Here is a 144,179-nt window from a genome sequence, read left to right on the forward strand (position 1 = left end):
TAAACGGAAAATTAGCGAGGAATGTCAAGTCATCCCTGTAAATTGGGAGTAAAACGCTTTTTGTCCAATTAATCCTGTATCCTGTGAAGGTCCCAAATAGATTGATTTTATCTAAAATAGCTGGTATAGTAATTTGTGGGCGTGTTAGGTAAAGAAGAATATCATCTGCATACAGAGATATTTTATTAATTGTGTCTTTAGTAGTGTATCCTTTTATTTGTGGGTCTAGCCTAATACTTTGAGCCAATGGCTCTATAGCAAGAGCAAAGATTAAAGGGGAGAGGGGGCATCCCTGTCTCGTCCCCCTGCACAGCCCGAATGAGGAAGACAGTGTGCGATTGGTTAGAATTTGGGCTGTGGGTTTTTTGTAGAGAAGCTTAATTAGTGACAAAAAACCATTTCCAAAGTTGAATCTACTGAGGACTTCAAATAGGTATCGCCCTTCGACCTGATCAAATGCCTTCTCAGCGTCAAGCGCAAGTATGTCAAGATCCGAGTGTGGATCCCTTCGTGAGTACATTATATTAAAGAGGCGTCTAATATTAAAGGTGGAATTTCTATTAGGTACAAAGCCCGTCTGATCTGAATGAACCAACTTCTCCAATAAAGGGCTCAGTCTGTTAGCAAGTGTTTTAGCAAATAGCTTCCCATCAACATTCAGGAGCGAAATTGGGCGACAAGCACCCAATTCCTATGGATCTTTCCCTTTTTTATGAATTACTGTGATCACAGCTTCAGTTAAGGTCGGCGGCAGAGCCCCAACTTCTTGAGCATGTATGAACACCCTCAGTAGATAGGGGGACAACTTCTCACTGTATTTTTTATATAGTTCTCCAGGGAGTCCATCAGGACCTGGCGCTTTGTTACATTTTAACGTACTAATGACAGCTTGAACCTCCTGGGTTGTGAGCTCTGCATTCAATAAATTACAATCTTCATCATCAAGTTTGGGTAGATTACATTTATCTAAGGATTTAGTCATAGTTTCAGGGTCTAAAATGGATTTAGAAGTATACAGTTCTTTATAAAACTCAGCGAATCTATTATTAATATCTTCGGATTTTGTGAGCAACGTATTATCACTGGCTTTAATTTTATATATTGTCTTATCATTTTCCATTTTTCGGAGCTGATGTGCCAACAATTTATGTGGCTTATCCCCAAATTCGAAGTACCGCTGTCGAGTATACAGGAATGCTCTGCTTATCTTTACCGATAAAATTTGGTTATATTCATATTTCAGCAACGTTATTTTCCTGTGTAGTGTACCGGATGGGGATTGAGCATTTTCTTGATCTAGTACTTTGATCTGATAGTCTAGATCCTTCAACTTAGACAAGTTTTCTTTCCTTTTAGATGCTTCAAATGAAATTACACTGCCTCTAATGTAGGCTTTAAATGCCTCCCAGAGAGTAGGGGAGATGTTTGAGGAGTGTCATTCATCTCAAAGTACAGTGAGATTTGATCTTTTAAGTAATCACAAAATTTTTTATCCGTGAGCAGATGTGGATTTAACCACCAAGAGGTGTGCGGTTTGTCTAATTGATCTAAACATAAAAATGAAAAGGAAAGTGGGCTATGATCTGAGATTTCAATGCTTTGAAATTGAGCATCCACTACAAAGGGTGCCAATTTAGTATCAACTAGGAAGTAGTCAGTCTTACTATAGGAATTATGTACGGGCGCAAAAAAAGGAATAGTCCCGTCCTGAGGGGTTCATCACCCTCCATATATCCAGGATATTTGTGTTTTTAATATTTGCATTTATTAATTCACTTGAGGCATTTCTCTGAGGTTTCTTTATGGAGGATCTATATAGATAAGCATCCAAAACGGTATTAAAGTCTCCCCCAATTATCAAATTTGTCTGTGACAGATCCGGTATTAGTGCAAACACCTTCTGAACAAATACCGGGTTATCCGTATTAGGTGCATAGATATTTACCAGTGTGAGCGGCACATTCTGGATCTCTCCAGTCACTATAACGTACCGGCCCTCTTTATCAGTTATTATATTTTTCTGCAGAAAAGGTGTTCCTTTTCTAATTAAGACTGCTACGCCTCTGGCTTTAGGAGAAAAGGTTGAATGGTAAATCTCTCCTATCCACCTTGCCCTGAGTCTGTTATGCGATTTATTATTCAGGTGGGTCTCCTGTAAAAATATGATGTCCGAGGCCAGGGTTTTTAGATGTGACAGACACTTTCCTCTTTTAACTGGATTATTTACTCCTCGCACATTCCAGCTGGAAAAGGTGAGGTTTTTCTGCTGCTTGGTACTGTCGCTCATGTGTTCTCACTTATTGATAATCAATTTTATAGGGCCTTCTCCTCCCAACCAACGTCTCCCACCCCTTGTCAACCTGAACCACCCATTAACAAGAAACAAAATTATCCAGTCTGGCCAGTTCAAAGTGAATGACGCGAGCCTTCTTAGGGAAGCTAAAAAAAATAACAAAAACAAACCCCAAAAAAACTAAAACATATATCTACAGTTTCTTCCACTCCAACGGGTGAGCTGTTAGCTTCTAAATCAGTCCGTTAGCTCTGAGCTATCATCCCAGATTTTAACATAAGAAACATGTACATGGGGAGTGGAACCAAGTAGGGGGTGACATACACACGTGTATGGAATTGGACATCTCCATTCTATTAGCAGTTATATATGCCTAAGGGAGGTGATCCAAATTGCTAATACTTATGAAGTCTCAGTGTCAACCACGTATCCCAGAAGGACTTTATCTTTATTTTCCTTTGTTTATCCCGTTAACAAAATAGTCCTTAACTATAGTTTTAGAAACAGGGAGTAAGAACGTGTCCCATTGGCAGTCCACTTAAACGCTTTGAACATAATCATAGAGCTAAATACCATGGATTAATAACTCCCGGTTAAATAAGAAGTATGGCTGGACCGAAACGTTACGGCCTCCAAATCGTAGAGAACATGACCATTAATCTGCACATAGCTTTTTACCGACCTGCAATGGAGTGTTATTTGAATTGGCGCTTGCTAATTTTCAGGTTGCAGTGAATGTTATTGTTAGCCACCAAGGCTAGTTAGCTTTCTCCCGGTGAAGATAGTCGCTCCGGGAGTTCTTGTCCATCAGTCCAACGTCCCCGCAGATGACCCTGGATTAGAATGTCATGTTCCTGGGCAGAGGTGAGTCACACCATCTCCTCTCACCAGACTCTAAGCTAATTCTCCACAGGTGAGGAGCAGGGGGAGCGGCAGCTGCAGGAGATTTTCCAATCAGGGACGCGGGTTCAAAAGGAGGATGGAGACACATCACTTTGCCGGATGATTGCACCAGTTTAGGTAGCACCAGCCATTGACCTTGATCTAGTTTGTTTGTGTTTTGACTTGTGTTTAACCATTGGATTTATGACCTCGGATTGTGTTTTTGGATTACGATTTGGATTATCCCTCACGCCTGGTTTTTGTTCCACTCAGGATCCTCTCCTCATCTACTCACCTTCGCTGTCTTCGTTCCCTGGATAACACACATCACGTCCCATCCTCCTCCGCTGCTCCTATTTGGCTTCCCTCTGCTACCTCGCCTCTCCTGGACCTCTCACCCTCTGCCCAGCGTCCTTCCTGGCTTCCTCTCATCTCCGCATCAACCTGAGCACTTCAGAGACTCGAGCCGTATTGCTCATCCCACAGGACTTCCCTGTGCGGTTTCAGTTCCCGTTTTTATAATAAAGAGATTTTACTTTACTGCTTTGGAGTACGTGTGATGATTCTGCATGTCTTGGGTTAGGCACTTACCTCGAGTCATGACAGAATCATCCGGCCACACATCTAACCCAGCGGAATCAGCACTCGCGGATCTGGCTACCCGGATGTCCCAACAAGAGCAGATACTTCCCGTCCTCATGGAGCAGCTGAATATCACTAACCAACATTATCAGCGTTTGGAGACCGTCCTGCAGCAGCTTCAGGAGCAGCTCTCCTCTACAGCCTCGGGTTCCGTCCCCGCTCCAGCGACAGCCGCCGCTCCGGCGTTCGGAACAGAACCACACGCACACGCCTCGGGAGGTGTGGTTTCACCTGGACCGGAGGCGCTCGGCTCTCCGGAAATCACCCACTTCCGTTCGGCTCCTCCTCGGCAATGTCCGACCTTCTCCGGTGAATTCGAGGATCACTTTGGGTTTCTGCTACAGTGCCGCCTAGCGTTTGAAGACTCCCCGAGGTCTTTTCCTACTGACTCAATGAAGATCTCGTTTATTGTTGGACTTCTTAGAGGCAAGGCACTTCGGTGGGCGGAGGCTAAGAGTAGAAATCCCAATTTCCTGTCTGGTTCTTACCCAGACTTTGTGGAGGATTTTAAACTGACTTTTTGCAGTTCCAAGACCACCACTGACATCAGAAAAAGACTGTTGCACCTCTCGCAGGGAAGAAGGTCAGTGGCTGACATGTCTCTGGAGTTTAGGACCATGGCTGCAATGACATCATGGGGAGACGATGCCCTTAAAGCGGCAGTCATCGAAGCTCTGAACAATCGGGTAAAGAACCAGCTGGCTCTGTGCCCCGAGCCATCAACCCTGGACGGACTGATCTCATTATGCATCTCTATCGACAAGAGACATAGGGAGCTTCAGAAGACACCATTCAGGGATCTGTCACCACCTGCAGCACATCGTCCATCCCATAGGTGTCCTCCTCTGGACTCACCCGAGGAGCCCATGCAGGTGGGACGTACCCACCTTACTCCGGAGGAGCGCCAACATCGTTACTGTAAAGGTTTGTGCCTTTACTGTGGAAAACCAGGACACATGGTGCACACCTGCCCGGCGGCGTCAAAAGGGCGTGCCCACCAGTAGTTCCGGGAGTTCTGGTGGGCAGTCATTCAGGTAAACAAACCTCCCATTTTCTTATTGACTGTGCTTTGACTGTTAACAGACATCGCCACCAGACGACTGCTCTAGTAGACTCAGGATCTGAACAGTCATTGGTGGACCCGCAACTGGTGCGGGATTGGGGACTGTCTACTGTTCCACTGCCGGAACCTTTAACGGTGTCCTCCCTGGATGGGAAGCCCCTGGCCACAATCACCCACCGGACCCAACCACTCCAGCTCCAGGTCTCAGGTAACCACATGAAGATGATCTCATTATTTGCGTTTCCCTCCCCGCAGAACCAAGTAGTTCTAGGCCATTCCTGGCTTAGGGTACACAACCCGTGTTTGGACTGGAGATCAAGCCGTGTGGAGACCTGGAGTCCGGAGTGTCATCTTACCTGCCTGATCTCTGCTTCCTCTGGATCTAAGGACTCTGAAAAGACTCTTGTGGAGCCGCCCGATCTCACCCAGGTACCAAGTGAGTACCATGACTTACAGCAAGTGTTCAGTAGAGATCAAGCAGCCACGTTGCCACCTCACCGTCCATTTGACATTGGAATCGACCTGTTGCCAGGAGCTCCGCTCCCAACCAGCCGCCTCTACAGTCTGTCCAAACCTGAACAGGACAGTATGAGGAAATACATTACCGAAGCCTTGGCCAATGGCATAATCAGGCCATCCACCTCGCCTCTGGGAGCTGGTTTTTTCTTCGTGGCCAAAAAGGACGGGTCGCTTCGCCCTTGTATTGATTACAGGGGTTTAAATCAAATAACGGTGAAGGACGAGTACCCGCTCCCTCTACTTTCGTCTACCTTTGAACCTGTGCAAGATGCCACCGTTTTTACGCGGTTGGATCTCCACAATGCATATCACCTGGTCAGAGTCCGCCAAGGTGACGAATGGAAGACAGCTTTTAAGACACCCCTGGGGCACTTTGAATATTTGGTGATGCCCTTTGGCCTCACTAATGCTCCAGCGGTGTTTCAGAGACTCGTGAACTCAGTGTTGGGGGACTACATTAATGACTTTGTATCTGTATATCTTGATGATATTTTGATTTTTTCTAGGTCCATTGATCAACTCCAGAAACATGTTCGGATGGTACTCCAATGGCTGTTGGAGAACAGACTATTTGTAAAAGCCGAGAAATGTGAATTTCATGTTTCAGTAGTTACGTTTCTTGGTTTTGTTTTAGAAAGTGGACGGCTGAGGGCGGACCCAGACAAGGTCCAAGCAGTGACTGAGTGGCCTACCCCTGCCACCAGGAAACAACTGCAGCGGTTTCTTGGCTTTGCAAACTTTTACAGATGGTTTATCCGCAATTATAGCAGACCGCAGCCCCTCTGACAGCTCTAACCTCTGTTGTTAAGCCCGTTTCCTGGTCTCCAGAAGCCGAAGCCGCATTTAGGACTCTGAAGAGGAGGTTCACCGAGGCCCCAGTCCTCTCCAGACCAGACCCCAAGCAGCAGTTCACTGTGGAGGTGGACGCCTCTGACACCGGGGTTGGTGCAGTCCTCTCTCAGGTATCCCCAGAAGACCACAAACTTCATCCGTGTGCCTTCTTCTCACGGCGCTTGACACCCACCGAGAGCAGGTATGACATGGGGGACAGGGAGTTACTTGCAGTAAAACTGGCTTTGGAGGAGTGGAGGCATTGGCTGGAGGGGGCTGAACTACCATTTATCATTTGGACTGATCATAAAAACCTGATCTATCTCAATGAGGCAAAGAGACCGAACCCTCGACAGTATAGGTGGTCTTTGTTCTTCTCCCGCTTTAACTTTGTTTTGTCCTATAGACCGGGATCAAAGAACACAAAGCCTGATGCTCTGTCTCGCCAGCACTCCTCTGAAGATGAGACGGCTCCTAGCACCATCTTGCCTGCCTCCTGCATCGTTGCTGGAGTAACCTGGCCCATAAGAGACCAGATCCTGGAGGCCCTTAAGGTGGATCCTGGCCCAGGTAACGGACCCTCCAACAGACTGTTTGTTCCCCAGGCACTACGAGGAAAGGTTATTCATTGGGCTTACACCGGGAGGTTCTCAATCCACCCAGGGGTAGGACGTACTGTGGCTCTGATCAGGCGATCTTTCTGGTGGCCCTCCCTCTACAGAGACGTGAAGGAGTATGTGTTGGCCTTCCACGTCTGTGCCCAACAAAAAGGTACCAATTAGTCTCCAGCAGGCCTACTCTGTTCCCTACCAGTGCCGTCCCGTCCTTGGTCCCATATTGCCTTGGACTTTCTTTGTGGGTTGCCACCTTCGCATGGTTTTAGTGTCATTTTAACTGTTGTGGACAGGTTCTCCAAGGCCTGTCATCTGGTGCCATTAAAGGCCCTCCCTACATCTGCCGTCACGGCCCAGCTTTTAATTAAACATGTCTTTCGTCTGCATGGGATCCCAACAGAGATCCTCTCTGACCGAGGCCCCCAGTTCGTGTCTGGAGGGAGTTTGCCACCGCCTTGGGAGCCCAGGTGGCTCTGACCTTGGGGTTTCATCCGCAGACCAACGGACAATGCGAGCGGATGAACCAAGAGTTGGGGGCACTGTCAGGTTTCTGGGCAGAGGTGAGTCACACAATCTCCTCTCACCAGACTCTAAGCAAATTCTCCACAGGTGAGGAGCAGGGGGAGCGGCAGCTGCAGGAGATTTTCCAATCAGGGACGCGGGTTCAAAAGGAGGATGGAGACACATCACTTTGCCGGATGATTGCACCAGTTTAGGTAGCACCAGCCTTTGACCTTGATCTAGTTTGTTTGTGTTTTGACTCGTGTTTAACCATTGGATTCATGACCTCGGATTGTATTTTTGGATTACGATTTGGATTATCCCTCACGCCTGGTTTTTGTTCCACTCAGGATCCTCTCCTCATCTACTCACCTTCGCTGTCTTCGTTCCCTGGATAACACACATCACGTTCCATCCTCCTCCGCTGCTCCTATTTGGCTTCCCTCTGCTACCTCGCCTCTCCTGGACCTCTCACCCTCTGCCCAGCGTCCTTCCTGGCTTCCTCTCATCTCCTCATCAACCTGAGCACTTCAGAGACTCGAGCCGCATTGCTCATCCCACAGGACCTCCCTGTGCAGTTTCAGTTCCCGTTTTTATAATAAAGACATTTTACTTTACTGCTTTGGACTACGTGTGATGATTCTGCATGTCTTGGGTTAGGCACTTACCTCGAGTCATGACACAGAAAGGCATTCCGCGTATTCTTCGGCTGTTTTAGGATCAGTGAAGGATGTCTGCATGCCATTGTGAGTGATTAATAGTCTTGCAGGGTAGAGCAGGCCATACCTGAGTCCGGGTTTATCGTGCAGCAGGTCCCTGGCGTGGTTAAACAGAGCTCTTCGCTTAGCCACGGATGGAGGGTAGTCAGAAAATACTTGAATCTTCTTGCCTTTGAATGAAAGTTGTTTCGACGCGCTGCCTTTCCGTAGGATGTCCTCACGCGTATGGTAGTAGTGAAGCCTCAGGATGATGGGTCTCGGAGGTTCTCGGGGGGGAGGACTTCTCCGCAGAGTCCGGTGCACTCTGTCAATAAGTGGCTTCTCATCTAGAGAAAGCACGTCTTTTTGCAGGTCGGCTACATAGTCTCGGGGACAAGATCCTTCTGCCCCTTCGGGGACTCCAGTAATTCTGATGTTCTGTCTCCTTGATCTACCTTCGAAGTCCTCACACTTCTCAGTTAATTTCCCCACTTCGGAGTTCAATCTTGTTACCTGGCATTGGAGAGCGAGTACATCATCAGAGTGAAGAGAGGCTGACTTCTCCAGCTCTTTAATAGTCTTCCCGTGCGAGGTTGCGGCTTCTTCAAGGGTTGAAATAGAGGTCTGAATTTCCCTCTTAGCTCCAGCTAGCTCCCCTCTCAGCTCTGCATAGACCTTTTCTATACGTGCATCTATGGTGGTGCATATATCATTCTTTATCTGGGCTACGTCCCTACGAAGGTTAGCAATGGCAGCTAGTATTTCCCATTTGGGAGGATCCGTTTCGACTCCCATCTCCCCGGGTAGAGGTGCGTCACTCAGGTCCGAGGGTTGGCCGGGGCCTTCATCTTGCTGGTCGTTCTTCTTGATTTTCACCTTTTTTGACATGACTTTTACCTCCTTGACCTTGATAATATACTTCTGTATCTTCCTAAGTCGTTCCCCGTATCTTGAGAGCGGATTAGAAGAAATTTAGTGTTTTTTTAGGATAAAGCTATCAGAGCTTGGCCGAACACGTCTTACTCCTCCATCACTCAACAGCGCCCCCTCTCCCAGATGCTATTTTTGACTACAGCTAAAAAACTAATGCATCACGTGGTACAGTAGGCATTTTCATCTTTTTTCTGATTGGTTATTTTTGAGCTGGTCCCGCCCCTCAAGCGTCTCCACCTGTGAGTTACCAGACTCTTTCTCTGTGCAGGATTAAACAGAGGACCAGTCTGGCAGGCCAGGCTATGTGTGGCCAGTGCAGGGACCAGGGATATTGTTAAAGTCGAGGGTTAGGGTTCAGCAGATTCTGGAGACCAATATCCAGGAATGAGTGTCAAAGCTGAAGCTGCACCGGGGCTGGATCTTTCAACAAGACAATGACCCTAAACACTGCTCAACATCTACTAAGGCACTAATGCAGACAGGGGCGTCGGACTGGGGGGGGGGGGGGGGGGGGGGGGTACCGTTTACCCAGGGCCCACTGCAGGGACGGGCCCTGAGACCCTGAGACAGCTTTGAATAAAAATGTTTTACTGTTGTTGTTTTTTCCCCCCAACTTACTTAATGTCTTACTAAACTTCCCTTTACCTGGATAAAGAGGTTAAGAAACAGAATTCCGCCTTAAAAATAATAACTGAATAATCTCTGAGGCATCTATCACCCCTTAAAAATGTGCAAAGTGGTTTAGTCCACACCAGCGGCCAGGGGCTGCACGGCCGCATGTACAGCTATGAGACATCGCAGATGCCGACAGCCAGAGCTGGAGGCAGGAGAGTCAGTCATGTCTTTTCCCAAGAAAGGGAAATCTGGCTTCCAGAAAAGAAAAGAAAAGAAAAGAAAAGAAGGAGAAGGAGAAAAAGTTAATTAAACAGAAGCAAGTAGAAGGACAGTGAGCAGCAGCAGCAGAACACAGTTTTAGCTGATATTAGCTAGCTCTCAGAAGCTGCATTCATGTTAGGTGTTCAGTGTTAAACGCCTTTAGTTTCACCATCAAGATCAAATATAAATTAATTAGTGTTATCAGTGAAAACACTAATTAATATATATATATTAATCAGAATTATTATCGCAGGCGGCCGCCGCCAATTAATTCGCGGACCTCGCAGTAAAAACAGGTTCTCTCTGTGTGGATATTTCAGCTCCTTCCCAGTCATGGCCCAGGACAAACTTGGTATTGATGGATTCGTGGTAATCTCAGGAATGAGAAGCTGCCACTGTTTTTCGTATAGCATGATGAGACTGGTGTTAGAGGATTGTTATTGTTATTGTTACTTGGTTAGATATTTTAAGCCTATTTTAAATTTCTTTATATTTGATCTTGAAAACAGACAATCTTATAATTTGGCTGATAATGCAGGGATTCTAAAATTTAGAGTACATTACATTCACAGAGAGAACCTGGTTTATTTCATGTCATATGTATTTAATATATCAATATATATCAGTATTAGCAAAGCTTAACATCATGAACCATGACAGACATGACTGAAGAGCAGATGAAGATATCATGCCAGGCACTGATGAGAAAATATTACAAGGATCTCACAGCTGAATTAGAGAATGAGATGCTACACCTGAGAACAATATATGGTGCCACATTTCCACACATTCAGTCTCCTCTTGAGCTGCTTAGTGCCATACAGGATGCAATTACAGAGCATTTTTGGAGAAGTTTGTATTGGACTGAGAATATTTTGCACACTACCTGTGACTGTTGCTGGGGGTGAACGGGCTTTTAGCAAACTGAAACTGGTGAAAAATTATTTGAGATCAACAATGTCCCAGGATAGACTGAACAGCCTAGCTCTTCTTTCTATTGAAAGGCAATTAGCCAAAGGATTGGACTTTAAAGAGCTCATAAGTGATTTTGCTAACATGAAGACCTGTCAGTGGGCATTTACTGGAAAATAAATTCCAGGATTTTTGTTTGAACACATTGTTGGCAAATAAAAATAATTATATGTGAAGTCTGGGCATTTCACTTTTATTATGCTGGCATTTGTATTTGCTCAATATAGAGGTTAAACTAAGATCATATTTATTATCTTGTCTTATAGCATGACAAAAAATGTGTAAGAGAGATATTAAGTAATTGAGCATGGGGGCCCACCTAGAAGACTTGTACCTAGGGCCCAGAATTTGGTGCGACGCCCCTGCATGCAGAGGAACAAGTAGAACATTCTGGAATGGCCATCTTCAGGAATGGCCAGGAATATTCAGGCCAGACCTGAATATTCCTGAACATCTGTGGTGTGAGTTAAAGAGAGCTGTCCATGCTCAGAAGCCATCAGACCTGAATGAACTAGAGATGTTTTGTAAAGAAGAATGGTCCAGAATACCTTCAACCAGAATCCAGACTCTCACTGGAAGCTACAGGAAGTGTTTAAAGGCTGTTATTTCTGCAAAAGGAGGATCTATAAATATTATACGATATATTACACCCTTTATAGCTCAAGGCAAAAAACATAATAACACCAACAACAGCAGCAACGTATAAATACCATATAAGAAATATATAAAGCTTTCTTCAGAGCAGCATTACAAATTATTAACATAACAACTCTATTCTCCAAATTTAAACAAAAATAATAATAATCAAACAGAACAATCAAATCAAAACATTAAACACACAACAGCACAACTACCTTAAAGTGCAGTATTGTCCTTTATCAAAATGTAACTAAATAACACGGCGAACTTTCCTCGAGGCAAAATCATCAATCAAGTTATAAGACAACCCCTTTGCCACTTCAGCACTGATGCTAATGACAGCAAGGCCACTTAGTGCTACTACTAGTTTATCCGTTTAATTAGAGATCCACTAGGATAAATACAACAAAGTTTATCTCACCAAATAGAATATTTACTAAGACATCACAATAGAACTATAGACACATTAGTGTGTGTGTGTGTGTGTGTGTGTGTGTGTGTGTGTGTGTGTGTGTGTGTGTGTGTGTGTGTGTGTGTGTGTGTGTGTGTGTGTGTGTGTGTGTGTGTGTATGTGTGTGTGTGTGTGTGTGTGTGTGTGTGTGTGTGTGTGTGTGTGTGTGTGTGTGTGTGTGTGTGTGTGTGTGTGTGTGTGTGTGTGTGTGTGTGTGTGTGTGTGTGTGTGTCTGCCTGCTCTGTCTTCTCGATCCCCAGTGAGTCGTGGAGGATGGCTGCTTATACTGAGCCAGGATTGTCTGGAGGTTTCTTCCTGTTAAAATGGAGTTTTCCTCTCCACTGTCGCTTTATGCTTGCTTAGTACGAGGATTGCTGTATAGTCACTGACACTAGTCAGTGACTTGATGCAATTTGCTGGGTTCCTTATATAGGAAACATTATTTCTGACTGGCTTAATGAACTGTGAATTGGAATGTTTATTATGTGAAGTGCCTTGAGACGACTCTTGTCGTGATTTGGCGCTTTATAAATAAACTCGAATTGAATTGAAATTAGGCATTCTCGTCCCATTGTTGATCTTAGATATGTTTCAATAAGTTTTAGTTTGGAGACACTTCGCTCTGCAGAAGCAACTGTAACTGGAAGAGTTTAGGAAATTCTTAGAGCAATCCAGAGATTTGGATACACTTATTGCATGCAGGTAATTGTCATGAAGAAAAGTCAGCATCACCATGGAAGTCATCTGAGACGGCAGTTGAGGGAGGTTGATTATCTCCTGCATCATCTCCCATCCATCAATATCAGCTTCGCCTTTATCTGTGAGAGTTTCCTCCAGAGTGATGCAGTGTTTGCGCAAGACGTCTTGTGTAGTTTCTGAAAATCAAGTAACAGTCCAAATTTTTCTCACCTTGTTCAGGCTCTCAAACCGCTCCTGCATGAGCTCAGAGCAGAGTCCACAACTTGGTTGAAAAATTCAACTTCAAGCCTTTTTGTGCATCAGCGAAGGGCTCATCAGGAGCTTCATAGCCAAACTGGCTTTTGGTGCTTCTCATCCTCTTCTGTTTTAGCTCAGCTTCAATGTTTAGTGCCTCACAAACCTCCTTGGCAGTTGTGATGGCTTCAGAAAACCCAGACTGCCTGGACTTTGTGAGGGAGGCTTGTGCAGTCTCAATGAGTGTGGCTGCCATGTCAAGTTGCATTGATAATTTTGAAATGTAAAAAAAATGTGATTAGCAAAAGTTAAATAAAAGCAACAACACATTAGGATTTTTTAATGATTTTATTTTTTTTATTATTATTATGTTTTTTTTACAGTGGGATAAAAAAGTGACTACAAATATGAATCATCATCAGTCTGCAGTTTATCTGTAAAGCCCTTCATTTCATGACGCTATAAAAGGATATTCAACTATTAACTTACTAACCTGCCATTACTAGAGCTAGTCTCTGCTTAGTAGCACCGGTGTCGGTACAGGATCTGCTCGAGTGCAAGATCCAATGATACCTTGCTGCAGCCGCAGCAGACTACAAACCACGCCAAATCTGTCTTTACCTGAACTGTCATTTCCATCTGGTGTTACAACACGCGTGTGAGTTCTATTTCGTCTAGTCTTAGCCCTTAAGCTAGCTGCTATTGGAAGGATGATCTCAGCATCAGCCAATCATGAAGAGCTTAAATGTACATCCACTAATGCTGGGCACCCCTGTGGGTATATAAGTGGAGCGACTCCACTGTTCGCCTCCATTATCTCTTCAAGCCAAGCTTAAGAGCTTCCTTTAAAGAGCAATTATCCAAGAAGCATTCTACTCACCTACCATGTCCAGCGACGCCAGGACCTGCCCGGCCTGCCAGACGGGCTCCATCTCCAGCGGCGACCTGCACGCCAACTGTGAGGTCTGTCTCGGGGCTCATCACGCTGGCCTGGCCTTGACCCCCCAGGCCTCCGGCCCGTTTTGTGCCGCTCTGCCCGTGGCTGAAAAGGTCCGCCGGGTCGAGTACTTCACCCCCACCGCCGACGAGAAATTTCCGGTGGCTGACATGTACTCGCTGGACAAGGCCTTACGGTTCTTAGACGTCGGCCAGGAGCCGGCTGGCTCCAACCGACTGGACGATGTCATCGACAGTGAGGAGTACGATGAGGCTGGCTGCCATAGCCCTTCTTCCCTCCTGGACAACATGGAGGTAAACGAGCCTCGCTCAGCGGGTCCTTCTGCTCCAGTGGCTTCTCGCTCCTTCCTGCCAGCAGTTAGAGCACTGCTCCAGGAGCTGCTTGCCATCATCTCCGCGGCTGCCATCCGCAAGAGGCTAGCCGTGCCAGAGCCGGCTCCGCCTGAGGCAGATGATTTGGCGGGAATTTTCGGGGCAACACAGATGAGCTGTCCAGACCCCCCAGGCCGTCTGGGAGATGCGGGAAGGCCCCATCACCTCTGACGTTCTGTTTGGTCCCCATCTTAGGAGCATCATCGAGAGGGCTCAGAAGCCAGCTGAACTGTCAGCCACGGTGCAAGACCTGGTCCACCCTTGGTCCGCCTCTCACTCCGGCCATTCCTCCAGAGGATGGGACGAACGGCGCGGAAACTTCAGGCGCCCAGCTGCACCGCCCGCCCCATGGAGCCGGCCTCCCGCTTCGGCTCCACCTCAGCGGGACCAGAGAGTTAGTGGCCAACGGTTTCGAAAGAGCCAGCAGACACAGTCTTGGCAGTCACAGTTGCAGGAACCTCGCCGAAAGCAACCACTAAAATGACTCGTTGGGGAGAATGTGTGTGCTTCTGACTGTAATGTTAACTCTGTGAATGATTTTGGTTTTGAAATAAAACCCTAAAACGTCACATAGAGAGTACAATCCTACAGTCCTCTGCAGAGTCCTCTGCCGAATCCTCACACATGTTCCCCACACCAAGAACTGCGACACATCTGCATGTTCCCGCAGTCAGTCATATTACACGGCCAGCTGTACGGGTGTGCTCCATTTTTGCACCGGCCCTAGCTTCCAGCCAGGCCCAACACATTCCGCTTCCCCCACAACGTTGGGTGGGACGGGATGTCATGGCGCTGTCGCGACCACGTGCGGCGACACAGTGCGCGGCTCCATCCGCTGGCACTTTGTCATCCCCATGCACGGGCCTGGCTCCCGCTCGTCCCTTATCTTTGGACTCCACGCTCCGCGGTGCGGATCAGCCTTTTCCAGCTGTTTCACACTCGCAGCCCTCCATGGGTCGCTCCCAGTTCTCTGGTGCGAGCGACGGCGGTAAGGGAGCAAACCCAATCCTCAGACGTCGTTCACGTGACCTCGAACACGCGTTTGCTGTCGGAACGTGCGCAAGAATGACGCCGCCTTTATCTCATGAGCAAATGGATATCGGAAAACATTCATTGCGGTCACACACTCCATTTTCAGTCAACTCCTCCTCCCTTCAATGGGATCGTGGAGACGATGTTCACGTCACAGGAACAATCTCAGGCCCTGGAGCTGGAGCTGCGGGAACTTCTGTCCAAGGACGCCATTTCCCAAGTCCCTCGCGGACAAGAGCTCTCAGGCTTCTACTCCCGCTACTTCATAGAACCGAAGAAGTCAGGAGGAATGACACCAATTCTCGACCTTTCCCTGTTCAACTGCTCCATAGCAGTGATGCATTTCTGCATGTTAACAATGAGGCAAGTCCTAGAATACGTGCGCTCCGAGGACTGGTTCACGTCAATAGACCTGAAAGACGCATACTTCCACATCCCAGTAATTCCCAAACATCGGAAGTTCCTGCGCTTTTCATTCAAGGGAGTTCAATACCAGTTCAATCGTCTCCCTTTTGGCTACTCGCTAGCCCCACGCACCTTCTCCAAATGTCTGGAGACTGCTCTGCAGCCATTGCGCACGGGGGAAAGAGGGTTTTATTTTACCTGGACGATCTGCTCCTATGCGCCCGGTCCAAGGACGAAGCATCAGAGCAAACCAGGAAGTTAATAGAGCATCTGTCAACCCTGGGGTTTTCCATAAACTGGGGAAAGAGCTCCATCCTTCCATCCCAGTCGATGGTGCTTCTCGGGGTGGAGCTGAACGCCTCCCTAATGAGAGCATGTTTGTCTCCGGCGAGAGCGGCAGATCTCACCACTGTGATCTCCCGCGTGAAACCCCGCAAGATCGTGAGAGCCCTGTTAGTTATGAAACTTCTGAGCATGATGGCTGCAGCCCACGCTGTGGTGCTGTTAGGTTTACTGTGCACGAGACGCCTACAGCGTTGGTTCATCTGCCTCCGGTTACACCCGATAACGTCAGAAGAGACGTATGTTGAGGGTTCCCCCTTCAGTGGGCGGGGACCTCGCTCACTGGGGCAATCCCTGCATCCTCTCACACGGGGTTCCCATTGGACGTCTTATGTCTCACGTATCTGTGTTTAAGGATGCGTCACTGTTGGGATGGGTGGGCACGTGCTTGTCCCATACGGTGGCAGATCGCTGGCCCTCCCACACGCATGAGCACATAAATGTGTTGGAGCTTATGACAGTGAGGAATGTGATCAGACTCTTCGCTGCCCTCCTCGAGGGCCGTCATGTCGAAGTTCACACAGACAAACAGGTGGCGGCAGCCTACATAAATCGCCAAGGGGGAGTTTGATCCCTCCCACTATTGCTCGTAGCCACAGATTTACTGTGTTGGGCACATGTCCACCTGCTGTCCATCAAAGTCACCTACATTCCGGGGGTCCTGAACGTGGCAGCAGACATCCTGTCGAGAGGGGGACCCCGCGACTCCGACTGGTGTCTGCATCCCGCACTGATCTCACAGATATGGATGAAGTTCGGGGAACCCTCTGTGGATCTGTTCGCGGCTCGCGAAAACGCTCAGTGTCGCCTGTGGTTTTCCCTGAGTCCCCGGGACCACCCCCCACTTGGAGCAGACACCTTCTCATACCAGCCCTGGCCTCCGACGCTCCTGTATGCGTTTCCGCCAGTCCCACTGATTCCCCGTCTCCTGGACCGAGTTCGATCGGAACAGCTCTCGGTAATTCTGGTAGCTCCCAGAAGCTTGTCCGCGTCATGGTTTCCGGACCTGCTAGTGCTAGTGTCTGGCTCCCCGTGGAGGCTTCCGTGGAGGGCGGACGCCCTTCTCCAGGCGGATGGGATAATTAAACATCCTCCAGAAATAGGCCAACGGCTGTGGGTCTGGCCACTGAGCAGTCACGCTTAGAGGCTTCTTGGCTGCCGCATGATGTGGTCGCCACGATTCAGAGTGCGCGGGTGCCTTCTACCGTCACATCTTATGCTGCTAAATGGGCAGCTTTCCAGAAATGGTGCACAGAGCGGAATGTTCAAGCGCTCTCCTGCCAGCTGGCGGATGTCCTATCGTTTCTGCAGATGCTGATGGACAGAGGTCTCGCATTCAGCACTATTAAAACATATGCTGCAGCTATCTCATCCTGTCACCAGGGTTTTGGAGATAGATCTGTTTTCAATCATCCCCTCACAAAACATTTTCTAAAAGGTGTCAGAAGGAACAGACCTGTGTCCCGCCCGCTATTTCCCCAGTGGGACCTAACAGTGGTTCTGCGCGGCTTATCTGAAGCCCCATTCGAACCCTTGGACCAGGTCTCACTGAAGTTCTTGTCACTCAAAACTGCCTTGCTGCTGGCGCTGGCGTCAGTCAAGAGAGTGAGCGACCTAACCGCCCTCTCAGTGGCTCCCTCATGCCTCAGGATCCGGGAAGATGGCGGGTCTGCTGTTTTATGCCCCAACTCAGCCTTTGTGCCCAAGAACATTAATACTTCCTTCAAATCCAGGGCAATTTCATTGGCTGGACTTTTTCCTCCTCTCCATAATTCTGATGAGGAGGCGGCTTCCCACCTTCTCTGCCCGATGCGTGCGCTCGCGTGATATGTGTCACGCACTTCAGGGATTCGCCGCTCACAAAGCCTGCTTGTGCACTACAGAGATTCTTCCCTTGGACAAGCGCTGTCGACCCAGCGTCTTTCACACTGGCTGTGTGACGTCATTTCACTCGCTTACACATCGTCAGGGCATGATCCTCCTGAGACACTCAGGGCTCACTCAGCCAGAGTGGTTTCCTCTTCTATGGTGCTCCACAGTGGTGTGTCGATGGAAGACATTTGTCAGGCTGCTTCATGGGCTTCACCCTGTTCCTTTACTCGTTATTATTTACGAGATGTGTCTTCAGGTTCCGTCACTCGTTCAGTGCTTGGACCTCAGCAGGCTGAATGAACGCTTTATGGCTCCTCATCAGCCTGAATGACTTTCATCCTCTTGTGGATGACATTTTTAGTGGGGGCCCCACTCTTCTCTCTGGCTGCCTCAGCCTTTTAAGCCCTGGACTAAGGCTGAGCGAGCCTCGCTAAAAGGAGACATGTTGGGTGTGTCCATTGGTTGAGCTAACCAGTGTGGCGTAAACCCATCCAGCTGCACATTATTCCAGTAGCAGCTAGCTGAAGGGCTAAGACTAGACGAAATAGAACGTTGGTTACGTATTGTAACCCCAGATTCTATGAGTCTAGTCGCAGCCCTTAAGCCACTGGCCCCACTGGTTCAGTTAGGACTAAGAGCTAACGGAGGCGAACAGTGGAGTCGCTCCACTTATATACCCACGGGGTGCCCACCATTGGTGGGCGTACATTTAAGCTCTTCATGATTGGCTGATGCTGAGATCACCCTTCCAATAGCAGCTAGCTTAAGGGCTGCGACTAGACTCATAGAATCTGGGGTTACAATACGTAACCAACGTTCTCTTATCTTCGATGCTTCGAACACGCAGGCGTCTTTTGTAGGGGCGTGTTTTGTAAAGGCCATAGGGATGTGTTTTGTAGGGGGCGTGGTTTGTAGTGGCTGGGGCTGCAGCTAGACCTTACGCGCAAGATCGGCTCGGGGTCCTTCGACTGCCGATGACGTCAAAGTACGGCAAACCCACTTGGACAAAATACACTACACATCTATACTGTTGGAAAGAATTTAGCAGTTTCGTTATTAAAATAATGTTTCTTACGCCGTAAGTTTGTGTTTATTACGGTATTTGTAAAATAAAACACTATATTGTATTCATAATGTTGATAGGTATTAGCAACACCTGTGAAATTGTATTTGCAGGAAAGAAGTGTGTCCCGTTTATTGAAGTTACGCTCATAGCTAGCCAAAACTCTGGAGTTAAAAGTTTTCTGGCTGTACTAAAATACCTGTCTGTACTTAATTGATTGATGGTAGTTTTACTTTCTATTAGACTCCAAATGTAATAATTTGGCACGTTCCTAATTCATAATTTGTAAGAATGTAATCGGTGATATTAGCATCAGCATTCCTATGGGGTTTTCCATGTATATTAGCATTGCGCTAACCACTCGCTGCCAAATTGCAGCCTTTGTGAGTAGAAAATCTCCTTTTGTCACATCGCAATTTAATTGCGCATGCAGTTAATTGTTCAGCCCTAATATACATGCAGCTCTATGCTAAAAGTGTATTTTCAAAGAGGTAATTATGGATTTCTTTGTAAAAGTTGTCCATCTTTCCAACAAAAGTATTTGCCTGGACCAATGTAACGTGATAACAACGTAATGTGATTACATAACTTCCGTAAGGTTCATGTTCAGCCAATCAACTACTCTGACGTCATCGGCAGTCGAAGGACCCCGAGCCGATCTTGCACCCGAGCAGAGCCTGTACCGACACCGGAATTGTTGAGATGTTCAAATTTGTGTACTCATGTTCAAAGATGTGTAAACTGAAGTGTTACAGAGAAGGTTGTACTATTAGTTTTTCACCACCAGAGGGGCACGCACACTACATCATGGTGTTACGGTCGTTGAGGAGAACGTGGTCTCTGGTGTGGATGTTAAAAATGTGTGTGCCACAGTTCTAAAATGAAGACACCAGAAGAAAGCATTTTTGGTCCCATCCTTTTCTATCTTCGAGTTTAACTGTCATGTTGTGTGGTAGATACCTAACCCACGACATACAGAATCAGTCCACAGAGTCAGAGAAGATTGCAAACAATAATTTATTAGTAAAAGGAGAACAGAAGGAGCTGCTAGGAAGTCTAGCAGTATTCGGCAGAGAAGCGAGGTTCGGGTGTGGAGAGTCTGGAGGAACAGGGAGAGTTAGGTCTGGCACTCGGAAATCTGAATGTTGGATCTGATTGAACTTACGGGTTGGAGGTGAGACCTCGTGAGAGAGGGAGGAGTGACCGGTCTGGGGAGGGCAGGAGGCTTACTGGAGGCAGATGAGCTTAGAGTCCAAATGAGGAGGGAGCTGAGCATGAAGGGTAATGATGATCCAGGAGGGAGGGTGGGCAGCCTGGAGTGGGAAGACCAGAGGAGGACGCTGAGAGACGAGTGGACAGTGAAAAAACCAGGTTGGTAGCAGCAACGAGGTGAACTGATAGGAGATATCCAAGTCGAGTTAATCATCCAGCGAAGTGAAGGCGTCTCTCAGGAGCTTAAATATCCCTGGCCAGCTAATCAGCAGATTACCTGCAGCCTCCCCATTTCCAGGCACGCCCACCTGCAGAGGAGAGATGAGACTCAACACCAATTAGTGTGTGAAAAAACCCCAGACCGTGACATTAACGTTGTTGATGCTGCAATGCTCAAAAGGTTATGGGCCCAGGAGCAACTTGAGGAGTCGTCGTTTTTTTTCCTTGTCTGAAGGATCCAGAAAGCCTCGTTGAGACGGAGGGCTAACGGCGAAAGCAGCGACATGGATCAGCGAGGAGCAAGCAGGCTGCCTCGACTTATGTTCGACAGAGACAAGACCAAATATGAGCTTTGGGAAACTAAAGTATTAGGACATCTGCACTTACTAGGATTAAAAAACACAGTTCTGAGGGAACCGAACGGAGAGGCTGAAATAGCAGCAGACGGTAAAAAAAATGCAGAAGCCTACGCTGAAATGGTCCAACTTTTAGACGATAAAAGCCTTTCATTGATTATGAGAGATGCACCGGATAAGAGGCGCATTAAAGATCCTGAGGGACTACTACGCGGGGAGAGGAAAGCCCCAAATTATCGCCCTGTACACCACGCTGACATCGCTCCAGAAAAGGAGGGAAGAGACGGTCACAGATTACATCATCATGGCGGAGGCAGCCATTACAGTTCTACGCAATGCGGGTGAGACTTTGAGCGATGGCCTATTGATTGCTATGGTTTTAAAGGGACTGCCGGAAGATTTTAAACCATTTGCAATACACGTGACACACGATAAAGATGATATCACGTTTACGGAGTTTAAAACAAAACTAAGAAATTTTGAAGACACTGAAAGGTTGGCTGCAGCTGAATCCAGCGACGATGTCATGAAAACTGATGCTGGGGCTGGGCAGAGGCACCCCAGGTCAAGTACACGAGCCAGAGACAAGAGTGATGTGGACATTGTTTGTTTTAAATGTGGAATAAAGGGCCACCGAGCAAAAACTTGAAGGCGAAAGACGTGGTGCGGTCACTGCCGGAGCAGCACTCACTATGAGGCCATGTGCAGACACAGAGCTAAACAAGATGGCAGGAAGAAGGTCGCAGAAGAAAGCGGAAGAGGATATGCAGCGAAGGCAGAGGATTATGTTTTCAGGGTAAAGGACGCGGACATCAGAGGTCAACAGCCAGCACACAGCCTTAAGGAGAGAGGTCTGTTGGTTGACACCGGTGCTACTTCACACATCATCAATGACATGACAAAGAGTTTTGATGACACATTCAGTCCGGAAACACACTGTGTAGAGTTGGCAGACGGCATCATGTGCAGAGGCATTGCCCAACGGAGAGAAAATGCAGAGGTGAGCTTGGTGGATGACACAGGCCAGCAACATAAAGCTACGCTGAGAGGCGCATTGTTTATCCCATCCTACCCCCAAGATATTTTCTCTGTTAAGTCAGCCACCGCATTGGGAGCAACAGTCACCTTTAAACAAGGGCAGGACATGTTGACCCACAAAGATGGTACTAACTTTAACTTTCATGTGCATGACAAGCTATACTATTTGGAGACAGATGTTGATGCTAATGATAAATGTAGCACATGCCATGACATGCAGGCATGAGATATTAGGCCACTGCAACTACCAGGACATACTGAGACTACAAGATGTGGTTGATGGTATGCAAATTAAGGGGGGAACAGATAAAACAAAGCAGGAATGTGAAGTGTGCAGTGGCGGCTGGCCAGTAGAGGGCGATAGGGCGCCACCCTCCCAGTTTTTCCGTGTTTTTAATTTTTATTTAAAAAAAAAAATAAATAAAATTAACAATAATCACATAATCTAAGTTAATTGTGTGTTTTGTAACAAAAATAATATATATATATATATATATCTATATTGGTCTCTGCCGGTCTCTGCCGAGCTCTGCCAAGCGGTGGAGGCTGTGTGCTGTTTTTCAATCGCCCAAACAGGACGAGACCAGCTGTCCAATTGCTGACAAGAATATCAAAGGGTAGGAATGGGAATGTATCCAATCAGCGTCGAAGTTGTTTCAGAACGTTTCAGAAGCATGATGGGCGATGGAGCTACCGCCAAAGGATTCGTTGGTGTTCGGTAGAACTTGGCAGAGTCGTTTTTGGTCGTGACGCAGATGTAACATGGACGCCGCCGGTGACTACAACCAGCATGGATACCGGATCTCAGCAACCACTGAATTCAGTTCGGTCTCGAAAAACTTAATGTCAAAGAGCTTGGACCAGATCAGCCCGACGTAAAGATAAGCCAGCAGGAGAAGGAGAGAGGTAAACTGTACACACTAGGCTTCTCCCGAAATTGGTACACCAGGAAGGCTTGGCTAGCTGGATGCAATCACGCTAATGCGTTATTTTGCTTTCCGTGTTTGTTATTCAAAATGGCTGGGACAGATAAGGCATGGATGAGTCAGGAGTTACAGACATGAAACATTTTTCTGAGAAGGGGAAGAAACACGAGTCATCCCGGGCACACATGGACAACAACACGGTGAAGCTAGCCATGCTAGGCAGCAGAGCTAACGTTGCCATGCAGTGAACAACAGCAGCTGGGTGCAGAGGTAAGCTGTACATTACATTTCCGTAAACAAGACAATCAGAATCAGAAATCCTTGGTTGTCCCACAAACCGGGACATTTGTTTAATAACATGTTTAATGTGCAATAACTGTAAAAACTAATTTCAACACACATACTTATTATACATATTTAATCACGTAAATGTGTATTTCATGTAAATTTGTACATACATCAATCTGATTCCATTTTACTTGTTACACTTCTGCTGCAGCAAACAAATTTCCCAGCTTATGGGACAATTAAACATTTCTGATTCTCAATTAGATGTTTTTACCTCAAATGTAAAAACATCTGATAGAGAATCAGAAATGTTTTATTGTCCCAAAAACTGGGAAATATGACATTTGTAAGAGCATACTGATGACATTATTTCCTATAAAAGTGTTTCCTATGTACTTATCTGTTGTTTTTTATTTATCATATGACAGGTTTTTCACACCATCCTGAGCCATGCAAAAGAAGATTCTTGTCACCACACCCATGACCACAGCCGAATCAGAAAGGTGCTTTTCTACTTTAATAATAATAATAATAATAATACATTTTATTTCAAAGCGCCTTTCAGGACACCCAAGGTCACTTTACACAACACACGTAATAAAATACAATAAAACAATAATAAAACCCAAAGAAGAAAAAACAGAGAGAAACATTTCAATAAAATCAGAGGTTGTAGGCAGATTTAAACATGTGTGTTTTGAGTTTTGATTGGAAAAGGGTAAAGAGGATTAAGACTTTCCTTGAGGAACACCATGACACAGGATGGGCTGAATGCTCTTGCCATGCTCTCCATGGAAAAAAAAGCTTGTCACAAACATTCCTGACTTCAATAAAAAGCTATTCGAGAGCTTTGCCACTCAGAAGGACAGAAGGGCAAAATTTCTGTACAAATGAGGTATCACACACACACAAATGCATCCACTTGATCTTTGTATAAAGTTGACCTTGGCACAACACTCCAGAAATATTTAACAGTGTAAATTTCTGGCATTTTGTCTAAGTAGTGTTTACTACCATTACTGTAACAGTGACCTGCTCATAATTTTTGGTGTTCACTCAAATGTTGAAATTAAACAAAATGTTTTTGTTACTTGCCTCTTGCATTGCCTATTTACCATTTATGGTCGTGTTATTTTATGTGCAATTTAATGCAGTATTTTTCAACCTTGGTCTGCAAGGCAGCGTGCCAATAGTCAGACACACCTGGATTAATCAGTTTGTCCAATGATGTAAGACAGGAAATAAAAGAGCTGTGCTTAATTCAGGAAATAGTGAAGTTGTGCACAAAGCTCAGAAAGCACAAGTTTGTTTAAAAATAAAAAAATTGCACAGCCCCACCAAAAATATTTTTCACCAGCCGCCACTGGAAGTGTGTATTCAGGGAAAGTTTGCACAGACACGAAACAGGGATCCAGATAAGAGCAAGAGCTCTGTTACAGATGGTACATACAGATTTGGCAGGTCCTATAGCCACAGAATGTATTAATGGGTACAAATTTGTACAATCGTTCACTGATGACTATTCAAACCTGATATTTGCATACTTCCTGAAAACTAAGATGCAGTGCAGGCAACGGAAAAGTTTCTCGCAGATGTTGCCCCTTGTGATAATGTGAAGTGCCTTAGATCAGATAACGGCACCGAATTCACCTGTGGAGAGTTCCAGGCACTACTAATGAAAAATGGTATCAGGCATGAGACATCTGCTCCATATTCACCACATCAAAACGGGACAGCTGAGAGAGGGTGGCGTACCCTTTTTGAGATGGGTAGATGCATGCTGATTGAGAGTCAGTTACCAAAGTGTCTATGGAACTATGCTGTCCAAACAGCAGCTATAACACGAAACCGATGTTTTAACAGGCGAACAGGGAAAACCCCTTATCAAATGCTATCAGACAAAAAGCCAGATGTATCAAAAATGCAGCAGTTTGGATGTTTTGCATACAAACAACACAAAGGTCAGCTTGATCCAAAATGTAGCCAGGGATTTTTTGTAGGCTATGATAAAAATAGTCCAGCCTATCTCATTTACCACCCAGATACAGAAACAGTTCAAAAACACAGACTGGTTAAGTTTATAAGAAAAGAAAATGTGGAGAGAGAAACACAGACAGATGAGACAGAAATAAATGAGGATTACACCAGTGTAGAACAACCAACGACAGACACAAACTCAGATAAAGTCGAACACAATGAGGGAGTTCATGAAACAACAAGTGATTAAATGTACAAAATGACATACCAGATGAGCATGAAACAAAGGTGTCAGATGCAGAAAAATAAGTACCTGTTTTTAGAAGGAATCTTAAGCAAAACCATTGTGTGTTCACCAAGGAAACAGAACAAGGAAAAATAATTATGATTATTTGAGTTGATGACCTAATAATTGCGGCAAGCAAAGACAAAAAATGGAAGAAGTGGAAAAAAATACTCTCAACCAGATTTAAGATGAAGGATTTGGGCAGACTTGAGCATTTTCTGGGTATTGATTTCACTCAGTCTTATGGATGTATGACAATGTCACAAGAAACATATGTTAACAAAATACTGACAAGGTTTAACATGGAGAACTGTAAGGCCAGTGAAACTCCATGTGACCAAACGTTGAGTTACACAGGAGATGCTACTAGGATGGAAGATGTGAAGATGTATAGGGAGGCTGTTGGAAGTGTTATGTATCTTGTAACTTGTACCCGTCCAGATTTGAGTTTTGTGGTCAGCAAATTGTCTCAACATCTCCAGGAACCAACGAAAGAACAGTGGATAACTGTAAAACATGTATTGAGATACCTAAAGGAAACAAAAGACAAAAAGTTGTGCTTTAGGAGAAACAACAGGGAAAATCTAGGTTTAATAGCCTACAGTGATGCTGACTGGGCAGGAGACAAAAATGATAGACGCAGTACTTCGGGTTATTGTGTCAGTTTATGTAACAACAGCTCTCTGGTTTCATGGAAAACCAAGAAGCAACCTACTGTGGTGCTTTCTACCTGTGAAGCAGAATATACAGCTCTAGCTTCCACAATGTAAAAGTGTATATATTTAGAACAGCTTTTGAAAGGTATAGACAACTACAAATACACACAGACGGTGTATGAGGACAACCAGGGGACGATCGCTTTGGCTAATAACCCTGTGAGTCGACAAAGGTGCAAACATGTGGACCTTAAATATCATTTTGTAAGGTCCATTGTAAATGAGAGAAAAATGTGTCTGTTATATTGCACTACTGAAGAGATGGTTGCAGACATTATGACCAAGCCTGTTTCTAGGTTAAAACTTGGGGGAAAGTTTGCAGGTATTATGTTTGATGTTTAAAAGAGATAAAGAGGGGGAAAACAAGATATTAAAATCAATATGGTTGTCTTATTTTATTTTGAAGACTTGAGCAACATGAGTACTAGAGGGGGTGTTGAGATGTTCAAATTTGTGTATTTATGTTCTAAGCCAGACTCCTCCTCTGTTTAATTCTGCACAGAGAAAGGGTCCGGGAACTCTCCTATTCAAATAACCCCACCTCCTGAGAATTCTAACCGAGCCAATCAGCGCTGAGTAGCGTACATCGCACACCACAACGCCGAGTTTATCATAAACATGGTGACTGAAGTGAAGTTTGCTGCGGCTCTTTCCTTTGTTCTAAATGATTTGAACATGCCTTTAAAACTGCAACAAGTAGAAATACTAAAAGCCTTTCTTCTAGGGCTGGGGGTAAACGATTATTTTTAAAACGATTATTCTGACGATTATTTTATCGAATAGTTGACTATTCTAATGACTATTTAGAAAATTAATCTAATGATTATTTTTCTATTGCACAATTAACAAAAACCAGAAAATCTCAAATAAATTCCTCAAAAAAAATGGATAAATTCTTACTGTAAGAGAATAAACACTACAGGCCTTCCATTTTGTATAACACTGCTTTTATTGTGTTGCGGTTAGTTATGTTCTGGTGACGTGTAGAACTTGGGAGTGCAGGCTGCTGCCTGAGAGGTGGTAGAAGATGGAGTGTCTCCATGCTGCTTTGTTTTGGTCACTTATGTGCGTGAGGCGAGTGGTCTTACGGGTTAAACCAAACTCAGGTGATATTTTACACTAAACCAAAAACCCACAACACTCTAAATGTAATAAAAGGGAGATCTGCACCACAAAAAAGATGAACTCTAAACCAAAACGTAACAGCTTATCCCAACGCAAGAAGCTGTTAGCGAAGATGCTAACAGTAGCTTTACCAACATTAAGTTAAAGTTACCAAGTTTAAATAAACCAAAAACACCCAGCAGCAAACAGACCAGCACGGAGGAGAGACTGCTACCACCAAAACAGCTCTCCTCATGTCTGAAAGAAGCTCCTTAATGAAGGGAGAAGCGCTCCCGGTGATTTTCTACATCTGCGATAGACACGAAGCAGCGCATCTGACCCCGGAAGTTGTTGCCCGTTGCCGGGAGACGAAGGGGCAAAACAGGAAAATATTCTAGTAGTGGACGGACGTTGTTCCGGGTCTTCGGTATTTGGCGGAGATGTTAGTGAAGGCGGAGAAGAGGGCGAACTAGAGGAAAAACAGGCAGATTCCTCCTCTATTTACAAACTCCTGGGGATGCAACAAGTGGGCGCGGTGCGTCGACTTCCGGATCTGACGTCGACAAATTTTTAGAATCGAGTCATCGACTTCGTCGAGGCTTCGCTACAGCCCTACTTTCTTCTAAACAAAGATGTTTGCGCTGTCGCCAAACTCCATTTTTACCACAGTTTAAAAAAACTACAGCGACATGGACGTCACACACAGCGACGCTGAATTTCTCATAAACAACGAAGACAGTGGCGGAGTTCGCTGCGGCTTTCCTCTGTTCTAAAGGACTCAGATGTCTTTAAAGCCACAAGTAGAAGCGCTAAAAGCATTTCTTCTTCTAAAAAAAAAAGATGTCTGCGCCGTTGCCAGACGCTATTTTTTTTTTTACTACAACTAGAAATCTACGTAGAGTCGGGATTTCCGTCTTTTTTCTGATTGGTCATTTTTGAGCTTCCTAGTCCTGCCCCTCAAGTGCCTCTCTGCCTGTGAGTTACCAGACTCATCCTCTGTGCAGGATTAAACAGAGAATGAGTCTGGCAGGCCAGGCTACTAAGATGTGTAAACTGAAGTGTTATTGAGAATGTTGTACTATTAGTTTTTCCGCACCAGAGGGGCACGCACCCTACGTCATGGCGTAACGGTCGTTGAGGAGAACGTGTTCTATTTTGTCTAGTCTTAGCCCTTAAGCTAGCTGCTATTGGAAGGATGATCTTAGCATCAGCCAATCATGAAGAGCTTAAATGTACACCCACCAATGGTGGGCACCCCTGTGGGTATATAAGGGGAGCGACTCCACTGTTCCCCTCCGTTATCTCTTCAAGCCAAGCTTTAGAGCTTTGATTAAAGAGAAATTATCCAAGGGCATTAATCGACTCACCAACCATGTCCAGCGATGTCACAACCTGCCCGGCCTGCCAGACGGGCTGCATCTCCAGCGGCGACCTGCACGCCAAATGTGAGGTCTGTCTTGGGGCTCATTACGCTGGCCTGGCCTTGACCCCCCCAGGCCTTGTACCCGTTTTGTGCCGCTCTGCCCATGGCTGAAAAGATCTGCCGGGTTGAGTACTTCACCCCCGCCGCCACCGAGGAATTTCCTGTGGCTGACACGTACTCGCTGGACAAGTCCTTACAGTTCTTCAACGTCGGCCAGGAGCCGGCTGGCTCCTGCCGACTGGATGATGTCATCGACAGTGAGGAGTACGACGAGGCTGGCTGCCATAGCCCTTCTTCCCTCCTGGACAACACGGAGGTTGACGAGCCTCCCTCAGCAGGTTCCTCTGCTCCAGTGCCTTCTCGCTCCTCCCTGCCAGCAGTTAGAGCACTGCTCCAGGAGCTTCCTGCCATCATCTCCACGGCTGTGGTCCGCAAGGGGCTAGCCGTGCCAGAACTGGCTCCATCTGAGGCAGATGATTTGTCGGGAATTTTCAGGGCAACACAATCACTTTGTCCATACCCCGTCTGGCCGCGCTTCCCCGCTGCCATGAGCTGCTGATCCGCCGCCTTCTCTGCACCTGCTATGCTCAAAGTGCCAATTTCCACATATGCGCCCATTATCAAAGTCGAGGGCTTCTCCTACCAGGGCTGGCCAACCATTCCTCCACTGGAGTCGGACTTGGCCTCGCTGTTTGGTGCCAGGAACCTCCTTGCTGGCCAGCGAGCAGTTCCCACTTCTAAGCATGACCATCTGCTGGCGCGGCTCACCGATTGCGCACACCAGTGTGCCTTCCAGACTGGCGCTGCAGGAAATAACATCGCCCTTCTTGCCTTTGGCATCCCCAAAATTGTGGAAGAGCTCCTGACGAGTCGAAAACCATCATTACTAAAACTGCTGATGCCATTCTCTGTCACGTTCTGCCCCTGCCCTCCTGACTGTGTTTCTTTCCTGCCCTGATTAGTCGGTATTGTTCTCACCTGTCCCTCGTTAACCTGCCAATGTTTCCCTAATTAGCCTTCTGTATTTATACCACCTGTTTTGCTCCTGTCCTTGGTCAGATCATTGTTGCTTGTAGTCCTTGTGTTATGTTCCTGTCGTTCCCAGTCCTCCATTAAAACCATTTTACTTTTACTGAAGCCTGCATTTTTTACCTCCTGGTCAGCTCTGCCACACATGGTCCGCCGTCATCCACACCTACATCATGACATTCTCAATCTGTGCGCTGCTGTACTCACCGGCTCTGCTCGCATTGCTGCCTGGCAGACCCTTATCCAGCGGGCCTTGTGGCTCAAGGCCCTGCCCTCCATTCCCAAACACCTGCACAGAAAGATGATGGAAGGCCACATTAACTCTGACGTTCTGTTTGGTCCCCATCTTAGGAGCGCCATCGAGAGGGCTCAGAAAATAGCTAAACTGTCAGCCACGGTGCGAGACCTGGTCCACCCCCGGTCCTCCTCTCACTTCGGCCGGTCCTCAAGAGGATGGGACAAATGGTGCGGAAACTTCAGACGCCCAGCTGCACCACCCGCCCCACGGAGCCGGCCTCCCGCTTCGGTTCCACCTCAGCGGGACCAGACTAGTTTGTGACCTCGAACACGCGTCCGCTGTCGGAACGCGCACAAGAATGGCGCCGCCTTTGTCTCATGAGCAAATGGATATCGGACACCATTCATTGCGGTCACACACTCCATTTTCAGTCCACTCCTCCTCCCTTCAACAGGATCGTGGAGACGACGTTCACGTCACAGGAACAATCTCAGGCCCTGGAGCTGGAGCTGCGGGAACTTTTGTCCAAGAATGCCATTTCCCAAGTCCCTCGCGGACAAGAGCTCTCGGGCTTCTACTCCCACTACTTCGTAGTACCGAAGAAGTTGGGAGGAATGAGACCAATTCTCGACCTTTCCCTGTTCAACTGCTCCATAGTAGTGATGCATTTCTGCATGTTAACAATGAGGCAAGTCCTAGAATACGTGCGCTCCGGGGACTGGTTCACGTCGACAGACCTGAAAGACGCATACTTCCACATCCCACTAATTCCCAAACACCGGAAGTTCCTCCACTTCTCATTCAAGGGAGTTCAATACCAGTTCAATCATCTCCCTTTTGGCCACTCACTAGCCCCACGCACCTTCTCCAAATGTCTGGAGACTGCTCTGCAGCCATTGCGCACGGCGGGAATGAGGGTTTTATTTTACCTGGACAATCTGCTCCTATGTGCCCGGTCCAAGGACGAAGCATCAGAGCAAACCAGGAAGTTAATAGAGAATCTGTCAACCCTGGGGTTTTCCATAAACTGGGGAAAGAGCTCCATCCTTCCATCCCAGTCGATTGTGTTTCTCGGGGTGGAGCTGAACGCCTCCCTAATGAGAGCACGTCTGTCTCCGACGAGAGCGGCAGATCTCACCACTGTGATCTCCCGCGTGCAACCCCGCAAGATGGTGAGAGCCCTGTTAGTTATGAAACTTCTGAGCATGATGGCTGCAGCCCACGCTATGATGCCGTTAGGTTTACTGCACACGAGACGCCTACAGCGTTGGTTCATCCGCCTCCAGGTACACCCGATACGTCAGAAGAGACTTATGTTGAGGGTTCCCCCTTCGGTGGGCGGGGACCTCGCTCACTGGGGCAATCCCTGCATCCTCTCACACGGGGTTCCCATTGGACGTCCTATGTCACACGTATCTTTTTTTACGGATGCGTCACTGTTGGGATGGGGGGGAATGCTTATCCCATACTGTGGCAGATCGCTGGCCCTCCCACACGCACGAGCACATAAATGTGTTGGAGCTTATGACAGTGAGGAATGTGATCAGACACTTCGCTGCCCTCCTCGAGGGCCGTCATGTCGAAGTTCACACAGACAAACAGGTGGTGGCCGCCTACATAAATCGCCAAGGGGGAGTTCCCTCCCACTATTGCGCATAGCCACAGATTTAATGTGTTGGGCACATGTGCACCTGCTGTCCATCAAAGCCACCTACATTCCGGGGGTCTTGAATGTGGCAGCAGACATCCTCTCAATAGGGGGACCCCGCGACTCCGACTGACGTCTGCATCCCGCACTGATATCACAGATCTGGATCAAGCTCAGGGAACCATCTGTGGATCTGTTTGCGGCTCTCGAAAACGCTCAGTGTCGCCTGTGGTTTTCCCTGAGTCCCCGGGACCAACCCCCACTCGGAGCGGACGCCTTCTCACACCAACCATGGCCTCAGACGCTCCTGCATGCGTTTTCGCCTGTCCCACTGATTCCTCAACTCCTGGACCAAGTTCAGTCTTAACAGCTCTCTGTAAATCTGGTAGCTCCCAGATGCTTGTCCGCGTCATGGTTTCCGGACCTGCAAGCGCTAGTGTCCGGCTCCCCGTGGAGGCTCCCGTGGAGGGCGGACGCCCTTCTCCAGGCAGATGGGATAGTCAAACATCCTTCAGAAATAGGCCAACGGCTGTGGGTCTGGCCGCTGAGCGGTCACGCTTAGAGGGTTCTGGGCTGCCGTATGATGTGGTCGCCACGATTCAGAGTGCATGGGCGGCCGCCTTCTACCGTCACATCTTATGCTGCGGGCAGTGGCGGTTCTACATCTAATTACTCCCCGGGCGAGGCTCCCATTGAGCGCCCCCCCCCCCCCCCCCAACCGCCCCCACCACCACCACCACACCACCCCACCTGCACGAACACACGCATGTTTTCTACAAACAGGCATGTTTTATTAGAACGACTATTGAACATTCATTTTTCTAAGTTGCACATATTTACATTAATTACTATGAAGTTGTCAGAATGTAAAGCACTATACATTATATACTGTATCAAAATATATAGAATCAAATATACAAAAACAAACAATAACTAAATATTAAGAATATATTAACATAATATATAATAAATATTCTAAATAGCAAAAATATTTCACACATAACAAACTAAAGATAATCACTACAGCATTGCACTTAGAATAGAAAACACAAACTAAAATTAAAACCTAACCTTGATGCAACGTCATCAATAATGTCATCACATGAAATCTGCTCCCCCACTGAGTGATTGATACTAATCAGAGCCAGGTTAGTGAGCCGCCCCTGAAACATAGGTGACCTCAGGTATGACGATCAAGTTTTGAAAAGCTCCTCTCAGCTTGAGCCACAGTGACTGGCAGAGCAGTCCAAAAGTTGGGGTAGATCTCCAATAGATCTTTATCATGATCCATAATATTTTAGAATTGCCTCTGAAATTGTAATTTAAACTGACATAAAAAAAACTGTAGACTACCAAAAATGCCAACTTTTACAGAACAAATCATGTAAAAATAATCAGTGCAGCCATCTGCAATAAATAAACAGGATAGTTAGTGGTGACTGGGGAGTTTTCTTCTGCTTGTAGAGTTGTTTTATTTATTATTATGTGAACATGATCAACATGTGTTTGTTGTTGTTCAGGCAGGCCACAGGCTGCAGTGAGCATTTAACAAATCCTAGTTTGAATCAGTAAAAAACGATTCAAGGACTTTTTTCGAACCATTTGAATATTCGTTTCAATATTTCAGCCCTATTAGCTCTGTTAGCAATTAGTTGACCGCATTTAACCGTTAAAATCCCAGTTAACTTGTTCAAAAAATTGAAAACATGCATCATGAGAGCTACATACCTTTATCTTTCTCCTCTTTTTTTCTTTTTTTCCCCCTGAATGGGGCACCTGGTGGTTTTAGCCTTTTTATGTTCATCTCTTCTGTTTGGCTCCTGGCTCAGTAAGTTTCCTTTAGTCAGGACTAAACTATTTGACCTTGATGGGGGGGTGACCACAAAATCGTTTTGTTTTTCCTTTTTTTATTCGGCCATTTCACACAATTCAGAGAAACCTGAAAGAATGATAGGCCTGTGTTTATGATATTATGAATGAAATATGGAAGAACGTTAAGATGTGATTGACTTTAGCCATGTTAATACAGTTGATTCAGCCCCTGCACGCTCATTTCATTTGGGAAAGACGCAGAGGTGAATTCCCCCGCCGCACCCCTCCCCTTCCTGTTCTTCATAGACACACGGTGCACGTGAACGTTCTCAGTCAGCAGGAGCGCCTGCAGCAGCAGGGGGCGCCAACTTGCTGTTTCCAATCCAGACACTGTCATATGACAGATAATAGAAAACCTCGGTGCGGCGCAGATTTCCTTTTTTTTTTTTTTTTACTCCGCGCTTGTGCGCCCCTTTTGTGTCATGAAAAAATGCCGCCCCGGGCAACTGCCCTGTCTGCCCGTGCCTAAAACCGCTACTGGCTGCGGGGGTAATGTTTGTAAATTATAAGAATAGCTATTTAGCCCGAATTGTGACTGACGGGCTACAAAATTAAGATAACTCTCAACAGCTCAAACGGTGGGAAACTAATTTGTATGTTTTCTGCAATATGCTGCTGTAACAATAACTGAAATCTGTAATAATTTTTTGCCCCCCACCCCCCGCCCACCAGGTACCGAGGCCCTACGCACTCTGCGTACCTTGCGTATGGACAGTGGCGGCGCTGCTCTCAGGCTCAAAATAAGTTTTGTTAAAAGGACGAACAACTAAGTCCTTCAGGAGTACATCTGAGTTAAAACATGCTCATGAAATACGTGGAGTAACCAGGTAGGCGGGTTTTAACCTTGCAAATCTGCAGCGCCTGCTTCCAGAGAGTTAAACCAATTTTGGGTTCTAATAATTAATTCTAAAAGTTTCGGAATCAATGAAATGACAAAAGTGCCCACAGTTATGCACCTGCCTATTTTCGTTTAAATAATTATTACACTTTCTGTAAATCCTATAAACTTTGTTTCACTTCTCAGATATCACTGTGTGTGTCTCCTTTATGATAAAGTAAACTGGACATTTTTATCATAACAACCAACGATTCATACAAAATAAATCATGAAGATTAACAAGGCTTACCAGACTTTCGCATCCCACTGTAGAAGAATCAGAAATCTTCATCGGCCCTAAAACCATAAATCGTTGCATCTGAAGATATGTATTTATGTTCCTATAGATGGATTTATTTCTGCTGTTATTCAGTTGAATCTGATCATTAACTTACAGTCATCCCTTTAAACCAAAAGCAGCCTGAAAACGTGACACTCATCTGAGCCCTTTAGGGATTTCCAGAGGACATCTGTTGTAGATCCTGACTCCAGACTGCCACAGCTACAAAAACAAATTTATTTTGTTTGTGATTAAACTTGGTTTCTGCACTAGTTCTGCTATAAAGCACCATTCTAATCAGCAGAGTCAAAATATCGTCACAGTTGAATCATTCCTGCAGTTTTATGCTGATGAGGAATTTTTATTAATAATCATATTCAAATATGGCATTTAAACTTATTTGCAGTATTGATTAAAGAGCCGCATGATGATGTGATGTTTATTTGACATGGACACAGCAAGTATATTGGACAAACCAGATGCATTGTACAAAGAAATCAACAATGAATCAAACAGAAAACAGATTAAAATTTCAAACAATTTTCAATAAAAAAGAAAAATAAGGCAATTTGAGCATCAATGTAAGTTTTAAACTATTCATGTAGACATTGTTGTTTAGACTTTAACCATTTTTTGAGTTCTTTTTTAAAAACTTTACTGATGATGATGATGATGATGATTTATTTGTAATTTTCCGCATTCAGCGGGTAGAGTTTTTGGGTGTGTGGCCTGCAGAGGGCGCTGTGCTGAGCTTTCATTCTGCGGCTCTAGGTCTCTTCAGACGGATGTTATCTAATTTGCTTTTGGAGAAAGGCGGTTCTTCTGTTTCTGAAGCACCAGTCTCGCGGATCTCTCTCATCTTCCTCTCCACTCGGCCTCTGAGCCAGAACCTGGGCTACCCGTGTGGACCTGGCCTGGTTGGACGGATCTTCTGGACTCTGAATGATGCTGCGGGGCTCTCAGTCAGGAGGGAGAAGTTGAGCAGCTCAGAGAATAAAATCAGGACGAACAGAAGTTCAAGGTAAGGAAAACAGCCCAAATCCTAAAAATAAAAGCCTCTGAGTCCAGATGAGTAAGGTTCGGGTCGGTTGACTCCTCTTCCTCTTTCTGTCTGTTTCTCACTTCTCTGTTCTTTTCTCAGATCTGAAACATCACACGTGCTTACAGACACTTCTAGAACAGAACTTTAGCTGTCCTTGTTTCTTTCTCTCTGGTGGTAAAAAGTCGTGCTCCTATTTTGAGGCAGATAAACAAACACATCAAGTTACCGTTTTATTTCTTATTCCGTGTGTCAGAGGCTCCTGTTTGAATTTGAACTGAATGTTTCTCTTCTTGCTTTGGGAAACGTTTTCTGTGAGGAAAAAAAACAACCAATGAGCTCATGTCTAGATTTAGTTATTCATTAAGTTTTTATCTGCATCAGGTGGAAGTTTGCCATCAGAAATAGTTTGTATGGGAGGTCAATGTCCCCCCCCCCCACACACACACACACACTGTGTGTGGTGGAGGAAGTGAGCTGACATGAAATCTAGTTTAGATATAAAATACAATAAAATTCCAACCAGGTAAATAAAAATGAGAAGTTGTGATGTTTGTCGGAAATCCAACCACGTCTGGTCTCCTACCTAGCCTAGTGAACCAGACCAAATTATTGTTTTGCAAGCAACCCTCACTTGTCTTCAGCTACCCGCAAAAGATGTGTGTTGATTCCATGAAATAGGTGAATTGGGACTTTTCCGAGTAAAACATGACCTTTTCAGTCCTGAGGGGGCAGGGGTTTGATGATGTCATACTTTGACCACAATCATCTCCATTCATCTCACCTGTTCCTGTCATCAGCTTCATTCACTTCACCTGCTCCTGACTCCTCAGCTCATCACTCACACCTGCTTCCCCTGCTACAAAAGAACCAGCCATCCAGTCATTCAGTGCCAGGTTATTGAAAGCCTTTCCCAGTAAATTCTCCAGCCATCCACCCTGCCTGATCTCTGCCTCCGGACCTCGTTTTTCTCCTGACCCCTGCCTTGAACTCTGCCTGCCATCACGACCCTCGCCTGTCTTCTGCCACGTCTCCAGCCTGTTCCCTGTACCTGCTTGTGCCGATCTGGTTTACTCACGCCTGCCCTCCGACTCTGTCTCCTGCCTCGCCCTCCTCGCGTAACTCCTCATCCAAATAAAGACTTTAAAGGAATTTTACTGTGTTGGGCGTCATTACGGGTCTTCTGAGTTCTGTTCATGACACATTTATATTTTTTGGCAAGTAGTCAAAGTTTGAGGCCCTCCACATTTACAAAAAGCAAATTTTTCTGGTAATCTAAGGATTACTGCCATCGTATGCAGACCCTACAAACAGCCATTTCGGGCTCAAAAGCGCAACTTCAATCCAAAATGGCCGACTTCCTGTTTGGTCTTGACCATGGCTACAGGATACTTTTCTGTGCGTCTTGGGGAGTACTACAAGTGTATTAAAATTCACACATCTACTATGAAAAAAAAGTACATTGGGATGCAGATTTTTCCCGCTTCCAGGGGTCGCTGTTGAGCAATTTCCTTTGCAATTTTTGCGGCGCCTTTAAAATATATTTTCACGCAAAATCTATGTTTGGTATACATTTGGTGAGTTTTTGAACATGGTAAAGGTTCGTCTTTTTGTATATAGAATAATAATACTGTTATGTACCCACTCAGTCAAAATTTCTAAAAGTGCAGCGTTCTGTCCCCAGACTGACGTCTGCGATGCTTTTCTTTGACTGACTGTTGTTTAGGTTTACAACACTTTTTTTCCCAGAAATGCATGATCTCAGCTACTTTGATACTCAAAATGATATTTTATTTTCACTGGTTTATAAACACACTATTACCAACCATCAGTGAAAACAATCTGGCATTTTTCCACGTCCACATAGTCAGCGTTGCTAAGTGCTAGCCATGGTGCTAGCAACAACACTATGTAGGTGTTTTTACTTTCAGATTTCATTCATCAGAGATTTTAAAGTAACATTGGTTGGTTTAATAAACCAGAGTTGGGTATCGGCTGTCAGAAGCTGAATGGGTGCATCTCCCAGATTTTTTACGTTGACTCGTTGGACTTGTTTGAATTCTCACCAAGACTTTGATCTGTTGAATGTTTGAAAACGTTTCTGGAACCGCTACAGTCCTTTTGATGGAGCATCTAAAACAACTAATTTAATTCATGCAAAAACTTCTACTGGGTCCGCCCTTAACACTTCCACGGTTGAATAAACCGATATGAGACAGACAGATCAGATTTTTTTACATTTATCTAAGATGTCAGAAGATAAAAGAGCCAGTTTGAAAACAGTCACTAAGCTTAATTCATCCGAGCATTGGGAATCGTGTTTCACGATTCTTTATTTTCTACTCATACCGTCTGCCTCCCGCTTCCCTGAAGCTGAGCGCGTTGCTGCCTGCAGTCTCTGATTATTAAAAGCTTTTATTACTTTTACTTTTCCACGTTTCAGATGAAAGGCGTTTCACTTCCATGTGAGTTCAGGCTGACTGTTTATGACCTGGTTTGATTTACTGCCTGTTTGTTAAACCACTGAAGCAGACACCGAGGCTTCTCTTCTGTTTTTGAGGAGATCAAACCTTTTCACCTGGACTGGCTTACTGTTAGCCTTCCCACGTGGATCATGATTCTGACCTGATGCCTTTTATAACCTTTTTACTTGAGGATGTTTTTAAACTTTTTAAATGTTTTTATTTACTGATTTTATGATTATTTTGTTTTTGCATTACTAATGTATTAATGTAGCGCCATATAAACAGAATCTGATTTTATTTAAATGTTGATTACCATGATGCATAACAATCAGAACTATTTTGCTTTCATAACAAACACATCCTGGTTAGTTTAAGTGTTCTGATAGAAGGTGTATTTTAAAACTCAGTAATATTTATTAATCAATACCTGAAGAATCATAAAATCAGTTTTGTTAAAGTTACCACGTTCTCCATCTTTTGTCCTCCAACAGCCTGTAAGTCGCTTTGTTTTCTAGCCAAACTGTCTAGAAATGATCTCTCAGTTCCAGTTAAAACTTCTGACCTTCACAAGCATTTAATCCTGAATCTAAACCTTAAGAATCATCACTCAGTCATCCTAACTGTAATATTTTGGTCCTTTTACTAAATCCAACAACACTGGTTCATATTTTCCGGCTGCTGAAAGCATCGAGAGTCAGACATATAATTCTGCTCAGGTTTCTGCAGGTGACGACGCGTCAGGACATAAAATAAAGTGTGACTTGATGCAGCGCTGCAAGCAGCTCGTCTCCAAAACCAGAGCTTCCTGACAGCATGCTGGTGACCGCTGCAGATTAGAATACTAGTAAAATTGTGTTCAGAGATCATTAAACAGCCTCTCTGTGTGTCTCAGCTTATCACTCTGCTCCAACATGAGCTGTTTATTTTCCTGGTCTAACTGAACTTCAGATGAGCGGGTTTCAGCATTTTGAAGGTCGACGTTTAAAAACAAAGTAACTTTCACTATTAATTAGGTTTTTGTTTCAACTTCAAGCAGCAAATCAAAGATATGAAATAAAAGTCCCCCCCCCCCCCCCCCCTCATAAAAAAGTAAATAAGTATTAACTTGGTGAGGAGCAGGGGTGTCAAACTCAAACTCACACGGGGCCGAAATGAAACTCTGGGACGGAGTCGAGGGCCAAACTTAACATTTTTTGCAACTGTGACGGCAAATTTGCACATTTTCTTTATCAACATATATGCATTTTTGAACCTTTAAATTTGGAAACAAACTTATTTTTGCATTAACACTAAATGTGGAATAACTGAATTACACACGAGCAAGTCAGTTTTAAATAAAACGCATCGGTGGTATTCATTACTTGTGGTTTATTCAGCATTTTTAAACTCTAGTCAGGATTTATGTTTTGTTGTTGTTTATTCATTTGTCTTATGTTTTATTGTCCTTTTTTCTCCTGTAATACGTGTCATCGCTGCTGTGACGTCTAGCTTTCCCCACTGAGGAACAATAAAGGGATTTTCTATTCTACTCATCTACTACAGCCACAGAGTTGTGCTGATTTGAGCGTGTCGCTGCTCGCTGGAGTTATATCGGCTCTGTCTGGAAGTTAGTTGGAAAACTTTCTCTTTCAGTCGTGAACACATTACTGAGTGGTTAAAATCTCCGTTTCTGGGTTTCAATGTCGGCAAATAGCTGAGTAAACTCGGAGCTGAGCGAGAGGAATGTTTAGTTTGTCCGAGACTACCGAGCTGCAGACACCGGTGTTAAACCAAATTCTGCGACCCATCACAATTTGTGATCCCAGGGGGCAGTGTTGCGTTTTGTTGCGTCTGTACATCCTGAATTGGCATAAAAGAAGAAGATGCTACGTTAAAACCGTAAACTACGTAACCGTTGAGGGAGTTGTGTGGCGCGGACCGTGGATATTAAAAAGAGCGTGTGTTAATGTTTATTGCAAACAAACGGGACAATAAATGCAGCGATAAGCAGGGCTTTGACAAGAAATGTTTGCTAACGTTAAATATTGATTTCACAACATGTGAGGTCCGCAGGTAAAATGTTCAGAACTTCCATTTATTGAAATAAATTGTTGTGATCTACATCCTCAGTTTATTAGAAACCACTGCAGGTTATCTGGTTGCTACGTTTTATTTTCTGTCACTCCAATGCCGCTCATATGTACTGGTGGAGATAAAAGGGAAATAAAATGACACAAACATCCCAAAACGCCTTTTGTTATTATCTTTTGTGAAAATTAAAGACATCTGCATTATTACTGAGATGCAGATGGCCACATTATGTGATAGCCACTATCATATTTTGTGACCACGGTCCGCACCGCACAACTTCCTCAAAGCTTACGTAGTTTACGGTTTTAATGTAGCATCTTCTTCTTTCATGCCAATTCAGGATGTACAGACGCAACAAAACGCAACACTGCCCCCAGGGGTCACAAATTGTGACGGGTCGCAGAATTTGGTGTAACACCGGCAGCAGACGCTGGAAAAAACACAAAGGAGGGGGCGCTTCGGCTCCGCACTAATGCCGCAAAGCATCATGGGAGTTGTTGTCTTTGCGGTAAAATTGGCCAGCGGGTCAATTTTTATATATTTTTGATATTTATCTTGCGGGCCACATAAAAATGCTCTGTGGGCCTTGTGTCTGACATGTGGTAGAGAATAAGGTTTTATTTCTGGGTACTTGCTAGTTTCAGTCATTCTGCTTTAATGCTAACCAGCTCACTGGCACAACCTCTGTGGTTTGAACATTTTTAAAGTTCAAATTTTTTCTGGTCTGTGAACTCACCATCACTAAACTCTAATTCATGCTAACAATAACAGATCTAACATTTGAAAGGTTTTCTTTCCACGGTTGGAATTTAGAATAAGACTTTATTCTATTAGAGGATTCTGGCAAATCTAGGACTTCTAGAGAATGACGGTGTTTTTGGTCCTTTTTACCTCATTCATGTTGTCCTGTATCTGTGACAGCCTCTTCAGTTAGAAGGGGCTTTAGAGGAGAGCTGAAGCACAGCAGAGAGGGAGGGGGAGGAGCCATGTTTATTTGTTTGTTTTTTTATTTGTTTTTCTAATTATTGAGTTCCACTTTAACCTGTTTAACCCTAATGCCCCCCAGTTGGGGGCCTCTACAGTTTCATGTCCCAAACATCTACAACTGTTCTCCAAACACAACTAAACCCACAGTCAAACAGCCCAGATGGGAAACAAGGCCAATTTAAATAGTAATAACTTTAGATACAATGATATTTCAACTTTATTTTAGAAGAGCATCTGACCTTCACTGGTGTCTGCTGGAAAAATAAAACCCTGAACAAATGTAGTTGAGGACCCCTGGAAGAAATATAACAATAGACTAAATTTCCTTAATGGAATTTGAGCTCACAACCTCCATCCTGTCAGCACGTTCACACAGGGCAGCTCTTCTAAAATAAAGTTCAAGTATTATTTTATCTTAATGTGTCAAAAACCAAAAATAGCTTTGTTTACAATCTAAATTAGTGTGATTGTAGCTGTAGCCGTGCTCGGGGAATGCAAACAACCACTGACACTTGGGACGTGAAACTCCAAAGGCCCCCAGTTGGGAGGCACCAGGGCCCAAAGAAAACAGGCCTAGGGCCTAAAGGAGAGAAAACTTTGATCAAACAGAATTGTTCTTGATTTATGATAGGGATGACCGATATTACAGGTCTACCATTAATATCGGCCCATGTCTGCATTAAAATTCAACGTCGGAAAACATTGGAATCGGTTTTCAGTCTTTTAATGACACAACTGTTATATACCATACACATATTACACATCAAAGGTTTTTGAGATATTTTAGTTTATTTGGTACAACCTGTTAAGTAGAATGTGTCGTGTGTGGTGAACGTATGCTGTCCTCACGGCACGTAGCTAGGTGTAGCTAGACAGCTAGCAAACAACTAAAACAAAACAAGACTCTTCACCCAAGGCTTGATTTTCCTATCTGAAGATCTTAATAAATGTTTCATCATCATAGCTGCAATGTACAAACAATAAAAAATACATTACAGACAAATAAACACATCTTAGCATCACGCCTAGGGAGAATGAGATTCAGCTGCTGTTGGAGACTGAATACATATGGCACTTTTTCTGTTACTAACTTAAACTGAAGTAGTTATCATTTTGCATAGAAAATGTTTAAAATGTAAGAATGCATGATGGGAGCTATCTGATGCTAGTTACCTAAAATGTTTAAGTTTTCTTTTCTTATGAGAGGGGGACTCCGCATATATCTGAAATTCAGAGTCAGACACTATCGGTGTATCGGATATCAGTAAAGAAAGCTAATATCGAGCATCCCTAATCTATGATCATTTGTTTCCTCCTAAACATGCTTCTTTAGGAGGACTTTGGCTCATGATTTTAGTGGAGTCCGTTTGATTTTAGTGTTGGAGAGAAATCAGTTACATCAGGAAGTGATCGCTGTAAGATAAGTTATAAACACCAATCAAAACACAGCTATGGACACTGAAACAAGAACCAGCTCACTTTTCAGGATGCTTTTAATAAATGTTCTGGTTCTTTTAACTGAGCCGGTTCCCCTGCAGCTTCAAGAAAACTTATTTATCCCTTTATTTTTAGCAATTAGATGAAGTTAAAGTGACAGTGTTTATTTTTCCTGACGATGGGGGCAGTAGATACCTAAATTGTTGCAAGCAAGCTGTATTTTTGTGTTGGAGTAAGACCTTACCAACGGATGCCCATTAGGGTCAAAAACCCTGAGTAGTGCAAACTTTAGCAAAAATAACAAGCCAATCAGACTCCCTTTCACCACTGTCATCAATTAAAGAGGTAAATGTATAAAATAACAACATCTAAGAATGACAAAAGTTTTGTAACCACTTGTTAACATATCAGTAAATGCATTTTGTCCTCATGGGCTCCTGTAGAAGGAAACATAGCATCTAATATGGTGTTGCCAAGAGACTTAGAGCTGCTCCCATGTATTTTAGACCTGATTTTTATGGTTATATGTTACAAAGCCGCCAACATTTTTCAACAACTGGGCATCATTTCATTCATTTTCAACAACATATTGATGAATGTTTCCAGAAATTAATGCTAAAAACTACACATTTTCTCTTTAAGTTCTAGTCTCTGCAGCGAAATCTGAGGTAAGTAATCACCTTTATGTTAGAAGGGCCACAAGACAAAGGAGTCCAAAGTCTACTTTCTATAAACCACAGAAGAAGAGGTCCCAGCCAGATGAATCTAAAAGTCAGCTGTGAGTGGCTGACGTCGCTCAGCCAGAGAGGCACAATCTTGCTTGTTGTAATTTAGTCAAGATGTTTTTCACTTTGTTCTTCTTATACTCCTATTTTAGTCAGAGTTCTGTCTCAGTTCCTCCCACTATTGTCTCATATTACATTAGCAACTCCACCACACAGCAGAACTCCTTCAGGCTTGTGTTATTTGTGGAGATAAAATATCAGTGTTGCAGAGCAGAGTCAGTGGTAGAGTCACGTTGCTGTTAGCCAATCAGAGAAAATATTTTTATTTTATTTATTTATTCTTTATTTAACCAGGAAGGTCCCATTGAAATAAAAAAAAAACATTTTTCCCAGGAGTCCTGTCCAAATATTAGGAAATAAGAGTCAAAATCTTGCCATCTTCTATCACTTTCTCCTGCAGCTGACTTCTACATCCTCACACAGGTGCACTGGATTATTTTCCCCAAGAACGCCTTGCAAAGCATTCATTCCTAGAGACCCCTGAAAATGTGTTAAATATGAGTCAAGTTGACCTTTAAGTTGTTTAAAACTTAATTCATGAAGTTACCGGTAAAGATAATCCAAAAAGATTGGCTGTTGATCAACTTAATATGAAACTCAAAAGTCTGATTTTAAATTTGGTCTGTGAACTCACCATTTCTAATTATGTAGTACTAACAGATCTTCCATGTGGATATTTTTACCTCCAGATTCAGATGCTTCACATTACTCAATAATTTAAAAACATGGATGTTTTTTTTTCCTTCTGTTGCTATAAATTGGTGTTGCTCAGGGGCATCTTCTAAGAAACACCTGGGTATATATATATATATATATATATATATATATATATATATATATATATATATATAGATATAGATATATATATAGATATATATGTATATATATGTAGATAGATAGATAGATAGATAGATAGATAGATAGATAGATAGATAGATAGAGTCTTACCCATGATTGTGGTCAGGAATCTTTTGCAGGTGTTTAGAGTTAATTAGTTGATTCAGATGATTAGGTTAATAGCTCGTTTAGAGAACCTTTTTCTGATATGCTAATTTTTTGAGATAGGAATTTTGGGTTTGCATGAGCTGTACGCCAAAATCATTAGAAACAATAAAAGGCTTGAACTACTTCTGTTGTGTGTAATGAATCTAATATATATGAAAGTCTAATGTTTATCAGTACATTACAGAAAATCACTTGTAAGTCGCTTTGGACAAAAGCATCTGCTAAATACATAAACATAAACAATAATGAACTTCATCACAATATGCAATTTTTTTGAGAAGGACCTGTATTTTAGCTGCAGACTCTGGTGATTGTGTTGTTCTTCTTGTGCTTTTAGACATAACTGCATTTGATTCTGCGGACAGGACCTTTTTCTTTCTCTTATGGACAGTCTGAGCGTCGATTTAGCTCAACTGGTTCAGGTTTTATTTTTACAACAGCATGTGTCCATTGCTCCTCTCTCGTGGTGTTCCACAGGGTTCAGTATTAGCCCCCGTACTACTATTGCTGTATTTCCTCCCACCTGGTTTCATCATCATGGCATTGTTCCCTTTTAAAGCTGCTATAGAAATTTGTAAAATAAATTAGTTTAAAACATTGTTCCATGCCTCTTAACAACATTCTAACATAGTATAGCTATAAATACGTTGTGGAGATTTAAACAAATGTTAAAAAATGTCTTACCTCTTTTCTAAAAACCTCCGCCAATAACACAATTTGGACCGAAAGCAACCATTGGACCATCTGGTTGTTGGTTTCGGCAAGCCACTGTATTTTCAAACGTCCCTGGGTCTTCCACTCATTACACACTCTTCTATTTAGCAACAGAACACCACAGGTGTGAGAGGTTCTCCGCTCAAAAAATATCAGAGAAGGAAAAACAGCCAGCTGCTAGCACTTCAGCTTTATGACAAACTACCAGATTCCTAGCCTAGTGAACTAAACCAAATTCTTGCTTTGCAAAGTTTAAATAATACATTTATTTAGTCTGGCTTGCCAGGCTACCAGATTCTCAGAAAGAAAAACATTTGAAGTCACGGACAACAAAAGACGTTTGAACCTAGAAAATGACCTTTCAGTGTTCAGTGCTTTCTTGTTTCCTCCGGCGTCGCGGGTTTCCAGTTCCGATAGAAGGGAAGATACCCGAGGGGAGGGGTGAGTGTTCCATGACTGTGTTTGCGTTCCAAACCTAGCTTGTTCTGTAGATTCACTATAACAGCGTTAAGAAGAAAACACATGTTCTGTTGTTCCATGACTTCAATTCCTTCATGACAGTAACGTCTAGATGGCCCAACTTAAATGTGGCAGAGCAGACAGACGTGACTGTTTGTAGCAGCTCCGCGGAGGCCCTGAGTGTGGATGTGAGCTGCTTAAATCACTAAAGTAAATCTTTAAAAACCCAGGATCAAAGTGGGTTCTGGGCTTGAATTTGACATTCTGACAAGGTAGAAGCTGCCTTCTTCTAAAGCAACTAAAGGACAATCCATGCTGTCACCAGGCAGCATTTTAATCTGTAATCCATGCTTTTGTCTCTGCTCGGCTGGATCAACTTAGCTGTTGACACAGGTCACATCCTTTATTATCGCCGACGTCAGAGGGTCCACAAGTCTGCAGGACATCTTTTCACCAGCACACATAAATATCAACATGTTGCTTGTTTATTTTAGAATTTATTTTGAGGTTTATTTGCTTTAAAACCTCTCGACTCATAGCTGTCTGAGCTGCTACTGTCTGATGTGTCGTCCTATTCTGTCCAGTCTGCCGATCTGGTGTCTAACGAGCTCAGAGGAGAGAAAGCATGGACGGATCTGAGTCTGGACGCCAGACAGGCCGAATTTCACATCTTTATTTTCAAACTCATCTTTCTACCTCAGCTTTTAACGCCCTGTGGCAGGATGATTTTTTGGGTTCTGTGATTTATTTTTCTTTGTTATTTTATTTCTTTTAAAGCTTTTTAATGTTTAATGTCTTTCTCTGCTTTCTCCTCAGTTCGGTCCTGTGCTGCTTGCTTTCCAAATAAATTTAGATTGGAAGTTTCTCCCAATTATTCTTTGTTAATTTAATCAACTTAAACCAAATGAAATCATTTTCGGGTTTTATCTAGCTGTGTCAGACAATTTCCTGATTTAAATTCCAGACTTTAATCTCTGTTTTGTCTGTTTTTGTTTGTTTTTTGATCAGAGAAGTGGTTCTGTTTACAGTAAGTCTCTTCTCAGGTCTGAACAGAGTTTATTCGCCTACAGTCGACCAAACCTGAACCCAACCAGACTGATTGAGGTTCTCAAACCACCCTGACTGAATACATATTTTTATTGTGGGATACTTTAGAACTATCAGAAGAGACTTTAGCTTGCAGGGTGCTCTGCAGCTGCACACATGCAGCAAAAGCAGAACCATTTTTAGACCACATCCTTCACTCTTTCAACACAACATGAGTGCAGTTTGTGTTCACATCTGTGGGAAGTGTAACACCCAAGCACCAGATTCTACCCCCATGTCCTGCATTAGTCGCCGATAAAAAATATACAGGGAAATGCTCTCATTAGGAAAACCAGCCAATTCTACGTTACACTGAAAAGTGACATTCATGGACTCACCCATCTTGGCTCGTGACTTGGGCTGGACATTACATAAACAAAGTTTATCGATAAAAAAATCATATTCATCGATAGGAATAATTATTTAAAACTATATGGAAAATGTAGATAATATATTTTGGCGTGCAGCTGTGGCCGTTTTATGTAATGACTTTATGATAAAACTAGTTGGTTGTGTTATCAGACGTAGTTTTTATTGATTCTCTGCTAACGTTTCAAACCACCGTCGTTTGTTCTTGTCAGACTTGTGAGAATGAAAATATTGCCACACTGGTGAAGTACTGAAACCTTTTTTCAGGACAGTCTCTTCCACCTCTCCTTGCTACGACCTCTTGTTTCAGTCACATTTATGACTGTTCAGGTGTGTGAGGGGAGGGCTTGGTGATGAAGCCTGCCTGGGTCGGTGTAAGGAATGACTCTAGTATTAAGGTACCAAAGAGGCTATAATGGAAAAAGGAAACTTTTATTGATCCATGTTATTCCTATTGAACCACATGTCTATCGATCGATAAATATCGTTATTGAATCATTGTCCAGCCCTACTTGTGATGGGGAAGGCTGTTGTTGTTTTAGCATCCAGGAAACAGTAGAGCACATCTAGGCTAGAAGCTAAATGTTAGCATTAGCAACACCACAACAACACAGCTGAACTCCTCCAGGCTTGAATGATTTGTGAAGATAAAGCATCAATGTTGCAGATAGGGATGTCCTGATACAACTTTTTCACCGCAGATACAATACCGATATTGCAGCCTTCAGTATTGGCCGATGCCAATATCAATCTGATACGATTTCAGCACAAATCATAAATACTTTTACTTACTTTGTTGTGTGGAATATATGAAAGATTCAATCAAGTGATGTTACTCTAATGGAGAACAAGAGCCGATAACAGCAAGTATGAAAAAATATGACAATTTTTCTTAAACGTTGGTTGCAAAAATGTGAACCTTAACAGGCTGATTATATCGGAGGTTTTTGATGCCGTCCAATACACTGTTTTTGGACCAATATCAAATTACTTCCCATAGGCAATGATGAGAGGTAAAGTAATCTCTTTCTCATCACATAAGAAAAAAAAAAACAGAAAACAAACATGTTCAGGAGTTAGAGGAAATCATTAAGTCTTTAGAGGCATCCACAGAAGAAGAGTTACTGAGCAAATTACGTGAAGCTAAATTAGAACTTCATGGAATTATTGACAAAAAGACACAATTTTTAGCACAAAGACTACGAATAGAAACCTTTGAACATAGTAATAAATCAGGTAAATTCTTAGCTAGCCAGTTAAAAATAAATAAAGAGAAAACTACCATATCTGCTGTTAAAGACTCAACCGGGAATATACTTTATGACCCTGAAAGAATAAAAAACCCTTTCAAAAACTTTTACCAAACTTTGTACTCACCACAGATATACCCATCAGATAATGAGATCAATGAGTTCCTTGACAGGATAACACTTCCTAAATTATCAGACAGCCAAGTTACAGTCCTGGACTCGCCACTAACATCAGCGGAGCTCCAGGAAGCCCTTAAATCCATGACTAATAGGAAAGCTCCAGGTCCAGACGGGTTCCCAGTAGAATTCTACAAAGAATTCTGGATCATTCTGGCTCCAACATTTTTCAGAATGGTGAGGGAAATCGAAGAGAGCAGCAGATTACAGCCGAACATGAATTCAGCCAATATTAGTCTCTTGTTAAAACCAGACAAAGACCCAGCATTTCCTACCAGCTATCGCCCAATTTCTCTTATTAATGTTGATCTCAAAATAATTTTTAAAGCCCTGGCCAAAAGATTAGAGAAGGTAACCCCCTTCATAATACACCCTGACCAAACTGGTTTCATTAAAGGGGCATTATGGAAGTTTGACAGCCAAAACATGTATAGAAATAATAAATTTCTTCTTAATACATTCTCCTAGCCTGGCAAGCCAGACTAAATAAATGTATTATTTAGTCTGGCCACGCTCCATGGACGGCTCTCGGTTGTGGGGCGGGTTCTACCGTTGTCTTTCAAATGATCTCCACATTCCACTGGACAATGAATGTGACATACTCTTGTTTCCCTCTGTTGCATCGTCCCACCCACCAGGCATATAGAGTGCCTTGATTGGCCCACAAAGCAGATAAAGCTCTGTGATTTGTTCACTAAGCAGATAGAGCACCACCATTATGGACCAATCACAGCTCTTTGTGTGTTTGAAACCCCTCTAGAGAGCTGTGATTGGCTAGCCAGAGTCCTGGTAGGAGCTGCTGAGGTTCCAATGGAGCATGCCTAGACCAAACTTTGCAAAGCAAGAATTTGGTCTAGTTCACTAGGCTAACATTCTCCTGCAATGTCCTGGTCCTGTAGAATGAGCCCTGGCATTTTTATTGTGATTGCCTATTTTTCTGTAAAATCGCAGAAAAAGAGAGATGCTCGGGTCGAGCAGGCTGCTTCATGTGCGTTCACGCTCAGGCATAGCCCTCCAAACCGTTCTTTGAACGTTGTTTCAGCTGTGACCAAGGATATAAATGTTATAGAAGCAGGAGATGCCACTGGCGATTTAGCTCAACTAGTACATTTTCGGGCTTTTGTGCAGAAGACCTGGGTTCGATTCACAACGTGACCATGGTTGTTTCAGAATTTCATTTTTACAATAATGATATATTTTTTTACAGTAAGATGCCCAAATTTTTATTTGAGACTCGCCGAACGGCATTGAATTCACAGGTAAAAAAGATGTGGGTTCAACTTTCATTTTGGAACAATTTTTCAAGTAAGGGAAGGAAATGATCTGAGCATGCAGGAGGACTGACCCATCATAAACCTTTGTCGGCTGTGCTGAAGAGAAAGGTACAGAACCAAACTATTTAATTAATTAGCTGCGTGTTCTCCTGTCCTCCGGGCCACACACACACACACACACACACACACACACACACACACACACACACACACACACACACACGGGACTGTCAGCTCTCAGAGCTCAGCTTCACAGAGCTTCATCTCAGCTGTTATTTTCGTTTAGGAGTGTGCACGTACAGCATGCCGTGCACGAGCCTCCTATTGAAGCTGCCGTTACACTTTTGGCCAGAGGGGGCAATCGCGAGCATAATAATTCAAAACTCCTTAAAGTCCCTTTAAGAAGAAGAAGAAGAAGAAAATATCATTTCTATAGCGCCTCTCAAGATAAAAATCACGAGGCGCTTAACAAAAACAAAAAAATGTAAAAATATAAAAAAGAAATTAGAAAATGTTTAAAAATATATTTTAAATGAGCAAAAACAGACAATTGTGATTAAAAAAATTTTAAGAGAGAGAGAGTGAATAGGAAAGAGGGAAATCAGTGGATCCTGAGGAAGGTGGAATAGGTGGGGAGAGCAGAATAAAGAGAGAGAGGTGAAGAAGGTCATACAAAAGCCAGCTTGAACAAGTGAGTCTTCAGCTGCTTTTTAAAGGAGACCACTGAGTCCACTGATCTCAGGCTCAGGGGGAGAGAGTTCCAGAGTCTGGGGGTCACAGCAGCAAATGATCTGTCACCTTTGGTCTTTAACCTGGTGCTGCACAACCAGTAGGCTTTGATCACTGGACCTCAGGGACCTGCTGGGGGTGTAGGGACTAAGAAGATCACCAATGTAAGATGGTGCTTGTCCATGTAAGGCCCTATAGACCATTAGCTTAAAAAAAACTTCAGAAGACCAAAGACAGGGGAGGACTGGATCTACCCAACTTTTATGATTGTTTCTTAGCCAACAGGCTGCAATATATACCTAGATGGTTGCAAGATAACCCACTAGGTGAGTCCTGGTTAGATATAGAACAGACACTTTGCAATACGATAGAGCTTTCAGACTTACCATTTATTAGCTCAAGCATAAGAAAACATGAAGGCTTCAAAAGTATTAATATCAGCACTTCTCTGACAGCATGGTGGTGTCATGGTTTTTTCTTTATTTAGATATTTGACCCACATACAAGATGACTCTCAAGAGACCAGGAGATGTAGTAAAAAATAGTTTATTAGAGGTGAGCGGAGGCTGGCAGGGATGGGCTGGTTCCGGAGCTAGAGATTGGATCACTGGAAGAAATAACACATGAAATGATGATCGGGACGGGGAGATATTTATGTAGATAGTGGGGAGAGTTCTTACTGAGATTTGGTTGTAGCGGAGCGTGGGAGAGGTGAGCCGGTACCGGGGCTGTAGGTAGATGTGGAGGTTCGGAGAAGTGAGGCGGGTTGTTGGAGGGTGAACAGGAGACGCACGGGAGGAGAACAGAGCCAGGGAGGATTCAGCCGTGGTTCAGGAGATCCGGGAGCTGCAGAGGCTGGTATGAGACTTCCACACAAAGGTGTCATCCAGAACGGGTTCTAGGAATCCTGTGATGACAGACAGAGGTGTCAGGGAACAGACTAGAATAAAACAGGAACAGATTCAGGTGGCTGGACGTTACCACTAAGGCAAACAATCTGGCGCTGAGTGGCTGGTTCACTGGCTCCTTTATTCCTCCCGTCTAATTACATGATGGGCTGCAGGTGAGAAGGGTGACTCTGCAGCCGAGGTAATTAGCTGGATGGAGTCTCCTTATGAGTCTCCCTAGCCCTCCAACAACCTGTGAAGAGGAAATGTGAACCCACAAACCCAGTACCTGACACCACCCCCCACTCAACGGACGCCACCAGGCGGCCCAGAGCCACGAGCAGGCAAAGAGGCCTCAAAATCCAAGATGAGGCCCGGGTTCAATATGAAGGACCGAGGCACCCAAGAGCGGGCCTCAGGGCTGTAGCCCTCCCAATCGACGAGGTATTGCAGGCCCCTACCACGACGGCGGGAGTCCACAATCCGGCGAACCAACCAGGCAGGACGGCCATCCACAAGCAGGGCGGGAGGAGGGGGAGCGGCCGGAGGGCAAAGCGGGCTGGAGAGAACAGGCTTGATCTGAGAGACGTGGAAGGTGGGATGGACCCGGAGACCAGGGGGAAGGCGGAGACGGACCGAGACAGGACTGAGGACCTCCAGAACCTCGTAGGGACCCAGGAACCTGGGGGAGAGCTTGTGAGACACAGACTTCAGGGGAACATGCAGAGAAGAAAGCCAAACCTTCTGCCCGGGGACGTACACTCGAGCAGGCGCCCGCCGACGGTCAGCATATTTGCGATTCTGTTCCAGGGTACGGTTGAGGGCAGAAGTGGCAACGGACCATACACGACGGCAGCGGCGGACATGATGGTGGACAGAGGTGACAGAGATGTCCTTCTCATCAGCAGGAAAGAGAGGGGGTTGATAACCTAGGGACACCTCAAAAGGAGAGAGACCAGTGGCAGAGGAGACATGGGAATTGTGGGCATACTCCACCCAGGGCAGGAACAGGCTCCAGTCAGAGGGGTTGGATGAGGTCACACAACGGAGCGAGGCCTCAAGTTCCTGATTCATACGTTCAGTCTGACCATTGGTTTGAGGGTGATATCCTGAAGAGAGACTGACCTGGGAACCAAGAGCTGAACAAAACTGCTTCCATACCTGGGAGATAAACTGAGGGCCACGATCTGAAAGAACGTCTTGAGGGATTCCATGTAGACGAAAGACGTGCTTGACTAGAAGTTGTGCAGTCTGGAAGGCAGTAGGAAGTTTTCTGAGGGGAATGAGATGGCAGGCTTTAGAAAATCTATCAATGACAGTCAGAATGGTAGTCATACCCTTCGAAGGTGGGAGACCGGTGACGAAATCCAAGGCAATATGTGACCATGGTCTTTTGGGAATGGGTAGGGGTTGTAAGAGGCCAGAAGGAGGTTTATTACCAGTATTATTACAGGCACAGGCAGGGCAGGCGAGGACATAGTCCCTTACATCTTTGTGAAGGGACGGCCACCAGAACCTTCGAGAGATCAGAGCTATGGTGCGGCTTGTGCCTGGGTGACAGGAGAACTTCGCTGTGTGAAACCAGTGAATGAGCTTGGAACGAACAGTAGAAGGAACATATGTCCGGTTGGTTGGTCCGGTGCCTGGGTCTGGCTCATCCTTCAGAGCTTGGGAGACAATATTCTCGATGTCCCAGGTTACGGCACCCACAGAACAACTGAGAGGGAGAATGGGGGCAGGAGGTTCAGAGCCTTCTTCTGCAGAGAATTGGCGCTGTGAAGGCGTGGCTGGCCTCAAGGGTCCATTCAAACTTGCTCTTGGTGGAGGTAAGGGCAGTTAATGGAGATGCTGTTTGGCTGTAATTCTTTATGAAGCGGCGGTAAAAGTTAGCAAACCCTAGGAAGCGTTGGAGCTGTTTTCGGTTTTCCAGGGTGGGCCAGTTTAGGACAGCTTTAATCTTGTCTGGGTCTGTGCGCACCTGTCCACCCTCAAAGATGTATCCTAGGAATGTTATGGATGACCGATGAAACTCACTTTTTTCAGCCTTAACGTAGAGGCAGTTTTCGAGGAGACGCTGGAGAACCATGCGGACGTGTTTGTGGTGTTCAGCTAGGGTATCAGAGAAGATCAGGATATCGTCTAGATAGACAAAAACAAACCGGTTAATGAAATCACAGAGAACATCGTTTATCATGGCTTGGAATACGGCGGGGGCGTTAGTGAGTCCGAAGGGCATGACTAGGTATTCATAGTGACCAAGGGGTGTCTGAAAGGCAGTTTTCCATTCGTCACCCTGACGGATGCGGACGAGATGATAAGCATTCCGAAGATCCAGTTTGGTAAATACAGTAGCATTCTGCATAAGATCAAAGGTGGAGGAAATGAGAGGAAGGGGATATTTGTTTCTCACCGAGATCTGGTTCAGTCCACGATAATCAATGCAGGGCCTCAGGGAACCATCTTTTTTGGATACAAAGAAAAATCCAGCACCAAGGGGAGAAGAGGATGGACGAATCAGACCTGCAGACAGGGATTCTTTGATATAGGTCTCCATGGCTTCTCTTTCCGGTCGGGAGATGTTATATAGTCGGCTGGAGGGCAGGGGAGCTCCAGGCAGAAGGTCTATGGCACAGTCATATGGTCTGTGAGGGGGTAAACAGGAAGCTTTGTGCTTATTAAATACCTGATTCAGATCGTGATAGATATCTGGAACATGAGATAGGTCAGAGATCTCACCTTCTGTCTGGCTGATGGGAGCAGAGTTTGGGAGCAAGGCTGATTGGAGACAGGAGGAGTGGCAGAATGAGGACCAAGAATCGACACGGAGATTGTGCCAATTTAGCGAGGGGTTGTGTCTCTGCAGCCAGTTGAATCCTAGAACAATAGGAGACTGTTTAATAGGGAAAAGCAAGAAGGACAGGGTTTCCACATGATTACCAGATATAATAAGTTTTACAGGTTCTGTTTTGTGTGCGATTAGGGGGAGCGGGTTGCCGTCCAAGGCAGAAACACAGATAGGAGAAGATAATGGAACAGCTTTGAACTTACATTGAGAGGCAAAGTTGGTATCTATGAGGTTCTGTTCACAACCGGAGTCTATGAGTGCAGACAGAGTGAAGGAGTCGTCAGAGCTGAGTAGGGTGGCAGGAAGGAGGAGTCGGGGTTGATTCTGTAGGTAGAGATGGTCCGACAGTGTCCCCGTGTCTACTGTCGGACCCTCTCTTTTGGGCGAATGGAACATGAAGAGATGAAATGGCCGGAGGAGCCACAGTAGAGACACTGGTTGGCTTGGATTCGTCGCTGTCGTTCCTCCTGTGTCAAGTGGGTACGACCCAGCTGCATGGGTTCAGTTTCAACAGGATGAGAGCGAGGAGGAGGAGATGTGTTGAGGCTGGATCCAGAGGTTGTAGAGTAGGTGCTTGGTCGGAGTGTGGCTTTCTGGATCTTGTCTCTTACTTTATCCCTCAGGCGGTTGTCAAGCCTGACAGCGAGTGTGATTAAGTCATTCAGGTTATCAGGTTCGTCTAGCAATTTTAGCTCGTCTCTCACCAGCTCATTCAGTGCATGAAAAAACTCACTCATTAGTGACTCTTCGTTCCAAGTAGAAGAAGCGGCAAGGGTGCGGAATTCTATTGAGAATTCGGCCACTGATTTATTGCCCTGTTTTGCCCTCCGTAATGCACTGGAGTATGTGGAGCGGTCAGCTTCCAGGTCAAAGGTTTGATTGAACTCCTCCACAAATGTATTATGAGTGCAATTAAATCCACAGGCATTACGGAATCGGGCCTCGGCCCATCTTAAGGCTTTTCCTTTTAATAATCCAATGATGAAAGAGATTTTTGAGTCATCATCCGGAAAGGCATATGGTGAAGACGTAAACACGAGTGTGCATTGAAATAAGAAGCTCGCACAGCCACCCACCTCCCCTGCATAACGTTCGGGAACTGGGGCTGGAAAATGACGAGAAGCTACTGTAGAGGTGGGTGTAGGATGGTCTGGAAAGGCCGCAGCGCCACCTTGTGGCTGAGGGCTGAACTTGCTGGCTACCTCGGACAAGAGAATTGTGAGCTGATCCAGACGTTGGTTCGTGACAGCTTGTTGGTCCCTAAGGTTCTGAAGAAATGAATCATGCATTTGTAAAAGATTATTTTGATCAGCTACTGATCTCCTAAGAGTCTCTGCGGGGTCGGTTTGGCCAGATTGTTCTGTCTTGGTTTTTTCTTTATTTAGATATTTGACCCACATACAAGATGACTCTCAAGAGACCAGGAGATGTAGTAAAAAATAGTTTATTAGAGGTGAGCGGAGGCTGGCAGGGATGGGCTGGTTCCGGAGCTAGAGATTAGATCACTGGAAGAAATAACACATGAAATGATGATCGGGACGGGGAGATATTTATGTAGATAGTGGGGAGAGTTCTTACTGAGATTTGGTTGTAGCGGAGCGTGGGAGAGGTGAGCCGGTACCGGGGCTGTGGGTAGATGTGGAGGTTCGGAGAAGTGAGGCGGGTTGTTGGAGGGTGAACAGGAGACGCACGGGAGGAGAACAGAGCCAGGGAGGATTCAGCCGTGGTTCAGGAGATCCGGGAGCTGCAGAGGCTGGTATGAGACTTCCACACAAAGGTGTAATCCAGAACGGGTTCTAGAAATCCTGTGATGACAGACAGAGGTTTCAGGGAACAGACTAGAATAAAACAGGAACAGATTCAGGTGGCTGGACGTTACCACTAAGGCAAACAATCTGGTGCTGAGTGGCTGGTTCACTGGCTCCTTTATTCCTCCCGTCTAATTACATGATGGGCTGCAGGTGAGAAGGGTGACTCTGCAGCCGAGGTAATTAGCTGGATGGAGTCTCCTTATGAGTCTCCCTAGCCCTCCAACAACCTGTGAAGAGGAAATGTGAACCCACAAACCCAGTACCTGACAGGTGGGAGTATGTTAAAATGACAGAGTCTTCACTAGTACCATGCAGACGCGCACCTATCTGGAATAATCCTGACATTTTGCAAAATTAACAAATGATGATCCTTCCGGACTGGAAAAATAAAGCAATCCTATACCTGGAACACATATATGAAGGATTGGACTTCATCCCATTTAATCAAATAGTCTTCCAATTTGGAATGGATAAGAATAGCTTTTTAGAATATCACCAAATTAAATCTGTAGTCAAACAAAAATTTAAGCTCAATAAAATAGAATTACAAACACCACCAAGGGTATTTGACTTCTATAACCTCAACCCCCCCAAACTACTGTCTAAAGTATATAAGACACGGTCCAAAATAGACAATAGAACAGTGCCTGGCCCAGGCTCAGGGGCCTCGGGTAGACCATGGCTCCTCTGCTGTCTATCACAGGGGAGGGGGATGTCCAGGAGGGGGAGGACCCAACCTTACCTGGATGTTGTATGTCTTATATATTAATATATTATATATTTTGCTCGCCGTATGGTTAGTTCTCGTTTTCTTAATGAGAGCACAGCTAGCAATTTTTCTGCTGCTTTTGATCCACCGTGTTCTTCTGATAACAACCCAGATTCCTTAACATCTCAGTTCAACGAGCACTGCCTCTCCATTCTGGACAACATCTGTCCTTTCAGAACCAGATCAGTTCCTGCAGTGAACCCTACTCCCTGGTTTAATGACAGCCTTCGCAGCCTGAAGCGCCAATGCAGAAAAATTGAGCGTTTGTGGAAGAAAACCCATCTCCACGTCCATCTGCTGCACCTAAAGGATCTTCTGACATCCTTTAACTCTGCAGTCAGAGATGCTAGGGTTTCCTATTACTCCAACCTGGTGTCCCAGAGCAAAGGGAACCCCAAGGTGCTGTTTAACACCATCAGCAGCATCTTGTCTCCCGCCTCTCCTACAGCCTCCATCCACTCTGTTACAGACTGTGAGATCTTTCTGTCTTTCTTTGTGGACAAAGTCAATAAGGTTAGATCTAGCATCTCTCCTTCATCCTTATCGCCGCCTCTCCCGACTCCAACCAGGCCCATAATCCTAGATAGCTTTGCTCCTGTTTCTTTGCCTGAGTTAACCAAACTAGTTAACTCTATGAAGACCTCTGCATGCCCCCTCCACATCTTACCCTCATCTTTGTTTAAAAGTGCTTTTCAGTCCATCGGTCCCAGCGTGCTCTCTATAATTAATGCTTCTCTGGTCTCTGGTCAGGTCCCTGCTTACTTTAAGAACTCTGTAAAATCCACCCGCTTCTTAAAAAACCGAGTCTCGACCCCTCTCTCCATAGCAGCTTCAGACCCATCTCTAAACTTCCGTTCATCTCCAAGATCTTGGAAAAGGTTGTGGCTAAACAACTCACAGCCGCTCTTGATGAACATAACATCTATGATAGCTTCCAGTCAGGTTTTCGTAGAGCTCATTCTACTGAAATAGCTCTTCTTAGGGTCTCTAATAGGGATGGGTACCTTTGACATTTGAATCAATCTGGTACTAATTCCCGGTACCTACGAATCGATACCGGTACTTAACGGTACCAATTGTCAATACTTTTGAGTGTTTAATATTTTAATTCTCTTTTATAATTAAATATATATTTTTTCTCAATTTATAACCATATTTGATAAATATCATGATAAATAACATACAACAGTTTGTATTTTAACATCGTCCTTGTAGTTTTATAAGCTGATAATTAAACTGAAGCAAACATCTTACTGTGAACTAAATTTACTGTGTATCTTCATTCCTTTTGCCGTCCTTTTTCAATTGGTTTTTCCTACTGGGAAGTTAGAATTTCCGAGGAGAAAGCGAACGCACCATTAGATGATAACAATGGTGGCATAGGAAGCTAACAAATCAAGCTAACGTTATCTTACATTTTATTTACCTACCGGAGTAGATTAAGATGAGGATGTCTTACTTAGATCGTTGTCGCTGGTTTGATCATCACCCAGTTACCCATCACATTTAGTGAAGTGGACCCAAGCGTTAGCGTTCGTTCTTTCTACCATGCTGCTCTGTTTACAACTCGCTCGCAGCGACCGACGACATAACGCTCTTGCGCATGCGCAGCTGTCTAGGCAAGTACTCGTTGTGAAGGACGGGCACCGAAATGAGGCACCGTTTCAAATGCAGTGAATCGGTGCTCGGTCGGTACTGTGGAATTCGATCGGTACCTTAAAAAGTACCGAATTCGGTACCCATCCCTAGTAATGACCTTCTGAATCACAGTGGTGCAGGGGACTGTTCTGTTCTGGTCCTGTTGGACCTGACTGCAGCCTTTGACACTGTTGACCATCACCTGCTACTGGAGAGGCTGAGAGACTGGGTAGGCCTATCAGCATCTGCTCTGGAGTGGTTCAATCAATCAATCAATCAATCAATCAATCAATCAATCAAAGCTTTATTTATAAAGCGCCTTCCGCAACCCTGTCAGGAAGCCCAAGGCGCTGAACATGGTACAGTAGAAGTACAAATATAGAGCTCCGGGAGTTGACGTCACTTCTCCCAGCATGCAACAGTTCAAATCGAAACGGCACCATATTGGCAGGCAGAAGCCGGCAGCTGGACTATTTGTTATTGTCAGAAAACTCAATCAAACGGGAAATATGGTAGATTCCTGTTGTGCCCCAGGATGCAGAACAGACGCGGACGACATAAGGAATGAGCCATCTACAGGATTCCCCAAGATCCGGAGCGCCGCAAACGTTGGATCATTGTAATAAAACGCGCTAGTGACCGGGCTTAAATGAAGCTGTGGGATCCCGAGAGTAAAGGTTTTCGCTTATGCAGCGACCACTTCATATCAGGTACTTAAACCAACGTTTCCTCAACTGTGTATGGTATTTATTTTAAATGCTTTTATTACGATTCTTAGTGGGCTTCCTAAACTTATTTTGGCGTGGCTTTTTCTGTCTTATTACTCACAGCAACAAGTAAACATCACGTAAAACGGTGCCTTGTGAGTTCTGCGTGCTGCCGTTTACGTGTTTTATGATAAATGCAATTAACCGGCTAAGCTGTATTTCATTTTTAAGCAATGGTTGATCAATTGTCAGATCACACATAAAAAGCACTTTGGATTGCTATTATCTGTCTCACCGAGACAGCTCTCAGACAGATCCTGAGACGCTCCTGCCTGACATATTTATTTTATTCACGGAAAACAATCAGACTAGTGATTTCTCTTGGCGTTCAGTTTATACATTCAAACAGCACAGCACTCTGTTTAAACTACTTACGTGTAAATCTGTTATTTGTCCATCTATCCATCCATTTTCATCCGCTTATCCGGAGTCGGGTTACGGGGGCAGTAGCGTCGAGAGTCCCAGACTTCCCTCTCCCCAGCCGCTGGAGCCAGCTCCTCCGGGGGAATCCCAAGGGGTTCCCCGGCCAGGTCCAGTAAGAAGTCCGCTCCGACAGCTTCTGGCGTTTTTAAAAAGTATCCCAGGGGCACGGTAAGGGTCGGAGATGTTTAGTCTATTTAATTTCTGACTATATAAAACGATTTCTTCGGTTTTAAAGTGTGAAGTAAACTCCGACGAAGTAAAATCCAAGCTGATCCCATTCACGTTCATGGTTAAGATCCGTGTTTGTTTAGCTTCTTTTACCTGCCAATATGGCGTCTACTAACTGAGAGTCACGTGGGGTCCGGAGCTCTATAGTGAATAAATCAAAAATAAAAGCAATTCAGAAATAAAAGCAATTCAAATTACAAAATACAAATTACAAAAAAAGGTGAAACATTCTAGTACAGGACAGATGGGTAAAACGAGGGATAGAGTGAACCAATGAAAACTGAAAGAAATTCAACATAAAAGAGGGCCAAATCAAACATGTTCAGGAAACGCCAAGCGGAGAAGGTGTGTTTTTAGGCGACTCTTAAAGGCTCCAAGTTTAGGTCCTCCACCACCTCTCTTACCCATGGTGTCCCACAAGGTTCTGTGCTGGGGCCTCTGCTCTTCCTCCTCTATCTGCTTCCTCTTCAGCACATCCTGAGCCCCTTCAAAGGAATCTCCTACCATATTTATGCAGATGACATCCAACTGTACATCTCCTTTAAGCCCCATGAGATGTCTAAGCTGCAGCTGTTAACACACCTGCTTAGACTCTATCACAACCTGGATGGTGGGAGCTTTCTTCAGCTGAATGAAGATAAGACTGAGATCCTCATCTGTGCCCCAGACAAGCTGGTTCCCAAAGTCAGAGACTCTCTTGGTCAGCTTGCTTCTCACACCAAACCTTCTGTCAGGAATATTGGCGTGACCTTTGACCCAGCTCTCACCCTGGATTCTCATGTCAGTTCTCTTGTTCGCTCTTCCTTCTTCCATCTCAGGAACGTTGCTAAGCTGAGTCCCATTCTGTCCCGCTCTGAACTTGAGACAGTTCTCCACACCTTCATCTCCTCACGCTTAGACTACTGTAACTCTCTTTTCACGTGTCTGAGCAGAACCTCCCTGAACCGTCTACAGGTGGTTCAGAATGCCTGTGCTCGGCTTCTGACCAAGTCCTCCAAACACACCCACATCACCCCGCTTCTCCTCCAGCTTCACTGGCTGCCAGTCAACTTCAGGGTTCATTTCAAGATCCTGGTTCTGGTCTATAGGGCCTTACATGGACAATCACCATCTTACATTGGTGATCTTCTTAGTCCCTACACCCCCAGCAGGTCCCTGAGGTCCAGTGATCAAAGCCTACTGGTTGTGCAGCACCAGGCTAAAGGTCGAAGGTGACAGATCATCTGCTGCTGTGGCCCCCAGACTCTGGAACTCTGTCCCCCTGAGCCTGAGATCAGTGGACTCAGTGGTCTCCTTTAAAAAGCAGCTGAAGACTCACCTGTTCAAGCTGGCTTTTGTATGACCTTCTTCACAACTCTCTTTATTCTGCTCTCCCCACCTATTCCACCTTCCTCAGGAACCACTGATTTCCCTCTTTCCTATTCTCTCTCTCTTTCTTAACATTTTTATCACAATTTTCTCTTTTTGCTCATTTTAAATATATTTTTAAACATTTTCTAAATGCTTTTTAATATTTTTACATTTTTGTTTTTGTGAAGCGCCTCGCGATTTTTATCTTGGGAGGCACTATAGGAATGATATTTTCTTCTTCTTCTGGAAGTTGTACAAATGCAGGGATGGACGTAGATATTCTGCTGGGGTGGGGCTGGGTTGGTGCCCTCGGACTCCGTGAGGCTCTGTGATGCTGCTGCTTTGGACCCTGGTGAGATGGGCTGGGGTCTCCATGCCCTGGGTGGCATATTGGCAACAGAGGTGCCTACTGGGGCCAGTGGGGGAGCTGGCTCCCTGGAGGGCTTAAGTCCAACCAGCCATTCCTCCCCATCCCCACTCATTTTTCTCCTCCTGCTCCCTCACATCATCACACAAACATGCACATAGGACCTTGGGGGGTGGACAAGTCAGGGGGTGCAGGTATGGACCCCATTTCCGCATTCCTGTGGCAACCTGCCCCCAGTTTTATCAATCAATCAATCAATCAATCAATCAATCAATCAATCAATCAAAGCTTTATTTATAAAACGCCTTCCGCAACCCTGTCAGGAAGCCCAAGGCGCTGAACATGGTACAGTAGAAGTACAAATATAGTGAATAAATCAAAAATAAAAGCAATTCAAATTACAGAATACAAATTACAAAAAAGGTGAAACATTCTAGTACAGGACAGATGGGTAAAACAAAGGTTTTAGTTTTATTTGCACAATAAACACTTCCACCAACGACATTCCACGCAAACACACACTTAGGGCCTTGGTAGTGAGCACATTCAACGGCATTTGGCAGGGGGTTAGGGTTATCTTTCAGCCTCATCTCGAGTGCCGGTGCCCACTTCCAATTTTAAACTGCACTTAGTCACTGAGGGCTGTGGGTGCAAGTGGGGTGGTGTGGTGGCATCAGCTGGTGTAGGCCAGACGATGCCTGCACTGCCTGCTCACCACAGCCATGGAATAAACATCATCAGCACGCACTAACACCATATTGGAGCAGACAGAGGGAGACTAGGGGTCTTAGCACACCTCTGTTGCCACTTGGCTTCCTGGGGCTGGAGGCTAGGAGGAAGATCTGGCCGTCTGGTTGGGGCCTGGGGTGGTGGGTTGCTTTGCTCAGCGTTGAGCGGGAGAGCCTGCTCATCATCACCCCAGCAGAAAGGGTCGAACTCTGGGCACTGGTGGTGGTTGTACCCCATGTGCAGCAGTACCGGGACCAGAGTGAATAGGGTGGTATGGGGAGCATGAGTGGGTGTCCGGCATGCATTTTTGTAAGTCTTGGGTTGTATGTGTATGTGAGAGCATGAGGGAGGGAGTGTGTGACTGTGTCTGTGTATGACTGTATATGTCAGGTGGGGCCTTTGACTCCTCCCTTCTCCTGGGACTTCTTTTGATGCTATACATCTTTTTCTCCCCTCTCCCGTCACACTTGGTGTGGAGTGCAGTGCCTTGGTCTGCCTGAGTGTTTGAGGCTCCCGGGTCAGGGGGTTTAAGATTTTTGGCGTCTGCCTGATCAATCCCAGTGGCTGCCTGGTGGGATCTGGGTCCCCGGCGGGGGTGGTCGTCGCCCCTGGGTCCCGGGCTCGGCCGGCTGGGGGGTGGGAGGCTGCAGGCGGGCCTATGGGCTTGCTGCTGATATCTCCCGGGACTCTGCCGGCTGCTGGTTGTGGCCCCCCGGGGCGATCCTCTGCGCCTCTCAAGGGGGCCAGGGATTTTTCTGGTCGCGGTCTCCTTGGGGTTCCTGTGCTCTGGGGCAGCTCCTGGATCTCTGGTACTTGGAGCTCCCTCCATATCCTACACATCTTTAGGGGGCAGATCTGTGGCCCCTCACACTCTCTATAGGATGCTCCTATAGAGAAACCTTACATATACAAGCGCGGGTACACACCAAGCTCCCACAATGCGGGACAGAAATTGAGGCCAATGCGGAAATGAAATAAATTGCAGGTCCACCCTCATCCACTAGGGGCTGGTGTCAGAAGCGAGCAAATCCTCATTGACTCCCATGTTAAAAATACCAATTTCACAGCAGAATTAAACATGTTTACAGCCTGGTACCAGAACATGTTTTTGGTTTAAATGATCTAGTTTACACTCATGACAACTCTGAGGGGGTGATTTTTTTTCCCCACTCTTCTGTTTAAGTGTATTAAAAGCCTAAAATTCTGTATAATTAATGAGCATCAGACCCACGTGACCACAGAGCTAGCTCCGTGGAAAGGCCTCAGTCTGAGCCTCGGCCTCGCCTGTAAACTGTTCCGTCAGTTTCAGTCTCTCAATTTAGACCATTAGTTGTAGCGTTTGTGCGATCTTTTTTGGATATTATTTGTGCAATTGTTGGACAAAATGACTTGCTGTGACATTAATTGCACTAATAGAGCATCCAAGGAGTCTCTACTTCATTTTTTTCCGTAAGTAAAATTATATTTATGTATTTTAGGTCACTGCCGAGCTGAGCTTAGATTTTAACATGTACTGTTTAACCATGAAATTTAAATGTAATAGGGTAAAACCCAGTGCATTTAACATAATGCTGCACTTTAGAAAATGGGTTGAAATATAACATGTTGGTGGAGCTGGGTTCCAACCAGGGGCGTCGGACTGGGGGGGGAAAGGGTACCGTTTACCCAGGGCCCACTGCAGGGAGGGGCCCTGAGACAGCTTTGAATAAAAATGTTTTATTGTTGTTGTTTTTTCCCCCCAACTTACTTAATGTCTTAATAAACGTCTCTTTACCTGGATAAAGAGGTTAAGAAACAGAATTTCGCCTTAAAAATAATAACTGAATAATCTCTGAGGCATCTATCACCCCTTAAAAATGTGCAAAGTGGTTTAGTCCACACCAGCGGCCAGGGGCTGCACGGCCGCATGTACAGCTATGAGACATCGCAGATGCCGACAGCCAGAGCTGGAGGCAGGAGAGTCAGTTATGTCTTTTCCCAAGAAAGGGAAATCTGGCTTCCAGAAAAGAAAAGAAAAGAAGGAGAAGGAGAAAAAGTTAATTGAACAGAAGCAAGTATTGACTAGGTTCTTCAAGAAGGAAGGTGAGCAGCAGAACACAGTTTTAGCTGATATTAGCTAGCTCTCAGAAGCTGCATTCATGTTAGGTGTTCAGTGTTCATTTTTGGGAGCTTATGATAGACATTGTCCTCTAAAATATCATAAGCAAAACTTAAAAAAAAGGTCCCCACCCTGGATTGTTAGGGGATTGGAAAGGGCTTGCCAGAAAAAGAAATCACTGTATCTGGATTTCTAAAAAATCCAACAAAGGAAAAAGAAAAAAGGTATAAGGAATATAAAAACAAATTAACTACAATAATAAGGAAGCAAAAAAAGGAATATTATGATCAGCTTTTCCTAAAACACAAAAATAATATTAAAGGTACATGGAATGTGTTAAATAAATTAATAAGAAATACAAAAGAAGCACTCCTCCTTGAACCGTCACCTTATCGTGGTGGAGGAGTTTGAGTGCCCTAATGATCCTAGGAGCTATGTTGTCTGGGGCACTTAGTGCCCCTGGTAGGGTCTCCCATGACAAATTGGTCTTAGGTGAAGGGTGAGACAAAGAACGGTTCGAAGGATCTTTCATGGCGGTTAAAACGAAGAGTCGGAGTACCCGGCCCGGAGGGTTACCGGGGTCCCACCCTGGAGCCAGGCCTGGGGTTGGGGCCCGTGAGCGAGCGCCTGGTGGCCGGGCTTTCGCCCATGGGGCCCGGCCGGGCCCAGCCCGAACCGGATACATGGGCTCGTCCAACTGTGGACCCACCACCCGCAGGAGGAACATGAAGGGTCCGGTGCAATGCGAATCGGGTGGCAGACCAAGGCGGGAGCCTTGGCGGTCCAATCCCCGGACAAGAAAACTAGTTTTTGGGACATGGAACGTCACCTCGCTGGCGGGGAAGGAGCCGGAGCTTGTGGCAGAGGTTGAGCGGTACCGGCTAGATATAGTTGGACTCACCTCGACACATTGCATTGGCTCTGGAACCCGAGACCTGGAGAGGGGTTGGACACTCTACTTTGCTGGAGTTGCTCCGGGTGAGAGGCGGAGGGCTGGGGTTGGCTTTTTGTTAGCCCCGAGACTCTCTGCCTGTGTGTTGGGGTTTACCCCGGGGGACAAGAGGGTAGCTTCCTTGCGCCTTCGGGTCGGGGAACGGGTCCTGACTGTTGTTTGTGCTTATGGGCCAAATATCAGTTCAGAGTACCCACCCTTTTTGGAGTCCCTGGGACGAGTGCTAGATAGTGCTCCATCAGGGGACTCCATTGTCCTGCTGGGGGACTTCAATGCTCACGTGGGCAATGACAGCTTGACCTGGAGGGGTGTGATTGGGAGGAACGACCCACCTAATCTGAACTCGAGCGGTGTTTTGTTATTGGACTTCTGTGCAAGCCGCAGTTTGGCCATAACGAACACCATGTTCGAACATAAGGATGCCCACCGGTACACTTGGTACCAGGGCAGCCTAGGTCACAGGTCGATGATAGATTTTGTAGTCGTATCATCTGACCTGCGGCCGTATGTTTTGGACACCCGAGTGAAGAGAGGGGCGGAGCTGTCAACTGATCACCACCTGGTGGTGAGTTGGATCAGATGGCAAGGGAACATGCCCCGTAGACCTGGCAGACCCAAACGCATAGTGAGGGTCTGCTGGGAACGCCTGGCAGAAGAACCTGTCAAGATGGTCTTCAACTCCCACCTCCGGCAGAGCTTTGACCACGTCCCGAGAGCAGTGGGGGACATTGAGTCCGAGTGGGCCTTGTTCCACTCTGCGATTGTCGAGGCGGCTGTTGCTAGCTGTGGTCGTAAGGTGGCCGGTGCCAGTCGTGGTGGCAACCCCCGTACCCGCTGGTGGACACCAGAGGTTCGGGGAGCCGTCAGGCTGAAGAAGGAGGCCTACAGGGCGTGGCTGGTCTGTGGGTCTCCGGAGGCAGTAGACAGGTACCGGATAGCCAAGCGGGGTGCAGCAGTGGCAGTTGCCGAGGCAAAATCTCGGGCGTGGGAGGAGTTTGGTGAGGCCATGGAGAAAGACTATCGATCGGCTCCAAAGAGGTTCTGGCAAACTGTCCGGCGCCTCAGGAGAGGAAGGCAGCAACTCGCTCACACTGTTTACAGTGGGGATGGGGAGCTGCTGACGTCAACTGAGGCTATAGTCGGACGGTGGAAGGAATACTTTGAGGAGCTCCTCAATCCCACCAATGCGCATTCCGAGGAGGAACCAGAGCTGGGAGGCCTGGGGATGGACTGTCCGATCTCGGGGGCAGAAGTTGCTGAGGTAGTCAAACAACTACACAGCGGCGGAGCCCCGGGGGCGGATGAGGTTCGTCCTGGGTATCTCAAGGCAATGGATGTTGTAGGGCTGTCATGGTTGACACGTCTCTACAACATTGCGTGGTCATCGGGGGCAGTTCCTAGGGAGTGGCAGACCGGGGTGGTGGTCCCCATCTTTAAGAAGGGTGACCTGAGAGTGTGTTCCAACTATAGGGGGATCACACTCCTCAGCCTCCCTGGAAAGGTCTACTCCAAGGTACTGGAGAGGAGGGTCCGATCGATAGTTGAATCTCAGATAGAGGAGGAGCAATGTGGTTTTCGTCCTGGCCGTGGAACTGTGGACCAGCTCTATACCCTTGCAAGGGTGATGGAGGGGGCATGGGAGTTTGCCCAACCAATCCACATGTGCTTTGTGGATTTGGAGAAGGCTTATGACCGTGTCCCCAGGGGCACCCTGTGGGGGACGCTCCAGGAGTATGGGGTGGGTGGCTTTCTGTTAAGGGCCATTCAGTCCCTTTACCAGAGGAGCGTGAGTTTGGTCCGCATAGCCGGTAGTAAGTCGGACCTGTTCCCAGTGAGGGTTGGACTCCGCCAGGGCTGCCCTTTGTCACCGGTTCTGTTCATCACTTTTATGGACAGAATTTCTAGACGCAGCCGTGGTGTGGAGTGTGTCGAGTTTGGTGGCAGGAGAATCTTGTCTCTGCTTTTTGCGGATGATGTGGTCCTCCTAGCTTCATCCAGCTCTGACCTTCAGCTCTTGCTGGGTAGGTTCGCGGCCGAATGTGAAGCGGCTGGGATGAGGATCAGCACCTCCAAATCTGAGACCATGGTTCTCGACCGGAAAAGGGTGGCTTGCCACCTCCGGGTTGGGGGAGAGGTCCTACCTCAAGTGGAGGAGTTTAAGTATCTCGGGGTCTTGTTCACGAGTGAGGGTAGGAGGGATCGGGAGATCGACAGGCGGATTGGTTCGGCGTCTGCAGTGATGCGGACGCTGGGCCGATCTGTCGTGGGGAAGAGGGAGCTGAGCCAGAAAGCCAGGCTCTCGATTTACCGGTCGATCTACATCCCAATCCTCACCTATGGTCATGAGCTTTGGGTAATAACCGAAAGAACGAGATCGTGGATACAAGCGGCTGAAATGAGTTTCCTCCGTAGGGTGGCCGGGCTCAGCCTTAGAGATAGGGTGAGGAGCTCGGACATTCGGGAGGGACTCGGAGTAGAACCGCTGCTCCTCCGGATCGAAAGGAGCCAGTTGAGGTGGTTTGGGCATCTGGTCAGGATGCCTCCTGGACGCCTCCCCGGGGAGGTGTTTCGGGCATGTCCTGCCGGCAGAAGGCCCCCGGGTCGACCCAGGACACGTTGGAGAGGTTACATCTCCAATCTGGTCCGGGAACGCCTTGGGGTCCTGCCGGAGGAGCTGGTGGACAAGGCCGGGGAGAGGACGGCCTGGAGCTCCCTAGTTGGGATGCTGCCCCCGCGACCCGGACCCGGATAAGCGGAGGAAGACGAGACGAGAGACAAAAGAATTAGGTTTAGATATTCACAATAAAAATGGAAAGAACATTGCAAATGAGTTTAATAAATATTTTGTGAATGTTGGCCCTAATCTAGCTAAAAAGCTGCCAGAAGTTGACATTAACCATGAAATAAATAAAAATAATAATACAATGTTTTTGAGCAGTGTAAGCCAAAGTGATGTGATCCAAGCGGTACATAGTTTCAAAAGTTAAAAGTCCTTAGATTTTCATGGGATGGATATGTCTCTCATCAAGGAGGTTATCCATTGCATTATTGAACCTTTTACTTATATTTGTAATAAATCATTTTCAAGTGGCACAGTCCCTGAACAAATGAAAATAGCCAGAGTTATTCCTATTTATAAAAGTGGTGATAAATGATTAGCTTGTAACTATAGACCTATCTCTTTACTGCCACAGTTTTCAAAGATACTTGAGAAACTTTTTGTAATTAGATTTGAAGCATTTACCAACAAGTTTGATCTTTTAAATGACCATCAGTATGGGTTTAGGAAGAATCGTTCAACCTCATTAGCAGTTATGGATTTGGTAGAGCAGATTGCAACAGCAGTGGATCAAAAACTTAATGTATTGGCTGTCTTGATTGACTTGAGTAAGGCATTTGATACAATTGATCACACATACCTGCTCAAGAAATGTGAATACTATGGTCTTCGTGGTAAAACAATCAATGGCTTGAAAGTTATTTAAGCAGTAGATTTCAATATGTTAATGTTAATGATATAGATTCACAGCTTGAAAGAGTAATATGTGGTGTACCGCAAGGCTCGGTGCTCGGACCGAAATTATTCAACCTATACCTGAACGACATCTTTTCTGTATCGTCTCGGTTAAAATTTATTATGTTTGCAGATGATACAAATTTCATTTGTATGGGAAAAGATATGAGTAAATTATTACAAGAGGTTGAAAACGAATTGGATTCAATTAAAAAATGGTTTGATTACAACAAGCTATCACTAAATGAAAATAAAACCAAATTTATGATATTTTCAGGGAAAAGGGACAATGACGGTGCTAAGCTGTATTTAAATGGAGTCCCAATTGAACAAGTACATGAAACTAAATTCCTAGGTGTGATTATTGATAGTAAACTCAGTTGGAAACCACACATTGAATATATCAAACGGCAAGTGTCTAAATCTATTGCTATACTTTATAAAACTAGTGATGTACTAAATAAAAAAGCCTTGTTTTTAATTTATAGCTCTTTAGTTATGCCTTATTTGTCTTACTGTGCAGAGGCTTGGGGAAATGCAGTAAAACATGTGTTGAGACTGTATTTAAATTACAAAAAAAGAAGATTAAAATAGTTAATAAATTGGGATACCTCGAACCAACCCATTATCTATTTATTCAAACTAAAACGCTAAAATTAGGAGATATTATTAAAGTAAAAATCTTAGAGATTCTTCATAAAGTAGTTAATGATAATTAGGGATGCACCGATCAGGTTTTTTGCTGCCGATCACCGATACCGATATCAAAGAATGCTGATCACCGATACCGATCACCGATACCGATCACGTGGATTGGCCAGAAATTTTCTACAACATTATAATGAGTGCTACAAACTACATAATCTGGGAATAAAGGAAATGTAACCTAATCTAAAATGGTCTGTATTAGGGTTGTCACGGTGTGAAAATTTAACCTCACGGTTATTGTGACCAAAATTACCACGGTTTTCTGTATTATCGCGGTATTTTTTTTAAACGTGCTACATTTTCACACAATTAAATAAACCCTGTATGTCAGGAAATATTGTCCTCAGTTTGTGTCTAAATTTAGCCTAAAATGTGTTATTTTGTAATTATGTTGTTTATTTGTTTACATTTTTCCCCTTTAGTCTTTAAAATACCAATATTTGCCCATAACTTTGTATTTTATGTCTGTTTGATGTCATCATTTAAAAATATTAGATCAGATGATACTCAGTACTCAAGTAGCCTTCTAATCAGATACTTTTTTTTTTTACCCTTACTTGAGCAATCCGTATTTCAGGAAAATATTGACCTCGGTTTGTGTCCTTCCAGTGAGCTTTGCAGATGTGGGAAAATGTCATCAGGCAGTAATCATTGTTAAGTTCATAATTATTCTCGGAGAGAGACCAACTCTTATCTGCCCCTGGGAGCCCCGTAATGCATAGCGTCATTTCAACATGGCGGTGTCTGCGACACGGTTTATATGCAGGTAGCGGCGCTGCGGCTGCTTTATATAGCGACTCGTTGCGTTCTCCCTCAACCCAAATCCTCGGATCACGCATTTTAGCTAAAACGCTAACGTTAGCTTGCCTTGCATTGACTGTAGAGTTGTGGGTGATGGTCACGCAGATGTGTCATGAGATAAGAAGCGTTGCTGCCTTTCACAGACACTTTTTCTGCTCGTGCTGCAAACAGGATAGCCGCCCGTCTTCTATAAACTTCCTCGGCATTCTTCAAATATCTAAAATATGCCCGTACTTCTGACTTTGTCTTCTTTGAGGGATAATAAATGTCCTCCTGAGCGCTGCCGTCTCCTCCTTTGACCATTATTTCAGCTTTAGCTTCAAGAAAGTTTTGTTGTAAACAAAGCGTGTATGTGCCGCCGGCAACTTCAGCAGATGATACGGTGGCTGGTAAGGGTCACCGCGCCTACACCGCAGCCACGGTAAACCCACCAAGATAATATAGTTTTTTAAAAACAAGACGGTTATTATTGTCAACATTTTTTTTACCGGGGTTTAGCGCTACACTGGTTACCGTGACAACCCTACCTGATCGGTTTGCTTTGATCTATTTTGAAAATTCCGATCAAAACCGATAGGGGCGCTATCGGCCGATTACGATCAAATGCCGATCCATCGGTGCATCCCTAATGATAATATCCCAAATTGCATAAAAGTTTATTTCAAACAAAGAGATGATCATTATAATCTCAGAGGTGTATTTATGTTTGAATGTGTAAAAGCCAGAACTAATGTGAAATCAAGATGTGTTTCCATTCTTGGTGTGAAATTGTGGAATGAGTTAGATGATGATTTGAAGAAATGTACTTCTTTACTAAAGTTTAAAGCAGGTGTAAAGTGTCACATATTTACAGGGTATGAAAAGTAAGTATAGACATTAATGAATTTTCATTGTGGTTATTTATATTGGGGAAAATAAAAGAAATGTATATTGGTTATGTATCTTAGGTGGAAAATAGGGTAGGCTAAAATAAGCTTTGCTTCTGCCTATTCCTTTTTTGGTTTAAATTCAAATTGTTAATATTGTTTTGTTTGAAAAAAAAATTTTATGTTAATGCTATAAACCAAAATAAAGACCGAAAGAAAGAAGAAAGAAAGTGTTAAACGCCTTTAGTTTCACCATCAAGATCAAATATAAATTAATTACTGTTATCAGTGATAACACTAATAAATTTATATATATATATTAATCAGAATTATTATCGCGGGCGGCCGCCGCCAATTAATTCGCGGACCTCGCAGTAAAAACAGGTTCACTCTGTGTGGATATTTCAGCTCCTTCCCAGTCATGGACCAGGACAAACTTGGTATCGATGGATTCGTGGTAATCTCAGGAATGAGAAGCTGCCACTGTTTTTCGTATAGCATGATGACACTGGTGTTAGAGGATTGTTATTGACCTGGTTAGATATTTTAAGCCTATTTTATATTTCTTTATATTTGATCTTGAAAACGGACAATCTTATAATTTGGCTGATAATGCAGGGATTATAAAATTTAGAGTACATTACATTCACAGAGAGAACCTGGTTTATTTCATGTCATATGTATTTAATATATCAATATATATCAGCAAAGCTTAACATCATGAACCATGACAGACATGACTGAAGAGCAGATGAAGATATCATGCCAGGCACTGATGAGAAAATATTACAAGGATCTCACAGCTGAATTTGAGAATGAGATGCTACACCTGAGAACAATATATGGTGCCACATTTCCACACATTCGGTCTCCTCTTGAGCTGCTTAATGCCATCTACAGGATGCAATTACAGAGCATTTTTGGAGAAGTTTATATTGGACTGAGGATATTTTGCACACTACCTGTGACTGTTGCTGGGGGTGAACGGGCTTTTAGCAAACTGAAACTGGTGAAAAATTATTTGAGATCAACAATGTCCCAGGATAGACTGAACAGCCTAGCTCTTCTTTCTATTGAAAGCCAATTAGCCAAAGGATTGGACTTTAAAGATCTCATAAGTGATTTTGCTAACATGAAGACCCGTCAGTGGGCATTTACTGGAAAATAAATTCCAGGATTTTTGTTTGAACACATTGTTGGCAAATAAAAATAATTATATGTGAAGTCTGGGCTTTTCACTTTTATTATGCTGGCATTTGTATTTGCTCAATATAGAGGTTAAACTAAGATCATATTTATTGTCTTGTCTTATAGCATGACAAAAAATGTGTAAGAGAGATATTAAGTAATTGAGCATGGGGGCCCACCTAGAAGACTTGTACCTAGGGCCCAGAATTTGGTGCTACGCCCCTGGTTCCAACTATCAGCTTGTGGAGCTCTCAGGAGACCGATGTTTTCCACCCGTTTCTCCCCTCCCCGCAGCTCAGCACATCTCTGATCGCTGCGGCCCCTGTCTGCTGCGCGGGCTGACGGCTTGTGGAGCTCTGGGATGGAAACCTTTCCACCCGGTTCTCCCTAGCGGCAGCTCTGCGCATCTCAGATCGCAGCGGCGCTTGTCTGCTGTGCGGCTGCCGGCTTGTGGAGCTCTCGGAGACCTCTGTGTTCCACCCGGTTTTACCCAGCGGTCAGCCCGGCGTATCTCTGACTCAGAAGCTCTGGTGTTGTGCACAGTTAGCTCTCAACTCAACTCAACTCAACTTTATTTATAAATCGCGCCTTACAGGCAAAAAGATGCCACCAAGGCACTACACTGATCAAATAAAAACATAAAACAGTAAGTCCAGAAAATAAAACATTGTATCACACGATACAGTTAAAACTACAGTGAGTAAAATCGCTATAAGTAAAACAATAAAACTAGTTAGAAAGGTTAAAAGACAGGTCATAAAAATATGTTTTTAGCCTTGCCTTAAAAACTGCAACAGAGGTGGAGGCCCTTATGCTGAGAGGAATCTTATTCCAAAGCTTAGGACCTGCCACAGCAAAGGCCCTATCACCACGCGTCTTTAGGTGCGTTCTTGGGACCGAGAGGAGCATGGAGTTCTCCGAGCGGAGTGACCGTGAAGGGGTGTATGGTTGAAGTAGTGACACCAAGTAAGGAGGGGCTAAACCATTTAAAGTTTTAAAAACTAGTAAAAGTATTTTAAAATGAATCCTAACATCAACGGGCAGCCAGTGAAGCGCATCCAGGACAGGAGTTATGTGGTCAAACTTGCGCCTGCCCTCTAAAAATCTGGCAGCAGCATTCTGCACCATTTGCAACCTGGCTATTGAGCCCTTGCTCACACCGAATAGAACAGAGTTGCAGTAGTCCAATCGCACCGTAATAAAAGCATGGACCATCGTCTCAAGATCATGACGTGACAGAAATGGTTTGAGCTTTGCCAGCCGACGAAGGTGGAAAAAGGAGGAGGAGATCACTCCATTGATGTGGGTATCAAAACTAAGGGCGCTATCTAGTTTAACACCAAGATTAGTCACCGATGTAGACAGCTGTCCCTTAAATGACCCACAGTCAGTTAGGGAAGAGTCACAATGTATGCTTGGAGCAAACAATATAGCCTCTGTTTTCTGATCATTTAGGCTCAGAAAATTTTCAGTCATCCAGGTCTTGATCTCCCTCAAACAGTTTGTAAGAATAGAAATAGAGAGACCACTTGACGTGTTCAGAGGCAGGTACAGCTGACAATCATCAGCATAAAGATGGAATTGAACTCCAAGCTCACGACAGATGTCACCTAAGGGTAGAATGTAAATAGAAAACAACAGAGGGCCCAATATCGAGCCCTGTGGTACCCCCCAAGGTAGATCAGAGTACTCTGAGGAATACCTTCCCATCCTAACACACATTTTTCTATTTGTCAGGTATGATCTAAACCATTCCAGGGCTAATCCTGAAATCCCGACATAATGATGAAGACGGTGAAGCAGCACTTCATGGTCTATCGTGTCAAAGGCTGCCGTGAGGTCCAGCAGAAGTAGCAACACAGAATTACCGCTATCAGTCGCAAGATAGATGTCATTGAGTACTCTAACCAGAGCAGTCTCCGTGCTGTGCAGAGCTCTGAAGCCAGACTGGAAAGTCTCAAAAATGGCATTCTCGTCCATAAAAACCAAGAGTTGGTGATAAACACATTTCTCTAGCACCTTACTCAAGAGCTCTGGTTGTAGCTAGGTTGCTACCTCCGTTAGCTTAGCTCCCACCTCCGCGTTAGCTTTGGGTTAGTTTCAGGTTAGCTTGTAGCTAGTTCGACCGGGTGTCGTCAGTTGATCCCAGCCTTACAGCCCCACCCTCAGCTCCACCTCTCTTCCCTTTTGTGGAATTGTCTGGGCTTGACAGAACCTGTGACACGGTCAAAATGGCGGTGGTGGCCACCTCCCATTTCTCTTCAAAAATGTGTTATTGAGCTTGTGGAAACCCATTGTCCATATATGTATATGTCGTTGGTACACACACCGGTGCTCACATGGTGCTCTCATAAGTATGGACTTGGGCACGTTCAACACATGTCTTAAGGCTGTCGTTGCCACTAAATGCACTATGATATATTATTTTGTGATTGTTCAGTAAAACAATGATGATTTTATATTTCTTCATTAGGTTGATGCAGTGATGATGGCATGCTCCTGTTGTATTGTTGTGTGTCCCTTTCCTGCAGGTCTAGAAGCAGACTATTGTTCATCATTGATTGTTCTTTTTCGTGGATTGACAGCACACTGAAGTGCTGTGAACAAGAGCTCGGAGTGTCTGTCATAGGTCATAGGTCAGATAGCTTGTTTTGGAGACTTATGTGGCAGTGTTGAGAAAAAGCAGCATTAAAACACTCATTTTTACACTGTGAAGATACTAAAACCATAAACATATCAAGATAAATGCTTCCGTTAGAAACAAAGTGTTTAGTCAATAAGCGGATTTTATTATCAGATTATAACATTATGAAACATTTTCCTCTCAGATGGAGCCACGGACAGAGTGTAAACTTCCTTAATCTTCCTTCTTTTTCTTTGTCTCTGCAGAAACCCACTTGTCGTGGACCGCTGTCTCCTATTTTTCTAACCAACGCTGTTCCTAATGGAGTCAAGAGGAAAGTATGATTTTACTGCCACAGCAGACGATGAGCTGAGCTTTAGGAAGGGTGACATCCTGAAGGTGAGTCTGAATCATCAGGTGTCAGGATTTATGAGCCGATGTGGGTCCTGAATCTGTGTTCCCGCTCAGATCCTTAGTCTGGAGGAAGACTGGTGTAAAGCTGAGATAAGTGGGCAGGAAGGATACATACCCAAGAACTACATCGATCTGCAGCATCCGGGGTGAGATAGACGCACACACACACACACACACACACACACACACACACACACACACACACACACACACACACACACACACACACACACACACACACACACACACACACACACACACACACACACACATTAACTCAGTCCCCAACACAACAACCCACTGCTCGTTGTTCAGGTGGTTTCGGGAGAACATCAGTCGCGTTGCTGCAGAGGACCAGCTGAGGAACAAACCCCTGGGAGACTTCTTGATCCGAGGATCTCAGAGTTCTCCTGGAGAGTTCTCCATCTCCGTCAAGTAGGTCCACTGAGTCTCTGCTCTGATGTGAGCTCAACTTTAGCAACAGGAATCCAGAATCTCCCTGACTGTTGGAGACAGAACTGGGACAAAACCTGAAGCTGGAATCAGACTTCCTATGAAGCTTTTATAAGTTCATCTGGGTCACAAGATGTGAGCGAGAACATATTTCAATGGTGCTAATTTTTTTTATCACTATTTAGTCATGAAGTTTATTTATTAGTTCTCAATTTTATCTCGATTCTTCCTTAACTTGTCTCGTGCTTTTGTGCTTTCTGATTTAGAAGCTTGACTGGGTCAGGTTTCGGATGGGTTTTAGGCTGAGTCCAGATACCTGCACTGATTCTGAGAATATTCCGAGTAGTTCAAACATTTCCAACATTCCTGAACCTCACCGTTAGCGATGTTTACGAGGAAGTTTCCAAAGTGTCTCAAAATGCTGTGGGGTATCTCCAGTGAGTCTCGGGGCGTCGCTCCCTCGTGTTACTGAGGTTTTGCAAATACTGAGAAAAAGACAATTATTGCTTGAAATTAATCAGAGTTGTTGCAGACGTCTGAATCATGTCTCGGTTTAGTTTCTGAGGTAAAGTGTGAGACTTTGGCAGGAGTTGTGGACAAATGGTGAAGAAAAAGAAGCGTAAATGAAGCTCTCTGTAACTGACCTACAGCAGAAACATCTGTCTCAGAGGTTAAATTTCAAGTGCCTGAAGTACCTATTTAATCTGGTCTGGCTTCCGCTGGTAAATAACCAAATAATCTGGATTATGATCGGGACTAAAATACATTTCCTGTTAGAAAGACGAACTTCCTTAGATCATATTTTAGTTTCTGTGTGAAAGTGATTTAATTTCTGTTGGCGTGTTTCTTCTGTAAAACCTGTTCCTGCTCTGGTTTCATCATCAGAAATAATTCATCTTTTACACACATTAGTTTCCCAAAACTCTGCAAGACTTGTTATTAAACTAAATCTAAACAAGACAAATGAAACTGATCAGAGACAAAGTTCTGTCCTCTGAGTAGACGCTTCGGTTGGTTTCACCGCTTTAGTACAGAAAAGTGCTGATGATTAAATTCTCTTCAGCTGTTCTGATGGTGCGCGCACTCACACACACACACACACACACTCACTCACATATATATATGTATGTATACATACATACATACATACGGTATACATATTTATAAATATATATATATATATATATATATATATATATATATATATATATATATATGTATAAATATGTATGTATGTATGTATGTATGTATGTATGTATGTATGTATGTATATATATATATATGTGTGTGTGTGTGTGTGTGTGTGTGTGTGTGTGTGTATGCAAAGCCAAGTTCTGCATGGACAATGATCAACCACTTCCATCCTTCTTCAGCAGATTGAAGCTGAATTATTTCAAACATCTGGACGCTGAAGCAAAATGAACAGTGACCTAATAAAATATTTAAATTAAAGCTTAAAGGATGGTGACATAAATCATCCTAAAATGATTTTGAATTATTTGTTAAGAGTGAATAAAAAAGATGATATACAATGGTCCAGGCGTAATGTCAGCTATTCCAATACACTATAAACTCATCTCCATGTTACTTCCTGATCAGTTGAAACATGGTTGTTGCAGTTTTCCACATTGACCAGCAGAGGACAATCCAGCCTTGGGATGTAGGAAACTGGGAATCACTTTGGTTTTCATAATAAAATATAAAAAATGAGCCAGAATGCTCCATTTCATCCTGAAAAAAATGTTTCACATTTCTGGCACAAAAAAAAAGTCTGATCCTGGAATATGTAAATATGTGTATATATATATATATATATATATATATATATATATATATATATATATATATATATATATATATATATATATATATATATATATATATATATATATATATATATATATATACACTATATATATACAGTATATATATATATATATATATATATATACAGTATATATATATATATATATATATATATACACTATATATATATATACTGTATATATATATATATATATATATATATATATATATATTTATATATATACAGTATATGTATATATATATATATATATATATATATATATATATATATATATATATATATATATAACTCAAAGCTCCATAGGAGGAATAGAAGAACAATGTGATGGTTACTCTCTGTTTAGAATGTATTGTAGTAAATCTGCAGGGTTGTTGTGTTCTTAGGAAAACGGAAACTTGAAGGCCAACTCTCTGTAGGAGTTTCAGGTCACTTTGGCTACATTGTAGCTCATCACCATCAGTGTGTGAATGTGTTCTCTTTGCCAAAATACATTTGTTGGACATGAGAAAACTATAACTGTCCTTCTTCGCCTGAAGTCTTCTGCACATAGCAGTGACTGAGCTTGTAAACAATAGGGTATAAACACAGGTTGCACATGAGCCTTTTTGACGTGGCCACTGACGTAGTGAGACCTAAAATCATCGTCAGTCACGCACACAAACAACGTAGAATTTCCAAATCTCCACTTTGGTCAGATCTTTTGAAAGACTTGTTTTTTGTGCCGTTTATTTTCACTTTTGTGTTGATGACAGGCCAAATGTAGAAAAACGATTTAGTTTTGTGGGAAACCTGGCTAGGTGTGTACAGGGCCTCATTGATGTTAACATGCCAGGTTTTTATTTCCATGTTTTAAAAAACTTGTCATCGTCTGTTAAATGTTGGTTTCCCTTTGAGATAAATCGGTATTGGTCCTCAAAACCAGAGGCGGTGCATTTCCAGATTTAGCTGTTTTCCAGTTTAAATGTGTCTAAAATTGTTTGATTTTAAATTATTCCAATTGGACAAAAGTTGATTTTGTTTGTCTTTAGCTTCACAAACTGAATTCCTGAATGTTTTTTCTGTGACAGTCCAGAGCCGAACAACAGACTTCCTCCTGTCTGACCCTGACATTTGTCCTCCGTCTTCCCTCAGACACGAGAACGACGTCCAGCACTTCAAGGTGATGCGAGACAATAAAGGCCAATACTTCCTGTGGTCGGAGAAGTTCACCTCCATCAACAAGCTGGTGGACTTCTACAGAACCACATCCATCTCTAAAACCAGACAGATCTTTCTGAACGACGGCAGCGCAGACACCAGGAGCCCCCCCGTGACCCAAGTAGGAACCGATTTCTACGCCTTAGTCAACGTTTCATTTAAAAGAACTCAAACTACACAACTAAAATGTCATCTCCCATTATGACTATTATAATGTGTTATTTATCAACAAATCATAAAATAATTCAGAGTTAAAGGTTGAAAATGAACTCATTTGGCCTTTTTTGATATTTTAGGTTATTTTGTGCAAATAATCAAGAAGCTAAGTAAGAAGCAGGAACTGAAACTGAATTATTATGATTTAAAATAATATAAATCACTGTTGTAACATATCAGCAATTTTAGCTGAATTACATTTTAGTCCCTTCTTCTGAAGCATAACTGAAAAAAAACATATTTTAATCATATAAAAAAACTAGAATGTTTGAGGTTATATCATTATTTTACAGTATTACTTCAATAATAATATGTTGTTAACTTATTATTACATTAATGAATTATTAATACATTGCTACCTCTAAATAGTGTATTTTATCGCTAAACTGTATTAAATAACCCTAATTCAAAAGAATAAAAATGCAAAGAACAATATTTCTTAATATAATTCTTGACAATAAATGGTGAATATTTCTATTAGAGCTGTTTGTTCTATTTTAGGTACTAAAATAAGATAATTAAAACTATAATATTTTATTAGGAGACAGCTTTCTCTGATTGTCCCTTCAGACTGACTTTAGAGTACGTGTGTCAGACACAAGGCCCGCGGGCCAGATGTGTCCTTGTGTCGGTAATAAACATATAAAATATATTAAAACTGACCTGCTGGCCAATTTTACCTTAAAGACTACAACTCTCATGATGCTTTGCGGCGTTAGCGCGGCAGAGCCGAAGCGCCCCCTCCTTTGTGTTTTTCCAGCGTCTGCTGCCGGTGTCGGTGCAGGATCTGCTCGGGTACAGAATCGGCTCGGGGTCCTTCGACTGCCGATGACGTCACATGACTGCAAATCTACTCGGCTTTCACACACACGTTTAGGAAAGACATCAGCAGTTTTGTTAGTAAATTCTTGTTTGTTAACACCTAAATGTTTTCTTTATAATTGTAATTTGTTAATAAAACACCATGTTATCTTAGTTTTGTAAAGAATGTGAAACTGCATAAAACCAACATCAGACTGACTAAAAATAGAACAGTTCTTATATGTGAAGCCACATCTGTTTGTATTAATGTGGAGTTCATCTGTACATTTCCTTAGTTGTTATCTAAATACATTCTTCGACTCAAAATGTCGCTTGGTGTCTTTCAATAAAGTTCTTATATTTTATTTTGCCCCGTTTCATCAACATCAAGAGCTTTTGAGGGTCACCGTTTATCATTTGCTTATATTTTACATTTCCTTTAGAAATTCAAACATATTTTCTCCAATAAGTGTTGATTTTTGGACTACAGGACTACAACCGCTAAGTTTTTCTAAGCAATCAAAATCATAACGTGATAACGTCACTTCCGTAAGTTTCATGTTCAGCCAATCAACTACTTTGATGTCATCGGCAGTCGAAGGACCCCGAGCCGATCCTGCACCGACACCGGTGTCTGCAGCTCCGCTGTCTCGGACAAACTAAACACTCCTCTCACTCAGCGCCGAGTTCACTCAGCTGTTTTCTGACGTTGAAGCCCAGAAACGGAGATTCTAGCCGCTCAGTAGTGTGTTCACGACTTAAAGAGAAAGTTTTCCAACTAACGTCCAGACAGAGCTGATATAACTCCAGCGAACAGCGACACGCTCAAACCAGCACGGCTCTGTGGTTGTGTTTCCTCCCCGACACACAACAACGTGGTCAAGCTGCTCAGACATGTTCATCAGCACAAACCTATGTGAGCACCTGTTGTCATCTAATGTTGTCATTATTATGATGAAGATGAACAAAACAACAGGAGTCTCCTCCTCAGCTCAGATCAACCCCATGATGCAGGTATCTGGCTGGAACAGGTGAGCATCAAAGTAAACCAGTGGAGCAAACTGAGCTTTAAATATGTTGGTTTTATGCTCTTTTTCTGCTCCAAAACATGAAAGTTAACAGGTGAGATGTTGCATTTTCATTTAAGATAAAATGATATTTTTATTTTGGTGTTGGCACGTGAGCAAAGATTTAACCTACAGTAAACAGGAAGTGGAAAGGCTGCAGATAGATGAATAGAATAGAAAATCCCTTTATTGTTCCTCAGTGGGGAAAGCTAGATGTCACAGCAGCGATGACACGTATTACAGGAGAAAAAAGGAGAATAAAAAATAAGAAAAATGAATAAACAAGAAAACATAAATCCTGAATAGATTTTAAAATGCTGATTATACCACAAGTAATGAATACCACTGATGCCTTTTATTTAAAACGGACTTGCTCGTGTGTAATTTGGTTATTCCACATTCAGTGTTGATGCAAAAATAAGTTTGTTTCAAAATTTAAAGGTTCAAAATTGCATATATGTCGATAAAGAAAATGTGCACATTTGCCGTCACTTTTTCAAAAGTGTTAAGTTTGGCCCTCGACTCCGTCCCAGAGTTTCATTTCGGCCCCTTGTGAGTTTGAGTTTGACACCCCTGCTCTAGAGCTGATGAAGCTTCTGTGTTCTGTTCACCTGACGACTTACAGAAAGTGAGCTCATAAATAGAGTGAAAAGCGTGTTTCTGCCTTGCTGCTCCTGATGCACTTTGCTCTGCTGTCGACTTCCTGCCTGCTTCCTTCCTGTAGGTGAAGAGAACGAGTTTGCCTGAGCAGCGAACTGCAGCTGCAGCTCCGTCGCAGCGCAGAGCCTCAGAACAGAGTCACAGCCAGCTGGTACGCAAACTGCCTCACAGATATGCTCTCAGAGACAAATAAATGGAATGGCATCACTGATGATTCGCTGTTAAATCAGCATCCTCAGCAGAGGATCTTTGTTTTCAGGCTGAAGCTTCAGCAGAACGTGTATTTTTGATATTTATTCCTGTTTTTTGTGTGTTTTTAGCCTAAATTAGCTGTTCTGGAGCAGCGGGCTCACACCATCGGTCACACCGGCAGAAACAGCCCCACCAGCTCCGCTTATCCCCCCCGACCCAACTCAGAAACCATGCCTCTGTTTCAGGTCAGCCTGCTTCTTGTCTAGCTGGATCACTGTGGAGTCAATTTCTTACCTGCTCCTGGAGAAGCTAGATGTCTGCAGTATGAGGGTATTAAGTGACTTTTGGAGGTTTTTGAAACCATCGTGAACAGCTGTAGACAGCATTGTGACACCTAAAGTGCCTTGGAAGTCCCCATTGAACCACCTAATCCTGATGTTCACTCCGAGGTCCGAGAAGGAGTCAGAACAAGACATAATTCATCCAAGAGCTCGTGTCTGCTGCTCAGGAACACAGCAGCGTGCTATCTAAAACTCCTCTTCTGGGTTCGATCACAACCTCCAGCACGAGGAGACTTCTGCCAAGTCTCTTCAGAATGTAGTTTGATGCATTTGTTCACGTTTTCCTTTCATCAATTTGAATTTGATGTTTAATTTTTCAAAATGGACGTTTGAGAGTGACTTCCAGGAGTTTCACATCTGTCGTTGCTCAAACTCTGCTTTAAATCCTCAAAGGGATTCTGACCGCGATGAAGAACTGCTGAGTCGTGTTTTAGGTTCTAACGAATGTTTGTTTCCTCCTCAGAGGCCATCCGTGCAGCAGGTGAAAGCGCTATATGACTTCACCGCAGAGGAAAGCGATGAGCTGGGTTTCAACGCCGGTGACGTCATCGAGGTGCTGGATCGCTCTGACAATTCTTGGTGGAGGGGAAGGCTGCGGGGGAAAAGTGGGCTGTTTCCTGCTAATTACACCATGCAACTGTGAGGGGAAAAATCACCACGGGCGAGGCTTTTACCACAACCTGCAGGCGCACCAGCCCTCGCCGCATGTGTTTGAGAGGAAACACCAAGCGGGCCTCCAGCGGGTGCTGCAGAGGACTGAGGTCCACTGGCGTGCAGCATGGCTCAAGCAGGTTTCATTGAACATTTATTCCCAGGAGCTCAGATATCCTAAAGAGGAAGAGCTGCAGGTGAAGAATGCTTTACCCCTTTTACTAGGACACACGTACCAGCTGGCTTTCCTTCAGGGAAACACCGAGCTGCTGATCACGCAGTAGTCTCAGTTTTACTGCAGATGTGTCGCTTTCCTGCAGCTTAAGGGGATATTTTGTACTTCCCTTTCAAATCTGATGGAGGGAGTTCGGGGACTTTTGTTTTGCTTTTTTTAAGCCTCTCAGAAGCATAAAGTCAGTCCTTCAAAATAAAAGCTGTTCAGGAGAATCCATTAGTTTCAGTCCAAAAAACTTTTTCATGTGGTTTTGTTTTTCCTGCTTTTTCACATTTAACATTTATTTCATGTCAATAAAAAATAGAAATAAAATGTTCTGTTTTTTATTTTCTACAGTTTTCTGGGTTACATCATGATCTTATTTTTAAATTGACTCAGGGAAAAATAGAGAAATATTAGACATTTTTTGTGCAGGACTGTGTACTTACAATGATCCTAGTGGAGGTTTTCCCGTGAATTATCGTTTGCACTAGTACAGTTATGATTTGACATTATTACAAAGTTTTAAGATCTCAGGTTTTTTTATTCTTTGGTGAATTTAAGGGAGACCTACATGAAGTATTATACGTAGTAGATGCTCATGGAGTATTAGCTGATAGTACTGCTTAACATACTGAGTAATTTAGTTTTATGGCTGAGGAATTTATGTTTTCATTCAGACATTTCACCAATATGTGATCATAATGACTAACTATAGTAGGTTATTATAGTTAGAATAAAACTGCTTTTAAAGGCGTGAAAACAGCATTTTTACTTTATAAACTCTCCACTTTTACCTTGGAAGTCCTGCAGAGGTTTTATGTCTTTTGTCATATAAAAACATCCTTTTCAAAGTTTTGCATGTAGAATTAGCCCAGTGTACAGTATTTACAGTGCACTTTTCAGGTTTACTTCTAACATTTTGATGAACGTTCTCAATTTAACGTTAGTTGGATCAGAAAAAATGCAGTTGGACTTAGTTGGGTTGTTATTATTATTATTATGAATATTATTATTGCCTCATTTACATTTGTTTTTGTTTTGTTTGTTTTTTTTTTCAAAAAAAAGTGCCACACTTTTAAAATATTAGTGCAAAATAGTGTACAACCCACCACCCCATTGTTGAGGGTCATTATGGTCTTCTGGCCCACCTGAGAGATGCTTCCTGAAGGTGTGGCTTGCTGCAAAACTGACTGGGGATCAGATTCAGAGCTGGGCTGAAGGATTCAGGTCAGAACTTTTAATGTTGGTGTCTCCTTTTCCTCCTCCCTGATACTCTCATAGTCTTTGTCCTCACAGTGTGTCTTTCATCCTTGTTATTCGTCTTGTGTCCTGTTAGTGGACGAGTTGTGTTGGGTGGATGTTGTTAGGTCTGAAATTGATCATCGGTTGCTGTTTGTGTTCACATTTAGTGAACATCTGTGTAAAAGCTGTGCATGTTAGATTCTGTTCAAAATAGTTGACACCCACCACGTCTGATGCAGCCAGGACCAAACTGTGCTGCTGACACGTGAAGCTGACATAAACCATCACAGCAACATTAGCTTTACATCACGCGACTATTTCAGCAGGAATACTAACACGTTCCTGTTGGACTCGAGCCCTGGACGATGAGCCCTAGCTTTATTTATCCACGTAGAAGAAAATTCCATTAAATGAAACTGAGGGTGGTATACGGTTAAAGTGCTGGGAGTCGTTCTGTGGCTCCGCCCCCTAGCGCTACCTGAGCTCCTCGCTCACCTGTCAGTACAGGTAAGGAGTCCGTGGAGAGAGGCAGACGGTGGGAAGCTCAAGTCGGCCATGGCGGAGTCCCAGCTGGTGTGCATGGACAACGAGCACGTTAACGAGAAGGTTCCGGAGTCCAGACCGGAGTTCTACTACAGCGAGGAGCAGCGGGCCGCTCTGGAGCAGCTGCTGCGGAACGGAGACGGAGCCTTCAAGATGCGCCTCCAGCAGGACAACATCAAGGACTTCCTCAGCGCCAGGGAGGTCAAGTCCATCCGGAAAACCTTCCAGGAGTACGACACGGACAGCGACTCGGAGTCGGGAGAGCAGGAGAAACCCAGGGAGGCCTCCAGCGCGGACTCCGGGGTCCACTCCACCTACTGGCCTCAGATGTCCGATGCTGAGGTCCCCTCTCTGGACATCGGCTGGCCCGCCAGCAGCGGCGTGTACAAGGGGGTGACCCGGGTGTCGGTGTACACCCACCCCCCCAAAGAGCCGGGGCCGCACATCAAGGAGGTGGTCCGGAGACTCATCCAGGGATCTCACAAGGTAGATGGCCCAATGTTGATTTTTTGTTTTTTATATTTTAATCTTGGTTATTTTTAATTTATTTATATTTTGTTCTTGTGAAGCGCCTGCTTTTTATCTTGAGAGGCACTATAATAAAATATACCATTTCTCATTCTTCTTACACTCATGATAATAACTTGTATTTCAAAAAAGTCCATCCTTGTCAAAAAAGAAAACAAAAGAAGAAAGAAATTTAGCAAAGTAGAAATAAACTATATAAAGGCCCATATTTGTGTTTGTAGGTGAAAATTAACATCTTGTAGTTTTTATTTATCTTGTTTTCAAGTATAAACACATTTATAAGAATAAATATGAATTCAACACTTTTTTGTATTTTTCTCAGATCTCCACCAATTCTGGTTTTAAGGTTTTTTCTAGTTGTCAAAGAATGGGGTCAGAGTCGGAATAATATTTAGCAGGGTCTTAATCAGCCAAGTGAAACAAAAAAATCTGATTTCATTCATTAATCTATGACTATGGGCATGCTGTTGCCAAGCAACAATTTAAATAATCTGATGTTTTTTCTGGTCCATTAACTCGCCATCTTTAAGCGGTAACTAACAACTGCAACAACATCTTACATGTGAAAGTTAATCATAAATGGCAAAAACGTTTGTTTAAATAAGAATATTTAAGGACAAAAATCTGAATCAACTTAAATCCGCAGCATCAGTTCAGATCCTCAGGATCCATCAAAACCGTAATCTGTGTTTTTGTGACAAATGCACTAACATGCGTGTCTACCAAACAGATTAGACACTGTTTGCTAAAGTTAAATCATTTCCCCGTAACTGGGTCAGGTTGATCTGATAGCAAATTAAAATCAGACCTGCTTGGCCCTCAGCTGGTATCAAAACTCTGAAACAAACTCAGCTATTGGCTGCAGCCGATCATATGACCAACGGAAACAAGGTTCCTCAGGCTGACAGAAATTACTGTCACTCAAATGTCTTCCAGTAACAGGTGATGGTTTTGGCTGAAGTTTTGTTTTTTAAATCCACATAAACAGACAATAGTTTGCCTTATTGAAAAAATATATATAAGACACAGACAAATAATAAAATGCTCAGTCAACAGTTAATTAAATTAATATTAAGCTGAACCATACCTGTCTTTTGCCTTTTGGCAAGAACGCTGGTTTGTTTATAAAGTAGCTAAGAACATTCACCATAAACTTGAGTGTAGTTTGAAGATTGCTGGGGATGATTATTAATAATTATTTATACATAAGTATTCGTTCATTTGACATTTCAGAATCAGAATCGTGCTTTATTGCCAAGTGAGTGAGAATCTCACATTAGGAATTTGCTTTGGTGGAATGGTGCAAACCTACAAGTGAAAAATAGGATGTATCAAAACAAGATTATGAATAATAAAAATAAGAAAGTGATTATTGCCCTAAAAGTAAAATTATCTACTATGAGTTTATTCATGTTTGATATCAACCTAAAGTTAATAGTAGGTTAGCTAAAGGATGCGGTGCAAAGGGGTTCAAATGAAAGCAACTGGACTTTGTTGGTTTTTTAAATGTGTTTTGCTTTTCATTCCAGGAGATTTGTCAATTCTGACAGCAATATGGGAGGGTCAAACTTATAAGATGTAGCTGTCATTTGTTGCTTAATGAGATGATACTACCTATGAATACCCCTTCTCCCTACTCCCTGGGAGTCGTTAAGCTTTATTGTGTGTGGGTGGTTGTTTTACCTTGTACCTTAGCTTATCTGCCAGAGATGGTGTGTGTGTGTGAGTGGGGGGGACGATTAATTGCATTTGCAATTTAATTGCAATGTGACAAAAGGACATTTTCAAATTGCAAAAGCTGAGATTTCACTGGCAGTGAGTGGTTAGCACAATGCTAATATACATAGAAAAACCTATAGGGATGCTAATACTAATATCGCCGATTACATTATTAGAAATTATGAATTAGGAACGTGCCAAATTATTACATTTGGAGTCTAACACAATATAAAAACTGCCATCAATCAAATAAGCACAGACAGGTATTTTAGTAAAGCTAGAAAACTGTAAGGGACTTTAACTCCACTGAGTTTTGGCTAGCAGCTATGAATGTAATTGAACTACGGAAGCTCTGCATGGACAAGACACCAAAAACTCTAAACACAAAAGACTTCAATAAATGGGACACACTTCTTTCCTGCTAATAAATGATCACAATTTATGCTAATACCTATGCTCCTTCAAGGGATGTGCTCCTGGCTGCAAAGCATTGCACCTTCACATACAAAATTTTGTCTTTACTTGTGAGTGTTTTTGTATGTGGAGACAAATAAACTTGTTGATATGATATGTAGATAAATATGTAGATACATAACCTTGTTTATATTCAGTACAAGTTACATAGGGTTTTTTTTTTTGTTGTTGCTTCCATTAGTTGAAAAATATGAGAAAAGCCGCTTGAGACAAATAATCGTGAATTAAATTGCAATCGCAGTATTGAAGAACAAAATCGCTATTCGATTATTTTCCTAAATCATTCAGCCCTAGTGGAAAGGCAGCGGTCCAGGAGGGTACATATCTGGTCTGGAGTCAGTTTTGTCTTCTCATTTGAGGAATCATCTTGTTCCAGCCATTTCCTAACCACTTCCACTGCTTCAACTGTGGGTACACATGTGAAGAATGAATTGACATCAAAAGAGACAATGGTTTCACCTTGAGCCAGTTTGAGATTTTGAACTTTCCTAGCAAAATCCACCAAATTCCGTATGAGATGTTGGGTTTTTCCAACATCACATACAGGGGTATTCCTTAGTAGTCTTAGCTTGTTAAGCAACAATAGGCAGCTAGAGTTTATAAGCTTGACATTAACGTATTCCAGTCAGACATGACAAAGCTCCTCAGATGAGAAGCAAAGCATCATCAAGAAACCAAACAAGTCCAGTTACCTTCGTTTGAACCCTTTTGGATGACCATGACCTGGATGACTGAGAACCTTCACCAGCATAAAGCATGCCGATTACTGGTTGGATGGAACAGATTTCCCAGCATGTCACTCTTTTCTGAAATGTTGAAAATTAAACTAAATGAAGCTTACCACCAGCTCAGTGGCCTAGTGGTAGAGTGTCCGCGCGGAGACTGGGAGGTCGGGGTTTGATTCCGGATCGGGCCATACCAACGACCTTAAAAAATTGGACCCAAAGCCTCCCTGCTTGACACTCGGCTTTAAGGGGTTGGATTGGGGGTTAAACCACCAAATGGTTCCTGAGCGCAGCCACCGCTGCACCTCACCGCTCCCCTCCATGGGGATGGGTCAAATGTGGAGATGAATTTCACCATTGTGTGATGATGACTATGGAACTTTTAAATAAACCAGACAGATTATTTTCATTCACAGTTGGAATGTTATTAATGAAATGAAAAATTAATGTATTTAATAAAATTGGAGTCTAGTTTTAAGTTAGCATTGTTTAATAGAACCTGACTGAATAAGGAAGTGGAGTGGAGCCATTTAATAACAGTTTAAAACATACTACATGGTAATTGTGCATACTGGACATGCACACGGGGATGATGGATCTATGCTTGTAAAATTGTCCACTTCAGGTTTTTATAAGTGTTGGCGACATATGCACAACATCTCTGGCTAAAACAACGCTTCTGCCTTTTGGTGATAATGATTTTGCCTGGCTATGTTCGGTATGTAAATATCTCTACTACACTGATTTTGTTTAAAGATGACCTCCATGGGTTCTCAGCATTAGCATACAAGGTGGCTCTGGAGGCTAAACGGTCCAGCCTGGTTCTAGCAGGGTGTACCTAATAAAGTGACTGCTGCGTGCATGAAGAGGACAGCGACTCGAGTCAAGAGAAATAAATTCTTGATTTTATGAACTTGTGGAGGTTTTGCTCTCCTGAATAGTTTGATGTCACTGTTTGGTCTGGATCAGTCAGACAAGGAAAACAGCTCTTTACTGAGCTGAAAAGATTTTTGCCTTTTTTATATCTGAACTTGACCCCTGACCACCCCAGGGTGGAGTCAAACACTGTTTCCATCATTTGAGAAGAAGTGGAGGTGGTTGAGGAATACAAACACCTTGGAGTTCACCTGGACAACAGACTGGACTGGAGAAAGAACAGCGAAGCTGTTTACAAGAAGGGACACAGCAGACTGCACTTCTTGAGGATGCTTAGGTCCTTCAATGTCTGTAGCAAGATGCTGCAGATCTTCTACAAGTCTGTTGTTGAGAGTGTAATCTCTTCAGCCATCGTCTGTTGGGGTAGCAGCATCAGAAGCAGGGACCTGAAAAGGCTCAACAGCCTAATAACAAAGGCTGGTTCTGTTCTGGGGACGACTGGAACCACTGAAGAAGAAGAAGAAAATATCATTTCTATAGCGCCTCTCAAGATAAAAATCACGAGGCGCTTCACAACAATAAAAACAAAAAATATAAAAAATTGTAAAAATATAAAAAAAACACTTAGAAAATGTTTAAAAATATATTTAAAAGCAAGAATAAGTTATTGCGATTTAAAAGAAAAAATGTTAAGAAAGAGAGAGAGAGTGAACAGGAAAGAGGAAAATCAGTGGATCCTGAGGAAGGTGGAATAGGTGGGGAGAGCAGAATAAAGAGAGAGAGGTGAAGAAGGTCATACAAAAGCCAGCTTGAACAAGTGAGTCTTCAGCTGCTTTTTAAAGGAGACCACTGAGTCCACTGATCTCAGGCTCGGGGGAGAGAGGTCCAGAGTCTGGGGGCCACAGCAGCAGATGATCTGTCACCTTTGACCTTTAGCCTGGTGCTGCACAACCAGTAGGCTTTGATCACTGGACCTCAGGGACCTGCTGGGGGTGTAGGGACTAAGAAGATCACCAATGTAAGATGGTGCTTGTCCATGTAAGGCCCTATAGACCAGAACCAGGATCTTGAAATGAACCCTGAAGTTGACTGGCAGCCAGTGAAGCTGGAGGAGAAGCGGGGTGATGTGGGTGTGTTTGGAGGACTTGGTCAGAAGCCAAGCACAGGCGTTCTGAACCACCTGTAGACGGTTCAGGGAGGTTCTGCTGAGACACGTGAAAAGAGAGTTACAGTAGTCTAAGCGTGAGGAGATGAAGGTGTGGAGAACTGTCTCAAGTTCAGAGCGGGACAGAATGGGACTCAGCTTAGCAACATTCCTGAGATGGAAGAAGGAAGAGCCAACAAGAGAATTGACATGAGAATCCAGGGTGAGAGCTGGGTCAAAGGTCACGCCAAGATTCCTGACGGAAGGTATGGTGTGGGAAGCAAGCTGACCAAGAGAGTCTCTGACTTTGGGAACCAGCTTGTCTGGGGCACAGATGAGGATCTCAGTCTTATCTTCATTCAGCTGAAGAAAGCTCCCACCATCCAGGTTTTGATAGAGTCTAAGCATAAAGATGGTAGGAGATTCCTTTGAAGGAGCTCAGGATATGCTGAAGAGGAAGCAGATAGAGGAGGAAGAGCAGAGGCCCCAGCACAGAACCTTGTGGGACACCATGGGTAAGAGAGGCGGTGGAGGACCTAAACTTGGAGATGGCCACAGAAAAGGAGCACTCAGAGAGATAAGAGGAGCACCACTCCAGAGCAGATCCTGATAGGCCTACCCAGTCTTTCATCCTCTCCAGTAGCAGGTGATGGTCAACAGTGTCAAAGGCTGCAGTCAGGTCCAGCAGGACCAGAACAGAACAGTCCCCTGCATCACTGTGAGTCAGAAGGTCATTAGAGACCCTAAGAAGAGCTGTTTCAGTAGAATGAGCTCTACAAAAACCTGACTGGAAGCTATCATAGATGTTATGTTTATCAAGAGCAGCTGTGAGTTGTTTAGCCACAACCTTTTCCAAGATCTTGGAGATGAACGGAAGTTTAGAGATGGGTCTGAAGCTGCTATGGAGAGAGAGGTCGAGACTCGGTTTTTTAAGAAGCGGGTGGATTACAGCGTTCTTAAAGTAAGCAGGGACCTGACCAGAGACCAGAGAAGCATTAATTATAGAGAGCACGCTGGGACCGATGGACAGAAAAGCACTTTTAAACAAAGATGAGGGTAAGATGTGGAGGGGGCCTGCAGAGGTCTTCATAGAGTTAACTAGTTTGGTTAACTCAGGCAAAGAAACAGGAGCAAAGCTATCTAGGATGATGCGCCTGGTTGGAGTCGGGAGAGGCGGCGATAAGGCTGAAGGAGAGATGCTAGATCTAACCTTATTGACTTTGTCCACAAAGAAAGACAGAAAGTTCTCACAGTCTGCAACAGAGTGGATGGAGGCTGTAGGAGAGGCAGGAGAGAAGATGCTGCTGATGGTGTTAAACAGCACCTTGGGGTTCCCTTTGCTCTGGGACACCAGGTTGGAGAAATAGGAAACCCTAGTGTCTCTGACTGCAGAGTTAAAGGATGTCAGAAGATCCTTTAGGTGCAGCAGATGGATGTGGTGATGGGTTTTCTTCCACAAACGCTCAATTTTTCTGCATTGGCGCTTCAGGCTGCGAAGGCTGTCATTAAACCAGGGAGTAGGGTTCACTGCAGGAACTGATCTGGTTCTGACAGGACAGATGTTGTCCAGAATGGAGAGGCAGTGCTCGTTAAACTGAGAAGTTAAGGAATCTGGGTCGTTATCAGAAGAACAGGGTGGATCAAAAGCAGCAGAAAAATTGCTAGCTGTGCTCTCATTAAGGAAACGAGAACCAACCATACGGCGAGCAGGAGGTGGGGACGCAGAAACTGACAAGTTAAAGAAAATGCAATGGTGATCTGAAATATAAACGTCCTCAGGACAAACACTGTCAGCATTTAGACTCAGGGTAAAAACAACGTGTGCCCCCTGGTGTGTGGGGGGGCCAGAAACATGCTGGGTAAAGCTGAAGGAGTCCATAAGGCTGGAGAAATTCATGGCAAAGAGATCGGAGGGATCATCAACATGGATGTTAAAATCACCAACAATCACCAGTCTGGACAGCTTCACAGTGGAGGATAGAAAGTCACTAAACTCCTGAAGGAAAGAACTGTTTGGACCAGGTGGACGATAAACCACAGCACAGTAGAACGGGTCCTTATGCCCGATTTTAATCAGCTGCAGTTCAAAGGAAGCAAAGTGACCAGAGGTTGAAGAGCTACATGGAAGATGGTCTCTGAAAACAACAGCTAGGCCTCCACCATGACCAGAACCCCGTGGCTGGCTAAGAAAAGAATAACCACTCGGGCAGAGTTCAATCAGACCAGAATAATCAGATGTTTGCTGCCAAACTTCAGTCAGAAACAGAAAATCCAGGTTTTTAGAGAGAATTGGATCATTGAGCAGGAAGGACTTATTGTTAACAGAGCGGGTAATTAATAGAGCCATGCTAAGTGAGGTGGAGGATTCAGAAACTACAGAAACAGCTGGAGTTAGTGGACGTAAATTAGCAGGGTTAGATCCACGGTGTTTATAAAAACCACTTATGGAGGGAACAGGAGGAGAAACCACTGAGGAATGAGGATAAAAGTGGAAGAGATAATGCAAAGAAGGATTCTCCAGAGAATCAAGAACATGATGGACAACCCTGAGCATTCTCTTCACAAGACTGTCCGACAACGGAAGAGTGTCTTCAGTCAGAGGCTTCTTCATTTTGGCTGCAACACTGACCGCTACTGGAGATCCTTCCTGCCAACAGCCATTGTAATATACAACAACTCTTTGATGACTTGATTATTATTATTATTATTCTGAGCTACTACAGCAATCAGTTTCCCTCTGGGATTAATAAAGTATTTTTGAATTGAATTGAATTGAATTGAATGGTGCCTAATTAGCCAGCTAGCAGTGGATTAGAGGCGTTAGACTGACTCATAAGGTAGGGTTGGGGAAGCATCATGGTAAGGGTGGGCCAAGACGTCAACCATTTCAATAAGTCCTCTTCCATGTAGAGCCTAATTTTCATCTTTCAAACAACGATCTTTCTGAAATGTTTCTATGTGGTCCTTTCCCATCTCAGTTTTCTGAGTTTTGTAACAAGTGTTGAATTTCCAGTTTTAATCTCTAAAAATACTCAGGTGTGTATTTGGAGGATCACAGGGTTAGGGTTAGCCTAACCCTAAACATGCAAAGCCTTCCAGTAACGACGCTGAAACAGGAGAATTATTCAAACAGGTTGGAGTAATAAATAAAGACAAGAGTCATGTGCAAGTCGGAACAAGCTGAGCCACCTGTGGTGCAGGTGAGATTCACATCAGGACATGCAACAGAAAGATTAAACCTCCCCCCTTGGCTTCATGTCAGTTTTTAAAAAGCTGCAGCTCTGTGTTTCCACTCAGAGCTTTCCAGCACTCCGATTGGCTGACGTCACGGGTGTGCACACCTGTGACTGAGCTGATGAGCTGCTTATGATAAAGTGATCTGACGTGACACAGCAGCTCATTATATCTGCAGGACTATAATTTGACTCATAAATTAGTTCTGTAGGTTTATTATTCTTTTACAGACATGTAGCGGCAGTGGCTGATCAGCCAATCAGACGCTTTGGTTCATCCCCTGAAGGGCGAACATATCAACCACTTAGAAAAGCCTGGAAGAGACATGAAAGAGTGTGTTCACGCTGCGATATGCCAAAGTTCAGATTATAGCTTTTATACACACACACACACACACTCACACACGCACGCACACACACACACACACACACACACACACACGCTTCAGTCTGTAGCTTGTAAATGATTTTTTAAATGTAGAGGATGCCCTGTCTGAGGTATACCCGGTGAATTTAGTCCCAGAACTAAAAGTCTAACTAGCAAAAGTCTCTTTATTTCACACAGCCAGTCGTTTATTATAAAACAGATTTAAATGTTCTGATGATTGTGGGTTTGCCACATCGGAGCGTTGAGCTGCTGCTCCTCGTCTCAGATACACACCTTAGAAGGTTTTCCTTCTGCACAAACTCACCAGCACGTGTCTGAGCAGCAGAACGCATCGGTCAGACCTGATGTTGTAACATGGCGTGTCTGTTGGTTTAGCCTGGACAGACTTTAATGAAACTCAGAAATCAGCGTGCGAACGTTTACACTTGATTCATGTTTGGAGTCAACCTGATTAAAGATCATAGACGTCACTTATATTTTTGTTCAGAGTCATCTCCTCCCACCAGGAAGTGAAGGCTCTTTTAAATGGGTCTTATCTCCTCCATCATCACTCCTCTGTGTGCATTCTGTGTTTGAGTTTCTGTCTCACAGGTCATAAAAGCTTACCGGTTAAATACGGAGCTAAACGTTGTGTTTGAGGTTCTGAATCTCCTCTTACGTGGCGTTCCTCAGGGAATCTGCAACAGGGTCCCAGAATCCTCCTCATTCATCAAGGCAGTGATGATAAGAAAAGTCTCTTAAAATGGGACTTTTTTCATTTAGTGGTTTCCAGTAAAACTCTTTTAAATACAAACTAATGCAGAAGAAAACTCTTAAGAGTAAAATTTTTTTTCAATTCAATTCAATTCAAGTTTATTTATATAGCGCCAAATCACGACAAGAGTCGTCTCAAGGCACTTCACATAATAAACATTCCAATTCACAGTTCATTAAGCCAATCAGAAATAATGTTTCCTATATAAGGAACCCAGCAAATTGCATCAAGTCACTGACTAGTGTCAGTGACTATACAGCAATCCTCATACTAAGCAAGCATGCAGCGACAGTGGAGAGGAAAACTCCCTTTTAACAGGAAGAAACCTCCAGAGAATCCTGGCTCAGTATAAGCAGCCATCCTCCACAACTCACTGGGGATCGAGAAGACAGAGCAGGCAGACACACACACACACACACACACACACACACACGCACGCACGCACGCACGCACGCACGCACGCACACACACACACACACACGGACAAGTAATGTCTTAGTAAATATTCTATTTGGTGAGAGATAAACTTTATTGTATTCATCCTAGTGGATCTATAATTAAACGGGCAAACTAGTAGTAGCACATCCAACGTCAATGAAAGCAAAAAGTTATTATCAGGAGAGGGAGAATGTTTTAGTGGTTAGCAGCAGTGTGCTAGTCGATGGCTCCCTCCATGAGGCCACCACAGCTCAGCAGAACATCATTGTAGCTTCTTCTGGGGAGAAAAACACTTACAGAGAAAATAAAGTTAACAGCTGAAATTGCAAAAAATAGTACAGTTAAAGAGCAGACTGTAGAAGAAAGCAGTAGAGTGTGGAAAGTGGTCAGTGTGTCCTCCAGCAGTCTAAGCCTATAGCAGCATAACTACAGAGATAACTCTGGATAACCTATCCTATTTAGATGGAGGCATGTTGGAGTCAGGGCAAGGGAGAGCCGTCTTTACCGACTGTATACTCCACCTCCCTCTACTCCCCCACTTGTTCAGATTTAGGCTAACATCAAATTTTAACCATAGGCCCTATCAAATAAAAATGTTTTAAGCCTATTCTTAAAAGTAGACAAAGTGTCTGCCTCACGGACTAAAGCTGGGAGCTGGTTCCACAGGAGAGGAGCCTGATAAATAAAAGATCTGCCTCCCATCCTAATTTTAGATATTCTTGGAACCACCAGTAGACCTGCAGTCTGAGAGCGAAGTGCTCGGTTAGGAACATATGGAACAATCAGATCACTGATGTATGATGGAGCTTGATTATTAAGAGCTTTATATGTGAGAAGAAGGATCTTAAAATCTATTCTGAATTTAACAGGTAGCCAATGTAGGGAAGCTAAGACAGGAGAGATATGATCTCTCTTTTTAATTCTCATCAGAACTCTAGCTGCAGCATTTTGGACAAGCTGAAGACTTTTAACTACATTCATTTTTACTGTATGTCTTACATACATTTTACTCCGCAATCTCAAACTTCAGTTATTTTTTATACGAACTGTTGTTTTCTGCACCTGCTGATTGTGTCGTGCCTCTCTATGAATCGGCTTCAGTTCCTTTCTGAGACATCTAACTTCAGGCTTTTAAAACCTCTCTGTGCTTTAATCAGCCTGCTGGTGATACGTTTTATGTCTGTATTTTACTTCTAGAAACTTCAGATCTACGGGTTCCTGCAGAACCGGTGTTTTTCATAACCATAGGTGTCCAAGTCCACTTCTTTGTGCATTGTAATGCTAGGAATAGAAAAAAGATGCTTTTGTGACCATTTTAACATGAATGGGAATCTTCTCAGTTAAACCAGGATTATACTGTTGGATCGGTTCTGTTAGAACCTCATTGTGACTCACGGTTGAACTTCATGAGCTCCTTTGTTTCTGTTTTTTTCCACATTCTCTTTATTGAGTCAGTTTATGTGTTGGAATTTCCTGAAGCTGCATCGTGTTTATTGTTTGTGTCATTTAAACTTCAGTTTGACAGAAAAACCTGTTCCAGTTCAGTTGGCTCGGGTCCAAAAGCATCGGACAGAACGAGAGATGGAAAATGGAACTCTCAGAAACCCAAAGAATCAGTGAAACCCTTAGAACACCTGTCCTGGTCCTTTATGAATCTGATCTCAGACTTGAAATGATTACCAGAACATGTGATTCATAACCGTTACTGGGCCTTGTCCAGAAGGCTTTTAAAGGCACCTTTAATCACCCTGGAAGACTAGTTCTTCCACACAACCAGCCTGCAGGAAATATTGGGTCATGCAGATTTTACAAGTTCTAATGAATTCCTGCCAGAGTTCAAAGATTAAATGGAAGAGTAGATTAAATGTAACCTGGCTAGCTGTTTTGGATTTGTTAACATCGCATTTAGGAGCTCATCACTTTATCTCATTTGCTAAAGACTTTTATTTTGATAGTTTCGTATCAGTTTCCACTTCCTCCTTTCATCTTCATTTTTGCATCTTAGCAGCAAAATTTTTTTTGTTTACATTCATGTCAGTCTTCTAATGGATGGTGTGTGTGTGTGTGTGTGTGTGTGGGGGGGGGGGGGGGTCAGTATTAAATGCTTAACAGATATTTTTAAGAACTCCTAAAAACTGTTTTATTTTGTGTTTGTGATTTCAGGGGAACTCATTTTGTTTCTACTCAGTGAAACAGTTACGATTAAAATAACAGTTACTATAAATAAAAACACAATATAAATAATGTTATTTAAAAACTGTTATAAACATCCTTTCTGGGCTGCAGCTCCAACAATATTCTCTTTAACCTTTTCCATCTCAGAGATGCTCTTTAACCTCATTTTGACAAAGTTTTCTGAAATACAACAAAAGCTCTAATCGGTCCTTGGCCAGAAGCTGATGTAAAAACAAAATAAAAAAACACAATTTACAGACAAACCATGAATCTGCAGCCACTCAGTTATTTATTTATCATCTTTATTTAATTGTGGATCACAATGCATTTTGTTCCGTTGATAAAATAACATGAGGGCGTTTAAATATAAAAATCCCAGATGTACGATGTTTACCTGGGGTTTTAGGTGTAATCTGATTACCAGAAAAAACACAAAATTAGCAGCTTATTCTGTCTAAAAGCTTTATATCTGACAGATGTTCTGTTGGGTTGGATTCACAGAAGCTTTGGGGATTTGCTACATTTCCTTTATATTTTGGTTTATTTCTTAGTTTTTATGTGAAATAAGTTTAAACTCATTTGTGTGCTTTCAGTGTAGCCTGCATCATAAACATCAGTTACTTTTATGGAAATGCTTGTTGAAGTTGCTCTGCTGGTTCTGTCTTTGGCTGTAGTCCTGAGGACGTGTTCAGGTCTAACTCTTGACCCGTGTGTCTCGTGTGTTTTCCAGGTGGTGGCCATCATCATGGACCTCCTGACCGACCAGCAGATCCTCCAAGACCTGCTGGATGCCTCGTCGCGCCGCGGAGTGGCTGTCTACGTTGTGCTAGAGGCCCGGGGAATTCCTCACTTCCTGGATATGTGCTCCCGGCTGCAGATTAACGGCATGCATCTGCGGGTGAGCAAACATGACAGAACGCTTCAGGAGGGAGGAGGCTCTCTGCAAACAAAGAACAGGCAAACACGGAAAAAACGGCTTCTAGAACAAGTCCTCTTTGTTGTTTCCCGTTTTAAACAGCAGGAGATTCTTAAAGTCTAATCCAGTTATAACACGACCTGTTGATCATGATGGTTTGGAAAAGGTTTTCCAGTCTGCTCCAGTGTTAGTGAAACTTTACCATGAAAACCAGAGAAGCTCCAGTTTGCTCCTTCTCGGCTTCACTCAGAAACATAATCAGGTTTTTCTCTTTTACTGATGATTCTTTAGCAAAACAATAAAAATATCCCTATTTCAATTTTTCACGGGGTGCAGAAAGACAATAATCTACTTGGTAACTAATTTTTTCATGACCCACTTTGCAGGTTTTAGTGAAAATCTTTTCTAGTAAAGCCCGGTTAAACCTCAGCCTAGTCTTCGTACTTTAAACCATGTAGTAAAAGTTTCCGGTGCAGTCCGTGTAAACGTGAATGATTAAAATACTGCATAAACTAACATAACCACAGAGCTATGCTGCATTCGTCTCTGAAGGCTGGTGTTTCCAGATGTAGGTTTAATTTGAAATCTTTAGAAATGAGGGTAAATATTTCCTTTATTAAATAAAGATCATGCAGGATTGTACAACTGAAAGATGAGACCTTCCCAAAGATCAGCTCTGAGTGTGAAAGGTTTCTCGGAGGTGGAGGAACGCAGCCGATGAGGAAGCAGCAGCTCTCTGAGCCGCTGTCATCCTATCTCACCGGGACACAATAGCCGTCCTCATCTTCTGGAAGCAAACCGCTTCTCTGTGGTCCGACTCACTGCTCTCGGCGGTGTCGGTTACACCCTGAAAGGCCTCGTCAGAGCTCTGGGCTCTGTTACTCTTACTTCTTACAAACCAACATTCATAGCTCCTGAGAATAGACCCAGAGAGAGTAACCTAACGCGACACCTCCTCTGCGGTTCTCCACCCAGTTTGTCCACACGAGCAGCGAAAGGCCTCGCCCTCTTGTTTTGTCAGCTCAGTGTGACTCGGCGGCCTGTTGTTCCTGCAGCATTTACTTAGGATGACTGGAGCGATGTTAAACCATTTGAATTGTGTAAATAAATGGGCATTTCTTCCAGAACCTGCGTGTGCGGACGGTGAGAGGTGCCGGGCTCGCCCTCTCCTTTGGAAAGCTGCCTGGTTCCATGTGCTCCAAATACATGCTGGTGGATGGAGAAAAGGTCATGTTCGGGTCCTACAGGTGACTATTATGGCATCAGACCCGTGTCACAACCCGTGCACGCGGATTGGGTCCACATCGCGAGTGTGAACGGGACTCGCGAGTGAAAATATACATAGCGAGAGGTCATTTGTGCACTGAGAGGGAGCAAACTGTGTCTGTGAGCGCACAAGGATGTGCACAAGTGACAAACCTGCGTGCGCGCGTTGCCAACGAGCACACGGCAGAGGAAAACGTGCGCGCTCGGCAGCCTCTGCGTGCTCGGCAGCCTCTGTGCGCGCTCGGTTTCTGACTCCGCTCGCTCGGCTGTGAAGGGGTTTTGGCACTCTGGAGGCGTGGCCTGTGGCAGATCTTCTCTGTCCTCTGATTGGTTAGTTTACCCCGCACTTTACCCTCTACCTCATTGGCCCATTGGCTTCCTGTCGGAGTAACCAAAGTAAGGATTTACTAAAGCGAGTTAGTGAACAGAAAATGGCCAGTGAGGACTCTCCACCACACAGGAGAGACCCAGTGAAAGCAGAAAAACAGTAGGCTTTGTAGGCAGCACCACACCCTGAGCCCAGGTGCCTCCAAGGCTGCTTAACGAGCTGCCTACAACAGAAGAAAAACACAATTAAACACAAATGAAAACCCAATGAGATGGTGGGGGCATCACAACACGTTCAGGACTTGAGATGGCCATTTTCTGTTCACTAACTTGCTTTAGTAAATCCTTACTTTTGTTAAATAAATCAGTTGTTGAACCCCCACTCATCTGTTTGGTCTCCTTTCTTATTACAGCCCACCACTTCCAGTCTGGGTTGTAACAATCTGCAGACAGATTTCTGAGTATCTCCTCCTTTGGTACACAGATCCTCACTGAGCCATGTACTGTGAACAAATAGTTTCTCCATGATATTATCCAGCAAGGTCCCGTTTTTGTCAAAACAAGGGTGAGGTAATGAAAAAATAGAAATATGTCATTAAATTAACATTTAAATTATTTATATGCATCATTAAAATAAAAAAAACATGTTTTGAAATATATAAAGTGCACCAAACTTGACTCAGTCCATTCAACAATTCTAATGGACAATTATGTAACTCATCAATTAATTATTTGAAAGGAGAATTTGTCAATTAAATGCTGAAAAAAATAAACAATACATTAATGAGGCAAGAACTTTTTCAACTTGAACATACCTACACCCACAAGTCTATTTTTACCTGGAGTCTCCTCTCAAGAGTGGCTGAAGTAATATTACAACTTTGACAGAATACAAATTCTCTCTCTCTCTCTCTCTCTCTCTCTCTCTCTCTCTCTCTCTCTCTCTCTCTCTCTCTCTCTCTCTCTCTCTCTCTCTCTCTCTCTCTCTCTCTCTCTCTCTCTCTCTCTCTCTCTCTCTCTCTCTCTCTCTCTCTCTCTCTCTCTCTCTCTCTCTCTCTCTCTCTCTCTCTCTCTCTCTCTCTCTCTCTCTCTCTCTCTCTCTCTCTCTCTCTCTCTCTCTCTCTCTGGAAGCCCCACTCTAAGGGAGTTTGCAGTGTATTAGTGAGTCATATATTGTACAACCACAGTCATAATGTTTTCAATCAGTAGTTTTATTTCAGTATGTATTTTTCCAGTATCACAAAAAATATAATTTTATATGGTTAAAACCATCTAGCTTATGTGCACTTTTTAAAACACTGCCCAGCAAACATTCGGACGTTTAATGACAGTTGAACAGTCACAACTGTAAAATAATATCACAGGAATTAGGAAAAAATAACACAACACCTACTCTATTTTCCTTGCCTGGACTCGAACCTGGATCCTCCGGGCAGAGAGTCACACACTCTCCCAGCTGAGCTAAGACAGCAACTACTGGATATCAGATTTATTTATATAGATATAACTCTCATCATTTTGGTCCGACAGGAAGCCAATGGGCCAATGAGGTAGAGAGTAAAGTGCGGGCAAAACTAACCAATCAGAGAACAGAGAAGATCTGCTACAGGCCACGCCTCCAGAGTGCCAAAACCCCTTCACAGCCGAGCGAGCGGAGTCAGAAACCGAGCGCGCAGAGAGGCTGCCGCGCGTGCATGTTTTCCTCTGCCGTGTGCTCGTGGGCAACGCGCGCACGCAGGTTTGTCACTTGTGCACATCCTTGTGTGCTCACAGACACAGTTTGCTCCCTCTCAGTGCACAAATGACCTCTCGCCATGTATATTTTCACTTGCGAGTCCCGTTCACACGAGCGATGTGGACCCAATCCGCGTACACAGGTTGTGGCACGGGTCTGACGCCATAGACTATCCAGCTGGTCCGAGGGCCCTCAGCGGGGTCCTAAAACTGTTTTCTTGTCAAAGAAGTAAAGATAATTTAAAATGAATGAGTCATTTAAGTGTTTAATGCAACAAAATAAACAGTGACCTAATAAAACATTTAAATTAAAGCTTAAAAGATGGTGACATGAATCATCCTAAGATGATTTTGAAATATTTGTTATGAGTGAAATAAGAAAGATGATATAAAAAGATCCGGGCGTAATGTCAGCCATTACAAAACACTTTGGTATAATTGCATAAAAATGTTTCTGCTTCAGCGTCCAGATGTTTTGAATACTTCAGCTTCATATCTTTATCCGGCTTTGTGTTGGATTCAATTCATCCTCAAAAAGTGAAGTTTAAGTGCTGATCATTGTTTACCAAGTCCTCATTCATGCAAAGACAAGTCCTATGCTTTGAATGTTGAGTCCTAAACAAGTAACTTGGCCAAGTTTGTAATATAATTGTAAAGTAATAAGACTTAAATAAATCCATTATTCTTTCTTAAACAGTTTTTATTTGACAAACGAACCCTGGAGGATGTGGTTCCTGCATTCATAAAAGGATGAGTGGCACCTGCCCAGACTGCGACTAAAGTGTGTGGGATTCCTTAAGAGTGTACGGAGATTTAGGGAGGAGCCGAAGGCAAACATTAAGGAGAGCTGTAGGCAAACAGCACACAGAGATCCAAGTGGTCCAAACGGACCCGATTCAGGTCAAAAGGACAGAATCCAGAAGCATGTTTTCTGAGACCACATTTGATCTCATTCAGTCAAAGTTGAGTGAAGATATGAGTCTGAAATTATTCCCAACGTCTGTTTGCTGGAGCAGGAAAGTTTTCATGTTGTTTTTGGAACAGCTGATAAAAGAAGGGAGAAAGAAACATAATAATGTTTTATATAACGCTTCTCAAGATGAAAATCACGAGGCGCTTCACAAGAACACCAGAAAATATCATAAAAAGAGAATTAAATAAAAGACTTGACGTTGTTTTTGTGAATCCCGCTGTAACAAACACAGGAAGGGTTAGCAGCTGAAGGATTTGCTGTGGCGTGATAAACAGGAAACGACTGGAGTTCCTATAAAGTTTGCTTCTTGTTAACGCGTCAACATCTGGAGGATGAACCTGCTGTTGTTGATCAGCCGGATGAAAAAATGCTACGAGAACTTTAAACATTTTCTCACCTGTTAATAATGATAATCCTCATCATCAGCTTTAGTCCGGTGTTCTTGACCCACGCAGTCGGGTTGGAGATGAAACCTCCTAAACAAACCAGGCTTCGCAGGAGTTTAACGAAGCCCACGCCAGACTGAAACCCGACCAAGTGATGAGGACTGAAACGTAAAAAGGAACTTTGCCAGTTTTTGAAACTTTTGATTTCAACATTTTCTATTTGTTTTCTGGACACAACAAAAAGAGCTTGTAGTTTCAGTCATTTTCATTTTTGTTTATATTTAAAAACAGTTATTCGATTTGTGTTGCTGTCCGACCCAACACGGCTAACTTTACAGACGGAGGCAGAAAGAGTCCAAACCGGAACTGCTCCCATCCCATCAGCGGTCATCAGCTCAAATCCAAACAGGTTCAGATGATTTTCTTGGTCTGGTTCTGATCAGGAAACTCTGACCAGAAGTTTTCTGTCCCTGCAGAGCGGATGCTCGCTATGTGGTTTAACATCCACATCTTCTAACGCTGGTTTGTAAATATTTATTTGCCATAAGGCAGAGTTAGTAATGTCCTTCTTTAATGCCTTTTTAACACAAACAAACAAAACTCGTGTTTCTTTTTTACTGTCACAGCTGGTAATGTTTAAACTTGTATGTGGATTCATTGTTTTGAATTTAAACTCTACTTGCAGCTCTAAATGATAACAAGAACTATTCAGTCTACAATGAAATGATCAGTGTCAACAGGATGTTGTCCATTTTGCAGCCATGCACTTATTTTACTATTATTTCTGAATGAGCTGCACTTCTGCCCTTCAGAAGCTACATTCAGGTGTTTGCTGGGTTTTAAAGTGTTGAAGCACAGAATGAGGGCAAAACACACGGTACCAGAAAATAGACCTGCTTTGTTTCCTTTACTCGGCCCGGATCAGTGTCTGCTGTGATAACGTGCACTAGCTCAAATGAATGATCCCATTCAGACATTTTTACACCAGCGTAATTGTAGTGTGGGTGGAAACTGTGTTTAGTGGCACCAGAGATTTGATTGAGTCTCCTGTTCTTTCCTGCAGCTTCACTTGGAGTTCTTCTCGTCTGGACCGGAACACGATCACTGTGATGTCTGGTCAGACTGTGGACTTCTTTGACAGCGACTTCAGGGAGTTGTACGCTGTGTCTGATCAGGTCGACCTCTATCGGGAGTTCAGCATCACCAAGCCGCCCCTTCCTACTCCAGTTCTGAAGCCAAAGGTGGAGCACATCCGGCCTTTGCCCGTCTCTATGTCCCGCTTCCAGGTATCAGTTGGGGATTCCAAACAAATAGACCTGAAGGTACCTGCACACAAGTACCACAATCCAAAGTATTCTCTGGTGTTTGGGAATAGTATGGGCCTGACGGGCTCCTTACAGGATCTTTCAACTCATAAGGACTCAATGCTGAATGGGATAAATGAGAGAAATGGCTTCCAGAACAGCTTTCTACATACCAACAAAGAGAAGGCGGAGCGGGTCTCCCCTTCAAGTCCAGTTTTTTCTGCAGAGCAGGAGGATGAGGAGGGGAAAGGAGGCCAGAAGAAGAACCAGGCAGGTGGCTTAAAGAGACAGCGCAGCTCCTTCAGGCACTTCCTGAAAGGCAGAGGAGCCAACCACAACACAGAAACTATAGAGGAGGGCGTGGCCACTCCTCAGAGCCCCACCCCCACTTGTAAAATGCCCGAGACCAAAGGCATTACAGGAACTGACCTGGAGGACTCGTTTGAGAAACCAGGACCGCTGAAATCCAAACCCAGGAAACCGTCAAAGCTCCTTCAGAAAAGCGTCTCTCTGCAGACCATCAACCTGGGAGACGAGGATGGTACGTGGTCCAAAACCCTTATTATAACTGAGTTATAACTACAGATAGTTATAAATAGTTATGTAGATGTTTGAGGGGTCAGCATAAAAGGTAAATATATTTTTATTTATCACTTCAGTTTCAGGTTGACCTTTAGAAATGAGATTTTCACAAAAACACCTAATTTTGTGTGCAATTTAAATAAAAATCTATTTATTAAACATTTTATGAGAAAATAAATGAGTGATTAAAAACAAAACAATAAATAAATACTCAGAGATTTTGAATAAAAGTCAGGATCTGTTCAAAACCTAAAACTGAAAAAGGGATGCGTTTACAGTTAAATGATCTCCTTGATTATGTAAAATACATGATGATCAAAGATCACTGAAGGTGAATAAACTTTATGTGTGTACCACCTTTCACAGATAAAAGCACACAGTGCACAGGAGTGAGGCCTAAAACGTTTTATGGCCACGGATAATAACAGGAAGAACTTTTTCTGCTGTGAAGTCCTTATTTTTCATTTCTAAAATGAAAACATTAATAAAAGTAAAATAAATGAACCTAAATTAAATAGTTTTCTAAAGCTGTGATGCTTCATCATGAATTTGTTAAAGCCAAATAAGAGTTTTAAGTTTAAAGTGGAGGAGGTGTTAGCAAGGCCGGATTAACCATATGGGCAACTGGGCAATTGCCCAGGCCCCACGGACTCTAAAGGGCCCAGGGCAGCAAGGGCACGAGCAAATTACTGTATCTGTAATCTCCCGCTTTATATTAAACTAGGGTGACCGTACGTCCTCTTTTCCCCGGACATGTCCACTTTTCACTCTCTGTCTGGGCGTCCGGACTCGGGGGGGGGGGGGGGGGGGGGGGGGGTGTACTGATGAAAATGTCCGGCTTTTCATCCAGGAGCAGGGGTCGAATTATGGGGAGCTGGATATCCTACACATCCAGGGGAGCCGGAAAAAAGTTTTCTACCTATATTACATCATTTATGGACTCTTCTGAGCAGAGAGCACAGAGAGCGGCACAGCGCTGATCGTTGTTGCGCAGCGCTCCAGGCTGCTGCTTCCAGCGCACGGTCCATTCTCAAAGTGGCGCAACCAAAAAACTATAATTAGCACACGATCGTTCATGTCCGCACATGTTCTCTATTTTCTGTCTTATTTGTGCCTGAAGCGCTCTGCTGCTGAGGAGCTCATCACCTGTGCTGCGGTGATTTCACCTCACTGACGCATCGAAACGCGCTCTCTGCTTTGCGGTCAGGAGATCCCTTTGATCTGCTCAGAAATAACTGATGAGGTGAAAAAGTAAGAATCCAGGCAGCAGATTTTCTGGAGAGTTTAGAGGAGATGCAGGAAGATGAGAGACAGACAGGACAGGAAATAGTCAAGTCAAGTCAACTTTATTTATATAGAACTTTATAACAGCATAAAAGCTGACCAAAGTGCTTAACAAGACAAAACGAACAGAGGTTCCCTAAAAATTCTAAAAACAAGATAAAAAGTTCATCACAAGGTAAAAACATGATAAAACAAACATATCAAACGGACATAAAAGCTACTAAAAACAGATGCATGCTCAAACTGAATTAAAAGCAACTGAGAACAGATGAGTCTTTAAAAGTGATTTAAAACCGGACAGTGATGAAACCATCCTAATCTGAATCGGGAGTGCATTCCACAACCTTGGAGCTGCTACTGAGAATGCTCTATCACCCCTGAGCTTTCCCTTTGTTCTCGGCACCTCCAGGAGAAACTGGTCGGCTGACCTCAGTGACCGAGACGGGGAGAAAGTTCCTAAAAGTTCACACAGATACTGCGGAGCAAGGCCATGTACAGCTCTAAAAGCCAATAATAAAAGAACCTTGTACTGGACCCTATAAACCACAGGCAGCCAGTGCAGCGAAGATAAAATTGGGGTAATGTGCTCCCTCTTTCTCGAACCCGTCAATAGGCGTGCTGCTGCATTTTGCACCATTTGAAGACGGGAGAGGTGAGACTGAGGAAGACCAAGGTACAGTGCGTTGCAATAGTCTAGACGCGATGTAATTAACGCGTGAATCACCGTCTCAAAGTCATGACTTGAGAGCAGACGCTTAACCTTGGCGATCCTCCTTAACTGATAAAAACTGGCTTTGGTGACGGCACTGATTTGCTTTTCCAGAAGCAGATCACTGTCAAGCCGGACTCCCAGACTGGTCGCTACAGGTTTCAAAAACAGGGCTAGTGGACCAAGGTCAGCAGAACATGGCCCACTGGACACACTAGGACTAAAAAGCATGACCTCAGTCTTGTTAATATTAAAATGTAAAAAATTTGCAGACATCCAGGTTTTAACCTCATCGAGGCAGTTTAGAAGAGGATCCAAAGAATTGGGTAGGCCACGTTTAATGGGAATATAAACCTGGGTGTCGTCTGCATATAGATGTAAAGAACATCCATGTTTTGTAAAAATAGAACCCAGAGGTAGCAAATACAGAGACAGCAATAACGAACCCAGTACCGATCCTTGTGGGACCCCGCAAACTAGAGGTGAGGAAGATGACGTGAAGCCACCTAATGACACACAAAACAACCTCTCAGCCAAATAGGACTTAAACCAGTCCAAAGCAACTCCTCGAATCCCAACAGACTCTGCTAACCATGAAATCAGGAGACTGTGATCCACGGTGTCAAAGGCAGCAGACAAATCCAACTGTACCAGAACCACAAAATCACCAGAGTCAGTAGCTAAAAGAATGTCGTTTAAGACCCTGAGCAATGCAGTCTCTGTGCTACGTCCCTTCTTAAAACCTGACTGGAATTTTTCACAAATATCATTTGCATGCAAAAACTCCGTCAATTGCAAATACACCACTTTTTACAGAACCTTTGAAAGGAATGGAAGTTTTGAAATAGGACTGTAATTAGACACAGTAGAGGGGTCAAGACTGGGCTTCTTAAGTAGTGGCTGAACAACAGCATGCTTCCATAAATAAAAACAAGAAAACACAACAAAAAGTAAAATGTAGGTAGATTTATCTCCACTACACGTTTTTTCCTGTATAAAACAGTAAGTTACACACATGTAATATTTATACATCTGATACAATTCAGATCACCTTCAACACTCAGTCACACACCCAGGGCCGTTTCAAGACATATTGGGGGCCAAGGCTAAATTATTTCTCTCCCCCCCACCCCACCCCCCACCCCCCATAGCTGGGCTCCCCAGAAGCCTCTGTGTAATTCCTACCCTCTCCAGGAGTATTAGTTATACAGTGTTTATAAAAGCCCCTCAGACATTACTGACATGTTCTAATATTATCAGATGAAAACTAAATTATCAGACATGCTGTCTCATCTGCTGCTTTTCTAAACTTGCTAAAAGTAACAAAACCATGTGAAAGCCACTATTTGTGGATTCTCTGAAAGTTTCCATGGAGTGTGGGACAACTTATTTTATCATTGATCCTATCGTCTAATCTCACAGCTGAAACAAGCATCCTTAATAATCTGTGCACGGGAAGCATACCGATGCTGTAGTAAAACAAAAGGTATAATAATTTATTATTAATAAAACCTTGTTGCAGCACTAAAGCAAAAAAATTGCAATAAATATGCTAAATATTTACATATGAATTGTTTTAGAGCCCTTTTATTGGCAGAATCTGATATTAATTTAGTTCTTACAAAAATGGGTCCCAACATGGTTTGTGTGGCGTTGCCATAGTGTGACGTCATAGGCACAGATCCCCTGTCCTCTTGTTTGGAAATGGAAATATGGTCACCCTATTAAACAAACTGTCCACCCGGGCTTTTGCGCTGCACAGAGACGCTTCGCTGCCTATGACTGAACGTCAGTTGAGAGTCAGTCTCATCCAGACTGACCAATGAAGAGAGGGCCTCAAGTTAAGATCCTCTCCTCATTGGTCAGTCCACACAAGGTGGGTCAAAGGTTACCCTGAGCGGGTTACGTGATGTCAGGCATTCAAGTATTGAGTATATTTACTGCATATTACAGTAAAATATTCTGTATGTGACCATATTATGGTGATCCTTGGGTCGTGATGATGGGGCCCTTGAATATTGTTGCCCAGGGTACAACGAAGTCTTAATCTGGCCCTGGGTGTTAGAGCCATACTTGCTGCTGCACGGCACTGCATGTAGAGTGTAGAGTGTTCCACTAGGGGGCGCAGTACATCAGACCAGATAGAGAGCTGGGTTTGTGGGAACAACCAAAACAAGCATGGCATCAGTAAAAGAGCTCACTAACTGGTTAATTTTGAGATCACGACAGGAAAAAGTCAGCAGCAGTATCGTAGTTTCAAAGACCTCTAAACCGGAGACAGAGTCATCATGGTGAGTGTGTCTCACTCGTTTTGTCAACTCCACCTACTGGTTACTCATATATTGTGTATTGTTCAGACGTGCTGCGTTAAATTCAGCGAACACACACAAAAGACACTTCAAATCGACACAAGTAACGCATGTCAGCCATTTTAAACACACAGTCGTGTCAGTAAACAGCAAGTATATCACAACCCTTTGAGTAGCAGGGCTAATTAGGTGCTTGATCTATAGATTTTTGTATGTTTTGAAAACATTAGTTTATTCTTATGTAGCCTGTTTACAACACACCATAAAGGACGTCATCAGAAACATGAACGCTAACCTAAAGCTACCGTCAGGCTGGTTGGCGTTCACCCTCAGAGACATCACAGATTCTTATTCTGCAGCCAGCCACTAGGGGGCATGCCACTCCTTTCAGCTTCTACTTCTGTGTGTCGCATTGATGTTTAGTTGTGTTTTTAACTCATTAACTGCCAATTTGCATTTTTTTTACTGTGTGGGCGTCGGACGAGCCCCCACACCGTGAGAACAAACATTTCAGCTCTAAAGCTGATCTTCATCCGCTTACGTCACACGTCACATGATCAGGAAGCAGAAAATCCATGTGTTAGGAGATCGTTTTGGGCCGCTGCTGTAAAAAAAAAGTGAGGCGCGAACCGGAAAAGCTTCTGCCGATCACAATTTGACAACGGATTACGAAAGAACGGATAATGCTAGAAACGGGCGGATTCTTCCTGATGTAAGAGGTGAGTCTCCGCTTTGTTTTGGTTGTTTTGGCGTCGACATCATCCTAGCACGCAACGTTCTGTGAGTCTAAAAAAAAACAGTAAAAACACTGAAAAACGCTGGCAGCGAAGGGCTTTTCTGATCAGGAAACGGCCGGCAGTGAATGAGTTAATGGTTGCAGCTAGACAACTATATAGATTAGTAGAGCTGTCTGGGTTTAGATAAAAAAATGAAGGTAGAAACTTTAGCTTTCACACTTTTCTTTTTTTTGTTTCAGGAGTAAGAAGTCGCCGGCGGCAATCAAAGAAAAACTGCATCCAGTCCTGAGATTACCACACAGAATCTCTCATGTTTACTCAAACAGCTGATTGTAACCTGCTGATGTCATTAATGAGTCAGCTGACCTTGAGCAGCAGTGTGTTTTTGTGAAAAAGCCGTATGTGGATCTAAACCTTGCAGCCAAACATTGTGACAGCTGAGATTTTACTGCCAATGTTTTCATTTTCTAGGTTTTGTATTAAATTATTTGACTGTTGACTGTTTTTCTACCTTATGTTATGAACCCAAGCAGCAGACAGGTGTGTTACATCATCACAGGCCTTTTAGTGTGGTTACTATGGGAACAGGAAAAGTGATCAGTTGTGTCCCTGAGTGTCGCCTTACAGAGGAGCTCTGAGTGTGTTTAATAGGCTGTGAATAATCGATGAGAAGTGTGTGTGTACTCACACACATACACACACGTGTTTGATGGAACAGAAACTGAAGAAATTACTTTTGTTTTTGGGATTAAAACTCAGATTAATGATATTGGACGAAAACAAGTGAGACTTTTACGAACATGTTGCAGGAACTGGTTCGTGAGACGCGTTTGTTTCTAATCTGCTTGTTTTTATTTTTGTTTCTGTGACAAAAGGCATCTACATCCTCGAGAGTGGTAATTTAATTAATTGAGTGTTAATTGAACTGAATGTCTTTAACACCTTAATGGGATTCTAACACTGAACTTAAACACCATTTCTGTAGAATCACATTTATTTACTCTGTCTGTTTGCATCAGTCTGAAGAATAAAAGGAAATAATTTTGTTTATTTAAATGTGTTTGCATAGAACTTTTTAAAATACCTTTCTCTGTCTTCTGGTTGCCTGTTTAAAAACACACATTTTGAATCATTTTTTAAGTATTTCTTTTAAAAGCAAAGTTGTTTTTTTTTAATTGTTTTTTTAGACAACAACAGGATGAAATCCCCACTTTGTGAACATTCAGACTGGGAATAATTCAATAAATAATCGTTTCTCTGTGGTTTTTTGAGTAAACATGACTGATACTCGCTGACATGGAAGAATAAACAAAAAGATTCAAAAGAAAGAGGAAGAAAAACAAAAACAAGGTCTGAGGTTTCATCTCAGCCCTGAATCTGATTTCCAGTCAGTTTAACAGCAACCCACACCTTCAGGAATACCTTCAGGAATACCAGCAGGGAGACCAGCAGAGAGGATCCAGGGAGTGGATGCGAGCTAGTTCACGTTAATCAGGATCTGGTTACAGTTTGAGAACCTTTTATTCAGGCATGTTTCAGTGTGAATGGACAAAAACACCTTGGGTGAGATTTCTAAGAAGATAAAGTCCAGTTTTCATTTTAACCCAACTAGAACCACCTGGATGAGTCGGGAAATTTAAACGTTTCCCTTTTCTTCTCAAGTGGCCAAAGCAGTTTTAGCATCTCAAATGTGTTTGCTTCAGATGATGACACCAAAGTGGAGATAAAGCCAAACAGAACATCATACAGAGCTGGTACCAGCTATCAGCACGGTGGTGGAGGCCTGATGGTTTGGGCTACAGGACCTTGTGAGTCCACCATGGCATGAACTCATCACACCAAATAATTCTAATGTGAGACCATCTGACCGCTGAGCTGAACAGGTCATGAAACGGAACCATCATCTAGAGCTCAGCAGCAGATCTGCTGCAGATATGAAGATGATGCAGTGGTCAAGATGGACAGAACCTTCAGAGAGTTGAACAGAATCAAATGTCTGTAAACACAAAGATCAGAACTCCTCCAGAACCACCTGAGAGACCCACAATTTCTCATTCATCTGAGATAAACCAGAACTTTTTTATTTTCTTTTTGTTGTGGGACATAAAACTGTAATGTTTAGGAAAGATCTGCTCTGTTCTGCTCATAACCACATTTTGGAGACGCTTTAATCAGATCATCTTACTCCTTCAGCTAAAAAAGCAAAATCTACTGTAATAAACAACCTAAATATCAAAGACTGAACCTTTTTTAGGATTTGAAGTAAGTGCTTCCTGTTCATGGCTGTGTGTCACCAGGGACACGTGTAGAGAATGTGTCGCAATAAGCAGATTCGTGTGACTGCTGCGGTGAGTTTTATGAGCTGCTAGTGACGGGAAGCTGTTTGTGAAACAGATCTGAACATCAAATCTGTCAGCCTGCCGAGAGCTTTGTGATCAGTCAGGGCTGTGGCAAGATGGCGCCAGTGTTTTTGAACACCGGCCGTCCACCTCGCGGTCTCCTATTGTTTTTGGTGATATTTCTGAACTTTCTTTCCCCCATAATTGTATGATCAGTATGATCGCTCCACTCTTTTGGACATACGGTTGGCAATGTGCCTTTCTCCACCTGCCATGAAGGATTTCCATCATACCTCTTGCCCGCTGCTCCCTGGAACTCCTACCTGTGTCGGATGCCGTGTCGCTTCCGTGGTTGGAAGTGTCGCTGTCGAGCCGGGCGACTGGTAAAGCTTAGAGGTTTTCTGGCCTGCTCACCTGCCTCCTTCAGGATTTCTGTCGGCGTGGGGCCCAGTCTGTGTTACTCTTGGCGATCCCTGGATCCGGCGTTCTGAGAAAACGTCCTACTTTGGCAAAACGTCCTACCCGTGGGATAATTTTACGGTGTTTTACATGACACAAACCCTAACCATAACTATAGCCCTAACCCAAAAAAAACAAGCATCAACGTCAATAAAAAGTACTAACACTTACTACTTATCTATTTTCCTGCAAATATGACAACGGAGTAGCATTCCCTTTTTGTGTTGTGCGCATGCGCGTACATGCTCAGGAACAACAGGTAGGACGGTTTACGGGGTAGGAGAAATTCCCAGAACACCGGCAGTTCCATGTCTGATCCCGTTGGAGTTGCCCGGGGATCTGACGGGCCCACAGCTCCGCTCTGTGCCAATGGTGCTGCGCCGTCGTGGAATCTGCCCAGCAAACCTTCTCCTAGTGCCGACGTCAGCGGCAGTCTGCTCCACGGCTCTGAATGTACGTCAAGACTCGACCTCCATCAGCTTTGCTCTTATAAACGCGAGATCCATCAGAAACAAAACTTTTATACTAAGGGATCTTTTCCGTGATCGAGCGCTGGACTTTCTCTGCGTCGTGGAATCCTGGATCGCCCCGGGTGAGTCAGCTGTTCTAGCGGAGACTCTCCCCCCTGCATGCTCATTCATAAACTCTCCAAGACAATGCGGCCGTGGAGGCGGCCTTTTAACTATTTTCAAATCTTCATTTACCTCTAACCCTTTTTCTTTTTCCACCGAAATTACCTCCTGTGAGCTGAGTGCTTTTGAACTGGCAAATTCCCCCCCCCCCCAGATACAATAAGAACTTCATAACTGATTTCTCTGCTCTCTTAGCTGAGATTTTCGCTGGATATCAACGTGTTCTCATTCTTTGAGACTTTAATATTCACGACGGTGGCACAGGAGTTAAGTGCTTGCCCCGTAATCGGAAGGTTGCAGGTTCGAGTCCCGCTCAGTCTGTCGCTGTCGTTGTGTCCTTGGGCAAGACACTTAACCCACGTTGCCTGTTGGTGGTGGTCGGAGGGACCGGTGGCGCCAGTGCTCGGCAGCCTCGCCTCTGTCAGTGCGCCCCAGGGCAGCTGTGGCTACATCGTAGCTCATCCCCACCAGTGTGTGTGAATGGATGAATGACTGATTGTGTTGTAAAGCGCCTTGGGGGGTTCCAGGACTCTAGAAGGCGCTATATCAAATACAGGCCATTTACCATTTACCATTAACCATCTGCTGTCTGGAAAAACCATTTGTCACAGATTTTCTTAGCCTAATTGATGCTTTCGGTTTGACCCAGTCTGTAAATGCTCCAACTCATGTACACTCACTTACGCTCGACCTTGTGCTCTCATCTGGTCTGTTGTTAAATGGTCTATCTCTTTTAGAAGTCTGCTGGTCTGACCATATGCTCATTTCTTTTGATATTTTTTTTACCTGTTAACAATCATTCACTCTGTCCGTCACGTTCGTTACGGCGCATCATTAACTCTGAAACAGCAGGATCTTTTGTCAGTGCTTTTTCTGTGTCTGATCTGCCTGGTCAGCTTAGCCTGGATGATCAAATCGCTTTTTTGATGATAAATGTCTTACAGTCTTAAATTCTGTTGCTCCTCTGAAACCTGCTCGCTCCAAACATAAATCTGACCCTTGGCTCAACTCTCATACTCGAAGTTTGAGAAAACTCTGTAGACAGGCTCAGTGCCAATGGAAAAAAGACCACCTCCAGATTACATATCAGATCTTGCAAGACCCCTGGTCCAAATATCAACAAGCAGTTATGCATGCCAGAAGCTAGTACTTTTCTAAAATTATTTCTGCAAACCGGTCCAATCAAAAGTTCTTTACAAAAATATTAATTTGGTTCTCGTTCCTCATGAGTCCAACTGCTCAGTTATTGCACCAAATCTCCCGGATCAGTTTATAGATTTCTTTTCTGATAAAGTTTCCTCTATCAGGGCTAGCTTATCACTCCCTCTGCACACCCTGCCTACCTTACCCTTTAATACAGCGCCCTTCCACAGCTTTGAGCCTATTTCCCTACCATGCCTGCAATCTTTGCTTCTGTCGATGAAACCATCTGGTTCCCAGGACGACATCCTTCCTCCGCGCCTCCTGAAAGAGGTGTTCCCAGCTATAGGTCATTATACCCAACACTTTATCAATACCAGTCTTATTTCCTGTGTGGTACCCCCTGTCTTCAAACATGCTGTGGTTCAGCCGCTTCTAAAAAAAAAAAAAAACAGGCCTTGACGCCTCGGTTCTTTCTAATTATCGCCCCATTTCCAAGCTTCCATTTCTGGCAAAAATTCTGGAGAAGGTGGTCTATGATAGCTATCTACTGATCTAGCCGATCATAACATAATGGATGTCTTTCAGTCAGGTTTTCGACCCCTGCACAGCACTGAGTCCTCTCTTCTCCGTGTCTTCAATGACATTTTTATGGCTACTGATTCTGGCTCCTATGCTGTGTTATTACTTCTCGATCTGTCCGCCGCCTTTCACACCGTCGACCATGACATCCTTTTATTACGTTTAGAGGAGGTTGCTGCAATACGTGGTCCAGCCCTAACTTGGTTTAGGTCCTATTTGTCTAACAGGTCCCAACGGGTGGTGTTGAACAACATCTCATCTCGCTCTGCTCCTCTCTCATGTGGGGTCCCGCAGGGATCTATTCTGGGCCCTTTGTTGTTTTGTCTTTACCTCCTTCCCCTCAGCTTCATTCTAAAAAAATACTGTGTTCAATATCATTTATATGCTGACGACTGTCAGATTTACATGTCGGTGAAACCCCAGCAATCCATCCAGCCTCTTCTAGATTGCCTACGTGATGTGAAATGTTGGCTGGCCACAAATTTTCTGCATCTCAATGATTCCAATACTGAACTGATCCTGTTTAATCCGGTCAGATCTACTGTTTCGCGAAATCTAAAAACCGTTGTGACAAACCTGGGTGTGAAGATGGATTCATCTCTAAGGATGGACGCCCAGGTCAACGCCACTGTAAAATCTTGTTTTTTCCAACTCCGCCGTCTGTCCAAATTAAGAGCTGTTTTATCTAGGAACAATTTGGAATCAGTTGTTCATGCCTTCATCACATCTAGGCTCGACTACTCGAATGCAATTTTGCTGGGTGTCAATAAGTCAACCCTTGCCCGACTTCAACTCATTCAAAACGCAGCTGCTAGATCCCTAACGCGTACGGACAGGCGCCAGCGTATAACACCAGTTCTCAAATCCCTTCATTGGTTGCCCATCACTTTCAGGGTCCAATATAAAATATTGCTTTTTGTTTTCAAATCCCTCCATGGTCTTGCCCCCGTGTACTTATCTGATCTTCTTTCAATTTATACTCCTGGTCGCTCACTCAGGTCCTCCAGCCTGTTGCTCCTCGAGGTCCCGAAAGCGTGTTACAAGTCATGTGGACAATCTGTCGCGGGTCCTAAACTGTGGAACGAACTTCCAGTCACAGTTCGACTGGCATCCACCTTGGCAGATTTTAAGTCTAGACTTAAGACACACTATTTTACCCTTGCTTTTAACAGTTAGCTGTTAGTTTGGTGTTTACTCTTATTTTATCATCCATTGTAACGTTTTTATTGGTACTTTCTTATCGGCTTGTCTTTTTTTATTGTTGGTTGTATTTCATAACACTGTTTTATGTTTTCTATCTCTGTTATTGTGCGACTGTTCAGCACTTTGGTCAGCCGTATGGCTGTGTTTTTAAGTATAAATAAAGGTGGTATGGTATGGTATCAATCTTTTAAAGAAGACAAACCAAGGGTTTCAAACAGGATGGGGGTCATGGAAAACATCTGGTTGTTTCAGAGGTGCAGCAGGTAGATCAAAAGGAAAACAGATTTCTTTCAGGTGAGTCTGAAATTAGAAGACAGCTAAATGTATTTATGTTCTCAGGAAGCCACAGCTCTATCAGAGCAGGAACTGATCAGAAGGAACTCACTCGTTCCAGCTTGATCCGATATAAAAGGGAGATGGGGAAGATGTTATCAGTTACCTCTAAGTGCAGATCATTATTCCAGGAGCATTTTAAAAGGGTCACACGACAGGTATAAATGTGAAAATGAGCTCCACGTTTCCTCTAAGTGAAGATCTTCCGCCACCTAGTGGACAAAACCACCTTCAGCTTAAGAACCGTTTATTGAACAAGTAGTTTGATTATTAGAACATTATCCTCATAAATTACACATTTATACAAATCATTGACGAACAAAACAAACTGTACAATTATCCATAAGTCACAAAAACAAAGGTATTGAAAAAAAGAGCATTCAAATCTTTTTACATCAAAGTTAAAAATTCTATAAAATGTACAATAAAACTTGAACAGCTAAATGCTGTTGATGTTCATGGTGAACTAAAACCAGCCTGAGCTTTTATTTTCTCAAGTCAAGACAAATAATAACACATAGATGTGATCTGGAGTCGTTTCACTAGTAAAAGCTGCTTTAGGTGATTTTAGTTCACTTTTCTCTCCTTTTCATTTCCAGTGGGATTTTTTATGGGTGTTCTGTGTTGTTTTGCGTCGTGGTGTTTAGGGTGAATGCACTCATGTGTAAGTGTCCGATTTTCTGTCTACATCTTCTTTTTTTTTTTTTATCACTTTATTTCTGTTTCCTGATTTTTGGTTGTTAGTTTTCATTTCACATCTCACTAGAGTCATGTTTGTCTTTTTGTGGTCTTTGTGTGTGTGTGTGTGTGTGATCATTTTAGCAGTATTGGTCTCTTTGATGTCAGACACCCCACACCCAGCTCCTAAAGCCAACAAGCTAAAAGCTGCGTCCTCCCTCTCCTCCTGCAGAACACGCTCATCACCAGAAACCTTTGGATAAGGAGCAGTAGTGTGTGAAGATTGTTGAAGTCAAGTGAAGTTTTTACTTTACAAGCCTCATCTTAGTCCCCTTCGACCCTAGAAGTGTCAGGTCCCCGTCTCTTTAATGCTGTGTGATGATGATGATGATGATGATGATGATGATGATGATGATGATGATGATGATACTTTTCAGTCATTTGGGCTCGTGTTTATTCGTAAAACCAGATCCAGGGTTTGGCGCCGTGCGAAGCTTCAGTCCTGACAGGAAGTGTTGCCGGTGACCTTCCTCTTGCGAATGGAGATCAGGTCATGAAACGGATCTCTGGTGATACTCGCCCTGAAAACAAAGTCAGACCCAGAACTTCACCTCTAAATCCTGTCACCTGTCTGTCTGGAGAGAAAATCCACCAGAACTCACCTGGTTCTCACCTGTAAAGCACTTTCTTACCAACAATATTTCATTGGTTGTATTAAAGTTTCATTAGTTCGGGTCAGGCGTTGGCTGAAGCTTTCCTTACTGACCAATAGCAACAAATCTGGTATTTACCCACATCAACCCCAGTGGTTTAGTCTTATCAGCCAGTAAACGTGTTGCTTCATGTTTCATTTCAAGAGGCGGAAACATTAGTTTCCTTAGAAGCAAATCTAACTGTGTAAAGTTTTATTTAAATGTCTTCGTCTTCGTCTTCGTCTTCCTCCGCTTATCCGGGTCCGGGTCGCGGGGGCAGCATCCCAATTAGGGAGCTCCAGGCCGTCCTCTCCCCGGCCTTGTCCACCAGCTCCTCCGGCAGGACCCCAAGGCGTTCCCGGACCAGATTGGAGATGTAACCTCTCCAACGTGTCCTGGGTCGACCCGGGGGCCTTCTGCCGGCAGGACATGCCCGAAACACCTCCCCGGGGAGGCGTCCAGGAGGCATCCTGACCAGATGCCCAAACCACCTCAACTGGCTCCTTTCGATCCGGAGGAGCAGCGGTTCTACTCCGAGTCCCTCCCGAATGTCCGAGCTCCTCACCCTATCTCTAAGGCTGAGCCCGGCCACCCTACGGAGGAAACTCATTTCGGCCGCTTGTATCCGCGATCTCGTTCTTTCGGTCATTACCCAAAGCTCATGACCATAGGTGAGGATTGGGACGTAGATCGACCGGTAAATCGAGAGCCTGGCTTTCTGGCTCAGCTCCCTCTTCCCCACGACAGATCGGCTCAGCGTCCGTATCACTGCAGACGCCGAACCAATCCGCCTGTCGATCTCCCGATCCCTCCTACCCTCACTCGTGAACAAGACCCCGAGATACTTAAACTCCTCCACTTGAGGTAGGACCTCTCCCCCGACCCGGAGGTGGCAAGCCACCCTTTTCCGGTCGAGAACCATGGTCTCAGATTTGGAGGTGCTGATCCTCATCCCAGCCGCTTCACACTCGGCCGCGAACCTACCCAGCAAGAGCTGAAGGTCAGAGCTGGATGAAGCTAGGAGGACCACATCATCCGCAAAAAGCAGAGACGAGATTCTCCTGCCACCAAACTCGACACACTCCACACCACGGCTGCGTCTAGAAATTCTGTCCATAAAAGTGATGAACAGAACCGGTGACAAAGGGCAGCCCTGGCGGAGTCCAACCCTCACTGGGAACAGGTCCGACTTACTACCGGCTATGCGGACCAAACTCACGCTCCTCTGGTAAAGGGACTGAATGGCCCTTAACAGAAAGCCACCCACCCCATACTCCTGGAGCGTCCCCCACAGGGTGCCCCTGGGGACACGGTCATAAGCCTTCTCCAAATCCACAAAGCACATGTGGATTGGTTGGGCAAACTCCCATGCCCCCTCCATCACCCTTGCAAGGGTATAGAGCTGGTCCACAGTTCCACGGCCAGGACGAAAACCACATTGCTCCTCCTCTATCTGAGATTCAACTATCGATCGGACCCTCCTCTCCAGTACCTTGGCGTAGACCTTTCCAGGGAGGCTGAGGAGTGTGATCCCCCTATAGTTGGAACACACCCTCAGGTCACCCTTCTTAAAGATGGGGACCACCACCCCGGTCTGCCACTCCCTAGGAACTGCCCCCGATGACCACGCAATGTTGTAGAGCCGTGTCAACCATGACAGCCCTACAACATCCATAGCCTTTAGATACCCAGGATGAACCTCATCCGCCCCCGGGGCTCCGCCGCTTTGTAGTTGTTTGACTACCTCAGCAACTTCTGCCCCCGAGATCGGACAGTCCTTCCCCAGGCCTCCCAGCTCTGGTTTCTCCTCGGAATGCGCATTGGTGGGATTGAGGAGCTCCTCAAAGTATTCCTTCCACCGTCCGACTATATCCTCAGTTGACGTCAGCAGCTCCCCATCCCCACTGTAAACAGTGTGAGCGAGTTGCTGCCTTCCTCTCCTGAGGCGCCGGACAGTTTGCCAGAACCTCTTTGGAGCCGATCGATAGTCTTTCTCCATGGCCTCACCAAACTCCTCCCACGCCCGAGATTTTGCCTCGGCAACTGCCACTGCTGCACCCCGCTTGGCTATCCGGTACCTGTCCACTGCCTCCGGAGACCCACAGACCAGCCACGCCCTGTAGGCCTCCTTCTTCAGCCTGACGGCTCCCCGAACCTCTGGTGTCCACCAGCGGGTACGGGGGTTGCCACCACGACTGGCACCGGCCAGCTTACGACCACAGCTAGCAACAGCCGCCTCGACAATCGCAGAGTGGAACAAGGCCCACTCGGACTCAATGTCCCCCACTGCTCTCGGGACGTGGTCAAATCTCTGCCGGAGGTGGGAGTTGAAGACCGTCTTGACAGGTTCTTCTGTCAGGCGTTCCCAGCAGACCCTCACTATGCGTTTGGGTTTGCCAGGTCTACGCGGCATGTTCCCTTGCCATCTGATCCAACTCACCACCAGGTGGTGATCAGTTGACAGCTCCGCCCCTCTCTTCACTCGGGTGTCCAAAACATACGGCCGCAGGTCAGATGATACGACTACAAAATCTATCATCGACCTGTGACCTAGGCTGCCCTGGTACCAAGTGTACCGGTGGGCATCCTTATGTTCGAACATGGTGTTCGTTATGGCCAAACTGCGGCTTGCACAGAAGTCCAATAACAAAACACCGCTCGAGTTCAGATTAGGTGGGCCGTTCCTCCCAATCACACCCCTCCAGGTCAAGCTGTCATTGCCCACGTGAGCATTGAAGTCCCCCAGCAGGACAATGGAGTCCCTTGATGGAGCACTATCTAGCACTCGTCCCAGGGACTCCAAAAAGGGTGGGTACTCTGAACTGATATTTGGCCCATAAGCACAAACAACAGTCAGGACCCGTTCCCCGACCCGAAGGCGCAAGGAAGCTACCCTCTTGTCCCCCGGGGTAAACCCCAACACACAGGCAGAGAGTCTCGGGGCTAACAAAAAGCCAACCCCAGCCCTCCGCCTCTCACCCGGAGCAACTCCAGCAAAGTAGAGTGTCCAACCCCTCTCCAGGTCTCGGGTTCCAGAGCCAATGCAATGTGTCGAGGTGAGTCCGACTATATCTAGCCGGTACCGCTCAACCTCTGCCACAAACTCCGGCTCCTTCCCCGCCAGCGAGGTGACGTTCCATGTCCCAAAAACTAGTTTTCTTGTCCGGGGATTGGACCGCCAAGGCTCCCGCCTTGGTCTGCCACCCGATTTGCATTGCACCGGACCCTTCATGTTCCTCCTGCGGGTGGTGGGTCCACAGTTGGACGAGCCCATGTATCCGGTTCGGGCTGGGCCCGGCCGGGCCCCATGGGCGAAAGCCCGGCCACCAGGCGCTCGCTCACGGGCCCCAACCCCAGGCCTGGCTCCAGGGTGGGACCTCGGTAACCCTCCGGGCCGGGTACTCCGACTCTTCGTTTTAACCGCCATGAAAGATCCTTCGAACCGTTCTTTGTCTCACCCTTCACCTAAGACCAATTTGTCATGGGAGACCCTACCAGGGGCACTAAGTGCCCCAGACAACATAGCTCCTAGGATCATTAGGGCACTCAAACTCCTCCACCACGATAAGGTGACGGTTCAAGGAGGAGCTAGGAAGCTACCCTTTATTTAAATGTGGAAATCTAAATCTAAGTATCACAGTTTTACGTATTTACCTGACAAACTGTTTCAGACTAACGTAACAAAAGACAGAGTGAAGCAATGCCCTGTCTGAGTGAGTCTGTTCACTCATGGAACATTTATCTGTATTCCTGTTTGGGTTCTCCAGGATCCGCGGTTTAACACTCTCATCGTCTGGGACCGAGGTTCTCAAACACTCTGGTTTCTGTGAGTACCACCATCCTGACTAGTAATAAAGCTGTAATACCAGCCTGCCTTTCAGCACTCTTCATACATGGGGCAGATTATACTAATTAAATAATCTATTATTACAGAAGCTTTATCACATTATTTTCTGATGATTTAACACAAGATCACAAACGTCTAGACAGCTGATTCCTATGGATTTGATCCATCCCCGAGGAGCAACAGGCTGAAATTCAGAACGGTACCCTGAGGGTAACTTTCATGGATTGGCCAATGAGGTCCCTGATATTTTTGGACACATTCCAGATTAAAATGAGGTGATTATTACCTGATTGCTTCGATCCAGTTGTCCCGTTCTTCGGTGCTGCATGCTCTGAGCCTGTAGGACTGGTGTTTACCCTGAACCACTCGGCCTTTGCTCTCCGTTTTGCAGGCCTTGACGTTCTGTCCTTTGGGGTGGTATAACTCCAAACAGTACTGTGCAAACACACGAACAGCAGCACGTTACAGAGAGCAGATGCTTTGTGTTTGGTTCCGACAGACAGATGACTCATTGTTTTCAGGACTTGTGGTAGGAATGTAGCAGCTATCGTGTGATTCACTGGAGTCTGTAGCAGCAGACGCTACAACTGTGAAAGACAGAGTGGAACCGTACCGGTCTGCTGGAGTCCTGCAGCTGCTGGACACAGAGGTTCTCCAGTGGGATGATCCCGATTGGGTCCTTGTCCTGCAGGGTGAAACAGACGTCAGTGATGGACAAATGATATCTGACCGTCCTGCTGTCAGCAGGGAAAATAAAACTCACTGTGGTGTATTTAAAGTAGTACAAGCAGCTGTCAGTCAGAATGAACCACCTCCTCTTCCATGTTTTAACTCGACCACCTGCAGGAAGGAGGAGAGCTTTCAAACAGGCTGGAAGAGATGCTCAGACTCTGATTGACTACGTGACTTCTGAGTTTAGTCCTAACATCATCCTCTCACCCATTTTCAGGAGCCACCCCTCTCGATCTGGGTTAAAAAATGTCAGCGTGAGGTCGTTCCCGTCATCCTCGGGGATTTTAAAGGGCTCATTGCGAATGCTTGCATACAGTTTCTGAAAATAAAACACACCTTTTAGCTAAAGGTGCTCCAGATTCGCTGCAGAAAGAAATAAAACAAACAAATGTGATAGTGTAGTAATTGTAGTCTATTAGTGTGTAATAGTGTAATATAATGTAATATTATTTGATACTGTAATAATGTGTGATAGTGTAATAGTATGAAATAGTGTAATATGATGTAATAGTGTAATAGTTATAGTGTAATAGTGTGTAATAGTATGTGATACTTTAATAATAACAACAACAACAACAACAACAACAATAATAATAATAATAATAACAATAATAATAACAATAACAACAATAATAATAATAATAACAATAATAATAATAATACTGGCTTTTAGACAGGGATTCATGTTATCATATTATGATTTTATAGTTTTTATTGTTGTGTTTTATCTTCTTGCTTTTTTCTTTTTTGTTTTAAAGAGCGAATTGCAGGTAAAAAAAATTCTAATTCATATAAAATGCTGCCCCAAAAATACTATTTGAGAAGCTTATTGTGGATATTTGGTTTTAAAATACAAAACAGAAGTTTTTCTAGTAAAAAGTGGCCTTTCTCAGCAGAGCTTCTAAAAAGGCTGTTGTTTTTAAGTCTGAACCTTTGACGTAACCAGAGGGAGTCAGAAGCTCGGCTGCCTCGGCTCAGTGTGGAGAGTGGCTAGTTTAGGGTAGAGAGGTCATGTGATCCAGTCAGTGTGTGTGTTTACTAGTGTTGGGTTGTGTTCATGTTGATCAACTAGAGTTTATGAAGGCTGTGCCAACTCCATCTGGACATCGAGTCCACGGGTTTCCAGATATGAGAAACAGCGCCTCTATCTCCGTGCCTGATGGTGTTTCTGCAGCTGAAAAGACAGACTTATGTAGCCCACATCGGTCGGTACCGGGTCAGGGAGGTCCGCACTGGGCTCCGGAGACCCGTGGTGGGGTTTAAAAAATTAAATGCGGATTTCTGGAGCTCCAATCACCGTTGGAACCAGGTCAGAACCGACCACCAGAAGAGACGCGCGGCTCAGCTGACTTCCGGGTCGGAACCGGATCAGAGCCGCCGTACCAGGAGAGGATGTGCGGCTTTTGAAAATACCAGCTTGATTGTCTCGCTCGTGTTTGGTTGGGATCCGGCTCACAGAAGCCCACATGAGCTCCAGAACCGGATGACAGGTGTGTCTCTCCCTCTCGCTAAGCTAAACTACGATACGTGAACGGATATTAGCGAGTATGAGACCGCTGACAGACGCTCATTAGTATCAATATTAAATTAACTGACCGATACTATTTTAATTGTCTGGTACACGATAGTAATCTGTAAAATATCGTGATGTTAGCACACGAGTTTAAGCTAGCATCGTTAAGCTGCCAATTATAAAGTGTTATCATCTTATCTTAAACAAAATGTTCATTTGAGAGCATCTGTCCGGAAGTTGCCTGTTTGTCACATTTTGTAACTTTTTAAAGCCGAACAAGCTCCGATATTTTTTATCTCAACGTCACCGATCGGCTGACCGTGAGCAGCTCAGGGGGAAGGTTGTCTCCGTTGTTGATGCCTCTGTTCATAGAGATGAAGAGCTGCAGGCTGGGCTTGTCCTTCACGTTGGGGTTGTGGAGACTCGTGTTGAGCATGATGATGGCAAAGGACAGAATGTAGCAGGTGTCTGTAACAGAAGCCCAGAGTTAGCTTCTTCTCTCCAGAGCTCTGTTAACGGCAGCCATTAAAAGTTCTGACTCCAGGTAAACGCTGTAGAGCAATTAGACTGAGAATCCTTCACCCTGACTGCTTCGGGGAACAGTTCTGGAGCCCAAATGTCTCCAGTGGAGATGTCAGAATCAAACATGAGAACATGGATTTAATAGGACTGCTGGTCTCATACCTGTGGACTGGAAGACACCTGGGTTACAGTCACAATACCGAGCTGCAAAAGCCTCCATCATCCTGTCAATCTTCTGAGCTTCTCCTGGGAGGCGAAAGCTCCACAAAAACTGCCTGGAAGAGCAGAGTTTCATGAAAGAACACTCAGAAAAGAACGAACAGGACTAAAGGTAGAACCGTCCGACAGACCTCAGCGCCTGGACCAGGTTCAGGTCTGAGAACTCATGCAGACCCACAAAGGCTGTCAGGATCTCCAGGTGCATTTCCTCCCTGTGAGATGTGTACGAGCAGGGGTCAGTGAAGGGTACACACACACACACGCACGCACGTGCACGCACGCACACACACACACACACACACACACACGCACGCACGCACAGACACACACACACACACACACACACACACACACACACACACACACACACACACATCAACATTTAAAATGCAAAAATCACACATGAATCCCCACAAAAACTCCTATTTTAAAACTCGTTGTAGAACAAGGTTCTTGCTCTAGATCTTTTGTCTTTTTGCCATTTCTGACTCTTCTTGTCTTTTTTTTCTCTGAACCTTTTCATGCCTCACTTTTTGCCACACACCTTTCTCCTAAGAAGTTTCCGATGGCCGTCTTGTTTAGTCCCTCCTCCTTGTACAGGAACTCCGCTACCGGCTTCGCTCTCCAGTCGAGGAACTCGTTTTCCACCAGGTAGTGGATTCCCTGCAGCGGGGGAGAGACACTCGTTTGAGTTTCAGCTGAAAGCTAGTCTGTCATCTTTAAATCTGTGTTCATGCATGTTTTAAACTGACTGTGTGTTTGGATTTGCATCAGTGCTGCAAACTCATAGAGCACCACAACACGGTTTTATTTTTTGAGTCCATGACCAGCAGCAGGAGGATGGAGGAGGGGTGAAGATCTGCTTTTGTTGCCTCTCAGAATAAAAAATTGACCCTGGAACCTGACGATGAACTCCTGATAACCATCTTTACTAAAAGAGCTGTAGAACAGGTGGTGGCGTGCAGAGGACGCGGTTCCTGCGGAGGGAGTCTGAATCGAGAGAGGAAGGAGGAGGAGGCAGAGGCTGCTGTGGTGAAGAGACGCCTCTGCTCTGCTTCAGGGAACAGGATGTGGTGGTTCATGTTATCACTCATGCTCCGAGTCTGTGGGAGCTCTGCTGAGCATCTCACCCAAATCTGCATCCACTCTATGTAGTTCTGCTGCCTTTTCATGTAAACCTTATGAAAAGACTTATTTTGGAAGTTAAAGGTCTAACGTGTCATCAGTTTGCAATTACCTCTTCGTGATCGGGTCCTGACATTACAACTCATGCCTCCACATAGAACAAAGGTTCTGATTGTAGTTTCTTTTAGGAAACCAGAAGTTTTACTGGCTCATACACAAGTTCTGTTCATAGGTTCACTCTTTATTTACACGAAAAGGGAGCTTACCACTTTGGGGTCCATGTTAAATTTCTTTTTTCCACGTATGAACTTCCTTTTTCTCATCACACTTTTACTGTAACAGAAAAACATGAATGCTAAATCATCTAGCAGCTCAGGAGATAAACGTAGCCTCATACTGATGAACAACTGTACAAGCTAGAAACATGAATGTCCGTGTGAGAATAGAGTCAGAGGTGTGATTTTAGTTTAGAATCAGGAAAATGTTCCATTCGATTACGTGGAGGGGGCGGGGCTTAAACATTTCCTGAAACCAGCCACTAGGAGGTGTTTTGGATTCTTTTAAGCTTAAAGGTGTAGTTTACTTGTTTATTTTTCATTTATTTCTCATTAATTTCGATCCTCATTCGCTGCAACTTACAGGTAGTCTTCCTGGAGTCGATGCAGTCCAACACAAAAATGTTCAACAATGCTCACAGAAATATTATACCCAAAACAATAATACCCCAAAAATACAAATAAGTCATTTGCAGTGTTCTCTAGCGTAAATCAGTGCCTTATGAGTTATTTAAAAGAATAAGCTATGAGCTCCTGTTCTGAGAAGCGGGAATTTGCTGGTGCAGAGAAAGGCTAAAAACAGCAGAATTGCTCATTACTGTCAATGATATGCACACAAGTCATTTCTGATTGGCTAACAGAATGCACTGTTGCAATGTCACTATCACCAAGACACTCTCCACTATCTCTCCTCAGTGCAAAAATAAAAAATAAAAATTAATCAACAAAAGCATAACTATGCAGTTAACATACAAACAAACTTTGTGTGATAATACAAAAGTGATTTATTTTCTACATTATTGTAATTTTTTTATTGTTTTGTTCTGCATGTTTGGTTAATTCACATCAAGAATCATCAGCAATAACAGAATGTGCTGGGTTTGTTTGTGGAATCGTTTTCTCAGCAAACTAAAGGTGTGATCTGTAGTTTGAAATGTTTCTGTGCAGAAACGAGAAACTGTGGTCGACTGCCAGTAATGCAGATGTGGCTAAATGCAGCCGCAGAGCAAACGCATCGTTTTATTACTTTGCAGCAACAGAAGAAGAGGAAGCACAACCCAGTGCATCTCAGGCTGCACTGGGTTAGTTTCTGTCACTGAGAATCAATTAGGGTGAAGCTTGTCTTTAAAAATGCAGCGACTGGGGTCCGGAGCTGCCAGAGAGGAGGTGAAACCACACTCTGAGCTGAGGGCTTTCGAATGCACGGACCACAGGGACACATTTATCAGATAAGCTTCTGAAGAATTTAAGGCAATGACAGGAGCAGCTTTAAAAATATTTCATTTCATTTAGGTGGCGTTTGATGTTCCAGGTTTCATTCAACCTTTTACATCAGCCATTGCTTAGAAAAATAATCCTACCGCGACTATAACATGTCAGCCAGAAAGATGACGAAAGGCACAAACAAATAAACAAACATAAACAAACAATGAGTGCAGTGCTCATCATGGTTGTGGAGGTAATATAACCCAGAGAGTTTTAGAGAAGCCCAAATAACCACAAAACAACTCTGGTTTCTCGGAGGCTAAATCAGAATAAACGAAGTTGGAAATCCAGACGTGCAGCTTTTACTTTGAAAGCAGCTTCTGTTGTTTTGAGCAGCTCTGCAGGTAAACAGTGTTTTTAACCAGCATCTGAACATCTAAGTTTGTGTTTTTGTTTTCTTTCTGTTCTCACACAAATTATAATGAATGATCTGCATAATGTTTAAACCTCAATTTTTTTATTTTAACAGACGTCTGAGGTCATGTGGAGTTTGCCTCTGTTTCTAAGGATTTCAGTGTCAGAATAAATACACATGGAAGTAAAACCCTTTGATTTAAATGTGCAATACTCATGATTATATAGTGTTTTATAAATGACCAGTTCTGATTGGCTGTCAGACCAAAGTGGGACCTGATTGGTTGCCAAACAAGGAAATCCTTTGCTGACTCTTCAGTAACCTCGGCAAGACTCAGTAATTAACATCTGGGAGGTTTAATCAATCAGTAATAATCCAGGATAGATGGCTCAGATTAAGACGCACGACAGACAACGTCAACAGCATTTTAGCATTTACTCCACGTTAGAGGCCCGCCGCAGCTGTGACTGCGACTCGTCAAATTCCATGATGCTAGGTGTCAACCGATCAAACTAAAGATGTTTGAATATCAATGCTCGGACTCCGATCAGAGACAACTCCTTCTCAGCTAACGTCAGCCATCTTTGATTCTGGCTGGGTCAAGCTGAGCTAAGCATTGTGGGGGAGGAACGCTGTACAGACTCAGAGGAGCTGCAGCTTGTACTCACTTATGCTGCTTCAGACTGGGGTTGTGGATGGCAGGAATGATCTCCAGCTTCTGCTTCTGAGAGAGGGAGTGATGAGATGATGTCAGAGAAGGACAAAGGTTTGGTTTGACATCACCAGCAGCCGCAGACGCAGTGACTCAGAGCCAGTCTGTCCACTGCTTTTATAAGATAACCTTCAGAGTTTTTGCATTTCAGTCAAAAGTTGGTGAATAGAGTTTTTGTGTGCTTGCAGCCGTGGCTTTGAGCAGAATAATGAGGCATTTTAATGAAAGACCTTGGTGGGAAAAAAAGAGTCACAACAGTACCTGAATGCCATCCAGCTGCTCCAGTTTGTGAGTCTTTAGGCTGTCTTCCTGTGTTGTCTCAGCCCCGGGCCGTTTGGGCATGGCTGTGGGGCAACAGGGAGCATGGTGGACTGTTAGATTCCAGATCAGTAACAAAATGCTCTGAGACGTGTCTGCACAGACGCCCACACATCTTATCAGGGACCAGTTTGCATCACAGCTTTGTCCCTCACAGTTTGGAGAAGCGATCAGTGAACGAAAATGAACGTGACCCTCCTGGTTTAACTCAAAACAGCTCTGGGCCTCTCTCAGCCTTAAAACCACGTTTCATATTCACCTGGAAGACATGCTACAGCCAAGGAGTAAACACGTGTGTGAATATCACAGGTCTTCACAAGTAAAACAACAGCGACTACCATAAACTGTGAAACAGAGCTCAGATGAACATTTGTTAGTTTTCTACAGAAAACGGCAGCAACAAGCACCAGTTTGACCTCAGATTTACCACAAAAAGTATTATAAACACTTTAAAATAAAGTCTTTCAAATGCCCAAAGTAAAAGGTTGCATACCTTTCCCCCAGAGGAAGCTGTCTTTTCTGCTTATAGCCATGTTTCTCTGCAGAGCCACTGACGGCTGCACAGGAAACTGAGTCAGACTGAAAAAAGGGTCAGCGCTGCCATTCTGAGGCTCTACACGCCTTCACCATCCTCCTGGTGACGTGCACTTACACCATAGGTTAAAACACAGACAATTAAAAATTTAACTCCCAAAACAAAAAATAGCATCTCCAATTACACACAGACATTACCTGATGAGCTTGTGATTGGTGTCAATGTGCACCATATACTTTGGGCAAGGAACTGTGTACGTCCTTCTCTCTACACATCCCAGATGTGTCATTCGAGCAAGTACACCCGCACTGTCCACACGATGCATGGATGCATACAGTCGGTCCCACTGTACTCTATGTCCCTGGGCAAGTAGAGCACCTCGGACTACCCTGTACCCAGCATCTGGCATGTTGCTCTTAATTACTGTGATAAAATAATCTAGTTCCTCATCACTGCATTTACTGTATGTGGCAGATACAAATATATAAATAAATATATTATTTTCAGACATCCGTCTAAATAGAGTTACTCTGGATACACCAAGGAGTTTGGTAATGACACTTGTTGGCAGACGCATTTCCACAAGGTGTTCGAGAGCCTCTCGTGACACCGCCAATCGTTGACGGCCACGAGAACCTCTTTCAACGTGTACCGTTATTAATGTCTTTTGATTATCTCTTTCCTGCTGGATAATAGTATTCAGATCGGAAAGAGCAGAAAGTATATCCTCTCCTACATCAACAATGTCACCTAGAGCACTTAATAAAACGAAATAATGGTGACAAGCAAACTGTAGCCCTTCCCCATCATCAGGTTGCCTCTCCAAGATGCTTGACAGTCGATCGTAAAACCTCTGAAGGATGTCATGCCTCAATGATTCCTAGAGGGAAAAAAACAAAAACAGAACAAACATGAATTGGATAACTGTTGGGTAATAGAAATAAAATAACAACTTCCAAATATCTTATGGCACTTTTATTTTTTTAACACTCCAGCTATGATAGTTTTAATAAAAAAACATTTTTAAATAAGACTAACTGTAGATTCAAAGGTACATGAAATGATGAAGCAGTATTTCTGTTTATTATGTGCCAGAGCTCATTGGCCAAAATTTAAAGATGCATTTAAAAAAATAAAAATTTCTTTAACTATTGCCCACCGCCAGCAAACATTTATGCACTGGCTCAGTCAGTGTCTGTCTCCTTATTACTGCACAGCCTAAAGCAGGGGTGTCAAACTCAAATTCACAATGGGACAAAATTAAAAACTGGGACAAAGTTGCGGGCCAAACTCAATATTTGTTGAAAAGTTTATTTACAGATGTCTTGTTATTCATTTGGAAAGAAACTTATTTTTGCATCTGAACACAGAATCTGATATGACCAAATTACACACGAGCAAGTACATTTTAAATAAAACACATCACTCGTTACTTATGTCTCAATTTTTATTTACTCTTTTTACTCCTTACAATGTGTACATATTCAGTATTTAGATTGTTTTACCTTTTGGATATTTTAAGTAAGTCTGTTTTATGTTTTCTTTTAGTTTACTCTTTATTATTATGTTTTACTCTCCTGTTTGGCTTCTGTAATGAACGTTATTGCTGCTGTGACATCACAGTTTCCCCACTGAGGGACAATAAAGGGATTTTCTATTCTATTCTTCAATTTGTAGTTTGTCCAGTTCCCATTTTAGAGTAAGTTGAATCTTTTTTTTACAGGCCAACAACAAAAACCAAAAATAGCAATTATCTTCTATGAAAATTTCTGAGTTATTAACTTTCATGCTTTGGAGCAGAAAAAGTTCATGACTATTAAATGTTTCAAGCTCAGTTCTCTCCACTCTGATGGTCACCTGTTCCAGCCAGATACCTTCTTTCTAGGCGTTCAAAGTCGGAAACTCGCTGAGTAAACTGGGCGCTTTGAGGAGTATCTTCAGTTGTTTAAGACTGAGGGTAACGCTGCACACGCTGATTCTACTAGCATGGATGCTAATGATCGTAAACATAAAAGAGAGCTTGCTTCTCGCACGCTAACGCCGCAAAGCACTGTGGGATTAGTAGTCTTATCAGCAAAATCGCCCGGCGGGCCAGTTTTAATATTATATATTTGATTTCGCGGGGCAAATAAAAATAGACCAAGGGCTTGAGTTTGACAACCGTGGCCTAAAAAAATGGTACCTAGACACGCTAACTAAACAAATGTTCGCTTGAGTTTAGCTTGATGTTAAACTAGATGAAGAATGGACCAGACTTCACGTAACGTCTGGACTGAATTGAACATAAAACATTTAACTTGACAATGAAGAACGCTTCTACTCATAATTCTATAACATTGCATCAATTACAACGAGGGAATAAGATAAAACTGTTACTCACAGATGGTGACCGGTCCATTCCGCTCTGCCGTGAGAACTGCAATACGCATGCGCACAGCAGATCTGTTCCGTAACATAAGGAGCCATAAGATTGGCTGAAAGCGAACAGCCCTGGCAGAATCATATATAGAGCTCCGGGAGTTGACGTCACTTCTCCCGGCATGCAACAGTTCAAATCGAAACGGCGCCATATTGGCATGCAGAAGCCGGCAGCTGGACTATTTGTTATTGTCAGGAAACTCAATCAAACGGGAAATATGGTAGATTCCTGTTGTGCCCCAGGATGCAGAACAGACGCGGACGACATAAGGAATGAGCCATCTACAGGATTCCCCAAGATCCGGAGCGCCGCAAACGTTGGATCATTGTAATAAAACGTGCTAGTGACCGGGCGAAAATGAAGCTGTGGGATCCCGAGAGTAAAGGTTTTCGCTTATGCAGCGACCGCTTCATATCAGGTACTTAAACCAAAGTTTCCTCAACTGTGTGTGGTATTTATTTTAAATGCTTTTATTATGATTCTTAGTGGGCTTCCTAAACTTATTTTGGCGTGGCTTTTTCTGTCTTATTACTCATAGCAGCAAGTAAACATCATGTAAAACGTTGCCTCGTGAGTTCTGCGTGCTGCCGTTTCCGTGTTTTATGATCACAGCAATTAACCGGCTAAGCTGTATTTAATTTTTAAGCAATGGTTGATAAATTGTCAGATCACACATGAAAAGCACTTTGGATTGCTATTATCTGTGTCACCGAGACTACTTACGTGTAAATCTGTTATTTGTCCGTCCATCCATCCATTTTCATCCGCGTATCTGGAATCGGGTTGCGGGGGCAGTAGCGTGACTTCCCTCTCCCCAGCCGCCGGAGCCAGCTCCTCCGGGTAAATCCCAAGGGGTTCCCCGGCCAGGTCCGGTGTTGTGCCGGTAAGAAGCCCGCTCTGACAGCTTCTGGCGTCGGAGCGGGCAGTAGAGTTGAGAGTCCCAGACCTTCTCCCCAGCTCCTCCGGCCGGGGGAACCCCTTGGGATTCCCCCGGCCAGGTCCGGTGTTGTGCCGGTAAGAAGTCTGCTCCGACAGCTTCTGGCGTTTTTAAAAAGTATCCCAGGGGCACGGTAAGGGTCGGAGATGTTCAGTCTATTTAATTTCTTACTATATAAAACGATTTCTTCTGTTTTAAAGTGTGAAGTAAACTCCGACGAAGTAAAATCCAAGCGGATCCCGTTCATGTTCATGGTTACATCCGTGTTTGTTTACCTTTTTTGCATGCCAAAATGGCGTCCACTAACTGAGAGTCACGTGGGGTCCGGAGCTCTATTTGATTGACAGATTCATTAGCCAATGGTGACGTTTGTTGATCTGCAACGTTAGGAGTGTCTCAAAATTCAGCACACCGATTTCTCTCACGAATGCAGGAAGGTTCACAAATGAGAAGCTGTTCGTGAATGCACGTTCAGCAATTCGTATGATCTGTGAGTTTATATTACAAGTGTTCTTACAAATTATATTTGTGAACCACAGAGTGTGAACTTCAGAATTAGCGTGTGCATTTGTGGAAAATGTTGCGTGACTTATTTTTTCACATTATATTTATGAGTCAAAGAGTGTGCGCGTGCACACACACACACACCTTTATGATGATCTCACAAACGCTGAAAATGCACGTGGCGCTGCACGTGACGCTGCCTGTTTAGCTTTATTACATCGCTTTGTTACGTCATCCTGCCAGCCTATAAATAGGGCGCTAGAACCCCTTTGTCAGTCAGTCAGCTAAGCTTAGCTGGGAGGATGAGTGGATTCGGGGATGTCTTGTCAACTCGTACACTCAGAAATTTCTGTAAATTTACTGCAGAATTCCAACAGTAACATACCATTTTTCCAAATTACGGTAGGATAATGTTAAATCCGATGTTTTTTCTGTTGAATAACGACAGCTGGAAAATTACGGCAAAAAACGGTCTGGTCTAATACAGTATTTCCTTTGAAGCACATTTTTGAAGTTGTCAACTTGAACAGCCAGTTACGTTGAAGAAGAAGAAAAAGAAGACAATAACTCTTCATCCTCCAACTTGAAAGCTTCTGAAGGGTGAGTTTATCACTCTTAAGAATGTAAATCATGGTTTTGGTTAGTATTAAGTCAATATATAGATCACCAGAAACCCACTTGTCAAAGTTTAGCATACTTACAAAACATGACACGAAATGAAACATCACTTGCACCATAGTAATTTTAAGAGTTTTATGGTGGAAAGTTAAATATTTATTTTTAATGACTGGAATTTTAGATTTGTCATGTAGGACCACGTTTTCGTTTTTCGTCTTTGTACATTCATGCTAGCGTTAGCATCTGAACTGGAGGCTCTTTAGTGAGATATTTCATTAATAACTATTAATGTGCATCAGTGCCACTGCTGGGCTCTCTATCAGGCGTACCGTGGTTGGCGGACATTCTTTTTGGGCCAACAGTACCGACCATCAACATATATACTGGACAATTCATTTCCATAGGCTCCAATAACACATTTTTGTGCCAAAATGGGAGGTGGCCACCACCGCCATTTTGACCGTGTCACAGGTTCCGTCAAGCCCAGACAATTCCACAAAAGGCAAGAGAGGTGGAGCTGAGGGTGGGGCTGTAAGGCTGGGATCAACTGACGACACCCGGTCGGACTAGCTACAAGCTAACCTGAAGCTAACCCAAAGCTAACGCAGAGGAGGGAGCTAAGCTAACAAAGGTAGCAACCATCGACATATATGGTAGCAACCTAGCTACAACCGGAGTTAACTGTGCACAACACCAGAGCTTCTGAGTCAGAGATACGCTGGGCTGACCGCAGGGTAAAACCGGGTGGAACACAGTGGTCTTCTGAAAGCTGCTGAAAGCCGGCAGCCCCCGCAGCAGACAGAAGCCGCGATCAGACAGAGATGTGCCGAGCTGCGGGGAGGGGAGAACCACAAGCCGGCAGCCCGCGCAGTAGAGCCCTGCACTGAAGCCCTAGGCCCTCGGGTCGGCCTGGCCCATGGGCCGGGCCTCGGGCCAACAGCTGTGTAATTACCTCGGACACGGGCCGGGCGCCTTTATTTTTAATCGAATTCATAAAAAAAGTTGAAACACTTAAATGCAGCAGTAGAGCCCTGCGCGGGACTGTTTTCTTCATTCCTTTCCTGCCCGCTCCCGCTGGATTTCTGACCATTACCGCCCGCACCCGCAGCGTGCATGTCTACTCCTGCCCGCAACCGCAAAACTCGGAGAAATTATTACCTCACAATAAAAGAGATGTATTGAGTTTGCATCCTCAACTTGTCATTTTATAGGCTATACCGGGGGTCGGCAACCCGCGGCTCTTCCATCCATCTGATGCGGCTCTCTGTGCTTGTAAAATAATGAATGGATATTTAAATAAAATGCTTCATATTTTACTGCATACATTTTACATCTGTATGCCAATTCTAAATGTAAAGATTGTCTGCGTAAACCTGAACAGGTCCAACCCGGTCTTACTGTGAGACCGGGTTGACGCGTCACGCTTGTGCGTAATCATATCGGCGCTTCCTGAGCTGGAGGATGTCAGATTCTGGGCTTCTCCTCAGACAGGTTCCTGGATGCGTCGCCACATTGGAGACAGGAACAAGCACTATTCAGCCAAAGTTTCATAATCAGGGAACATTTTCTAAGTGACAATTCTCTCTGAGAGTCAGGGTTTGGAAAACGCTCGCTTCAGTGGGAGGAATCTTTCTGCATGCGCTCTGGTTCTGCGACGCGCTCCAAGCTCCTCTCCACATCTTCAGCTCGCTGTGTACTTTATGTAGTACACGCTGACAGTGAGCTGCGCTGAGCAGTGTCCAGCTCAGATGTTCAGATGGGAATCTTTTCTTGAGTGATTTAGCTACATCTGCGATGTGTGTAGAATAAAATGTCAGTTCGTCTGCATGCGTCGGGGTAATTCTTTCTATTCTTTCTCCGTCAAAATAAACCGTCAAATACGGGAACTATCCGGTCAACACAAGCCCTGCTTTTAACTGTTTTGTTTTCTTGTGAAAATAGATCAAATTAAACTTGATTAACACCAGAGCCAGGCGTACAGTGCAGTGCGCATGTTTCTGGGGTTAATCAAGTTTAGTTGTTTCTCTTTGCAACAATCTTCACAAGAAGGCAAAACGGTTAAACGGCAGGTTACAGATATTTCCATTTGACTGTTTATTTTGACGGATAAACTCAAGGATGTTGGTTGTTTTGAAAGAATTACCCCGACGCACACTGATGCGCATGGATGAGCTGACATTTTAATTGTTAACGCACATCGCGGAGGTAACTAAATCAAGAAAAGATTCCCATCAGAACATCAGAGCTTCATACTGGACACTGTGTTCAGCGCGGCTCGGAGCGCCCACGGCGGACAGTGAGCTGATGATCTGTAGAGGGGTTCGCAGCGCAGCGCAGAACCACGGTGCCTGCGAGAAGATTTCCTCCCACTGAAGCAGTCTGGAAACCCGGTCTCTCTGAGGGATGTGTCACTTGGAAAAATGTTCTTTTTATGAAATTATGAAACTTTGGCTGAACACACAGCTGCTCTTGATGAACATAACTTCTATGATAGCTTCCAGACAGGTTTTTGTAGAGCTCATTCTACTGAAACAGCTCTTCTTAGGGTCTCTAATGACCTTCTGACTCACAGTGATGCAGGGGACTGTTCTGTTCTGGTCCTGCTGGACCTGACTGCCTTTGACGCTGTTGACCTTCACCTGCTACTGGAGAGGCTGAGACTGGGCAGTTCTATCAGGAACTGCTCTGGAGTGGTTCTCCTCTTATCTTTCTGAGCATTCCTTTTCTGTGGCCGTCTCCAAGTTTAGGTCCTCCACCACCTCCCTTACCTTCTTGGAAAATTAACGGGTTCTTAACCTCTAACCGGAAGCCCGTTAAACATCAAGACCTCTTCATGGCTTGTGATAACCCTAGTGACATCACATGACATGCAGATCTATTGGCATGAAGTCAAAGGTCTTTCTCGTGTACCCGGAACTGGTAAGGATCTGATTGCAGACTCTCTTGCCAAACAAGGTGCAGCTGTTGGTACCCCATGGTCCTTTAACCCCTAGAGGCTCCCAGACAGTGTGTATTCTCGGTCAAACCCACCACCTGTGTGTGTCGTGACTTGAGCTCAGGCCGTTAACGCGTCCACCTCTCGACCGTCCGATGGTTTTGAGTCTGTTCTTCCTGTCTTTTCTGAAAACAACCTTGTCAGTCTTCAGTCCCAGGACTCTGATATTAGCAGGATGATCCTGTAACTTTCTGATCCGACAGCTCATCTGCCTTCTCCTGTCAAGCTTGACTCAGTTCCTGAGCTATGGGCTCTCTTTCATGTTCGTGTCATTCCCTCTCTAGCAGGGCTGTGCAGAGACCTTTGAAGGGGCGGGTGCTCAAATTTAAAAAGGGGCACACAGAATAATATTTTCAAACACCATGACATAACCACAGTATGCCTGGCTGAATAACAATTCATATTTATTAGAAATTCAAAATGGAAGCGAATCATTATATACACCATAAGGACAATGTAAAGCAAAAGTAACTTGTTTAGGTAAATGGTCTGTATTTGTATAATGCCTTCTTAGGGTTCTACAACCCCCCAAGGCACATTACAACACAATCAGTCATTCACACACATTAACACACTGATGGTGATGAGCTATGATGTAGCCATAGCTGCTCTGGAGCGCACTGACAGAGGTGAAGCTGCTGAGCACAGGCGCCACTAGTCCCTCCGACCACCACCAGCAGGCAAAGCAGGTCAAGTGTCTTGCCCAAGGACACAACAGCATCAATCTCTGATTGAAGTCAGGATCAAACCTGCAACGTTCCGATTACTGGACAACCTGCTCCACCTCCTGATCCATTGCTGTCCTATTTTACCTGATGATGGGGCACAATGTAGCTGTTGCAGGGTTGCTCCTCTTGCTGCTGCTGGTGATGCTGGAGGGCAAGGCTGTGTTGCTCTCAGACTGTAGGTAGTAAAACGAACAGAGGAGAAATGTTAGTCAATTACAAAATTAATGTAAGATAATAAATAATGGCAAAAATTGGTGAAAACTCTTAGAACTCGTCGTCGTCGTCGTCTTCCTCCGCTTATCCGGGTCCGGGTCGCGGGGGCAACATCCCAACTAGGGAGCTCCAGGCCGTCCTCTCCCCGGCCTTGTCCACCAGCTCCTCCGGCAGGACCCCAAGGCGTTCCCGGACCAGATTGGAGATGTAACCTCTCCAACGTGTCCTGGGTCGACCCGGGGGCCTTCTGCCGGCAGGACATGCCCGAAACACCTCCCCGGGGAGGCGTCCAGGAGGCATCCTGACCAGATGCCCAAACCACCTCAACTGGCTCCTTTCGATCCGGAGGAGCAGCGGTTCTACTCCGAGTCCCTCCCGAATGTCCGAGCTCCTCACCCTATCTCTAAGGCTGAGCCCGGCCACCCTACGGAGGAAACTCATTTCGGCCGCTTGTATCCGCGATCTCATTCTTTCGGTCATTACCCAAAGCTCATGACCATAGGTGAGGATTGGGACGTAGATCGACCGGTAAATCGAGAGCCTGGCTTTCTGGCTCAGCTCCCTCTTCCCCACGACAGATCGGCTCAGCATCCGTATCACTGCAGACGCCGAACCAATCCGCCTGTCGATCTCCCGATCCCTCCTACCCTCACTCGTGAACAAGACCCCGAGATACTTAAACTCCTCCACTTGAGGTAGGACCTCTCCCCCGACTCGGAGGTGGCAAGCCACCCTTTTCCGGTCGAGAACCATGGTCTCAGATTTGGAGGTGCTGATCCTCATCCCAGCCGCTTCACATTCGGCCGCGAACCTACCCAGCAAGAGCTGAAGGTCAGAGCTGGATGAAGCTAGGAGGACCACATCATCCGCAAAAAGCAGAGACGAGATTCTCCTCCCACCAAACTCGACACACTCCACACCACGGCTGCGTCTAGAAATTCTGTCCATAAAAGTGATGAACAGAACCGGTGACAAAGGGTTGCCCTGGCGGAGTCCAACCCTCACTGGGAACAGGTCCGACTTACTACCGGCTATGCGGACCAAACTCACGCTCCTCTGGTAAAGGGACTGAATGGCCCTTAACAGAAAGCCACCCACCCCATACTCATGGAGCGTCCCCCACAGGGTGCCCCTGGGGACAAGGTCATAAGCCTTCTCCAAATCCACAAAGCACATGTGGATTGGTTGGGCAAACTCCCATGCCCCCTCCATCACCCTTGCAAGGGTATAGAGCTGGTCCACAGTTCCACGGCCAGGACGAAAACCACATTGCTCCTCCTCTATCTGAGATTCAACTATCGATCGGACCCTCCTCTTCAGTACCTTGGAGTAGACCTTTCCAGGGAGGCTGAGGAGTGTGATCCCCCTGTAGTTGGAACACACCCTCAGGTCACCCTTCTTAAAGATGGGGACCACCACCCCGGTCTGCCACTCCCTAGGAACTGCCCCCGATGACCACGCAATGTTGTAGAGACGTGTCAACCATGACAGCCCTACAACATCCATAGCCTTGAGATACCCAGGACGAACCTCATCCGCCCCCGGGGCTCCGCCGCTGTGTAGTTGTTTGACTACCTCAGCAACTTCTGCCCCCGAGATCGGACAGTCCATCCCCAGGCCTCCCAGCTCTGGTTCATCCTCGGAATGCGCATTGGTGGGATTGAGGAGCTCCTCAAAGTATTCCTTCCACCGTCCGACTATAGCCTCAGTTGACGTCAGCAGCTCCCCATCCCCACTGTAAACAGTGTGAGCGAGTTGCTGCCTTCCTCTCCTGAGGCGCCGGACAGTTTGCCAGAACCTCTTTGGAGCCGATCGATAGTCTTTCTCCATGGCCTCACCAAACTCCTCCCACGCCCGAGATTTTGCCTCGGCAACTGCCACTGCTGCACCCCGCTTGGCTATCCGGTACCTGTCTGCTGCCTCCGGAGACCCACTGACCAGCCACGCCCTGTAGGCCTCCTTCTTCAGCTTGACGGCTCCCCGAACCTCTGGTGTCCACCAGCGGGTACGGGGGTTGCCACCACGACTGGCACCGGCCACCTTACGACCACAGCTAGCAACAGCCGCCTCGACAATCGCAGAGTGGAACAAGGCCCACTCGGACTCAATGTCCCCCACTGCTCTTGGGACGTGGTCAAAGCTCTGCCGGAGGTGGGAGTTGAAGACCATCTTGACAGGTTCTTCTGCCAGGCGTTCCCAGCAGACCCTCACTATGCGTTTGGGTCTGCCAGGTCTACGCGGCATGTTCCCTTGCCATCTGATCCAACTCACCACCAGGTGGTGATCAGTTGACAGCTCCGCCCCTCTCTTCACTCGGGTGTCCAAAACATACGGCAGCAGGTCAGATGATACGACTACAAAATCTATCATCGACCTGTGACCTAGGCTGCCCTGGTACCAAGTGTACCGGTGGGCATCCTTATGTTCGAACATGGTGTTCGTTATGGCCAAACTGCGGCTTGCACAGAAGTCCAATAACAAAACACCGCTCGAGTTCAGATTAGGTGGGCCGTTCCTCCCAATCACACCCCTCCAGGTCAAGCTGTCATTGCCCACGTGAGCATTGAAGTCCCCCAGCAGGACAATGGAGTCCCCTGATGGAGCACTATCTAGCACTCGTCCCAGGGACTCCAAAAAGGGTGGGTACTCTGAACTGATATTTGGCCCATAAGCACAAACAACAGTCAGGACCCGTTCCCCAACCCGAAGGCGCAAGGAAGCTACCCTCTTGTCCCCCGGGGTAAACCCCAACACACAGGCAGAGAGTCTCGGGGCTAACAAAAAGCCAAACCCAGCCCTCCGCCTCTCACCCGGAGCAACTCCAGCAAAGTAGAGTGTGCAACCCCTCTCCAGGTCTCGGGTTCCAGAGCCAATGCAATGTGTCGAGGTGAGTCCGACTATATCTAGCCGGGACCGCTCAACCTCTGCCACAAGCTCCGGCTCCTTCCCCGCCAGCGAGGTGACGTTCCACGTCCCAAAAACTAGTTTTCTTGTCCGGGGATTGGACCGCCAAGGCTCCCGCCTTGGTCTGCCACCCAATTCGCTTTGCACCGGACCCTTCATGTTCCTCCTGCGGGTGGTGGGTCCACAGTTGGACGAGCCCATGTATCCGGTTCGGGCTGGGCCCGGCCGGGCCCCATGGGCGAAAGCCCGGCCACCAGGCGCTCGCTCACGGGCCCCAACCCCAGGCCTGGCTCCAGGGTGGGACCCCGGTAACCCTCCGGGCCGGGTACTCCGACTCTTCGTTTTAACCGCCATGAAAGATCCTTCGAACTCTTAGAACTGTAAGACAGAAATATCTGAGACAACACCTGTGGTGAATAAATGGAAATCTAAACATTAGTGGATAATAGAGGAGTTTATGTCAGAGATAAGAATGTGACAGTAATATAAACAGAAAGAGTTGTGTGTGTGTGTGTGTGTGTGTGTGTGTGTGTGTGTCTTCAATCTCCTCATGTGATCTATCACTCTCCACTTTGCTTCCATCTGAGGACAAGGCAAAATTAGCTATTGTATGAATGAATTATGTAGTTATTCACATTTAACAGGTCTTGCACCTAATCCATGATCAAGAGGCTAACAAAAAACATTTTCTGGCATCAAAACATTGCAGTTGTGTATATTATTGTTTCTACACTTGTTGCTGTGATGCAACTTACCTGTACTCTTTTTTTTATCCAGCTGGTGAGGGACCCACTGCCTTTAGCTGCCTCACATAGCTCTTTCTGTCGCTGCTTCCGCCTCCTGTCCTTACGAGGCATGTCTGTACAATGATATATCATAATTAATTTACAAATATGTTTTCATGCATATAAAACTCATTCATACACATACTGGGACATTTCATTCCTTTTCCAGAAAACTAACTGTATATAATTTGGCCACAAATTAGCTTCATGATGCTGATCCAGAATATTTCCATAATATTTTAATCATAGTGCTTTAGTAATTATAATAAAAATAAAGAATAAAACAATGTTTATGCTTTCATTCAGTTTTACTATCTACTTTGTGCAAAACAGAGAACTGTACAGATAAAATAATTTTGCTGTGAAAACAGTAATTTTTTTAATGTACATCTTTAAAACATAATGTTTTTAATACAAAGCATTCAAAAAGAGAACGAATATAAACTCCAAATTTTGAGAATATGCATAGTATTAGTGAACTAAAAAACCCACCAGAAGGGCTGAGAAACCTTAAAATCTAAAACAAAACTATGTTCCCTAAAACGCAGGACAGAATTTACAGACAAGGACTGAATATTTAGTAACACAAAACTTGTGACGGATGTTACCTTTAGTATTTTTCTTATTTCCTGTCACAAAAGGTAGCTAAATTTTAAATTTGTTCAAGTTTTATTAGTCCGCGAACAAGGAAGTGACTGTGTAAACAAGAAGCAGGGCTGTGTGAGACCCTAGTCACGTGACACGCAGCAGCAATAGGAATGCAACTTTGCGGTACCTAGTTAACAACAATGACATTTTATTGGCAAATTCCCAATATTTAAGATTGAAAAAATATTTTCGTACAAGTACTTATGTACAGAATGTTTTTGGTTAATCCTAAAGTTACTGAGGTTCAGAATCGGTACCCAGCCACAGACACACACCCAGCTAGTAATATATCACACACCTAGTGCCACAAAACAACTTAATAATGTACAAAATAATCTATTAACTGTGTATAGTAGTGTGCATCCTACTTACCGGTGTTAGTCCGTTTCTCCCAATCAATATGTATGTCCTAAAAGCTCTGCACCACTCGCTCGGCCATGAAGAAAATGTGGGTGCTTGCTTGCAGCTTGTTGTGACCGGCTGTGCGCTCTGGCGTGAGGAAGAGACGGAATGGTCACGTGACTCACGCCAGCCATATAACATTATTAAACAGAAATTTTATTAATTATTATTTTTGTTATTCTTGAGGGGGCACAAACAGAAAATTCTTTTAAAAAAATAAATAAATAAATATATATAAAAAAATCATTAAACCTCAAAAAGGGCACTTTGGGCACATGGGAGAAAAGGGGCAGGGTCTCAAGCACCCTCCGCCCCCCCCTCTGCACGTGCCTGCTCTCTAGGTGTTGTTAACTACAACGGGGCTGTCAGAGTGACCAGTCGATCCACAGCCTCCAAGGTCAGTGACACCCACAGAGTCTGTGTCGTCTCTGCAGCAAGATTGCTTCACTCGGGGGTGGGAAAACCACCTAAAGCTTGGTTTATGCTTGACGCATTCACTTTGCACTTGGTGATGCGGCTCGCGGATGGAACGCGCTTCACTGCTTGCAGCGTTTACAGGTTCATGCGGTTCGTCTCTGCGGTGAGCCAATATTCTCCCAAACTGTAAGGGGCAGCATAGAGTTCTACGGCATGCATCTAACACTACACCATAGTAGAAGTAGAATTTACTGTTGTTTACAACATGGCATTCCAGCATGTTTTAACAGCGTCCTCGTCTTTTCCGACAGTGCGGGCTATTTCTCTCCAAGATTTATTAACAACGTGTTGATCACGGTGATCTTTGAGAGCTGAATCATACAAATGTCTGTGTTTACGAACCTCTGCCATACTAGTTCTTGCCAGTCCGCCATGTTTTTCCGCGTCCGACCGTCCGCATGGTTAGAAAATTTCCTAGGTGCGCGGTGCGTAAATTTTGGGCCGTGCGGAGGCGCTGTGGAGGGGCGTGGTTGTTAAAATGACGCAACCTCTCGGATGCGTCAAGCATAAACCAACATTAACCTAGGGGAGTTTGCAGTGGCACTGCACCTGAGACTCCGCACACTGGAGTGGGAACACCACCTGCCGAAGGGGGAGTTGATGGTGGCGCTGAGACTCCAGCTGAAGCCCAGTACCTTGCGGTGGGGATGCCACCTGCCGAGGGGGGGGGGGGGGGCTGACAACATCACTGACCCTACTCCTACAGCTGGTGCTAGTGACCTCTAGACCTGACGTTGGTGACTCGCCTACCACAGGGGGAAGGTTGAATGCCACCCTGTGACCACACTGGCTGACCCTGATCTCTGACTGCACCTGCGAGTTGTAACGTCAATAAACCATTACGCTACAGCGTCGACCGAGGGCCCTCCAGAGAACACACCTGCGCCAGACACATTCTGAGACATTGCATTCACCCGCAAACAAACACTTCATATTAGATTCATCCAAACACAGGGTAGCTTTTTTAATACCAAAGTCTTTTTAATATCAAAGTCTTTTATAAATTGTCATGTTTTATAATTGTTTAGTAATAAATTTCTTAACCTTCTTAAACTTGACTCTTTCTTGAAATAAACGCAGAGTGGGTGTACATTGATCACTGAACAGGCAAAGATCTTTAGATCTTCTGAATTAACAAATAATCTTTGCTATTAAATTAAATCTTTCAAAATAATTATTATAATCTTTTGATTAAACATAGACCAAGCAGGTTGGTGTATGAATTTATATCTATTATATTTATATATCCATATATAATCTCATTCGTCAATTTGTTTGATCTTAGGAATTAAAATATAAGCTGATAGCAACAGCCTTTAATTCCTATGTTTAGGTCATTAACCCTACAGTAACATTGAATCTCTGGTTTCGGTGTTTAACTGGCTTATGCAACATGTGGTGATCTCTCCTCACATCAGCATGGAGCCATAAAAACTCTTCCAGACAGAACATCACTTTATTTAGAAGTAGGGAATATAAA

The 144,179-nt window shown here is 44.3% G+C and overlaps 3 protein-coding genes across 3 annotated transcripts; 2 read left to right on the forward strand and 1 right to left on the reverse strand.

Annotated features, from left to right (window-relative positions):
- Positions 1-35,170: 35,170 nt before the first annotated feature.
- Positions 35,171-83,402, forward strand: grap2a (GRB2 related adaptor protein 2a). The gene is made up of 8 exons (XM_054734443.2): positions 35,171-35,400; positions 75,056-75,188; positions 75,258-75,349; positions 75,519-75,638; positions 78,616-78,802; positions 81,490-81,576; positions 81,746-81,862; positions 82,422-83,402. The coding sequence occupies exons 2-8, from the start codon at positions 75,111-75,113 to the stop codon at positions 82,599-82,601; spliced, it is 861 nt and encodes a 286-aa protein (XP_054590418.1). The 5' UTR covers positions 35,171-35,400; positions 75,056-75,110; the 3' UTR covers positions 82,602-83,402.
- A 1,073-nt stretch (positions 83,403-84,475) lies between these two features.
- Positions 84,476-110,854, forward strand: fam83fa (family with sequence similarity 83 member Fa). Its single transcript, XM_015941970.3, has 5 exons — positions 84,476-85,097; positions 97,796-97,963; positions 99,107-99,228; positions 103,731-104,512; positions 109,832-110,854. The coding sequence occupies exons 1-5, from the start codon at positions 84,624-84,626 to the stop codon at positions 109,879-109,881; spliced, it is 1,596 nt and encodes a 531-aa protein (XP_015797456.3). The 5' UTR covers positions 84,476-84,623; the 3' UTR covers positions 109,882-110,854.
- A 5,656-nt stretch (positions 110,855-116,510) lies between these two features.
- On the reverse strand, positions 116,511-129,841 carry LOC107373824 (cytohesin-3). The gene is made up of 14 exons (XM_015941969.3): positions 129,267-129,841; positions 129,028-129,181; positions 128,478-128,560; positions 128,173-128,228; positions 125,875-125,941; positions 125,028-125,146; positions 124,615-124,695; positions 124,427-124,539; positions 124,062-124,210; positions 122,437-122,548; positions 122,261-122,337; positions 122,111-122,182; positions 121,784-121,932; positions 116,511-117,539 (listed from the first exon to the last, which is right to left on the reverse strand). Exons 2-14 carry the CDS (start codon positions 129,065-129,067, stop codon positions 117,455-117,457), a joined length of 1,203 nt encoding a protein of 400 aa, XP_015797455.3. The 5' UTR covers positions 129,068-129,181; positions 129,267-129,841; the 3' UTR covers positions 116,511-117,454.
- Positions 129,842-144,179: the final 14,338 nt, after the last annotated feature.

Source organism: Nothobranchius furzeri, chromosome 5 (genome assembly GCF_043380555.1).
Source record: "Nothobranchius furzeri strain GRZ-AD chromosome 5, NfurGRZ-RIMD1, whole genome shotgun sequence".
NCBI lineage: Eukaryota > Metazoa > Chordata > Actinopteri > Cyprinodontiformes > Nothobranchiidae > Nothobranchius > Nothobranchius furzeri.

Excerpts from the sequence above, each read along its gene's own strand:
- LOC107373824 (XM_015941969.3), bottom strand. The coding sequence starts at position 129,067 with ATGGCTATAAGCAGAAAAGACAGCTTCCTCTGGGGGAAAG. Across the intron at positions 128,561-129,027 it reads CAGCTTCCTCTGGGGGAAAG|CCATGCCCAAACGGCCCGGG; the intron begins GTATGCAACCTT and ends GTTGCCCCACAG. Across the intron at positions 125,147-125,874 it reads TTAACATGGACCCCAAAGTG|GGAATCCACTACCTGGTGGA; the intron begins GTAAGCTCCCTT and ends CCCCCGCTGCAG.
- fam83fa (XM_015941970.3), top strand. The coding sequence starts at position 84,624 with ATGGCGGAGTCCCAGCTGGTGTGCATGGACAACGAGCACGTTAACGAG. Across the intron at positions 99,229-103,730 it reads GTCATGTTCGGGTCCTACAG|CTTCACTTGGAGTTCTTCTC; the intron begins GTGACTATTATG and ends TCTTTCCTGCAG. Across the intron at positions 104,513-109,831 it reads CAACCTGGGAGACGAGGATG|GAGTAAGAAGTCGCCGGCGG; the intron begins GTACGTGGTCCA and ends TTTTTGTTTCAG.
- grap2a (XM_054734443.2), top strand. The coding sequence starts at position 75,111 with ATGGAGTCAAGAGGAAAGTATGATTTTACTGCCACAGCAGACGATGAG. Across the intron at positions 75,350-75,518 it reads ATCGATCTGCAGCATCCGGG|GTGGTTTCGGGAGAACATCA; the intron begins GTGAGATAGACG and ends CTCGTTGTTCAG. Across the intron at positions 81,577-81,745 it reads AACAGAGTCACAGCCAGCTG|CCTAAATTAGCTGTTCTGGA; the intron begins GTACGCAAACTG and ends GTGTGTTTTTAG.